This window comes from Loxodonta africana, chromosome 1 (genome assembly GCF_030014295.1).
Source record: "Loxodonta africana isolate mLoxAfr1 chromosome 1, mLoxAfr1.hap2, whole genome shotgun sequence".
NCBI lineage: Eukaryota > Metazoa > Chordata > Mammalia > Proboscidea > Elephantidae > Loxodonta > Loxodonta africana.
The window spans coordinates 161786293-161930471 of NC_087342.1; the positions used below are offsets into that span (position 1 = coordinate 161786293).

At 38.4% G+C, this 144179-nt stretch overlaps 1 protein-coding gene across 3 annotated transcripts; it reads right to left on the reverse strand.

Annotated features, from left to right (window-relative positions):
• Window positions 1-14116: 14116 nt before the first annotated feature.
• Window positions 14117-117719, reverse strand: FBXL4 (F-box and leucine rich repeat protein 4). Of its 3 annotated transcripts, none has more exons than XM_010602494.3 (9): window positions 117597-117719; window positions 99800-99917; window positions 98579-99162; window positions 87715-88060; window positions 81115-81359; window positions 73246-73408; window positions 45101-45172; window positions 38063-38375; window positions 14117-29814 (listed from the first exon to the last, which is right to left on the reverse strand). In XM_010602494.3, exons 3-9 carry the CDS (start codon window positions 99088-99090, stop codon window positions 29651-29653), a joined length of 1815 nt encoding a protein of 604 aa, XP_010600796.2. In that variant the 5' UTR covers window positions 99091-99162; window positions 99800-99917; window positions 117597-117719; the 3' UTR covers window positions 14117-29650. The 3 variants fall into 3 exon arrangements, with proteins under 3 accessions (XP_010600796.2, XP_003404378.2, XP_023399409.2); XM_003404330.4 differs by having other exon boundaries at window positions 14118-29814; window positions 73246-73459; window positions 117597-117718; XM_023543641.2 differs by lacking the exon at window positions 117597-117719 and adding an exon at window positions 117434-117523 and having other exon boundaries at window positions 14118-29814; window positions 73246-73459.
• Window positions 117720-144179: the final 26460 nt, after the last annotated feature.

Sequence of the window (144179 nt, forward strand, 5' to 3'; positions counted from 1 at the left end):
GGCTCCTCCAAGGGAGAGTCAATCGTGGGAGACTTTGCCCCAAGAGAAGAGTGTAGATAAGGCAATTGCAGGCAAACTGGGGAGGCAAAGGGAACTGTAGCCTGTGAAATGCGGTGATTTGGGATTTTTCCTGTTTTTTTTTTTTTTTTTTTTGGCGGGAGGGGGCGAGGGAGGAGTGGAGAGCTGAAAGCTAGCAAGTGAAGTTCTGAAGCTTGGCCCTTCAGCTCCCACTCAAACTTCTGGCTGTTATAAGCTCAACTTCCTGCCTCCAGCAGAGAGGAGCACACATTCCAGGCGCTGGAATGCACGGAAAGACGAACCTCTAACTGCCCCCCCCCCCCCCCGCAAAAGGACCACTCCCTGCAGGGCCTAACTCGCTCTTAAGTCTACATGGAGAAAAGTCAGTTCCTCCGCGGAAGGAACCTGGGAGTCCCCTTGGGCACCCGATCACCCCAACCCAGAGCTGAGGGCGGCGAGCAAGAAGGGACCGCGCCCGAGGACAGGACGCCTGGTGTCCTCCTCTGCCGGCTGGGCAGCCACAGGACCGGCGGCGGACGCGTCCCTTAACCCTCTGAGGCTCCTGGGAGGAGTCGCCTAGTGGGAGGAAATCACACAGCACTTAAAACCCTCGCATATGGGTGCTGGGAGTCCAATGGCGGCCTTTTGCCTCCCAGAGGAGCCCAAGCCGGGAGGGGGGGCGCATAGGGAAGGTTCGGCGCCTGGGGTGTAAGGTCAGGCAGCGGAGGCGGGAAGCTGGCGGAGGGAGGGGCGGGGAAGCGGTCAGGGGCGGAAGCAGGGGCTCCTGCAGGGCGCAGCTCTGTGCTGGCGCGGGGTCAACTGTCCGCCGGGTGCGCCCTGGCCGCACTCTCGCTTGCGCCTCGCCCGCTTGCGGCCACTCACCGGGCCAGGTGGCCAGCTGGGGCTGGGACGCACGCAAACAAGGATGCTTCTATTTACTCGCTTCTGTCTGTGGATTTCTAAGACATTCAGCAGGCACAATCATTAAACTAATTTGTATTTGATTGTTTGGGCGGACGGAGGGTAGTTTTATTGCGCTAAGCATTCAAGCAGGCACGCATCGCTGATTACCAGTATACATTAAATAAAGTTGTTTGTACACATTGTCTTACCACATATAGGCAGAGGCTTATTATTCTAATTACTCTAATTAGTGCATTGAAATGTTTTCTACTTGATTTGAGGAGACAGTGATTAGTTCTATTACTTCTTTTAACTCGTATTTTATGGAAAACTGTTGGTGCATGTTCAAATTACTTTATTTGCCCCTGTAATATAATGCTGACCCAAACGCAGTGAACTGCACGGCCCTTGTGGGGCCCCAACTTTGATGCTGGCCTCTGCTTGGAAGAGGCGTCTGTTATTTATTATTTCCCTCCCGCCCGCGGGGCCGCATCTCCTAGCTCCCGGCGCCCCCGCCCCATCCTGCGCCCCAGATGCGCGCCCCGCTCTGGCCAAGTCCGAGCAGACGCGAATCCAACACCTGCTCCGAGGAGGCATCGCTAGCCTGCTGCCCCGCTAGGTCCCCGGGTGCGAATACTTTTAAAAGACGCCCTTAAGCATATTTTCCCTGAATCTGTTTCTCGAGCTTTAATGTTACTATTAATTGATAAGATCAGCTCATCAAACATACTATTTCGATAGGGAATTGTAATTAAAACCTTAATCCTGTTTGAGACTTTTTTCCCTTTAAATTCCTTTTTCTTATGGAAGGGGTGCAAAGTTCACTATAAAAAGTATTATAACAGGGAGATTAATTCGTTATCTAAATAACAATCTTTGCTATTGATCCAAAGTACCTTCCGCTACCTTTTGTGTTGGTCCGGGAGGCCCTTAAAAAGGAAAATATGACACAACAGACGATTGGGACCAAGCCCTGCAGACGCCTACAGACTTGGAAAAGACAGGGGGTCCGCGCACGTCCCTCCCCCCGACCCGCAGCACAATCTGGGGAAACTAGAGGTGGGTCCTGGCGGTCGCCGGCAACGCCACTGGGAAGTGCAGCGCCGGAACCGTACATAGGCCCGGGAGCTGGACCTCCTCTGCGCTCCTCTGCCCTCGCAAAGGGAAATCTGTTCAGTCGCTAGGTAAATATTCGACTGGTTCTGCTTTTACTTTTAATATTTAAACTCGGATTATCCGGTCTCTAAATGCGCGTTCCTAACCTTTGCCAGTGGCTGGGATGTAATAAACCCTGGCGGGGCTGGGGCGCTCAGCCTTCGCTCTGTGCGGCCGCTGCCTCCGGCCCCCGCCCCGCCCCGCCCCGCCTCGCCCCGCCGGGCCCCCGCCCCTTGCCGCCCGCTGCGAAAGCCGCGCCAGAATGAAATCCGCGCCTCCTGGCAGCTGATGGTTGAGCATCCAGGGCGCTCCCAGACTGAAGGAGGCCGCCCTTTATCCGGGCTTAGTCCTTGGGGCATGCAGATGGAGTTGGGCAACCCAGCGGCGTCCTGGAGGAGAAAGAGCCTGGCTTCCCGGAGGCAGAGGCCTCAGGCATGGGGGTGGGGAGGTTGGACTGGGGTAGCTGGTGGTGGGGGCGGCGGACCCTGATCAAATCTATCTCCTATCCTCGCACGCCTCTTTTAAGAGGTTGTGGCCCGGTTTGAGAAGAAGCCCAAGAATTTCTGAAGCAAAGAGGAGCATCCGTGCTCCCGGGTCAGCTCAGTAGTCGGAGATTTTCTTCTTTTCTAAGAGCTTCCCCTCACCAGCACTCTCCTTTCACTCCAACAAAGTCTTCTTTCCCCCTTGTACAGACTTGTTATGTAACAAAGTCTCCCAAGCGAATTTAACTGGAGAAAAAGGACACCCCAGCCCCACCCCTCCTTTCCTTTCCCTTTCTTCCTGCAGTGCATCTGTTCCCCAGGACTTCTGTCCTCGCACCCAAGACGGCCTCAGGCTTTAGCCGAATAGAACTTTGGCGCCCCACAGTGGCATCGACTTGGAACTACGCTTTGATTTTACGAAGCCCTGGTGGCGCAGTGGTTAAGAGCGACAGTGAGCTCCGGCTGCTAACCAAAGGTCGGCCAGCCGCTACTTGGAAACTCTATGGGGTAGTTCTACTTTGTCCTATAGCGTTGCTATGAGTTGGAATCTACTGGAGGGCAATGGGTTTTTTTTTTTCCCTACTCAAATGTTTTGTTTCAGATCCAGTTCTTACCCCACCCCCTCCTCTCCTTCCTTGCTCTATATTCTTTCCCTCAAACTCTCCCAGTAAAACATTTATGAATGTGACTCTGCGTATGTGACTTATACAAAGTTTTCTAAACATACACCCCTAGGTAGTTCTTGAGTAAACCAAACCAAGCCAAACCCACTGCCATCCAGTCGATTCCCATAGCGACCCTGTAGGACAGAGCAGAACTGCCCCATAAGGTTTCCAAGGCTGTTAATCTTTAGGGAAGCAGACTACCACATCTTTCTCCCTCGAAGGGCTGGTGGGTTCAAATCACTCACCTTTCGGTTAGCAGCCAAATGCTGTAACCACTGCGCAACCAGGGCTCCTTAGTTTCGGAGTACCTGTTGCCCTTGAGTTGATTCTGACTCACAGCGACCCTATAGGACAGAGCGGAACTGCCCCATACGGTTTCCAAGTAGCAGCTGGTGGATTCGACTGACCTTTTGGTTAGCAGCTAAGCTCTTAACCGCTGTGCCAGTTCCTGAGTAGGGATTTAAAAAGCTTCTCCTGAGAAGACCATACATTTACAAGAGAAAAGTTTCCAAAGGTAGGAAGAAATGCTCCTCCAGCCCTTAGTCCTTATATGTTGAGATTGTAGCAGACAAGTCTCCAGGCTTCAGAGAAATCCTGACTTCTATGAGGCAGCCAAGACCTGAACACCAGGTTAGAAGCAATTGTAAATAAAAGGTGGAATGCTTCAGTTAGGAAAAAGGGAGCCTAGCAAATGCTATTTTAACCCAGGCCAGATGTCACCTGTGACTTCTTCCTATAAAATAGGTTTGTTTAGTTTTGGAGCTCAAAAGTGAGTTTTTACTGTCACTTGAATAGAGAGAGACCCTCCCAGAATAATTTTCTAGAATAGAGGAAACATTCCCCCCAGAAACTCCTACCAAAAGTACTAATTCAGTGTGTGGAGATGAACTTTGCTTTCTTCAGAGCCCTGTGAATTAGTCCTTTTCCCACACTCTGGACCATTTTCACTAAAAATGATGATTTCTGCCTCTGCCTTAATCCTACTAATAATTTAAGTAGTGGGAGGAGAGGGAACAAGGACCCCAGGCAGCAGCCAGCAGTGATAATTGGAACCAGTAACGAGCTTGCAGTCAGAACACCTGGGTTTGTGTAACAACTCTGCATTTACTAGCAAGCAACCTGAGGCAAATTACTTGACATCAGTCAAATGAAATGATGCACATGAAAGCACTATATAAAGTTCAAGTCCAATGTGAAGTGCTGTTGTTGCCACCTCCAGTGGAGGTCTCTGCTGTGACTGTCCAGTAAGAAATGGTTGTTTTTGTTTTTAAAAGATGCAGTTGTCTATCAGTGTAGGGAAAGAGAAGTGCAGGGACAGCCATCTCAATTGCATTATACAGGTAAGGCACCACGGATTATGATTATCTTTAAATCATGGCTGCCACTGCACTGGATTTCTGTGTTTAGAATGTCCAGGCACTGGCTTATAGCTAAAACAATCACTAGGGACACCAAGGTCACATACCAGTAGTAGCAACGATTGCAGCTCTGTTAAGATGTGAGGGCTAGCCCTATACTCCTTCAAAGCACTCCATTTCTTTAACATCTTAAAACCTCTTGACATTTATAGTGTCCTTCTCTGGATGTCGTTTATAGCAGCTGCATTCCTCAAGAATACTGGGACCATACACTTAAAACCAACCACAGGCACATAAAGCTCTAGCAACAACAACGACCACCACCACCAGCAGCTTATCGTGCATCTATATGGGCCTCCCACCTGTGGAGCGCTCAGGACGTTGAGTGCTGCATCCAGTCGCTGGACTTGGAAATACGAATGTCTGGATCCACCAGACGCTCCACGACATCCGGGATCGCCGGGAGGGGCGCCGTGGCGGAAGCCGCTTCCTGCTCTGAGGTCCCTCCGCCACTCTGGGTGCCATGCCACCCAGGGGGTCCTTCCACCACCCAGAGGGCTCTTCCTCCACCGGGGTGGGGCGGGGTCCGGGTCAGCCCCTCCTTTTGCCCACGGAGGGAAGTCCCCTTGGGGTGCCCAGCTATGCATGGAAGGGAGGCTCTCGGAGTCTCTCTGCGGGCACCGGAGCTGAGAGCCTCCTGGGGAGTGTGGTGGGCAGCCCGGCTCGCTGCCCCAGCTGGGGCCGGTAGCCGGCGGCGACCCGAAGCGCAGACCTCTTCTCCCAGTCCGCAACTCCGCTGGGCAGGCACTGTGCTGGGGCCGAGATTTACGAACACTTTGTCTCCTCAGGCACTTAATCGGGAGGGGACGGGCGGTCGGGGGCCGGAGCCGCCACACCGGGCCCTAGGGCCTGGGGAAGGCGATGAGGCGACCCAGGCGGAAAGTGACCTGCGGCCTTCAATCCCGTTCCCGGGTAGCCCCAGTTCGCGCTCCGATGGCTCTATGCCTAAAAAGGTTCCTTCGGAACTCCTGGAGGTCCCCGAGTCCTCCCCTGTCCCGCCTCCCGGGGTGGGAGAAGAGGAGCCAAGACTGCTGAAGGCCCCTGTGCGCTGGGGGCCGGCAAGGGAAGTCAAGGCACCAAGAAGTACTGGGAGCATGCAAGTCCAGACGGAGCCAAGAAGGGCTTCGCACGAGGTGCACCTTCATCCGGTTGTGGGAAAGGCCAAGCCACTAGCCCTAAGGGCAGCAGGAATTACTGCCAACCGCGTGGGGTCCCTGAGCCAGGATGTCTGGCATTGATAATATAGGCACATGAGCACACACACGTTTCCAAACGGACGAGCCTAAGTTCAATCTATTGGGATCCCCAGGAGTAATCAAAGCTAGGAGGAAAAGGTCACCTAACAATCTTTTAAAAAGGGGTGAGGGAATAGAGTGCTTTGGGCAGAAAGAAATGGCTGGGGCTCTGTAAGGGGGAAGCCACTGGCTCATTGGGAGGCAAAAAAAAGGAAGCAGAAAAAGGAGGGTGAGCAGGTTTGATCCACCGGAGGGTGAAAGGAGCCGGCGTCCAGCGCAAGAAGGCTTCTAAGGGTGCCTGCTTTCGTATGGAGTTAATTGGTACAGGATCTTAAAGAAGTTTTAATTAGATTCAAAAAGGCAACTAAGAGCCATTGTAGAGGAGAAACTAGATCAAAATACTGCTTCAGGAAGGGAGTTAGCCCAGTGTATCTGGCAGGCTGGAGAGGGGCAAGGATAAAGGCAGGGAAGTTAGCTAGGTGGCTGCTGGAGTAGTGCTGACTTTCTTACCTAACATAAGTGGTCAAGGAAGTCTGAAAAAGATAGGCAGATGATAGACATGGCAATGGCAGCTGAGAAGGAGAGATAAAGAATGGCAAAACTATGATTACATTCTTGGGGAACCAGGTGCACAAGGATAGAAAGAAAGGAACAATGAAAATTGTGGGAAAATGTGTTCAGTTTTAGATGTATTAGTTTCACACACACACACACAGTATTAGGAAGCCATCAGGATAGCAGGATATGTCTAAGACTGACCCTAGTAAAACCAATTTAACTTCAATTCAGATAGTTTTTATTAAGTACCTACCATACCCTGTTCTGTGGAGCCCTGGTGGTGTAGTGGCTAAGAGCTATGGCGGGCTACGTCAGTTCAAATCCACCACCCGCTCCTTGGAAACCCTATGGGGCAGTTCTGTGTCCTACAGGGTTGCTGTGAATTGGAATCTACTCCATGGCAACAGGTTTGGTTTTTTGGTTTATACCCTGTTCTATACCATCTCTGTAACCCAGGCTGGAAAGAATATAAAACAAGAGAAAATGAACATAAATCAGAGGTTGCACATTTTTTTTTATATGTAGTAGGCCCCATCCATAGTGTTCAGAAACCTTTAAAGAAGGGCCACAGCCAGGCTTCTAGTAACTTTCCAGAAGGAGGCTTGCTTGCACCTTGTGGCTTCTTTTTCAGTGGATCTTCTGCCAAATATTTTAATCCAAATCTTTGTTTCCAAGGGGTTAAGGAAAAGAGTCTGTTTTAAAGAAAATTTTGACATACATTAAACTTTTCTTATTTATTCTATCAAGTCAACTGAAACTACAAGGGGTTAGATTTGGGGAGAATACATTTGTTCATACCTAATATTACTCCCCACTTTTTATAGCACAAAACACTTCAAGATTTCCTAGACCTCAAAAGATAGGAACGGTGTACTGGATTACTTTGAGTTAGGAGTAGAGGAAGGCAATTTGAATAGAACCAGCAAAAAAATCAAACCCGTTGCCTTGGAGTGGATTGTGACCCTATAGGACAGAGTAGAGCTTCCAAGGGTTTCCAAGATGTGCCTGGTGGATTCAAACCACCAATCTTTTGGTTAGCAGTCAAACTCTTAACCAGTATGCCACCAGGGTTTCCAATTTGACTGGACACCTGTGGAATACAAATATGTCAATATTTTCTTGAATATAGTATGAAGTGACTGAGATTGTCTAGTTTTCAAGACAGAGCACGAACTGACTTCCATGTAATTCCTCTTCCTCTCCTGTATGCCACACATCCAAAAATCCATTGCCAAGTTCATTCCGACTCAAAGCGACCTAATAGAACAGAGGAGCGCCTGGTGAATTCAAACTACGTACCTTTCGGTTAGCAGCCATAGCTCTTAACCAGTACTCCACCCACACATAGTTGTCCTAAATCTGTTCTATTTTCCATTTCCTTTTTAAAGTCAAGATAATCAGAGGACCTTGAATTTTTTTTTCTTGGAAGTTCCCTTACTATTTTGGGGGGGGGGACCTTTTCACCTGAAAATGTTAGAAATAAGTATTTTGAGAATACTGGGGAGAACTAAGGCGCCCTGGTAGGGCAGTGGTTACATAAGCCTTGGGCTGCTAACTGGAACCAGCTGCTCCGCAGAGAAAGATGTAGCAGTCTACTTCCCTAAAGATTTACAGCCTTGGAAACTCAAAGGAGTATTTCTCCTCTGTCACATGGGGTCCCTAAGAGTCAGAATCCATGCTATGGCAACGGGTTTGTGGAAAAACTAAGGAACGATTTTCTGTAATATTTGTGAGAACAAGATTTAGCGCTAATTTGTTAAGGGAACTAAATTTTTCTGAAGTGATTTTGCAAGGATTTTTTTTTCAGATGTAGACATACTATTCTCACATCCCCACCCCCACCGCCATCCCCGCCATAGTTTACAAACTGTACCATTTAAAACTCATCTCAGCTGCAACTAAGTGGACTGGAGAGGCTACTGGCTCAGAGGTAGGAAACGTATGTGTGCAGTGGAGGAGCTGCCGTCTGTCACCTGCCTCTCTACTTGTTTATTATCACAATCTGTTAATATTGAAGGAAGTGGAAAAGGTATTATGAAATGGTACTGTATGGGGGCTGAGTTATCAGAATTATCTCTATAATGAGGCAGCATTTTAGAAACAATTAAAAAATATTTCTCAAAGAGTTTTAGGTAGCATAGATTCTAATGATAAATATGATCAAATGATAAAATATGAAGTTCTCTTTATAATTTTGTAAGTATTTTATGTAGAAAGATATAAAGAAAAATGAAACAACTATCTGAATACTGCCACACAATTTAAGAAATAAAGCAATTACCAACATGTTGTTCTTCCTTTAGTTAGGGCTTCTTGATCACTTTCTCCGGTCTTCCTCACAAGAGGTAACCACCATCCTGAATTTGGTATTTACTATTTCCATGAACTTCTTTATATTTTTACACCCATATTTTAATGTTTTAAAACTTTATATAAATGATAGAAAACTTTTAAGTAAAAACAACACTTTTTGTTGTTTTTGTACGAAGATTGGCATCTTTGATGCACTGTTACACCCTTCACACTTACATAATGCAATATTTTGGTTCAAGGCCTGTATAGTTCACCCAAACTGTGTTTCCAAAAATGGAAACTCTACAGGTTATACTAAAAGGCAGAATGGATAGTAATTATGATATTTGTCTTGTCTTTTTCAAGAAGAGCAAAAACCTATATATTTTACAAATTATCAGCTTAGTTGTATATATAAGCCAAAGAAAGTAGACTATCATGTGTGCGTACCTATAAATAACTGAATATCCTAACAGTTGCCACTTGAGAAATATTTACTTCCCAATGAAAAGCATTATTTGTCATTTTGATCCAAATGGTACAGGAAGAATTCTACTGTATGCGCCAAGAGAATTTGGAAATAAAAGTGGTGTTAGTTTCTTTCTTCAATTATAAATAAAAACAACAGTATGGTACATTGTTTCCAAAGATGGTCACGACAGTAGTCCCCATCTTGCACGCTGTGTACAATGAGAGTTTGCCCCTTTTCTCATCAAGTAGGGGAGTTACCCTCTACCTGCCTCCACACACACCAGCCCTGCTGAATCTGGGCTGGTCCTGTGACTTGCTTTGACCAAGAGAATGCAGCCTTAGAAATGACTCTCTGTGGCTCGCCAAGCTAAGCTTTCAGAGACCTTGTAACTTGTATTTTCACACTCTTGGGACCACTGAGGGGAGAGGAGAAGTGAAGTGTCCTAGTCAACAACCCAGCTGACCCTACCCCAGCCAACCAGCTGGCGGAATGCAGCTACCGGTGACTTCAGGTAAGAAAAACAGAATTGCCCAAATAATCCACAGGACTGCAAGCAGTAATCATTATTGTTTTAAGCCATAAGTTTTGCTGTGGTTTACAATGCAGTAATAAATAACTGAAAGAAAGAGTAATTGGAGAATGTGTTTGTGCTATCATCCTGGCATATTTGCACTGTAAGGTGAAATCTTAGAAAAGTTTCAAAAAAGGGAATCTTACCAGTTCTGTATCATAGTGAAACTCAAGACTGAAAAGTTTTCAAAGATTCTCCTGCCCAACTCACAGTCCTCCAGGGTGTGTCCAGTGTGAGTAAAGGACTTTATGCTCCATGAGTTTTCTCTTCTTTATAGGAAAAGCCAAACACCCAGTCCTAATGACAACCGTATTTACTGCCAAGCACGGGGGGGACCCTGAACCACTCTGATGTCATTATTAATAGTAATTGCCACGAAGAGCTTCTAATCCAAGCACACAAGTAGATGCCAGTTTCCAGAGGAACAGAAGCGATGAATGCTATGTGTAAGCTGACTCAATTAGAATTCTTAGCTGGAGGAGAATTCAAAGCTAGGACAAGTAACACAGGAAAATTATTTAGCAAGGGTAAAAAAAAAAAAAAAAAAAGATGGTATGATCTTCCAGGAAGAAGCAGAATGGCACTTTACTTAGGGAGCAACTGGAAAAGACAAAGGGAACTTGCCCTTTATAGGAAGTGGGTAAAGAGATACACGAACAATTATACAAACAATATCTTCAAAATGTTTATGACTATTAGGACTCTTTCATTTTTAAGTAACTGAAACCAAATCAAACAGACTTAACACACAAACAAAAAACAAATAAGGTGGGAGGGGACTTATAAGATCATGCAACATAAAACTTCTGAAATGGCTGGATGCAGGAGGGCACACTGGGGTCTTCAGGACTGAGATGGCCTCTCTTCATGTCCTGGCAGGTAAAACCATTCTTGTGACAGGAAGACTACTGGCTTGATGATACTAAGTTAGGCTTATGTTCTGCTCTATCAGGTGCCCCAGCCTGAAGAGTTTCACCAGAGATCCAGAGTTAAGTCTTATTGCACATCTTTTTAAAGAATCACTGTGTGTATGTGTGTGTAAAATGCTCTGACTGGCCAGTCCTGAGTTACATGCCAACCTCTAAAACCAAGGAGTCAGCCCCACCCAAATCACACCCAGTCCTGAGAGTCTAGAATTGTTTTCCCAAAGAAAATCAAGGCGGTAGTTCAAGAAGGTTTAAAACGTGACTGGGTAGGGAAAGAAAGAAAGAGAGGGCTGGTGAGAGAAAGAGAGAGGAAGGGAGGGAGAGAGGAAGATGGGGGAGAAGAGAGAAAAAGTGCCCATTATAATTAATATACTTTTAATATAGTAATGTTTATAGTTTAATTATCTCTAGGCTAAGACTTGGAGAGCTCTTGTCTCCACCTTCCCCTATGACCATTTAGCAACTTAAATAGGTTGCAGCAATATTTAAGTGAATTCCAAAATAAAGATTATTATTCCCTTCACCTATTTCCCTATTTCTTACTGTAGAGGTAATAGACCTTTCTAGGAAACTACTTTTAGAAGATTAAAAGATTTCATCTAAAAACTGTACTTATTTGAAATCCCACAACATTCCTAATGAAAAAATATTATCTGCATAATTACATTAAATGGCTTCTGGAATACATTACCACTAATGATGCTAATACAGTTAGTCCAGATGCAAACTATAAAAACACCCATTATCTTTTCTCCTTGAAGGAACTTCAGAAATTGCTTTTTTTTTCTTGTAGGAAGCCTACTAATGCTATACTCTAATTTCTTGTATTCTGTTTTGTAAACTGTTCTACAGAGCCTCGATATCTCACAAAAGTTTCTGAAATGATTATGGAAAGATGTCTTATCTATGTCTCATAATTTTGTACTTTTTTGTGTGGCCCAATTTTGTATGTAATTGATTTAATGAATGTAGTAGTCAAGATGTTTAAATATGATATTTCATTTTCTTCCTAGCTTGCATTCAGCCTACTGATATTAGGTAACGTTAAAATCAGCACTGCACCATATGTAACAAAAATATTTTTATATTAATTTATTGAAAAATTAAGTTACAGTTATTAGAAATATATATTGGAAATAGATAGACATTGGAAATAGATCTAGTTGTGCATCAGTGTTAAGTTAGATTACAGAATTAAAAAAATTACTGCAGTGTAAAATTATTTAACTGAAATGCTCTGGATCTCAAGTACAGAAAAATGCAAAAGTCCTATAAAATCATGTATGTTAAGAAATAAAGTAGATGTTTATAAGGTAGGAAAGACCATGGTGATAGAAACATCTATATATTTAAAGCCCATTGACTGACTAGATTTCTCAGATGAGGTATATTTTAAGTTGGGGAAAAAGTTGAACTTTTATATAATGCAAACTTCTGCTCACTAGCTTTGAGTGGTTGTATGTCGTAAGTACATGCTGAATGTCTTGAATCCAGTTAATACAAATATATTTTTCTTGTATATAATTGGTGGGTCACAAGATTTTACAGCCTTGTTGGTAAACAACTAATAATGTGGTTACTTAAAAGCTGGGAACTTATATAATAACTTATGTCTAGTGGCAATAAAACAGTATATAAAAACTCATTGCTGTCGAAGTCAATTCTGACTCATAGCAACCCTATAGGACAGAGTAGAACTGCCCCATAGAGTTTTCAAGGAGTGTCTGGTGGATTCGAACTGCCGACCTTTTGGTTAGCAGCCATAGCCTTAACCACTATGCCACCAGGGTTTCCAAAATAGTGTATATAAAGAACTAGAATTTGGGGAAATCAACTTTTCTATGTGCTAAACACAGCAGATTTCATAGCCTGGCATCATTTGACTCTGAGTTGGGGAAACTCCTGGGCCCACTACTGAACTTCAGCACTTGGTATTGAGCTTATATTCTCTGAACAGCGTTACCCCAGTCAGATCTGCAGGTCTTCCAACAGTGTACTGGCACATAAGGCATTTTCAGGCACTAGGCGGGGTGGTGTCATGGATTGAATTATGTTCCCCCAAAAATGTGTGTATTTAACTTGGTTGGCCATGATTCCCAATATTGTATGGTTATCCTCTATTTTGTGATTGTAATTTTATGTTAAGAGGATTAGGGTGGGGTTGTAATACCACCCTGACTGAGGTCACCTCCCTGAGCCAGTGTAAAGGGAGTTTCCCTGGGGTGTGGCCTGCATCTCCTTTTATCTCTTAAGAGATAAAAAGAAAGAGAAGCCAGCAGATAGTTGGGGACCTCGTACCACCAAGAAAGCAGTGCCAGAAGCAGAGAGTGTCCTTCGGACCTGGGGTCCCTGCTCAGAGAAGCTCCTAGTGTGGGGAAAGGTTGATGAGAAGGCTGACAGAGAGAGAAAGTCTTCCCCTGGAGCTGACACCCTGAATTTGGACTTTTAGCTTACTTTGTTGTGAGAAAATAAACTTCTCTTTGTTAAAGCCATCCACTTGTGGTATTTCTGTTACAGCAGAACAAGCCGGATGTCTAGACCAGGGAGGGGAAAATGCCCAAAGAATCGGAATGTTCTAATGTAGCTCAATCTTATTTACTAAAAATGTGTTAAACATTTCAACAGTACTGTTCCCTAAGTGGCACACACAGTTAATGTGCTTGACCGCTAACTGAAGGGTTGGTGGTTCTAGTCCACTCAGAGGCACCTGGAAAAAAAGGCTTGGCGATCTACTTCCAAATAATCAGCCACTGAAAACCCTATAGAGCACAGTTCTACTCTGACACATGTGGGGTTATCATGAGTCAGGGTCCACTTGATGGTCACTGTTTTGTTTTCGTTTTTAGTCTTCCCATCAGTTTTCAAAGTTCTTTGGGCCTATTTTCTAAATAACTCAGTTATATTTTTATGGCATAAATCTTACTCCCAGTAATATATGTGTTTTAGAGGGTAAGTATCAGAAATACAAAGGAACAAATTATCCCTTTAGTTAGTTTTCACTCAAGGAGATTTCTAGTTTTCAGAGGAAATCCTGAATGCTAAACCCACAATGTCCATGGAAGCATCAGTCAAGAAATCAAACAATGTGTTGCATTGGACAAATCTGCTGCACAAGAGCTCTTTAAAGTATTAAAAAGCAATCATGTCACTTGAGGACTAAAGTGTGCCTGACCCAAGCCATGGTGTTTTCAATTGCTTAATATGCATGTGAAAGCTGGACGATAAATAGGGAAGACTGAAGAAGATTTGATGCTTTGAATTATGATGTTGGTGAAGTGTATATACCATGGACTGCCAAAAGAACCAACAAATCTGTCTTGGAAGAAGTACTGCCAGAATGCTCCTTAGAAGCGAGGATGATGAGACTTCATATCACGTACTTTGGACATGTTATCAGGAAGGATTAGTCCTTGGAGAAGGACATCATGCTTGGTAGAGCGTCAGCGAAAAAGAGGAAGACCCTTGACAAGATGGACTGAAAGAGTGGCTGCAGCAATGAGCTCAAGCATTGCAGCGATTGTGAAGATGGTGCAGGACAGGGCGGTGTTTCATTCTGTTGTGCACAGGCTCACTATGAGTTGGAACGGACTTGACGGCACCTACCAGCAATGACAACAACATTACCCATACATATACCTCTCCTATAAATGCATCCAATGAAAGTAAGTGCTCAGTTTTATGGGAATGTAAGTCTGGTGCCTTTCACCAACATTGAATTTATAGTTGGAGTTTCATATTTCAATTAAGTAATTAAAACTTTTTGAAAGGAAATATCAACTTTAAGTTGCTGTAATTCAAAATAAAGTATCATACATAATTGGAAAATAGACTAGAAAAGGATGGAAAGGATCAAGTTTGCAAAAGGAGTGATAAATCTGAAAGTAGTAAATTAAAGTGGCTTTCCAAATAGATGAGAAATTAAGAGAAAATAAAATTGGCTTTAAAAATATTGCCTACTTTATGAAACTTGGATTCTTAATCATCTTGCCTGGAGACAGGCTGACCTGTAGATAATCACCAAAATTCATTCAACAAATACTTAATGAGTACCTACTGTGTACCAGACAGCAGTGAACAAAATAAAATCTCTGTGCTTATAGAGCTTAAAATTACAGAGGGGTGGATACAAATGAATATAATGTATGTCAAACAGTCATAAATATTATAAATAAAATCATAGCAGGGTACAAGAGCTAGTGATTAATGGGTGGAAGGGAATATGATTTTATATTTTGAACAATCAATAAACACCTCTCTGCATAGGCAGTATTTAAGAGATGGAGTTGTGAGGACATATGGGGAAGAGCATTCTAAGCAGAGCTCTTCAGCAAGGACGGTGATGCAATGAGGTAGGGGGAGCATGGGAGACATAAGATTCTATAGGTAGCCAGGTTAAAGCATTTAGTTTTTATTCTAGAGGGTTTTAACAATGACAACAACAAAAAACACACGGTCTGACTATGTTTTAAAAGGAGTACCATAGCAGTGGGGAGTCCCTGGGTGCTGCAAATGGTTAACATGCTCAGCTGCTGAGAGGTTGGAAGTTCAAGTCCACCCAGGGGTGCCTTGAAAGAAAGACCCGGCCATCTACTTTAGAAGAATCAGCTATTGAAAACCCCGTAGTGCACAGTTCTAGTCTGAAACACTCAGGTCACCATGAGACAGAGTTGACTGGAGAGCAACTGGTTTATGGTGGTGGAATTTAGAGTGTAAGGAGACAAAGGAAGAAGCATAATCCAACAGTAGTTCTAATTTTGGAGTATTTCCAACATAATCCAACCGTGCTTGTTAAGATTGTGTCAGTTTGCCTGGGCCATGATTTATATGTGATCACCTTCATGATGGTATCTGCTGTGAGCAGCCAATCAGTTGAAAGGGAGTTTCCTTGGGCGTGTGGCTAGAATCCGAATATAAGCAGACATTCTCACTTTTGCCTGCTCTGGATCCTGCAGCTGGCTCCTGTTCATCTGATCTCTGGTTCCTGGGACTTGAACTAGCAGCTCATCTGTAGACCTTGGGATTTGTCAATTTTCACAGCCTGTGAGCAAGAGCCCTGCTCTCTGACCTGCCGATCTTGGGTTCACCAGCCCCTGTGGCTACGTGAATCAGGAGAAGCCTCTATCTTGATCCATGGACTTGGGATGTTCCAGCCTCTACAATAGCATGAGCCGTTTCCTCGATATAAATCTCTCTCTCTCTATATATACACTTTACTGGTTTTGCTTCTCTAGAGAACCCAGCCTAAGACACCAACTGTTACCATGATCCAATAGTAGTTCTAATTTTGGAGTATTTCATTCTGAGATTGATCTACATGTATGCATTTGGAGAGTGCTAAGGGGACTTCCACATAAAAAAAAATTACTATTTTGGTTTCCAAATTTCTAAAGTTTATATATAACTATAATTCCATCATTCACAGAGATCCAGTATACTAAATGTGGTGACAAAAAAATTAAATCCATGAAGACAAAATACAAACACCAAATAACGTATAATTGAGAAGTATGGCATTAATGACTAATTTTAAATGATTATACTAAGTATGTACTATTCCAGAGTATGTGTCTGTTTTCATTATTACCAAAATAACTCACAGCATTTGTACTGCTTAGACGAGGTTGGACACCTGGGGTACTTGTTAAAAATGCAGTTCTCTGGGCTCTATCTAGTATCAGAATCTATGGAGGGTTTGGGAGTAGGAATTTACATTTTAAACAAGCTCCCAGGTGATTATTATATATAACGATGTTCAAACCAGCAAATCTCAGAGTAACTGAACAGCATTTTAGTGGCCTGGGTGTTTTAAAGCCTGGTAACTTTGAATATTAACATTAAAAACAAGGTGGATTGTATTCTGTTTATCTGAAATCCATTTTTGAATAAGGTGGGATATGAATAAAAGAAAATTAAAATTCCACTGCTCTGCCATAATTCCAAGAAAAACAATGAGTTAAACTGTAATAAAAACTGCAGGAGGATATGCTTTGTTAATTAGATGACAATAAAAAAGGCATTAGAATGAAAGCTTTAGAGTAAAAATAACCTTAAAAAGCTTGTGGAACAACTTTCTTATTTTACAGATAAGGAAGTTGAGACTCAAAAAAGTTAAATAACAGCCCAAAGTAGCAAAGTCCAGTTTGCAAGTCAGCTCTGACTGTTGATCCCCCCTTACTACTTCCATTAGTGCACCATCAATGATCTAGACCCATTTCTATTAGCTTATTATATTTTTTATTTCCTACAGAATTTTTTTTTTTTCAGCATTAGGTGATAGTGACATTTGGAAAAGTCTTTTTATCTTCCAAAAAATAAAATACACACAAATCTTGAAAGATCGTTCTAAAAATTTAAAACCGAAACCAATATAATTAACAATACCATTTTTTAAATGAAATTTCTTTCTTCCATATAATTTTGACTACTTATAGTGGCAGATAATATTATTGTTTTGAATTATTTGTTCTTTCAACCTTTAGGTGTGACTCCATGTGGCAACAGTCTTATTGTCTAGTGACTGGGCTTGGGCACATGACCTGTTTTGACCAATAGAATGTGAGCAGACTCGATGTGCATTGTACCCACGTAGATCGAGTCGCTATGAGTCGGAATGACTCAACGGCACTGGGTTTGGTTTTTTTGAGATGCTTTTAGAGGCACTTCCTGTGTCTGCCAGCTCTCATTTCAGGGCCCTCTACTACGAGAAAGGGGCATTTCAGGGACCTGCACTTTCAGGCTAGGTGGAGGAGAACTGAACCTGTACCATATCCTGGAGCACAGGTGTGGCAACAAACCCCCAGTCACCAACATGCTGCACAATTGAGAAATACATGCTGTTGAAAGCCACTGAAATTTCTGAGGTTGTTAATCATTATAGCCTAATAAGAGCTAATGCATAAATGCTCCCAAATCTAGATAAAAAATCTGGTACCTGAAACAGAAAGATCTCAAAAGTAAAAATCCTAAGGTTCCTAAACCAAGAATCTTTGTTGTAAAAATATTTAAATATCAATGTGCTTGCATATACAGTAGTGATAGAGTGCTTTTATGCAGCTCAGCGCTTGGCATATGATAGGTATGTATTTGAATTATGGTCATTTGTGTTTGGAAAATAGGTGTAATGAATCTACATGACAATTTCATAATGTAAAATTGTACCAGCATGCAGAAAGTAAATGTCACAATTTATCTGGGGATATAATTTCCAAGTTCCAAGGAAATACAGGGAATGTTTTTTGAAATTATAACCCCACAAACACACTATGCTGTCTCAATTTACATGATTGATGTCAGATTTACATCAGCAAAAATAATTTGCTTCTCATAATTTTTTTCAAAGTTTTTCTTATTAATGTTCTTAATTCTCATACTAATGATTATCGGACATTAGCAAAATTTCCTTTAGTCTTGCAATGTATTCAATGGCAAGGAGGAATTTTACAGATTTTGAAGGACCACTTGACTACAGATAATACCACCCCTGTGGGAAAGCTAGCTATAGCTTATTAGGTCTATTTTTCAAAAATTAGATCAATGCTTAATAACCTCATTTGGCAGCGTGAGCTACAGCCAGCTTGCACAAATTCAAAACAGTAAATTGTGTGCATCTCTTCCGAACTCAGTTTTGAGTGATTTCACATCGATAGCTTGAAATCAGCCATGGTGGGAGTATTTACACCAGAGGAATTGGAAAACACCACCAATCAGGGATTCCCTCCTGACCCCCTTCGCTCCATCAAGAGTTGGTAAACATTTATCAGTGTGCCACTAGCTTTAAGAAATTCACCTCCTTTAACATTTGGTATTTTAATGTTTAGAACTTTAAGAAACTGATGGCCCAATTTGATCTATGAGGGAAGACTTTAGGTTAGAGTTAAAACTGAAACTAGTGGCTTTTTATAGAGATTTAGAAGGACTGAAGGTATTGAGGAATGAGGACTGATGACGCTCTGGGAATACTGCTCTACTTACACTCTAACCCATTGCTGTCAAGTCGATTCCAACTCATAGCGACCCTATAGTATAAAGTAGAACTGCCCCATTGGATTTCCAAGGAGCAGCTAGTGGATTCGAACTGCAGACCTTCTGGTTAACAGCCAATCTCTTAACTATTGTGCCACCAGGGCTCCACTCCAGGCCCTGGTAAAGCTGATGCACCTAGGGTAGGAAACGCGACTCTTCATTTTGGCAAGGAGTGTATATAGAAGGAAAATCTGAAGATATTTTGAAAGACAGGCAGAACAGAGCTCTGAAAGTCTAACCAGTGTTTCTCTTTACATAGAGGCACACAGTCAGGCACATACTGCTGACAACCAACCACGGTAACGTATGCTAGATATACACATCTTAAGGTCTTTCAAATTTACAAATATTTCTGATTATAAATAATTATTAGAACCATTTATTTTATGTTTTATTGGGGAGAATTATTTTTAGGACTTTTAAACAAAGTTAACAAGAAGTTCAACAGTATTTCTTTGGGGTATCTGTCAGCAAAAACATCTCAAATAAGAACAATTGGTGTGCCAGAATTTGTTAGTATTAACAATTCTATGGTTTTTATTGTTGTAATCCTAGCAGCTATCTATAAATATTCCATGGAAAGCTCTGTAGAAATACATCTTCTCACTAAAAAAATTTTAGGAGCATAAATTAAACACATATTTGAGAGACTGAAATAAGTATATGTGTATATATATGTGACTACACATACAATAGGGTTCACATACAAGTACCTATTTGAGAAGATATTATTCTTGTAATAAATTATCCTTTTCAATTTCAGACCTCAGCAAAACAAATGATTGTACTGAACTGCTGTTACTATACATTAAAAAATCATTACATATTAAACACTTGTTAAATAGTCACTGATCAGAAGCTTATCTAAAATGTCTACCTTTTTCTATTAATACACAATTGATGTGTATGGACTAGCACAACATACAAAAATTAAAGCAACATAAGACTGGAAAACACTGCATTCCTTAACTCACCCACCTTGTCTGAGGATTCAATTGGCCTATTAAAGACTGACCTGAAGTCCAGCAGTAAAGAAACCTGCCTAACTTTAACCCTCTACATTCCATGCTTATTTCACTACAGGGTTTTTTTCTTGCCATATAAAAGTTTTTTCTTAAATTGTTCTGTGGTTATTCATATGCATTCTGTATGCCCCACCCCAATCTGTGCCTAGCACACAGCTGTTAGTATGTATTTGTTGAAGAAATAGATGGATAAATGTATCTTACCTCGCGCTATTCATTCCATTCCAGCAAAGCAGTTTGGGTGTGACTAAGAATTCTGGAACAATTTAAAAGCTAATTACTAATAAAGGGACTGGCTTCCACACGAATACCACAATACACTGTATCAAACTTTGGTGGATGTTTAAGTAAATATATCTTAATTTGGGGGAATTACTGAGAAGGCAGAAAGAAGTAAATAACAATGTGAACTCAGTTTACAGTTTATTTAATTGCAGGCTCATGTAAAGTTTAAAATGCAGCCAAGCTGGTGTCATCTCACAGCATGAGGATTATTTGTTAGTGTTCAGTACAAAAATAATGGTTCATCTTCCAGGCTTATTCTCATCTAGTTTCATAAGGGCTATGACACAAACCTATTTACCCAAACATGTTCAGCAATGTCCTGAAATGATCAGTTTGAAAAGTGAGCTAATACGATACTCAACCTTACCTTATTATTCTAAAAAAAAAAAAAATTTTTTTTTTCTAAAGTACAGAATAAAACAAACAATAGACATCATTAGACACTGAGTGGCAATTTTATACAAATAAAATTTAAAACATTCACAGTCAGTTGTCTGTATAGATTCTCACTTGTAACAGAGTTGTTTTACCTTTGTTGTATCCTACTCAAATGCATCTGATCATTTAATTGGTTTACTTTTAAATTTTTCTTTAAAAATTTTCTAACTGTAAGAAAACTTCACTAATTTATATTACTTTACCACATATATTGATAAAAATATTCCATCCTCTGAAAATGTCAGTTTTGACATAATCTTTTTCCTTTAAAATATAGTCAAAGCCATTTGTAGTATTCATATCCTTAAAAATTAAAGTCAAAAGTTCAAATTTATAGGCAAAAATATCATGTACATGTTGTATCAAAGGAAAAACCTTAGTCTCTGTATTTATAAAAAACATGTAATAAACTGTGATCTCTAATTAATTTACCTTTTCCACTTGACCTGCAGCTATTCCTTCCAATCGCCATCTCGTTTCTTAGGGACATTAATATACTGCTATAGAACTGCAAGTACAAAAAGGTAGCTGCTAGAATAGTTTTTTGGCAATAGCTAACATTCTTTTTTTTTTTTAACATTCTTTTAGGGGTCATTGACAAGATTTTCAGGGTGGTTAAATAAAAAGTTCTTCTGAAGTATCAATATCAAAGGTGCTAAAAGGGAGAAAAACTAGATGTGACACTGATAAATGTTTGATACGTGGCTTTGAAGATGAAAATTACTGTCAGTATTAAGCGCTCTTTTTAATACCTTACAAACTAAAAATCCAAACATTCATTATTAACATACGTGGTCAAAAACCCAGCGCTGATAAGTTGATTCCAACTGTCAAAGGACAGAGTAACTGCCCCATAGGTTTTCCAAGGCTGTAAATCTTTACAGAAGCAGGCTGCCACATTTTTCTCCCACAACATGCATGGTAACCAAATGTAATTTTTACCGACTCTTCCCTGGTTAGTATTACCACACTTGCAGATATGTTTTCCAGTCTTAATTCCTGGGAAACACCTAAAATAAAAACACTTCTACAAAGAACTCAGTTTTCCTTTGTGACATACAGGCTCACAATTAATCACTCCACAGGAAAGGAAGAATATTAACTGTCTAAATGTTTTGTTACACTTGTATGTTTCTAGGATCTTATTTCGGAGCAGTTTAAATTGAGAGGGTCCTCTATGCTCTCAACAAGGGTCAGAGACATATATTTATCTATTACTAGTCACTGGGAAAATAATTTACCTTAGCAAAATGCTCATTATATAAAAATTTAAGTAAGTTGGCCATGCTAATAACAATGGGTCATTTGGCTTCAAATTTTAATGAACAGATACAGTCTACATAAATTCTCTCTTATGGAAAACACTTTGGTTTTCTCTAAGTCAATAAAACACTGTTCTTTATTTTAAAATCCAAAGAGTAAAATGAGCAAGACAAAGGCTGAGAGAGGTTTCAGTGTGGTTTACAGAATTAGGAATGGGCAAACCTGGGTTTACTGTCTGATCTGAGAATTCCCTAGAACAGGTAGGTGTCCACAAGTCAAATCTACCCCGCTCCTTATTTTTGTACAGCCTGTGAGCTAAGAATGGTTTTTATAGTTTTTTAATGTTCGATAAAACATTAAATCAAAAGAAGAAAGATATTTTGTGACGTGAAAATTATGTTAAATTCAACTTTCAGTATCCATAAATAAAATTTTTTTGGCACATAGCCATCCTCATCCATTCACCTATTGTCTATGGTTGCTTTCACACTACAATGGCAGAGTGGAGGAGTTGCAACAGAGACCTTTGTGGTGCTTTCACCATTTTGCACTGCTGCGTGGCACACTATGAATTACATGGATATAGTTACAACTCAACAACACCACAATATTTTATATTTTTATCACCAGTGCATACCTATAATGTCAAAACAAGTAGAAAAAAAAAGTGGACTTCAAATGTTATGCTTTTAAGTAACAATGGAGTATGGGTTTTGTTACTGAATCAAATGACAAAGCATTGTGTTTAACATGCAATGACACTATGTTGTTGTTAGTTTTCCTCAAGAGTTGATTCTGACTCATGGAAACCCTGTAGCTGTTCTAAAAGAATATACCATGTTTTTACGCAAATAAGGTGTGTCTGCTATGTTTGTTTGCTTGCCAACCGTGCCCTCCCCCAGAGAGGTATTTACATAAGTGCCGCTATGCCAATTTTTCACATGTTGCTGTAAAAAAGTTAGCATAGCACACTTATGAAAATATTGTACGAGGAGGGTGCAGTTGGCAAACAAATGTAGAAGGCTTGTGTTATTTGTGTAAAAATATGGTATTTACCAAAATTACCAGACTAAGCACTCATCACAATATTCTCAATTCACAGGAATGCAGTGGCCAGAAAAACTAGAAAATTTAAGCCAATATATCTCATCACAGCAGAATTTCTTTACAAAAATGAAAATGAAGCTGAGGCCAAAGTGAGTTTCCAAATGACTCATTTGTTAGCCAAGCAAGAAAAAGCCTTTTACCAATGATGAGTCAATTAAATTGTGTTTGATTGCAGCAGCTGAAAAAAATGCATCCAGAGTAAACAAACTTGTTTAAGACTATTAGCCTTTTGGCAAGAATAGTTGCTTGAAGAATTGAGAACAACATCAATATTCAATAAAAAATAAGGCAAACGATTTTGAGTGGTTTTCCTTGGCTCTTTGTGAGTCAACAGATGTTACTGATACTGCTCAGTAGTTGTTTATTTGATGAGTCAGTGCCAGATGTGAAGTGACTGCAAAGTCAGCCTCTATGAGTAGTCTGTGTGAACAAGTGCAGGTGAGACTAATTTCTAAGAAGTAGAGAAAACATGATGCTAGTACAACCTGAAGTAGAATCTGCTAAGATGTGTTACAACTGATGGTGGCAAAAATACATGGAGAACAACAACAACAAAAGTTTTAGTTGGTCAAATTCACAAAGCTTGTAAAAATGTAAGGTATTTAAGCCTATGGTTATTTACTGTATTATTCATCAGCAGGTACTTTGCAGAACATATCTGACTCAGTCTTGTGTTACTGAACCAGTAATGCCAACAGATAACTTCATTTGCTATCAATTCCATTATCTTTTGTCAGATACAGAAGATGAATGTCCTGATTGCCCTACCAGAGAGAGGTTTCTTGGTCAAGCGGTGGTAGTTTTATTGTGATTTTTTGAGTTCAAGGCCAATATTCAAAATTTTCTGCATAAGAAGAAGTGCTCTGAATCACTACTACCGAACACTGAATAACTTTAGAAATTAACTTTTGCTACAGACTTTATAATGTTTTGTAGTGAATCCAACCAAAAATTACAAGGTAAAACAGCGTTTACATGTGAAACTCAATTTGAATCACAAGTAATGTCAGGTTGCTTTACACAGGTCCTATGCTCTCAAAATGTGAAACAAGATTTCCATTCCCACATAAACCTGCAGCAGATGTATTTTCTGAGCTGAAACTACAGTTCCAGCAGCATTTTTTAAAACCTTGAGGCAAGTGCAAAGGAAATTTCCATTTTTCAAAACCCACTTAACTGTGCAATTGAGGAGCTTCCACCTAACCTTCAATTGAAAGTGATATCTGCAATGTAATAACATGCTAAAAAAGGGAAATATCAAGAGAAGAAAGCATCTTATAAAATTCTATCAATGCCTTCCAAGTGATGAACATGCTCAATGAAAATCATATTCTTGTGGATTAACATACACATTTGGCAATACCTATAGTGGTTAAGAGTCTGGCTGATAAACAAACGGTTGGCAGTTTGAATCCACCAGCCACTCCTTGGAAACCCTATGGGGCAGTTCCGCTCTGTGCTATAGGGACACTATAAGTTGAAACTGACTTGATGGCAATGGGCTTATCAGTAAGAAAGTATGTTTTAAAAGATGAAATATGTAAAATCTTATTACAGATCGGCATTAACATATGAATACTTATAATCAATGTTGATGATAGGGAACACTAACTTTGAACCTTAATTAAGTGAAATATTATCTCCCCCAGAGAATTCCATTTTTTTCATTATTAGATGAGTAAAAGTTGTTCTCAATCATTATTATTATATTTTGGATTTTGTCACTAAAAATTTGTGGAGATTTGTTTTCTTTCTAGTTATACAACTATATGTTGTTGTTCTTAAGTGCCGTCGAGTCTGTCCCGACCCATAGCGACCTTACCCACAACAGAACGAAACACTGCCGAATCCTGTACCATCCTTACAATTGTTAAGCTTGAGCCCATTGTTGTAGCCACTGTATCAATCCATCCTGTTGAGGGTCTTCCTCTTTTCTGCTGACCCTGTACTTTACCAAGCATGATGTCCTTCTCCAGGGACTGATCCCTCCTGACAACATCTCCAAAGTATGTAAGACGCAGTCTTGCCATCCTTGCTTCTAAGGAGCATTCTGGTTGTACTTCTTCTAAGACAAATTTGTTCATTCTTTTGGCAGTCCATGGTATATTCAATATTTTTCACCAACACCACAATTCAAAGGCATCAATTCTTCTTCAGTCTTCCTTATTCATTGTCCAGCTTTCACATGCATAGGAGGCGATTGAAAATACCATGGCTTGGGTCAGGTGCACCTTAGCCTTCAAGGTGACATCTTTGCTTTTCCACACTTTAAAGAGGTCCTTTGCAGCAGATTTGCCCAATGCAATGCGTCTTTTGATTTCTGCTTTTGACTGCTGCTTCCATGGCTATTGATTGTGGATCCAAATAAAATGAAATCCTTGAGAACTTCAATCTTTTCTCTGTTTATCATGATGCTGCTTACTGGTCCAGTTGTGAGGATTTTTGTTTTCTTTATATTGAAGTGTAATCCATACTGAAGGCTGTGGGCTTTGATCTTCATTAGTAAGTGCTTCAACTCCTCTTCACTTACAGCAAAGTTGTGTCATCTGCATAGTCTTTTTCCAATCCTGATGCCCCGTTCTTCTTCATATAGTCCAGCTTCTCAGATTATTTGCTCAGCATACAGACTGAATAGGTATGGTGAAAGAACACAACCCTGACGCACACCTTTCCTGACTTTAAACCAATCAGTATCCCCTTGTTCTGTCCGAACAACTGCCTCTTGATCTACATACAGGTTCCTCATGAGCACAATTAAGTGTTCTGGAATTCCCATTCTTTGTAATGTTATCCATAATTTGTTACAATCCACATAGTCAAGTGCCTTTGCATAGTCAATAAAACACAGGTAAGCATCCTTCTGGTATTCTCTGCTTTCAGCCAGGATCCATATGACATCAGCAATGATATCCCTGGTTCTAGCCCTCTTCTGAATTTGGCCTGAATTTCTGGCAGTTCCCTGCCGATACACAGCTGCAGCCACTTTTGAATGATCTTCAGCAAAATTTTGCTTGCGTGTGATATTAATAATATTGTTTGATAATGTCCACATTTGGTTGGATCACCTTTCTTGGTTATTGGCACAAATATGGATCTCTTCCAGTCGGTTAGCTAGGAAGCTGTCTTCCATATTTCTTGGCATAGACAAGTGAGCACCTTCAGCGCTGTACCCATTTGTTGAAACATCTCAATTGACATTCCATCAATTCTTGGAGTCTTGTTTTTTGCCAATGCCTTCAGCGCATCTTGGACTTCTTCCTTCGGTACCATCAGTTTCTGATCATATGCTACCTCTTGAAATGGTTGAACATCAACTAATATTTTTTGGTATAATCACTCTGTGTATTTCTTCCATCTTCTTTTGATACTTTCTGCGTCGTTTAATATTTTCCCCATAGAATCCTTCACTATTGCGACTTGAGGCTGAACTTTTCTTCAGTTCTTTCAGCTTGAGAAACGCTGAGCGTGTTCTTCCCTTTTGCTTTTCTATCTCCAGCTCTTTGCACATGTCATAATACTTAATGTTGTCTTCTTGAGCCATTCTTTGAAATCTTCTGTTCAGTTCTTTTACTTCATCATTTCTTCCTTTTGCTTTAACTGCTCGACATTTAAGAGGAAGTTTCAGAGTCTCCTCTGACATCCATCTTGGTCTTTTCTTTCTTTCCTGTCTTTTCAATGACCTCTTGCTTTCTTCATGTATGATGTTCTTGATGTTATTCCACAACTCCTCTGGTCTTTGGTCATTAGTGTTCAACGAGTCAAATCTATTCTTGAGATGGTCTCTAAATTCAGGTGGGATATACTCAAGGTTGTATTTTGGTTCTCGTGGACCTGCTCTGATTTTCCTCAGTTTCAGCTTGAACGTGCATATAAGCAATTGATGGTCTGTTCCACAGTCGACCCCTGGCCTTGTTCTGACTGATGATATTGAGCTTTTCCATCACCTCTTTCCACAGATGTAGTCGATTTGATTCCTGTGTGTTCCATCTGGCGAGGTCCATGTGTATCGTCACTGGTGGCAGAGCTTCCAGCATCACAGCTATATGCAAGCCCGCACGGTACAACAAACTGACAGACACGTGGGGGATACAACTATATAATATCCTAAATATTCTGGCTGTCAGCCTGCACAGACTGAAATATTTACTACCTGGTCCTTTAGAGAAAAAGTTGACTGACCTCTGCTCTAGAACCAAAGCCACCCTGGATACTTAAAACATAGATTGGATGCACTGCTTCTAAAGCCAGATGGCCTCAGTTTGTATGCTGGTTCTGCCACTAGCAGCTATGTGACCATGAGTACATTCCTTAAGCTTACTTTGCCTCAGTTTTCTCATCTGTAAATGCAGGTAGGAACGGAGTCCCTGAGTCGTGGAAATTGTTTAATGCTGGACTACTAACCAAAAGGGTGGCAGTTCAAACCCATCCAGAGACACCTCAAAAGACAGGCCTGTCCATCCGCTTCCGAACGGTCACAGCCTTAGAAACCTTATGGAACAGTTCTACTCTGCACGCATGGGGTGGCCATGAGTCAGAATCGACTCTATAGCAACTAACAACACCAACGGTAGTAAAAGCACCTAGAGCAGTGCCTAGCACAGAGTAAGAATTTACTCAGTGTTAGCTGCTATTTTACGGTAAAAGTACTCCTTCACGTAGTTGGTAGTCAACTTATGCATCTCATCCTCCTAAAAGGTCCACTGAATACAACAATATTTAAAATGTTTACATACATTTGTGGATGAAAAGAATATCCAACTGCATAAAGATGACAATGAAGGACACCCAAGCCCTCGGTCAACTACCACTTGCTTCTTCCATCAAAGAGATGACAGGGCGGGGAATACTAGGGGTATCATCAGGACAGCAATTCTTATAAGGATGGTTTCCTACGTGGAGTAAAGATTGTGTTACTCTTTAATATTTTAAGTATCACAACATTACATTCTTTATATTAAACACTAGTTCTTCCCTTTTGCTTTTCTGTCTTCCCTTTTGCTTTTCTATCTCCAGCTCTTTGCACGTGTCATAATACTTAATGTTGTCTTTTAACTACTAGTAATAATTTATAATATTTACATTTTAAAAATTTGAAATATTTATAGCTTAACTCAATGATATATTGTAGTCATTCAGTAAATATTTACTGAGTGCCTAGTATTTGCCATATGGATAAAATCATTAGCTTAAAAACTTTGGCGGGGGGAAGATTTCATATATATGTTGTTGAGAGTACCCTCAAAAACTGCCTACATATTTTAACTGTGTTAATTTTTAGATTAAATGTGTTTTCTTAAAAAAACAAACACACACACAAAACAAAAAACTCTGGAGTACTGCTATCCAATAGAACCTTCTGTGATAACCTTCTGTGCTGTCTGGTATGATAACCACTAACCTCATGGGACTACAGAACACCTGAAAAGTGGCTAGTGCAACTGAGGAACTGAAGTTTTAATTAAATTTCAGTTAATTAAAATAAAACAGCTACACATGGCTAGTAGTTACTGTATTGGGCAGCACAGTTCTACAGGATCACTCTAGGGCACTTAGCTGTTGGACTGTAACATCTTGCCCAAGTGGCAAAATGAATTTTGCAAAATAAATTTTGTTACACTACAAACTTAATACAAGTTTGCTATTCAAAATAGTCCTGCCTTTTCATGCCAGAAAATATTTTCTGCCTGCTTTCTTAGCAGTAGAGCTAAATCAATTCACTACTTAATGAAACAATTTCTTTTTTTCCTACTGTAGCTGATTTTTAATTATTTAAGGTGCCAGGGGACAGAAGAAAATATATATAAATAAAATTCCCATAGAATTTAGAAGCCTTAAATCTTTCCCTCTAACAAATTTTTAAGGCATCTGTTTAACAGTTGGAAAACTCCTTCATTTAGTAGTTTACCTTTTGTTCTTGGTTATGCCCATATTTTTATATTGGTATTACCCAGTAGTGAAATAGATAAATCTATAGAGGAAAAGTGAAAAAATAAAACATTTTCAAGTTGCACAGTTATTGTAAATTAATTCATGATTGGGTGTATTCTACCCAAAAAAAAGTTTTACTGTTTATACTAGTTAAGTAACCAGTTTTTTCTGTTTTTTTTTTTTTTTTTTGGTGGGTTTTAGATGATAAGCAGACAGAGCACAGTTCAACATAAACCAGTGCACTAAGAAGCAGCCTGCTTTGGGTTTCCTTTTCTTCTTTGTTTCTGCCACAAATTCACTTAGAGTTCCTCTATGCACCTTTTGTATCATTAAAGATGACAGCCCCCTACTTAAAAAAAGGGAGAGAAATAACATACCTTGCAACAAATGCATCAGTTTAAAAAATAAGTCTCTTGCTCCAACTAGTTCTGATAACTTTGTCCGTATCAAACAAAACTCTGGCCAGGTGATAAGGATAAATAAAAGATCCAATATTCTTTACATGGAGGTGTGAAAATTCATTTTATTTTTGCATAAATATCATGATACTTTGTTGCTCAAAGTGCTCCTTTAAAAATAAGTTACAATGTTTCCATATTACTTTTATTAAACATGTAATTATTGGCTAAAGCATACTATCACTGATTAATATACAAAAACATCATCAGCCACTTACATATTCTTGAAGGAAAGTGCTTGCCGTATTTTGTGAAAACATTTGTTTACTCTTTCACTTGATTTAATGGACAATTTGATATTTTTCTTTAAAACCTTCAAATGTCTTGATTCCTACCACTATAAATACTAACAAAAGCAAAATAACAAAACCAATCACCAAATAAAACCCTACAAAAGCATATAAATTTTATTACAGAACATATATTAAGTCACTGAGTAAAGCTCTTTTTTATGAACACCTTTGGAAAGCTAGCATTCAGTTCTAGCACAGCTCTGTTATCAATCTGTGAACAGAAGGACACATCAAGTAAGGAAAGATCTTTACAAGATTCCAGGAGTTTTCTTAAAGATGCCGGACTTACCATTCTTGTTCCTGTTTAAAAAAAAAACAAAACACCTTAAGTACAACATTCATATAAATATCCTAATAATGAGTCCCTCTATTATTTACTGGAGCCCTGGTGGCACAGTGGTTAAGTGTTTGGCTGCTAATCAAAAGGTTGGCAGTTCAAATCCACCAGCCACTCCTTGGAAACCCTATGGGGCAGTTCTACTCTGTCCTATGGGATTGCTATGAGTCGAAACTGAGCAGATGGCAACAGGTTTGTATTTTGTTTTTTTATTTGAAATACACTTAAAATAAATTACCTTTTGAAAATTAAAAAAACATTTTTAAAATAAAAGACTTTATATTGAAATGGTTTTGTAAACAAACAAACCAAAAAAACACCTAACTTTTCCCAGCCAGGTTGGTATCTAGGACCTGAATCCTGTCAATACCTTACCCACCCACTATCTTCATTCTTATATCTTCTCCCTTCAAATCAGCTTCTTCAGACTTTCCTATTTCTGTTAACCCATTCAAACTGTTTTCACATCTCATTTTCCTTAATCCATGGGTCAAATCAGACAGCAATATTTACAATGATTTAACCTCTAATTCCATGTAATGCAACTACTGAGCAACTGCCTTGTAGAAGCTTCTGTTTTAGGCACTGTAGATGCAAAGATGAGTAAGACAGGTGTCTCCTTTAAGGAACTCATTGACCAGAGTTGAAAGTAAATAACAATATAATTTGATGAGTTTTACAGTAGCGGTGAGCATAAAATGACACTACTGCAAGACAGATGATGGATGACGAGTTCTACTTAAACCAAAACCCATTACCGTTGAGTCAATTCCAATTCATAGCTACCCTATAGGACAGAGTAGAACTGACCCATAGAGTTTCCAAGGCTGTAATCTTTTTTGAAAAAATTAAAAATTTTTTGTTGTTATTGTTGAGAATATACACAGCAAAACATATACCAATTCAATAGTTTCTACATGTACCATTCAGTGACACTGATTACATTCTTTGAGTTGTGCAACCATTCTCACCCTCTTTTTCTGAGTTGCTCCTCCCCTAGGAACATAAATTCACTGCCCCCTAAAGTTCCTATCTAATCTTCCGAGTTGCTATTGTCAAGTTGATTCTAAATAGACAGTTCTTAAAAGAAAGGCTGTAATCTTTACAGAAGGAGACTGCCAAACCTTCCTCTTGTGGAGTGGCTAGTGGGTTCGAACCACCAACCTTTTGGCCAGCAGACTACTCCTTAACCACTGTGTCACCAGGGCTCCTTGAGTTCTATTCAAACCATGTTAAATTTAAAGTGATCATGGAATATGCAGTTGGAAACCAAATTATATAAATATGTAAAGCACCTAATACATGGCAGGCACTCAATAAATACCAAATATTACTTGATTCTCAAGTGTCAGCTGTTGTAAAACATACCTTGCTTTAACCACAATCGTATTACATATACATATCAACTGGCAGGGACAGTAAAAGTTCTGAAATGTTAATCTATGTCTTTCCCCCTGAGAATTCCTTTCTACTCCCTTTCAACCAAGGGCTCCAGAAGCTATATCTGTACTGCTATCCTGGCTGTGACTGGACATCAGACAAACCAATCCACACTCTCTTCGGAATTTAAGACCAGGATTCAGTGAAGCCTTCAGCATCCACAGATCCCTTGAATTAAAGAAGTATAAGGCTGGGATGCAGCTGTTATATTTGGCCACATATACCCAGAAAAGCAGTAGTGGCCAGAATGAGAAGAAAAGCAGACATAAATGTCTTTGTGAGTGTACAGCAGCAGAGGGTGGGGTGCTTGAATATGTAGAAGAAAAAAAAAGAAAGCTTCCTTGCCTTTTGATGGTTTTCCAATCTCTCCTGAGGTCTGACCACAGCTCTTATTCATGGGATCTGAGAGATACACCTGCATCTTCATTTTTTATACACATACACACACATGATGTATGTATGTATGTTTTTTTTAAACCAACGTTATCTCAAGGGGGCTTCGGTTTTGGAAGATCAGAGAGCCTCAACTAAAAAACTAGGTGTTTTTCATCTAGGGTTGTGATCATGTTTTCTGTTTGGCAGTCTTGCTCGTTAGATTTTGAGTTTCCTGATAAATCAGGAGATCCCCAAAACTTAAGAGAATGCTAAAGAAGGAATTCAGGAGATTTAAAGTTAACTAGGCCAGGGTTCCCTGTCCTATGCTTCTAGAGCACTGTGTGTTTTTGTTTTGTTATCCACTTATCACATAGCTACGTTTTCAGAGTCTGCATGCTCCTTCAGGGCAGGGGCCATATGTGTCCTGTTCACTATTATATCTCTAGTGCTTAAAACAATCCTTGACACACTATATGCTCAATAAATGTGTAATGAATGAAAGAATGAAGAAGTGGATGGTTATTTTCCAATACTATCATCCTGATTTACACCCTTATTACATGATTATTGCAGCTAATCTCTCTGATTTTGATCTCCTCCTTCTCCAATTCACCTGTTACTTTTTTCCAGATTAATATTCCTGGAACATGACTCTGAATATATAACTCATTTTCCTAATTAAAATCCTATAATAGATCTTCCTTATTTAATTTTGTACAGATTCCTCACTCTGGTGTTCAAAACGCTCCATGAAAGCCTCTATTATACTGCCTTTCTAAGTCAAATTAAATTGCCTATTCTCCAAAGATATTCTGTATTTTCAACCTCTACGCTTTTGTTTCATGCTATTCCTTTTGCATAGCAAAAGGCTTTTTGGCTTTTCCTATTTACTTTTCAAGGATCTCTTTCAAGTATTTGTTAACCCTTTAAATAAAGCTTTTCCTTATTTCTCTAATCATATAGGTTCTCCGTTTTCTTTGAGTCCCATCAAAATGGACTTGCCTCTGGCTTGCATTACAGCTATCTATATATTTGTTTTACTCCTTCTTGCCATATTATAAACTCTGAAGGTAGAGACTGTCTCTTACTTAGCTTTGTACTGAGGATCAATAAGTATTTTCAGTATGAAAAAGGTATGCCACTCATCACTCATATGTTCTAATCACAAAACGACAAATAAAATAATGACTATCATCTTGGCTTAAAAAGGATCCTTAAAAAGGGGAGGGGGAAGGAGAAGGATTCTAACACTTATGGATGAAAGGAAACCAAAACTCAACAGTGAAAATATTAAAGAAAGAAATATAGCATAGCAGTTACAAGCATAAACTGGTTCAAATCTAGATTCCACCATTATTAGCTCTGAGAACCTGAACAAGTCTCTTGACCTGTTTGAGCCTCCGTTTCCTTATCTGTGGCTAAAATGGAAACTACCTTGTAAAGTTGTTGTGAGACTTAAATCAGTTAATATATGCTGAGAATAGTACATAACACAGTAAATTTGCTGTTATTATTATTTATTAATAATTACTGATTACTATTGATATTATTTACTGTGTTCTTTATAGTTGAAATGTGAGGTTTCAATATATTTGCATAATTGTCTTCCATTTATACATAGTTATGGTGTAGTAGATAATGACACTGCCTTCTTCTTAGGCTCATAAAAGTTACAAATATTTTTTAAAAAGTCGTTATCAAGACAAGGACGTCCACTTTCACCACTTCTATCCAATATTGTATTAGAAGTCCTGGCCAGAGCAATAAGACAGGAAAAAGAAATAAAAGGTATCCAGATTGGAAAAGAGATTAAAATTACCTCTGTCTGCAGATGACATGATCCTATACACAGAAAATCGCAAAGAGTCTGCAAGAAAACTTCTAGAGCTAATAGAGGAATTTAGCAAAGTCAAAGGGTACAAGGTCAACAAACAAAAATCAGTTGGGTTTCTATATACCAGCAGTGAGAAATCTGAAAGGGAAGTTAGGGAAATGATTCCATTTACAATAGCATCTAAGAGAATAAAATACCGAGGAATAAATCTAACCAGGGATGTGAAAGACTTATACAAAGAAAATTATAAAACACTGTTATTAAGAGATTAAAAAAGACTTAAATAAATGGAAAGATGTTCCACATTCATGGATAACAAGACTTAATATTGTTAAGATGTCAACACTTCCAAAAGCCATCTATAGATTCAACGCAACCCCAAATAAAACTAAAATAGCCTTCTCTACAGAAATGGAAAAACCAATCCTCAACTTTAAATGGAATGGCAAGAGGTCCCAAATAGCTAAAGCAATGTTGAAAGAGAAGAACACAGTAAGAGGACTCATACTTCCTTATTTTAAAACATATTATATAGCTATAGTTATCAAAACAGCCTCGTGCTGGTGTAACAATAAACACACAGACCAATGGAATAGAATTGAGAGTACAGAAATAAACCCACACATGCATGGTCAACTGATTTTTGATAAGAGTGCCAAGGGCTTCTTCAATAAATGGTGCTCGGAAGACTGAATTTCTACATGCAGGAAAATGAAACAGGATCCATACCTCATAACCATACACAAAAACAAATTCAAAATGGACTAAGGACTTAAATGTGAAAACTAAACCCATAAAATTCTTAGAAGTAAATGCAGGGGCAATGCTATCAGGCCTAGCTTTTAACAATGGATTATCTAATACAGTAACTAGAGCACAAACAGCAAAAGACAAAATAGATAAATGGTACCTCATAAAAATTAAAAAGTTTGTTCATCAAAAGACTTTACAAAAAAAAGTGAAAAGACAAGTTACAGACTTGGAAAATATCTTTGGAAACCTTATATCCAATAAGAATCTAACAACCAAAATTTACGTAAAACTTTGACAACTTAACAACAAAAAGAAAATTAACCCAATCATAAAATGGGCAAAGGACTTGAATAGACATTTCACTAAAGAAGATATTCAAATGGCCACCAAACACATGAAAAGATGCTCAATGTCACTAGCCATCAAAGAGATGCAAATCAAAACCATAACGAGATACCATTTCACTCCCACTAGGATGGCTAAGTTAAAAAAAAAAAAAAAAAGTTGGCAAGGATGTGGGGAAATTGTAACCCTTATCCATTGCTGGTAGAAATACAAAATGGTATAGATCTTGTGGAAAACAGTGTGGTGGTTCATCAAAAAACTAAAAATAGAACTATCATATGACCCAGCAATTCCACTCCTAGATATATACCCAAAAGACTTCGAAGTAGAGACTCAAACAGATACTTGTACACCAATCTTCACTGTAGCACTATTCACAACAGCCAAAAGGTGGAAACAACCTAAATGTCCATCAACAGATGAATGGATAAACAAAATGTGGTACATACACATAATAGACTACTACTTAGCCAGTAAGAGAAATGAAGTCTTGATACATGCTATAGTAAGGATGGAGCTTGAAAACATTATGCTGAGTGAAATAGGCCAATCACACAAGGACAAATGTTGTATAATCTCACTTACATCAAAAGACAAGTACAGGCAAATATATAGAGACCAAAGTTTATTACTGGTTACTAGGGGTGGAAGGGAGGAGGGAAGGGGGAATTACTGCTTATGGAATACTGAGTTTTGGTTTACAGTGGTGGAAAAATTGCACTGACTAAGGGTAAGCTTGCACAGCCAGTTCATGTAATTGCTGTCAATAAGTTGTACACCCATAAGAAAGTTGTGTGATAAATATATTTACAACAATGACAAAAAAAAAAAAAAAAAGAGTAGCTGCCTCAGCTGCTTATGTACAACCAAACACTTCATGGATTTAAAGGTTTAGGGTCACAGTTTCATGGGACATCTCAGTTAACCGGCCTAATAAGGTGCTTAATGCTCTGTTCCACCTCCTAGTTTGGTACGTAGTGCCTGGGGTCTTAAAAGTTTGCAAGTGGCCATCCAAGCCACAATAATTGGTCTATATTCACCTGGAGCAACAGAGGAAGAAGAAGAGTTAGGAACAGGAGAAGAAAATGGAATGTGTGACCAATAGCCTCCATGAACAACTGCCTCCTTTGCCATGAGACAAGAAAAACTGGATGGTGCCCGGTGACCATTACTGACTATTTTATCAAAGATTCTACAGATGCATCCTGAAAGCGGGAATTCAGATTTTCTGGAACCATGGAGGCTGGCTGAATCCCTGAAACTACAGCCCTAAGACAATTTTTAATCCTTAAACCATAAATATCCCCTGAAGTATTCTTAAAACCAAACAATAGTTAACTAGTAAAAAATGTCTGCCTTGAATCAGACATGAAAGGGACTGGACAGTGGGTAGGAGAGAGATGCTGATGAAAAGTGAGCTATTTGTATCAGGTGGACACTTGAGACTGTGTTGGCATCTCCTGTCTGGAGGTGGGATGGGAGGATAGAGAGAGTTGGAAGCTGGCAAAATTGTCATGAGAGACTGAAAGGGCTGACTCATTAGGGGGAGAGCAAGTGGGAGTACGGAGTAAGGTGTATATAAACATATGTGACAGTTTGACTTGATCTGTAAACGTTCTCTTGAAGCTCAATAAAAGTTAATAAAAAAAAAAAGTCTGCCTTGAGCATTATCTCTTTTAAGATCTATTTGACAACAACTTGAAAGATTAGATAGGGGCAGTGAGTTTATGTTAATGGGGAAGAAACACTCAGAAAAGGAGAGTGAGAATGGTTGCACAACTTGAAGAATGTAATAAATGTCACTGAATTGTACATGTAGAAACTTGAATTGGTGCATGCTTTGGTTGTATACATTCTCAACAATAAAATTATTATTTTTTTTTAAAAAGGAGTCATTATACTTCTTACCTATTTTTCTTTCATGCCTCTGTAAAGTAATTCATACATTTACTAGTTCAAAGTTAGGCCACTTGACAACTGAACCCATTGTTCATTGCAAATGTGCACTTGTTTTAGGATCAGTGTTACTGACTTCTTTATGGTGCTAAAGAATCTCTTTCAGACACCGGCTATTCTTCAAAACTAGTGTAACCAAGTGTATGATGCCTTTTTTTCCTTTTTGGAGGGCGTAGCTGTAAAATAGATTTTAACCAACTTTAGCACCATCCTTTTAAGTGAAGCCTGTTGCTATTAGCGATCTATTTGAAGAGGCCCTTTCCTCATTCACCCTGAACTTTTCAATATTTATCTTATAAAAGATCTAGGCTAATTCAAGGAGGAAGCATGGGTAGGAAGGAAAATAAGCAAGGTAAGTGGGTGTGGTGTATCAAAAAAAAAAAAAAAGAACTGACCATGCAGCAAAAAAACTTGGGAACTAACCCTTGCTCTATCTACCATTTATTAACTCCTGGGACTCCAACGTATTTCTGAATCTCAGTGCCCTCATCTATGGAAGGACAATAATACCCAACTCCCTGAGCTGTGAAGGTTAAATTATAACACAGAATAGTATCTAGCCCAAAGTGTGCATATAACGGCTATGCAAGAATTTCTGCCTAAAAGTAGATTGAACAGCTATATACAAACAGCATCCACAAATATGTCATAAACCTGGACTGTGCAGAGATTTTAACTGAAACCACAAAGGTGTTAAAAGTCTTCAGGTTTTCTTTTTACTGAATGTTTAAAATCAGGAGAGAATATAGAAGCACTTTATGGACTAATTATTCCACTTCACGGTAGTACTGACAGATTCTCAAGGACACAGAGCAAGTGCTCTGCGGGGTGACAGAGTACCAATGGTGTGGGCAAAGGCACTGGTGGTGCTGTGAGCTTGGCTAACATAAAAGGTCACAGCATCTCACAGGCTTCCTCGCTGACGAATGCAGTAAGGACACGGAACTGAAATCTCAGAACTGGAAAAAGATGTTCAATAGACCTGCCTTGGGGTAGAACTAGTCCTAAAAACAAGGATTATTGGCAAGGAAATTTCACATTACTTAATCAAGAATTTAATATCAAGAAGCTTTTATCTAACTTGTATTCAAACAGATTAATTTCATCTTTTCTGTCCTTCATAAAAATGGAGAACGCAGCTCATGTGAACTCTCACTCTTCTCACTAGACCAAAAAGTAGTTATTTAGAGCTTTCTGATAGGTTCAACTATAAAATTTTGTTATTGCCCTCAAGGCTGTGAACAAGGTCAGGCATTTTCAATTGACTAATATTGCATTCAGCACTGAAAACTGATGCTGGCAGTGTTTCAAGTCCTATTTTACTTAAGTACATATGTAATCACTATCAATTGCTCTATCTTGCATTTCCTACTGAACCAAGCAGTCTTACAAAGACATTTTTATTGTATCCAAGAAGCTTTTTTTTTTCTTTTCTTGCAAAAAGTCTTAAATTACGTTTTGTATCAAAGAAACAGGATTTAAACCTAATTTATATACCGTATCCTTACCTAGTATGTCCAGTTGCTGTAATCTGGTACAATTACCTGCCAGTTCTTCAATGTCTGTGTCACACACAGACCTGTTAGCTGTAAGAAAGAGTTTCTGCAAGTTTGGAAGCTGGCGTGCAAGTCTGGCGAAGCACCCGGTGCTGCTCTGCAGAGTGGGGCACCAGCCGAGGTCTAGCTCCTCCAGAAGCTGACACCCAGAAGCCAGTTCTGCTATCCCGTTCTCAGTAATATTCTTACATCGCCAGAGATCCAGGGTCTGGAGTTTTTTACACTTGGCTCCTATCATGCTAGCTATCACATCATAGTCTTCAATCTGGAAATTAAACAATTGCAATCGCTTATATTTTATGCTCAGAAAGGCAAACTGTTTATGCCAAGTTAGAACATTCTTAATCATCTCCTATTGTTTGCTTCCATGTAAACATACCCACATTCTCGTTAATACAGATCGGCCCACACATGCTCGCAGATCTGCCACTGTTTCATAAAACAGCAAGAGTAATCACTTACTTAAAAATCCATTTAACAGAACTCCAGACAGAGGACATTAATGAATTAAATCCCAAAGCAGTCTGAAACCCTCAGTCTCTCATGAAGAATTTGAGGATTATGCATTGCTCTTTTATGCCTATCACTTTGACCTTGCTGCTGCTCATTGACGGGGCCCAGTTTCTTCTACTTTATACGTGATTAATAAGCTTTGGTAGGTACACAAAATCTCCCCGACAAAGATGTGCATTTTGTTAGGCTCTCAAACACTATGTGGGAATGCTGGTAGTGTTAATAAGGATACCAGTTTTAGGTTAAACGAGGCATTTGCAGACTAAATATACAATAATTAAACATTTAGATTACAATATATTAATCATTGCCAGTTATTAGTGGGGCTCAATAATTTATTTCATGCTCATTGAATAAAGGTCTAATAATCAAGGATTAAACATTTCAGTCCTTGGGCTTTACATGTTTTAATACTGTTTCTTTAAACAGGTTACTTCTAAGAAGTTCATTTGATCTTGTTATAAGCAGGTACCAAAATTATTATCTGAAGTCAAGGGAAAAGAAAACAGCAAACCTTTCCATTGATTATCTCCTTTCTCTTCTTCATTTGTTAATTCATTTGTTCAACAAATATTTATTTATGCACCTACTATGTGCTATACCTGCCCAGATGCTGGGAAAAGCAATGAACCAAAAAAAAAAAAAAAAAAAACAAAGACAACCTCATTCACATATTCTGGGGAAAGACATGTAAACAACTAAATAAGCAAAATTAGTCCAGAGAGTGTTAAGTGGTGAGAAAACAATAAAACAGAGTGGGGTGAGAGCAAATAGTTTCAGGAGTTGTGGTGGTGGTTGTTAGATCTCCAGAGAAGGCTTCCCTAAAGAGATAACCTTTAACCTAAAAGCTGAATGAAAAGACAGAGCCAGCCATGAGAAGACCTGGAGGCAGAAGAGCAAGTGCAAAGGCAAGACTGAGCTTTGCGCATTCAAGGAAAAGAAAAAAGATCGGTATGACCCAAAGGCAGTGAAGGAGTAAAACAGGTTACGAGGCGGGCATAGTTATGCAGGGGCCAGGGCATTTATGCCATGGAAGGAGTTTGGATTTTTATTTTTAAGTACCACAGGAAGTCAGTGGAGGGTTTTAAGCAGATGAGTGACATAATATGATTTACGTTAAAATAAAAACCCCTCTGGTCGCTGTCTGAAGAGTGGACTATGGTGGCTAAGAATGGAGGAAGAAGCCCAGGTCTGCAATAGTTGAAAGGAGAAGTGATGAGGGCTTAGATATAGACAGATTTGGGGATATAAATTGGTGTCAGAAGCAAAGATGGAAAGAGTGGAATCAACATTTTCTAAGTTTTTGGTCTTCAGCAACTGTGTGTATGTATGGTGATATCATAGAGAAGAGTAGGAGAAACAGGCTTGGGATATAACTGTCTCCTTAAGTGAGTACACCCAAACAACATAAAACTGTAGCTTTGATAGCTAGTTTGGACAATTAGCTTCTTTAGAAAGAAGCAATTAAAAAACTTTCTGTAACCCATGATTCTGATTGTGTTGAATTTCTATCAGGGAAATCTCAGGGGCATAGGGACTAATTCTCTGTCAGGATAATATTCAGTGAGAAATTCCTTCAAGAGTTTTTGCTGTGAAATGTTCACAGCATTATTAAACACACCAGGCACAAAGAAATTCAGGACTGGGTAAATAAGAATCAAACCAAATAGTTTTTACTGGATTGAAGGCAACACATTCCCCCTCCCCTTACTAATTAAAATCCCCTTCTGAATTACACAGAGTAATTACACAGAACTCTTCTTTCCCTCAGAGATTAGATACTTTTCACATTTATTTTCTCATTCATTATCACTAATTACAAAAAAACATGACATATGTCACAGAGGAACTGTCGCCAAGAAATTGGGTGACTTGACCAGGATCACACAATTAGTAGGAAATCTAAGAAGATGTAAGCTAGGTTTTACAGTTCTGTAATTTAGCCAACTTTAAATTACTTTGAGGAGCAGTATCCAACAGAAATGCAAATTACGTATGTAATTTAAAATTTTCTGTCATATTAAAAAGTAAAAAGATATAGATAAAATTAAGTTTAATAATATATTTTATTTAATCCAACACACCTATAACCATCATTTCAAACATAATTAATATTAAAATATTGACACATTTTACATTTTTTGGTACTAAGCCTTCAATACCTGGTGTATATTTTACACTTACCTCATATTTCAATTTGGACTAGCCACGTTTCAAGTGCTCAACAGCCACATGTGGCCTAGCAGTAGGTATCATACTGGGCAGCACAGACTTACGGGCTGATTACTAAGTTAGGATATTGTGCATGTTCGTTATTTCTCTTTCTCTTAGCCTACCAACAGGCTACTTCATTGCTTTTCCTCTCTTCCTGGGACTACTTAGGCAGAAAAGAAATACAAAGCTCAATTTATTAACGTGACTTAAGGGTGGCGCAACGGTTAAGCGCTCAGCTACTAACCACTAACCCAAAGGCTGGTGTTTGAACCCCCCCAGCAGCTCTGCAGGAGAAAGGCCGGGTGATCTGCTACCATAAAGATTAGTCTAGAAAATCCTATGGGGCAGTTCTGCTCCATCACATGGGGTTACTATGAGTCGAAAATTGACTAGACAGCACCTAACAACAACTTTTATTCTGGTTTTTACATAAGCACATAGTGGCTACCCAGGATAAAAACTGTATTTCCTAGCTTTCCTTGCTACAAACTATGTCATACGACTACGTTCTGGATGACAGGATGTAAGCTTCAAAAGATATGCAACTTCTAGAAAATGTCCCTAAGTGTCCTTTCCTTATACTCCACTGCTCGCTTTGCTGGAGCTCTATTTTGAGCCATTAGGTCATATTGTGATCTTAGGGATGGTGGTAAGAGTCCCTGGGTGCTGTAAACAGTTAAGCACTCAACTACTAGCCAAAAGTTTAGCTGTTTGAACCCATCCAGAGATGCCTCAGAAGACAGGCCTGGAGATCTGCTTCTGAAATGTCTTGAAAATCCTAAGGAGCAGTTTTACTCTGCACACATAGGGCCACCACAAGTGAGAATAAACTTAACAACAATAACAATGATTGTGGAACAAGCTAGAAATCTGAGTCTCTGAAGAGTCTCAGGAGTAGATCCACCTTTTCAACTTGAATCACTCACCTTCAATGCTTCATTTATATGAAAGATAAATAAACTTCCTAGTCATGTGGGGTTTTTTGATCAATGGCAGTTGAACCTAATTCTAGCCAATATACTTGCTGGTGAATTTGCTAAAAGATTTGGTGGATGAGAAGGCTGGAATGAATGGTTAAAGCAAGATTCTACTTACTTTGGGATTTTATTATCTATTTTTTCACTACTTTCTATTACTGTGGATACTAAAACTTGAAACCAAAGAGATGATCAACTACTCAAAAAAGAAATTTTTTAAAAATTCTCTTTCCAATCTAAGAAAAAATGGAAGTTTCCAAAGAGTCATAGCAAAAATCTTTATGGCTCTGACTAGAATACCTAGCTTTGTTACTGATGGGATAGTTGTCTTCAGAAGTTCTTGTCACTGCAAATCTGTCAAACTGGCACTCGTGGCACAGAGATTAGTTTCAGAAAAAAAAGTGGCACAACTAATTCAGTATCAACATTGCATTCAATACTGAAAAAATATGCCATTTAGAGAATGATGATAGAGAAGACATGTGATAGGTCATAATCATTGTGCATAAACACAGCACTCTATGCAGACAAGTTTCATAAAAATCACAAATCTGAAAATTGTTATTATTTTGATTCAAAAATAAAATATCAAGTGAGTCATCTGCCTTTTACTCAATTAACAGAAAAGAAGCTGAGAGGTAAACGTGGTATTAAACTATCAACCAAGAGCTGTCTCACTGTCCTGGTGAACACTGGACCTACTGTGACCAGTATTTCTATGACAAGTACACAGTGCTGTCCCGATCATGACTTCAGTAATGGTAACAGCAATGTTAGCAGTAGTTTTGAACTTCATTGTTCATTCCTTAAAACTTCATTTCTTGGGAAATAAATATCAGTAGTAACAATCTTACGAGTAACTAAAAAAAAAAAAAAAAGAGTAACTACATACTTCAATTTAAAAATAGCAAATTTATCTAAAGCGGCACTTAATAGATGCGCTATGGAAAAATGGGCTCAGTAGTCAGGGAAGGCTGAAAAACACTAGTTGAAGCAAAGGTAAACAATTTTCTTTGTTGTAGGACATACCATTCTGAAACTCCAAGAGTAGGATATAGTAGCATCATTTTCTAATTTTGATTAGGAATCTCCCCCACTCACCCCTACCCTTCCACATAAGCATCTTTTAAAAATGGAATATCCCAAAGGTCTAATATTCCATGAGTCAGCTTTGGAAAATACAGATGTAAAGTTAAAATACATAGGCTTCCACCTATAAAAATACATACAATTCCAACTATAAAGTTTCCATGGTCAGAGGTCTGCTTTTCTAGGGAATGTTGCTCCAGATTTAAGAGAGGTAAATAACGGACGGATTAAGGTACCACTAGCCCAAGTCTGGAAACCCTGGTGGCGTAGTGGTTAAGAGCTATGGCTGCCAACCAAAAGGTCAGCAGTTCAAATCTGTCAGGCACTCCTTGGAAACTGGATAGGGCAGCTATACCTTGTCCTATAGGATCGCTATGAGTTGGAATCGACTCGATGGCAATGGGCTTAGTTTATACCAAGTCTGAACAGAGCCCTTACCATCTAAAGTGGGCAGACTAGCAATAAGCAAAGATCCAAGTGACAGTAAAGTGGTTGGTTTATTGTCACAAAATCTGCAATCAACACACAATAGAATCTACACAGAAAAACCACCAAAGGGACCCACATAAACCTGTAAAATGGTTTACCAAGGTAAGAATTTGACCAGTAGTAAGGAGACCTAGGAGCCCTGGTGGCCTAGCTGTTAAGAGCTTGGCTGGAACCAAAAGGTCTGCAGTTCAAATCCACCAGCTGCTCCTTGGAAACCATATGGGGCAGTTCTACTGTCCTATAGGGCTGCTATGAGTCAGAATCTCCCTTCATGGCAACGGGTTTGGGGTTTTTTGGTTTATGCTGAGTCGGAAACCCTGGTGGCGTAGTGGTTAAGTGCTATGGCTGCAAACCAAAGGGCTGGCAGTTCGAATCCGTCAGGCGCTCCTTGGAAACTCTATGGGGCAGTTCTACTCTGTCCTGTAGGGTCGCTATGAGTCGGAATCGACTTGACGGCACTGGGTTTGGTTTGGTTTTGGAATGCTGAGTCAGTGGCTCCCAAGATTGTTTCCAGAGTCCAGGACGGGCCTGAGCCCATACTTGGGGTTTAAGCAGGCCCAACCATCGGAATTAAAGACCACGGGGACATGCAGACAAATATACCATTATACTCTTATACTGGCAAATCATGGGGCAGCTCTGAACCCACTGGTGAGCCCCAAAAGATGTTCAAATGCAATCTGTTCTAGGTCAGGGACCCTGCCTGTTGATTTCAAGCTTAGGACACCAGGAGAATTGCTCTGGAATCTTGCAAACATCCTGCTTATTTAGGTCCTCTATGTGGCTGTAAATGTGGAATGGTCTGAAGATTTCCTGAGTCTGCTTTTGGTGGTAGGGAAGTAAAGAGGAATGGATTTCCAGTCAGTTATACAGGTTATTTTTATTTTTTTTTTACTATGTGGCTGTAAATGTGGAATGGTCTGAAGATTTCCTGAGTCTGCTTTTGGTGGTAGGGAAGTAAAGAGGAATGGATTTCCAGTCAGTTATACAGGCAGATACACTTCTGGTGAGTGCATGCAATACCCAAACACTCCAAGAATTCTATTGGCCCTTGAAGTATCCGTTTAAAAGTCATGTAATTTAGATGAAAAAATTTAAGTCTTCTCATTAACTCAGAGGCACATAAAATTATAATTTTAAATCTAGAAGGGACTTTAAGAGATCATCTAGTCTAACAGTCCCTCAGCATTTAGGTTTCACAGACAACTAAAATTAAAAAAGAAAAAAAAAAAAAATTTAGTTCCAACATAGAGTGGTCATCTTTCTATTTTTCCCAGTAAGGTTAATAAAGCAACCACAAAAACAAATTACTATCAGCAACATTTCCAGGGAAAAAAATTTCAGAAATTTAAAAACTAAATTTAGCTTTATGAAAAACTTACTAAACTACTAGCATCTGTGTGCGTGACTGGTATCTTATTTCGTAAAGAAATCAAGAGAGGTAAGTCGTTTGTATGAGGTAACATCTGGCTTGAGGCAAAATGCAACTCCTGTCGACCACGCTATACTTTCCCTGTTCTCAGAGATAATATCAAAGACATACTCTCTAATGTACAAAAAATGTCTGAAAGTGGAGTACAAAGTAGTTAACTTTAAATCTGAAAAATTGCAAGATAGGCTGGGGTAGAATAGGGCAGGCCAGCGAAGGGAACATAAAATTTACACAGGTGAACAAGAGAAAGAGTACAGAGAATTTTTAAATACTTACCATTACACAACTACCCAAACTGAGGTGCTGAAGCTCTGAACAGAAGTTCAAAATGCTGAGCAGTGCTGTTTGCTGCCATCAGGGACCACATCAGAGTCAAATACAGAAAGGGAAAGAAAGTGAGACAAAGAGAAGAGGTCAATTAGACTTTAAAGGCTGTCACTGCTTTTCTTGAAAAAAAGCTCAAAACCGAGGTTACAGATACCACAAATGCCATTTAATGAGTCCCTAGGTGCTCTAACCATTGATTGGCTTGGAGTCAAGGTAATCATTACTAGTCTTCACTTAAGTCATCATTTTGTATATGGTTTTGCATGGCCTAAAGAGAGCTTATATTCCGTATGAACTCCTGGTTCAGTTCCCAAAGGTAAGCAATTTGAAAGTATGGTTAAGACTGAACAAAAAGCTAGGGTAAACCAGTTCTCCACCCTACCCCACCAAAAAAAAAAAAAAAAACAACCACAGAGGAGGGCTGGTGACACTCTTGAAGAACAGAGGCAGCTCTGACATTCACTGTTCAGCTGCACCCCGATGGAACTGCCAATACAGTCACCCCAAATCAGGATTGAGCTGGTGACTTTAATGTCAAATGATTCTCTGCTGACAAGGATACCAATGACCATTGAGCACCTGTCACTAGCAACATGCTGACTTAAACATATATAACATGTACTTTCTAGTCATGTTCCTGCCATTTAAGCCCATCTATCCTATGCAATGAAAACGGTCTCACCACTAAAGAAACCCAGAGATATGCTGGATGGCTACATAATCATGACTCCTAAAATATCTTTAAGTGGTCAAAGTTTCATTTGATGATATGCCTGCTATGAAAAGCTGTAAAAACAAAACAATGCAGAACACTAGTTTTCTTTTATAAACTAAAACTTATGGGCCAAAGTTTTGGTCTAAACATCTGAACTACATCACACCTAGCAAAGTTAATATTATACAACTCTATTTAACCTGTTCTAAGGGTTCAGAAACTAAGACATATCATTTGGAGGGGAGGTTAAGAATCTGCCAATTACAACATTTGGTCAGGCCCCAGATAAGATTCTCACTGAGAAAATTAAGCAATAAAGTATTTCAGGTATAATAAGCTTACTTAAAGGAAAAAATAACAACAGCTATAATATGTCCTAGGGGGATACTAGACTTAAGTCTATTTTATTTTTTCACCGTTAAAAAAAACTGTATACCGATTTTAGGCTTAAGTTTCAACAGAACATAACATTTATGAGACAATCCTATTTAGTTCTCAGAATGTTAACAACAGAAGGGGTATATGAAAATAAGTTAACTTAGTAGTATGTGGGTAAATGACATTAGGTTGGTTTTTATTAAAATACCAATAAGGTTGTTTTGTAAGATTTTCCCATGAGCAAGATTCAGAGTACATCAGAGAGGATTTTTAGAGCAGATCCCACATATTCTTATGGGAAGGAAACTTTAATAAAAACACACATACATATATACATACACATATGTATGTGTAACTGTCATGACATTTGTTTGACAATTTATTTTTAAATTATTTACTAGGAAGCTTATCAAATATACAGACAAGCGTTGGAGCCCTGGTGGTGCTGTGGTTAAGAACCCGGCTGTTAACCAAAAGGTTGGCAGTTTGAATCCATCAGCTGCTCCTTGGAAACCCTCTGGGGCAGTTCTACTCTGTCCTACAGCTATGAGTTGAAATCGACTTGACAATGGATTTGGTTTGGTTTTATGCAGTCCAAAAAATGAATACCCATTTACTCACCACTCAGCTTTATCAAATCCTAACATTTTGCCTTCTTTGCTTATCCCTCTCTATTTGATCCCTCCATCCATTTATATACTTCCTCAAAAGTAACCATCATCACTACTTGGTGTTTAAAAACACACTTGAAAATAATGTAAGTTCACTACACACTGTGCATCCATCAATAATATAAAATACTGTTTTGCATGGTCTTTGCATTAATGGCACTATAGTGTACATTTACTTCTGTATCTCCCTCAACACTGTTTGTCAGGGATTTACCCATGTTGATACACATAGCTCTAGTTCATTGATTTTAACTGTTGCATAAAATTCCATCCCCCATACGTCTGTCAGTTTGTCATACTGTGGGGGCTTGTGTGTTGCTGTGACGCTGGAAGCTATGCCACCGATATTCAGATTCAAGCAGGGTCACCCATGAAGGACAGGTTTCAGCTGAGCTTCCAGACTAAGACAGACTAGGAAGAAGGACCCTGCAGTCTACTTCTGAAAAGCATTAGCCAGTGAAAACTTTATGAATAGCAGCAGAACATTGTCTCATATAGTGCTGGAAGATGAGCCCTCCAGGTTGGAAGGCACTCAGAAGATGACTGGGGAAGAGCTGCCTCCTCAAAGTAGAGTCGACCTTAATGACGTGGATGGAGTAAAGCTTCCGGGACCTTCATTTGCTGATGTGGTACGACTCAAAATAAGAAGAAAGAGCTGCAAACATCCATTAATAATCAGAACCTGTAACGTACAAAGTATGAGTCTGGGAAAATTGGCAATCATCAAAAATGAAATGGAACACATAAACATTGATACCCTAGGCATTAGTGAGCTGAAATGGACTGGTATTGGCCATTTTGAATTGGACAATCATATAGTCTACTATGCTGGGAACGACAACTCGAAGAGGAATGGTGTTGCATTCATCGTCAAAAAGAACGTTTCAAAATCTATCCTGAAGTACAACGCTGTCGGTGATATGATAATATCCATATGCCTACAAGGAAGACCAGTTAATATGACTATTATTCAAATTTACCCACCAACCACTGGGCCCATAGATAAAGAAATAGAAGATTTTAATCAGCTGCTACAGTCTGAAATTGATCGAACATGCAATCAAGATGCATTGATAATTACTGGTGATTGGAACGCAAAAGTTGGAGACAAAGAAGAAGGATCAGTAGTTGGAAAATATGGCCTTGGAGATAGAAACAATGCCGGAGATCGAATGATAGAATTTTGCAAGACCAACGACTTCTTCATTGCAAATACCTTCTTTCACCAACATAAACGGCAACTATACACGTGGACCTCGCCAGATGGAACACACAGAAATCAAACTGACTACATCTGTGGGAAGAAACAATGGAAAAGCTCAATATCATCAGTCAGAACAAGGCCAGGGGCCGACTGTGGAACAGATCATCAATTGTTCACATGCAAGTTCAAGCTGAAACTGAAGAAAATCAGAGCAAGTCCACAAGAGCCAAAATATGAACTTGAGTATATCCCACCTGAATTTAGAGACTATCTGAAGAATAGATTTGACGCATTGAACACTAGTGACCGCAGACCAGACGAGTTGTGGAATGACATCAAGGACATCATCCATGAAGAAAGCAAGAGGTCACTGAAAAGACAGGAAAGAAAGAAAAGACCAAGATGGATGTCAGAGGAGACTCTGAAACCTGCTCTCAAACGTGAAACAGCTAAAGCAAAAGGATGAATTGATGAAGTAAAAGAACTGAACAGAAGATTTCAAAGGCCGTCTCGAGAAGACAAAGTAAAGTATTATAATGACATGTGCATAGAGCTGGAGATGGAAAACCAAAAGGGAACAACACGCTCGGCATTTCTCAAGCTGAAAGAACTGAAGAAAAAATTCAAGCCTCGAGTTGCAATAGTGAAGGATTCCATGGGGAAAATATTAGACGATGCAGGAAGCATCAAAAGAAGATGGAGATCAGTGGGATGCAGACCCCAAATTCTCATAAAAAGACCATACTTAATGGGCTGACTGTGAATAGAGGAATCCCGGCGGGCACGGTCTCCAAACCTTCTGTTGGCACAGGACAGGAACCATCCCCGAAGACAACTCATCAGACATGAAAGGGACTGGACAGTGGATAAGAGAGAGATGCTGAAGAAGAGTGAGCTAATTATAGCAGGTGGGCACTTGAGACTGTGTTGGCATCTCCTGTCTGGAGGGGGGATGGGAGGATAGAGAGAGTTGGAAGCTGGCAAAATTGTCACGAAAGGAGATACTGGAAGGGCTGACTCATTAGGGGGAGAGCAAGTGGGAGTAAGGAGTAAGATGTATATAAACTTATATGTGACAGACTGACTTGATTTGTAAACGTTCACTTGAAGCTCAATAAAAGTTAATAATAAAAAAAAAAGAAGATGGAAGGAATACACAGAGTCATTATACCAAAAAGAATTAGTCGATATTCAACCATTTCAAGAGGTGGCATATGATCAGGAACCGATGGTACTGAAGAAGTCCAAGCTGCTATGAAGGCATTGGTGAAAAACGAGGCTCCGGGAATTGATGGAATATCAGTTGAGATCTTTCAATAAACAGATGCAGCGCTGGAGGTGCTCACTCGTCTATGCCAAGAAATATGGAAGACGGCTTCCTGGCCAACTGACTGGAAGAGATCCATATTTATGCCTATTCCCAAGAACGGTGATCCAACCAAATGTGGAAATTATAGAACAATATCATTAATATCACATGCAAGCAAAATTTTGCTGAAGATCATTCAAAAATGGCTGCAGCAGTATATCGACAGGGAGCTGCCAGAAATTCAGGCTGGTTTCAGAAGAAGACGTGGAACCAGGGATATCATTGCTGATGTCAGATGGATCCTGGCTGAAAGCAGAGAATACCAGAAGGATGTTTACCTGTGTTTATTGACTATGCAAAGACATTTGACTGTGTGGTTCCTAAAAACTATGGATAACACTGAGAAGAATGGGAATTCCAGAACACTTAATTGTGCTCATGAGGAACCTGTATGTAGATGAAGAGGCAGTTGTTTGGACAGAACAAGGGGATACTGATTGGTTTAAAGTCGGAAAAGGTGTGCGTCAGGGTTGTATTCTTCTACCATACCTATTTAATCTGTATGCTGAACAAATAATCTGAGAAGCTGGACCATATGAAGAAGAACGGGGCATCAGGATTGACGGAAGACTCTTTAAAACCTGTGTTATGCAGATGACACAACCTTGCTTGCTGAAAGTGAAGATGAATTGAAGCACTTATTAATGAAGATCAACGACCACAGCCTTCAGTACGGATTACACCTCAACGTAAACAAAAATCCTCACAACTGGACCAGTGAGCAACATCACGATGAACGGAGAAAAGATTGAAGTTGTCAAGGATTTCATTTTATTTGGATCCACAATCAACAGCCATGGAAGCAGCAGTCAAGAAATCAAAAGACGCATTACATTGGGCAAATGTGCTGCAAAGGACCTCTTCAAAGTGCCGAAGAGCAAAGATGTCACCCGGAAGACTAAGGAGCGCCTGACCCAAGCTATGGTATTTTCAATCGCATCATATGCATGTGAAAGCTGGACAATGAATAAGGAAGACCAAAGAAGAGTTGACACCTTTGAATTGTGGTGTTGGCAAAGAATATTGAATACACCCCAGACTGCCAAAAGAATGAACAAATTTGTCTTGGAAGAAGTGCAGCCAGAACGCTCCTTAGAAGCAAGGATGGAGAGACTGCGTCTTACCTACTTTGGACATGTTGCCAGGAGGGATCAGTCCCTGGAGAAGGACATCGTGCTTGGCAGAGTACAGGGTCAGTGGAAAAGAGGAAGACCCTCAACTGGGTGGATTGACACAGTGGCTGCTACAATGAGCTCAAGCATAAGAACGACTGTAAGGATGGCGCAGGACCGGGCAATGTTTCGTTCTGTTGTGCATAGGGTCACTATGAGTCAGAACTGACTTGATGTCACCTAACAACAACAACAGTAACATAATATTCCATTGAATAAACATACTACAATGAAGGTTCTCATTTGATGGATATTTGGGTTGTTCACAATTTTCATCATTACCAACGGTACTGGAATAAACATTCTTACGCACGTGTCCCTATGCATTTATAGAAGTATTCCCCTAGTACACATACCAGAGGAAGCATTTCCAGGTGTTTGTATACACCCATCTTCAACTTTATTAGATTTGTACGACAGCTCTCCTGAGTGGTGCTATCAATTTATTCTCCCATCAGCAGTATAAGAGTGTTTGCATCCCCACATCTTTGCTGAGGTATAGTCTATTGAGCCTTTTTAACATCCGCCTACCTGACGGATATGGAATGGTACAATTTGCATTAGTCTGATTACTAGTAAGATTAAAGATTTCTTCATATGTTGATTGGCCAATCATATTTCCTGCTTTGTGAATTGCTTGATCATATCCTTTGCTGATTTTTTCATTGGGTTATTTGTGTCTTCTTTCTTGATTTATAGAAATTCTTTACGCTGGACATTAATTTTTTTCAGTTATACCTATTACAAATATCTTCTTTCGATTTGAGACTTGTCTTTTCACTTTGTTTACAGGATCTTCCAGGATGCCTTTAAATTTTAATATAGTCACATTGTTCATTTTTCCTTCATGTTTGTACACTGTTACCTTTTCTTAAAAGTCCTTCCTTACCCAAGTAATAGTATTCTAATTTTTTTTTTTAATGACATTTAAAAGTTTTTCTTTTCGCACTTAGGTTTTTAACCCAACTAGAATAGATTTATCACGTGGTAGGGTATAAAATTTGATTTTTCCCATAGGGATAACAACCTGTCCAGTTCAGCTAACTGAAGATACCCCTTATTCACTGACCTGTGATGCATTCTGCCATTTATTAAACTTCCATATATGTTTGAGTATATTTTTGGATCTTTTTTTCACTGGTCTATTTGCCATTTCCTGCACCAATACTTTGGTCTTGATTACAACAGTTTGCAGTAAGTCTTCATATCTGGTAAGGCAAATACCTCTTTTTTTTTTTTCTTCAAAATTATCTTCGTGTTCTTGGTCATCTGTGCTTTCATATAAACTTTAGGATCATCATAAAAATTTTAGTTTTACCTTTTTAAAAAAATACAAAGCGATTAGTTTGCCTTCCTTTTTTTCCCATGATTGTTAGTTACTTTACTGGCATTTTATCAAATTCTATGTCTGTTTCTTAGATCTGACACCTTACTGAAATTTTCTTCTCATTGAAAAATATTCTTTAATAGTTTAGTGCATGTCTCTGGGTGGTAAAATTTTAACAACAAGCATCTAGTACTCAATATGTCAGCACTTTTGTAAGTTCTTTTTATATTAACTTGTTTAATCTTCACAACAACTTATTCACTCATTTATTCATTCAGTGAATATTTATTGAATTCCTACTATGTGTCAGGTATTAGTCTAGATAATTTGGATGTATCTGTGAACAGAAGAGATAATCTATAAGGTAAATGTCATGGATTGAATTGTGTCCCCCCAAAATACGTGTCCACTTGGATAGGCCATCATTCCCAGTGTTCTGTGGTTGTCCTCCATTTTGTGATTGTAATTTTACATTAAAGAGGATTAGGGTGGGATTATAACACCACTTTTACCCAGGTCACATCCCTCATCCAATGTAAAGGGAGTTTCCCTGGGGTGTGGCCTGCACCACCTTTTATCTCTCAAGAGATAAAAAGGAAAGGGAAGCATACAGAGAGGGGGACCTCATACCACCAAGAAAGCAGTGCCAGGAGCAGAGTGAGTCCTTTGGGCCTGAGGTTCTTGTGCTCAGATGTTCCTAGACCAAGAGAAGATGGATGACAAGGACCTTCCTCCAGAGTTGATAGAGAGAGAAAGCATTCTTCTGGAGCTGATGCCCTGAATTTGGACTTGTAACCTACTAGACTGTGAGAGAATAAATTTCTCTTTGTTACAGCCATTCACTTGTGGCATTTCTGTTATAGCAGCACTAGATAACTAAGACAATAAATATCACTATTTTCATTTATAGCTAAGGAAACTGAGTTAAAGAAAGTTAAATAGCTTATTTAGTCCCTATATTTACCCAAAATCTTGAATGAAAGCTTTGCCAGGCACAAAATTTTTGAATGACAGTTTTTGCTTTTAACACTTTGAAGTTACTACTCTACTGCCTACTAGCTTCTATTGTTTACATAAGAAGTCTACTAATTGTCTTCTTCTGTAATGTCTTTTCTATGTTATCTTATGGCTCTTTACCTTTGATGTTCTACAATTTAATCACTCTGTCTCTAGACGAAGATTTATTTTCTATTTATTCTGCCTGATATCCTAAGTGTGCATTTGATTTGAAGACTCATGTCTTTCTTCAATTCTGGAAAATTCTTAATAATTATCTCTTTATATATTGCTTCTCTATCATTCCTTTTATTATTTATTTTTTTGGAACTCCCATTAAATGCATGTTGGAGCCGCCCAAGGGCCAATGCTGGAGCACCACATTTCCTGTGGGGGTTTAAAAAACATGTACAGAAATTCTCTTATACTCCTTCATTCCAGAGGTGTATTTAACTCCCTTTCCCAGGAGTATGGGCTAGAGTTAGCAACTTGCTTCTAACCAATAGAAATTATAGTATGTCACTTCTGATAAACCAAAAAAAACCACTGCCATCGAGTCGATTCTGACTTATAGTGACCCCATAGGACAGAGTAGAACTGCACCATAGAGTTTCCTAGGAGCACCTGGCAGATTTGAACTGCCAACCTCTTCGTTAGCAGCCGTAGCACTTAACCACTATGCCTCCAGGGTTTCCGTCACTTCTGATATTAGGTTATAAAAAGACTATGGCTTCTCCAACTCTTCAGACATGGATTGGACTGGACAATGGGTTGGAGAGGAATGCTGGTGAGGAGTGAGCTTCTTGGATCAGGTGGACACTTGAGACTATGTTAGCATCTCCTGCCTGGAGGGGAGATGAGAGGGTGGGGGGTTAGAAGCTGGCGAAATGGACACGAAAAGAGAGAGTGGAGGGAGAGAGCAGGCTGTCTCACTAGGGGGAGAGTAATTGGGAGTGTGTAGCAAGGTGTATATGGGTTTTAGTGTGATAGACTGACTCAATTTGTAAACTTTCACTTAGAGCACAATAAAAATTATATTAAAAAAAAAAGACTATGGCTTCTTTCTTCGGTGCTGTCTCTCTCTTGGATCACTCACTCAAGGGAAGACAGCTGTCATGTCATGCAGATACTGAGGTAACAAATGGAAAGGCCCATGTGGCAAGAAATAGAGGCTCTAGCCAAAAGCTATAGAGAAACTCTGCCAAAAGCCATATGAGTGAGTTTGGAAGCAGATCCTCCAGTTGCAATCAAGTCTTGAGATGACTGCACCATCAGCTGAAAAATCACTGAATCTTATGAGAAACTCTAGGCCAAAACCACCCAACTAAGCCACTCCTGGATTCCTGATCCACAGAAACTACGTTAGATATTAAATGTTGGTTGTTTTAAGACACTTAGTTTTGAGGGAATTATTATGCAGCAATAGATAAATAAGACAGTGCCAGATAATAATTGACACTCAATACATATTTATTAAATGAATGAATAGAGTTGTGAGGATTAAATGAGTTAATAAATATTACATATGTATTACATATTATATAAAGAACTTACAATAGTACCTGATATTTGCAGCTTTTATAAATTTGAGTAAATTTTTTAGAACTATCTTCCAATTTACCAATTCTCTCTTTGACTGTGTCTAATTTAATCCTATCTACTGAATGTTTTAAAATTTCAATGACTATAATTTATTTCCTGGACTTCTAATTTGCTTCTTATCACAATTATTTGCTCTTGTTTTATTTTAGCCTATTTATGCTTCATAATTTCTTGTTCTTTTTTAAAAGATGCCTTCACTCCTTTGAATGTTCCACTCTCTCACCTCCACCCTTTTAAATCTTCCCTACCTAATGGTCTTATAGATTGTCTCCAATTTGGAATCACAATTGCTATTGAAGGTGTGGAATTTCTGCTCTGTAGTGACACTGGCCTACTGCAGAATGATTAGACGCTTGGCTCAATACTGGCTATAGGCTGGGTCAATGACACCTCTTACAGACTCAGGCTTTGTAAATTCCATGGCCCCAGTTGGAAGTGTGACATGGTCTGTCCCTAGCCTCATTTCAAGCAGTGAGTCCTACTCTGATCTCCTGCCTTGACTGGGGTGCTTTTACATAGTAAGTGGCTGAACTCCAAACTCAAGTAAGTCCAACTCTAAAGGCTCTCTTCATTGAACTGCCTCTTTATCTATATCTTTTCTTAATCACTATTACTCCTTGGAGTGTCACTACATATTTATCAGTATATCTGTCAAGGCCAAAATGCCTCCTTTCTCTAAGATTTTCATCCTTCCAGCTGGCGTAGATTGGGTAGCCATGTAACACTATCACCTAGCTCTAACTGAGTACACCCATGCTGGGGCAATTTCTCTGTAGTGTGAAATTAATTCCCTGTTGAATCAGTTCTTCTAATTAAAAATAAGAATTTAAAACAAACAAAAAATACTTGACAAGAACACCATATTAACCTGTCTGCAATGTTTCTAGAGGAGAGTTATCTATTGCTTATTGTCTATCTTAAAGATTGTAAATTAATTAAGATTTTAATCATATGTATCTAGAAATATCTTGTGGAATGGTAGATGCATTTTTTTCTCTGCAGGAATTTCAAGTCTTAGAAGGAGAATTCATGGCAAACTGTAGCTATTCAGACAAATATTTTAGAATTGCTTAAACCATCTGTACATTAAATTGGGAATGAAAACATTCACTTAATATTTAAAAGAACTGTCACTTTTATCCTCACCTTAAAAAGGAACTAACACAGGACAAAAGAGATTCATGGCAAATGATATCCCTCATGTTTCCTAAATAAGAGGAGATCAAATGCCAGGACGATGATATGAGGTGATGGAGTTGATGGTTAAAGGAAAAAACAAGGATGACTTTGGATGAGGTGCTGTGAGGAATGCGACAAGGAGTCAAACAAATAAAAAAGAATTGCCAAGTGGCACTAAAGTGAGCAATCATGAATTAACAGTATCATGACTTTCTCTAGTCTCATCAGGGATAAGCCAGAGAATGTGGAAATGCCCAGGTTTGAAAAACACATCTATGCAGTCAGTTTTCAACCTCTATAAATCCGATTAACCCATTTCCTCCTACAATATCTTTGCTGTGTTGTTGTTGTCAGCTGCCGTCGAGTCGGTTCTGACTCATAGCGACCCTATGCACAGCAGAACGAAAAACTGCCCAGTCCTGTGCCATTCTTACAATCGTTCTTATGCTTAAGCTCATTGTTGCAGCCACTGTGTCAATCCACCTTGTTGAGGGTCTTCCTCTTTTCCACTGGCCCTGTACTCTGCCAAGCATGATGTCCTTCTCCAGGGACTCATTCTTCCTGACAACATGTCCAAAGTAGGTGAGACACAGTCTCGCCATCCTTGACTCTAAGGAGCATTCTGGCCTCACTTCTTCCAAAATAGATTTGTTCATTCTTTTGGGAGTCCATGGTATATTCAGTATTCTTCACCAACACAACTCAAAGGCGTCAACTCTTCTTTGGTCTTCCTTATTCATTGTCCAGCTTTCACATGCATAGGATGCAATTGAAAATACCATGGCTTGGAGCAGGCACTCCTTAGTCTTCAGGGTGATATCTTTGCTCTTCAACACTTTGAAGAGGTCCTTTGCAGCAGATTTGCCCAATGCAATGCGTCTTTGATTTCTTGACTGCTGCTTCCATGGCTGTTGATTGTGGATCCAAGTAAAATGAAATCTTTGACAACTTCAATCTTTTCTCCGTTTATCATGATGTTGCTCACTGGTCCAGTTGTGAGGATTTTTGTTTTCTTTACGTTGAGGTGTAAACCATACTGAAGGCTGTGGTCGTTGATCTTCATTAATAAGTGCTTCAATTCATCTTCACTTTCAGCAAGCAAGGTTGTGTCATCTGCATAACGCAGGCTGTTAATGAGTCTTCCTCCAATCCTGATGCCCCGTTCTTCTTCATATGGCCCAGCTTCTCGGATTATTTGTTCAGCATACAGATTAAATAGGTATGGTGAAAGAATACAACCCTGATGCACACCTTTCCGGACTGTAAACCAATCAGTATCCCCTTGTTCTGTCCAAACAACTGCCTCTTCATCTACATACAGGTTCCTCATGAGCACAATTAAGTGTTCTGGAATCCCCATTCTTCTCAGTGTTATCCATAGTTTTTAGGAACCACACAGTCAAATGTCTTTGCATAGTCAATAAACACAGGTAAACATCCTTCTGGTATTCTCTGCTTTCAGCCAGGATCCATCTGACATCAGCAATGATATCCCTGGTTCCATGTTCTCTTCTGAAACCAGCCTGAATTTTTGGCAGTTCCCTGTTGATATACTGCTGCAGCCATTTTTGAATGATCTTCAGCAAAATTTTGCTTGCATGTGATATTAATGATATTGTTCTATAATTTCCACATTTGGTTGGATCACCGTTCTTGGGAATAGGCATAAATATGGATCTCTTCCAGTCAGTTGGCCAGGAAGCCGTCTTCCATATTTCTTGGCATAGATGAGTGTGCACCTCCAGCGCTGCATCTGTTTGTTGAAACATCTCAATTGATATTCCATCAGTTCCCGGAGCCTTGTTTTCCACCAATGCCTTCAGAGCAGCTTGGACTTCTTCTTTCAGTACCATCGGTTCCTGATCATATGCCACCTCTTGAAATGGTTGAATATCGACTAATTCTTTTTGGTATAATGACTCTGTGTATTCCTTCCATCTTCTTTTGATGCTTCCTGCGTCATTTAATATTTTCCCCATGGAATCCTTCACTATTGCAACTCAAGGCTTGAGTTTTTTCTTCAGTTCTTTCAGCTTGAGAAATGCCAAGCGTGTTCTTCCCTTTTGGTTTTCCATCTCCAGCTCTATGCACATGTCATTATAATACTTTACCTTGTCTTCTCGAGAGCTCCTTTGAAATCTTCTGTTCGGTTCTTTTACTTCATCAATTCGTCCTTTTGCTTTAGCTGTTCGACATTTGAGAGCAGGTTTCAGAGTCTCCTCTGACATCCATCTTGGTCTTTTCTTTCTTTCCTGTCTTTTCAGTGACCTCTTGCTTTCTTCACGGATGATGTCCTTGATGTCATTCCACAACTCTGGTCTGCAGTCACTAGTGTTCAATGTGTCAAATCTATTCTTCAGATGGCCTCTAAATTCAGGTGGGATATACTCAAGTTCATATTTTGGCTCTCATGGACTTGTTCTGATTTTCTTCAGTTTCAGCTTGAACTTGCATATGAGCAATTGATGGTCTGTTCCACAGTCGGCCCCTGGCCTTGTTCTGACTGATGATATTGAGCTTTTCCACTGTCTCTTCCCACAGATGTAGTCAATTTGATTTCTGTGTGTTCCATCTGGCGAGGTCCATGTGTATAGTTGCCGTTTATGTTGGTGAAAGAAGGTATTTGCAATGAAGAAGTCGTTGGTCTTGCAAAATTCTATCATTCGATCTCCGGCATTGTTTCTATCTCCAAGGCCATATTTTCCAACTACTGATCCTTCTTCTTTGTCTCCAACTTTTGCATTCCAATCGCCAGTAATTATCAATGCATCTTGATTGCATGTTCGATCAATTTCAGACTGTAGCAGCTGATTAAAATCTATTTCTTCATCTTTGGCCCTAGTGCTTGGTGCGTCAATTTGAATAGTGGTCGTGTTAACTGGTCTTCCTTGTAGGCATATGGATATTATCCTATCACCGACAGCGTTGTCCTTCAGGATAGATTTTGAAACGTTCCTTTTGACGATGAATGCAACACCATTCCTCTTCGAGTTGTCGTTCCCAGCATAGTAGACTATATGATTGTCCAATTCAAAATGGCCAATACCAGTCCATTTCAGCTCACTAATGCCTAGGATATTGACGTTTATGCATTCCATTTCATTTTTAATGATTTCCAATTTTCCTAGATTCATACTTCCTACATTCCAGGTTCTGATTATTAATGGATGCTTGCAGCTCTTTCTTCTCATTTTGAGTAGTGCCACATCAGCAAATGAAGGTCCCGGAAGCTTTACTCCATCCACGTCATTAAGGTCGACTCTACTTTGAGGAGGCAGCTCTTCCCCAGTCATCTTTTGAGTGCCTTCCAACCTGGGGGGTTCATCTTCCAGCACTATATCAGACAATGTTCTGCTGCTATTCATAAGGTTTTCACTGGCTAATGCTTGTTAGAAGTAGACTGCCAGGTCCTTCTTTCTAGTCTGTCTTAGTCTGGAAGCTCAGCTGAAACCTGTCCTTCATGGGTGACCCTGCTGGTATCTGAATATCAGTGGCATAGCTTCCAGCATGACAGCAACACACAAGCCCCCACAGTATGACAAACTGAGAGACACATGGGGGGTTGTTGTTGTGAGGTGCCATCAAGTCAGTTCCGACTCATAATGACTGTATAGGACAGAGTAGAACTGCCCCATAGGGTTTCCAAAGAGTGGCTGGTGGATTTGAACTGCTGACCTTTTGGTTAATGGCTGAGCTCTTAACTCTTAACCACTACAGCACCAGAACTCCATAATATCTCTAGGATACTGTTTTTCTACACTGTCAGTAATCAGAATTAAAATATTGCTCTCAACTTTCACTTAAAGCTCAATAAAAAAAAAAAAAGGGAAAAAATACTATTATTGCCAAATGACGCTGCAATGAATACTTCAAAAAAATGATTTCAACTTCAAAAACAGTTTTAGTCAGTGAAATGATGGAAAATAGATGTGAAAGTTTGGTGTAAACAGACATGAAGTGCCATGCAGTTATAATGAATTATTATTTATGTCTCTACTTGTTAAATGAAATTTATTAAGAGGTAACAGAAGGCAGGAATTCAAATTTTTAGTAACAGCTTTTAAAAGATGCTAGCCATAAACTTCATAGTCTCCCATCTTCTAGACTTCTAAAGTGGTAAACAAAATACTTAATAAAGATGACAACTGATGTTTATTATACAAGCAGTCCCTGGTAACAAATGTCTGACTTATGTTCAGCCCACAGTTATGAACCAATCTTTGTAAAGCCTATTATGTAAAAAATTTAAGATACATACAATGGTTTGTAATAACAAATGGATGCCACTTTGTGATGCGCATCATACATTATTAGTATTATTACTGTATTATTATGTCAAAAATATTTTAGTGTATCTGGAAGTGTTTAATGTTTTTTATGCATAGAAATGTACACTATATACTGTACACTAAAACAAACATTTGACTAATCTATGTTAGATACAAGCCATAGCTAACTGTTTCCACTTACAAATTCAACATAAAGACAGACTCAGGAATGGAACTTATTCATAATCTGAGGACTACCTGTACTCATATATAACTTTTATACAGTTCATATTTATGGCTTAGTAGAGCTGTACTGAGTCGACGGCACTGGGTTATGTACATTTGATAATTTATTAAGACTGTATAATAATGTATGCAGTGCTTATCTTCACTATTTTAGATTAATACAGGCTTATAGTGATTATAATTTATAAATTTTATTGGTTTGTGTTAAAAATTAACTGCTGTTTATCTTTAATAAGGAATGCAATCTCTAATTATAACACTCTCTTACAGGGAGACAGGACCCCTTTTAGTATCCTGTACTCTAAAACATGGTTCCTAGAAAGCAAACTGATAAAGGAACATGCAACAAGTTTACATATTAGAGATACAGACAACCACAATTAACATATAGATAACAGTGACATCATCTGATCAAAAAAAAAAAGTCTTTTCACTAATCATGATGCATTGCAAACACATCATAGCAATCTACAAGTAGTGGGATGGGATCTTATAAAAGTATATTCATTAAATGAAAATTCAAAAATTTGCAAAACAAATACCAACAAATAAATCCTAAGAACACAATCATTTAAAACACATACATATTTGTGATTATCTTTCTGTAATTAATTTTTTTTTTTTGCCTGTGTTCCAATCTCAATAAATTTGGGGAAAGGCAGTATGAAATAAAATTTGAAGTATTCTGAGAGCTACTCAAATTACTTGAAACTAACTATATATAGAAATTAAACAATCATCATTCAGGAATAGTTATACTCAACTACTTTAATGAGATCTGCTATGGGCCATCTATCTCAAAATTGTTTTCTTTCATTCAGTTTAAATATAAAATATTGTATAGGTTATGTACCGATACATAATCGTAAGTTGGCAATAAGGTTGTCTTTTAAAAGTTAAACTTTAAGATCAACATTGTAGTGGAAAAGTCAGAATTCAGACTGATCTTTAAAAAGATTAAAGGTCCCAAAAGACAAACTAATAAAGTTACGACTAATTAATAAAGTTCCTTACACATGCTTTTGAGAAAGAAAATCTGTCTAAATCTCACTGTAGATCTTTTATAGCTATCCCAGACCACACACTCAGAATTTCAGCTTTTATAGTTCAAGTTTCAGTATGCTGCTCAAATAATTTGTTAAATCCTAATAATATATAATATATGTCATGTAGGATGGCAAAAAATCTAAGGCTAAATATTCACATTTGCTTTATAGTCTCATTTCAGAACTTACTCTGTTCTTACCACTGTAGTGGACCTTTTGATAACACAGTTAAATACACTTCTGCTCACAGATGACTAAACTGACCATTGTCCATAACAAACCATAATGGATGATAGCAGAGATTTGTAGTCAAAAAGACATGTCAATTTACACACTAGCTGAACCTGACAGTAACCTCATTGAATATTTAAAGAAAATGTTTCAATCAGAAAGGGGCAAGTACGGATTGGACTGGCAGGGAAGCATGTAAGAGGAGTATGAGGTATATGTTGGTTGACACTGTTCATCTAAATGATATCCAGCTAAGAGAATGCTATGGCCCTAGGACTTTATCTACTTGTTCCAGAAGCACATCTCCCTTCCTGTGAAGATGAAGGTGTGAACCTGCTCTGTGTTGATACCTTTAAGCATTTAAATTACAAAACTAATCCTCAGTGTTCTCATTCTAAAATCACCAAACAACCCTTATAATTATAATTTGGCTTCCCTTATGACATGCCTATAGTGAAACCAAAAAAAAAAAAACCAAACCCGTTGCCCTCGAGCCAATTCTGACTCACAGCGACCCTACAGGACAGACTAGAACTGCCCCACAGAGTTTACAAGGAGTGCCCTACAGTGAGAGAATGTGCTAATCAGTCGTTTCTAATAGCTTCCGGGTATATTTCTTGTTCCCGCTTTACTGGTCACTTGTCATGTATGTGGCTGACATGAGTCTATCCTGCAAGAGATGGACTATCCCTTCCCCCGCTGCATGACAAGTCAGACTTCTTAAATATGACTGAACCACAACCCAATCTGCTCAAATCACATATACCCTCCCCCAACAAAAGTCTCACATTGCCATTGGGACTTCTGCAAAGTGAATCAGGATAAAGGAATATGATACAGTCTTGCCTGGAGACATACATCAAGGACTTTATTAAAGTATGTTAGTTTCGTTATATGACATGACTAAAATGTTTAACATCTCTGGATTCTATTTAAAAACAAAAGCAATTACTAATATCCTTCTGTTTTATATTTTATCTAAATTACTCTATTTGAAATAGACTGCATTTTAGATGACAATTAGTTAATGACAGTCTGCATTAGTCACATTAGATAATTGTTATGGATTGAATTGTGTCCCCCCCAAAATACGTGTCAACTTGGCTAGGCCATGATTCCAAGCAGTGTATGACTGTCCTCCATTTTTTGTGATCTGACGTAATTATCTTTCATTTTGTGGTGTGTTCTAAATCCTAGCCTCTATGCCTATAGTTATGGTCCCATTTGGGAGTGAGTTGTCCATTATGTTAATGAGGTAGGACTAGGGTGAGAGGTATCTTGATTCATCGCCTTACTAGAGAGAACAGGATGTGGCTGAAGTCACCACCTTTACCCCAGTCATGACCCTTACCACCCCTATAGAAGTCATGCCCTTACTTTAGTTTTATGCTGTAAGAGATAAAAAGAGAGAGAAGCAAGCAGATATGGACCTCAGTACCACAAAGAAGAGCTGGGAGCATAGTGCATCCTTTGGACCCATAGTCCTTGTGCTGAGAACCTCCTAGACCCAGGAGAAGACTGATGCCAAGACACATGGAGATCCCCAAGGGACACACGGCCCACAGACACTGAAAGGAGACAAGGACCTTCCCCCAGAGCCAACAGAGAGATAGCCTTCCCCTAGAGCTGGTGCCCTAAATTCAGACTTTCAGGTTCCTAAACTATGAGAGAATAAATTTGTTTGCTAAAGCCATGCACTTGAGGTATTTCTGTTACAGCAGCACTAGATAACTAAGACAGTAACCAGAGTAGGTTCTTTCTATTTCAATTTCTCCTCTTGGTCTTAGTTTATCATCTCTGACTCTATTAAGGGAGAGGTCATCTCTTCCATTTGCCATACATTTTGGCCTCACAGCCTGAATATGTTATCTGCACTATCTCTATTAAAAGAATGGTTACCCCTACTCCTTAAATTAAATAAGAATGCAGTAAGGAGACCACCAAAATCTCTGTGTCAGAAATAAAATTCATGGCACTAAATCAAATCATGCTCTCTTCAAAAGACAGTTTATAAAATCTTTGTGGGAAAGCCAGGCATTCTCATCAATAGACAGAGTAGTATGCATTTTTACTTATATATTCACTCTGCTGAATAAAGAGGCATGGGAAAAAACAAAAGGGAGAAAAGTGTTGATATTGAAACAGAAGTAAAGATCAACTACTTTGTTGTCTTCTAGTTCATGAAGATGAAGGCAATGGGTTATTTGAAACTGCCAACATAGCCTAGTAGGCGAAGTAAACAGTTATGGAATGAAACTTATAGATTACTGTCATATACTAGTCCCCCACAATACCTATAATCAGTTTTTTCACTTCTTCAGATTCTTTCAATTTATGCTCTATCATTCTTGAAGTGGGGCAATCAAAACTGGATGCAGGTGTTCCATTTATAACTCTAACTTTTAAAAAACACTCCTGGTTTTCTTGCCTGCTGCTAAGCAACAGAATGACATTCTTACTGAGCTACCTATCATGCTTAACTCCCACCCCCCATCCCCAGACATTTTTTCCAAACAAAATAAAAGTAAACAAAATCAAACTTCCAACAGTAATCCAGACTGTTTTAGTAAATGCACAGGACTGATTTTGAAAACTTTAAGTTAAAAAGACACATAATATGTTAAAAAGTTATTTTTAGGCCATTCTTTACAAGTATTTAAGAGTAATTTGCAGATATGTCCCTTAAGGGGTAAAGGAGAATTATCTCTTCTATTTATAACGCCCCCCCCCTTTTTTTTTAGGAATAATAGGGCATTATGCTCTGAACTCATTTTCGAATGGTTCAGGAAAAAATAAGTATGCATATAGTAGGGAAATCTGGGTGAAAGTAAAAATGGGAACTGTTTTTGTTTTTTTTTCTGTAAGTCTGAAATTATTTCAAAGTTTTTTTTAAGTATTTAAAAGTCTATTCAATGAGTTAAATTCTCACCTCTCTACCTTCATGTAAAAATCAATCATCATATATGGCTAAAGAAGTACTTGCTATCAATGTTTATCACACATAAGAACCTTGTGAAAAGAGAAAAAAAGCATGCATCTGAAGCAACTGAAAATACCACGGCTTGGATCAGGCACACCTTAGCCTTCAAGGTGACATCCTTTTTTCTTCTTTTTAAAAAACTTAAAGGAGGTCTTTTGCAGCAGATTTGCCCAGTGCAATACATCATTTGATTTCTTGACTGCTGCTTTCATGGACGTTGATTGTGGATCCAACTAAAATGAAATCCTTAACTTCAATCTTATCTCTGTTTATCATGATGCTGCTTATTGGTGCAGTTGTGAGGGTTTTTGTTTTATGTTGAGGTGCAATCCATACTGAAGGCTGTACTCTTTGACTTCCATCAGAAAGTGCTTCAAGTCCCCTTCACTTTCAGCAAGCAAAGTTGTGTCATCTGCATAACGCAGGTTGTTAGCAAGTCTTCCTCCAATCCTGATGCTGCATTCATGTCTAGCTTCTCAGATTTGCTCAGCATGCAGGTTGAATAAGAATGGTGAAAAGATACAACCCTGAGGCACACCCTTCCTGATTTTAAACTATGCAGTATCCCCTTGTTCTGTTTGAGTGACTGCCTCTTTGTCTATGTACAGGTTCCACATGAGCACAGTTAAGTGAACGCTGACCACTTCTTCTTGGTACAGTGACCATGTATTCTTTCCATCTTCTTTTGATGCTTCCTACGTTGTTTAATTTTTTGCCCAAAGAATCCTTCAAAATTGCAACTTGGGGCATAAATATTTTTCTCCAGTTCTTTCAGCTTGAGAAATGCTGAGCGTGTTCTTCCCTTTTGGTTTTCTAACTCCAGGTCTTTGCACATTTCACTGTAATATTTTGTCTTCTCGAGTTTCCCTTCGAAACCTTCTGTTCAGTGCATTCACTTCATCATTTCTTCCATCTGCTTTAGCTACTTTACCTTTGAGAGCAAGTTTCAGAGTCTCTTCTGCCATCCATTTTGATCTTTTCTGTCTTTTTAATGATCTTTTGCATTCTTCACATATGATGTCTTTGACGTCATCTCAAAGTCTGTCTTGTCTTTGGCCATAGTGTTCAATGAATCAAATCTATTCTTGAGATGGTGTCTAAGTACAGGTGAGATATACTCAATTTCATATTTTGGTTCTCGTGGATTTGTTTTAATTTTCTTCAGCTTCAACTTGAACTTTCATGAGAGCAACTGATGGTCTGTACCACAGTCAGTCCCTGGCCTTGTTCTGCTGATGATATTGAGCTCTTCCCCATCATCTCTTTTCATAGATGTATCCAATTTGATTCCTGCATATTCCATCTAGTGAGGTCCACGTGTATAGTCACTGTTTGTTAGTGAAAAAAGGTATTTCCAATGATTAAGTTGTTGATCTTGCAAAATTCTATCATGTGATCTTCTTCGTTGTTTCTATCACCGAGGCCATATTTTCCAACTACTGATCCTTCTTCGTTTCTGACTTTCACGTTCCAGTCACCAGTAATTATCAATGCATCTTGACTGCATGTTTGATCAACTTCAGGACGCAGAAGTTGGTAAAAATCTTCAATTTCTTCATCTTTGGAATTAGAGGTTGGTGCATAAATTTGAATCATCATCATCATATTAACTGGTCTTTCTTGTAGGTGTATGAATATTATCCTATCACTGACAGCGTTGTACTTCAGGATAGATCTTGAAAAGTTCTTTTGGACAACGAATGTAACACTGTTCCTCTTCAACGTGTCATTCCCAGCATAGGAGACCATACGATTGTCCAATTCAAAATGGCCCATATCAGACAATTTCAGCTCACTAATGCCTAGGATACTGAACTTCAAGCACTCCCTTTCAGTTTTGACATCTTTCAGTTTTCCTTGATTCATACTTTGTACATTCCATGTTCTGATTATTAATGGGTGTCTGAAGCTATAGGGTCGCTATGAGTTGGAATTGACTCGATGGCACGGGCTTTGGTTTGGGTTTTGGCAGCTGTTTCTTCTCTTTTTGAGTCATGCCTCATCAGTAAATGAAGGTCCCAAAAGCTGTACTCCATTCACATCATTAAAGTTGACTCTACTTTGAGGAGGCATTTCTTCCCCAGTCATATTTTGAGATTCTTCCAACCCTACCGACTCATCTTCTGGCAATACATCAATGTTCCGCTGCTATCCCCAAGGTTTTCACTAGCCAATTTTTTCAGAAGTAGATCACCAGGTCCTTCTTCCCAGTCTGTCTTAGTTTGGAAGTTCTGCTGAAATCTGTCCACCTTGAGTTTCTCTGCTGGAATGTGAAATACCAGCGGCATTGCTTCCAGCATCACCACACCACACAAGCTACCACACTATGACAAACTGACAGACAAGTGGTGCCCATGGATGGTAGGCTACACTAAAGTTTTCCTGCCTTTTTGTTCTAAGCTTCCATCTTACGCCTAATTCTACGCAACCTTGAAGATCCACCAGTTAAAAAAAAAAAAAGGCCCATTTATCAACCTATTTCTAGAATCATGCAGTAAACAGGGCCTCAATCTCAGTTCCAGGGTCATTTCTTCTAAAGTTTTCCCAACACAGACCATCCTCCAACGAAGCATAAACCTGTGACATTGCTAGCATACATATATGGTCATATATATAGCAGTCCAGTTTCTCTTTAGTCATAGTATCCTTTTTTTACTATGCATGTATTTAGTGCTCTCCACTCTACTGAAATTCAACTAATACAGGCCTCAGGCTCTGCAAACAGAAATTGGCTTATTCATTGATTTATTTACTTTTGGGCTGATGCAGTAAGAAGACATTTATTACTTCTCTGATGGCAGGATTTTTCATTATAATCCTAAACCCAGCTACAGAAAGAAAAAGACCTTGTGAAATAAATAAAAACAAACAAAAAAACTGAATTCAACTACAGTTTATTTCACTATCTTTTGGGCTAAAAATCCTGAACAAATACAATTCAAATATTTTATTCCAAATGGCAGATAGATCCATCCATCCACCTGATTACTAAATGCGGTTATTTTATAGATAGACAAATTTATCTTAGGCTTACTAATTTATCTAATAATGAGAAACTGAACTGAGAAGAGATAACCTTCATTTATTTACTCAACATGAAATTTACTAAACACCTACTATGTACCATATACTGTTCTCTACTAGCCATAAAGAAGTTAGCAGGCAAATATGATCCCTGCCATTATGAAGCTTAACATTTAGGAATGATCATTCCTTTTACCAGAAACAAATCATAGGGTCAAAGAGATAATTCAGCTTAAATCTAAAATCAACACATGACAGGAATGATCCTCTTATTTAGGAAGATATTTTATGAAAGCAGGGGCAATTATGTAGGACTGCAGTGAGTAAATCTACACTATCACTTTCACATTTACATAAATGCATCTAATTTATGTGGCAGTCTGCTTCCGTAGAGATTACAGCTCTGGAAACCCTATGGGGTTGCTATAATTCAGAGTCGACTCGATAGCAGTGGAAAGGAGACCTAATTTACATTTTTTTTTTACACATATGGCCTAATTTGATCCTCTAAATAACCTGTGTGATATGGTGCAATTTCTTTCATAGATAAACTTTCAACTTAGCCTAAGTGACTTACCCAAGCACATAAGGCATTTAAGTGAGAAGGCCAAGGTAAGGATTGGGCTTTTGTAACTTGGGTATATGACACAGATTAATTAGATAATACCTAGTTATCTTCCCAGTTTCAAAATTACCAAATAGTGTGTGAAACAGTCTCCCTAACCTCACTGCTAAGCAGCGTTAATCATAGCTAAAGTCTACCTGTCACTTCAGCAAGATCCTATTGCTGCTTTCTCTCACTGTGGGGTGCTAACTATCATATTAGCCAAAGCAGTGGAACTGGGGAGAAAAACCTTATTGAGCTAGGCCAGATCACAAAACATTGGGCTCAAAAAGTGGTGATAATGACACCTGGGGCTTGGTTTAAGGTTGCTTTCACTCCGTTTACTACCAAAGCAGCAATCAAACAGTAGAAAGGATGCGTACTAGCATGCTGCCCTAGTTCCTGACTGGGGTGCCTATGAGGCTGGGTGATCAGCGCAGCACCCCTGTTGGTAAAAACTGTCAGAGGGCACTGGGCCCACTGCCCGTTTTACCATGGGCTTAGGGCAAAGCCACATCAGCATCCCAGAATCTACGTACTACCATATACTACAATTCTGCTCCTGCCAGTTCCATTCTCCAGGGTTCTTTCTTCATGAGTAATTAGGCCTGCAACAGGCCTGGCTATTGCCAACCATACATAAGAACACATGTCAAAATTATTTTGGGAATTATCTGTCCCAATGCTCCTCTCCATTATAGTATAATTACAGTATAAAATTGAAAGTTGGCCTATATTAATCATACCCTTGAAGCAGCTTTTACTTAAATGTTTCTAAATGCAATCTGAATAACTAATTGTGATTTATAAATTCAGAATTAAGACTTCAAAGTTTGTTCAAAAAAAATAAGACAAAAATTCCAATACCTTGCAGAATAAGATATCTGATACTAGAAAATACTTATGAGACGTAATTTAGTATACTAGAATAGTTTGCATTTTACACTTGATCACAGTGTTGTACATGTTGTAACATAATATTTCCTTATCAATTCAGAATTAGAAAAGGAGTGATAAGAAAAATTCGTTTTAGAGAGAGGCAGCCAAACTATTGCAATAACTACTATTCTATGCCCTTATATATCTTATGATTTTAACTGTAACACTGACGCCCCCAGACTTGGATTCAAATTCTGATTCTGTAACGCACCTCTCTGCACCACTGGGCAACTTATTCATCTTTTGGGATCTTAATTTCATCATCTATAAGATGAGAATGCCACCTACCACCATTGGATTGGTGTAAGAATTAAATAACACGCAAAATGTCAAGGACAGCAAACACAGAATAGACTCAGTAAATTTTCCTAAATTTTGGCTCAACAGGTTTCTGGTATTCCTAATGCTTTATTCACTATGCACACAGACTTAACCCCTACAAAGTGGCAAAAATGTACTGTGTCTATAAATGTAAACTATATAGAGATGCATAAATATAACTCTGCTACATTATACATCTACCTATCTGAAGTCAGTATGTGATAACATAGTCCGATTTTGTAATACCAATTTTTTGCTTGTGCTAGAATTCTGCAAGGTTTAGATAAACAAGACAAAAGTAGTGCTGGATAACCTGTATTCCTTTAAAAAAAAAAAACCTCTCCCAAGAAGTTCATATCAGTATTTTTTCTTTTTCTTCTCATATTTCCTTAGAACAAGCAAGCAGAGGCAGCTGAAACAAATTGCTGCTCATTCTTTTCAAAACAGGCAGAGTGTATAATATCTGTTTAGCTGGAAGACTCAGAGGTAGGCCAGTCTCCTAAGTCTTGCCTTCTCAGTCTTTTTCTGTTTTGCTCTCATCCACTAACATCAGTAAGTACAGGGCTGAAAGCGTGTGTGTATGGAAGAGAGAAGAAGGGGGTGTCATTATGCTGCGCTCAAGTGACAAGAGAGGTGTTTACAGACTGATACGAATACCAGTGCTGTGGCTTCTGCTTGTTTAAAAAGAAACAAAAACACCCGCTGACTGTGCTGCCTCCTCATCTTTTCTCTGAGTTACTACGGAAGTGGAGGTCTAATGTAGATCCCACAGATAAGAAGTAATAGAAGTGAGTAGAGCATAGGTGGAAACCCTGGTGGTGTAGTGGTTAAGTGCTACGGCTTCTAACCAGAGGGTCACCAGTTCGAATCCGCCAGGCACTCCTTGGAAATTCTGTGGGGCAGTTCTACTCTGTCCTGTAGGGTTGCTATGAGTCAGAATCAACTCGATGGCACTGGGTTTGGTTTTTTGGTTGGTTTAGAGCTTAGGTAGAAAGCACTGAAGGAATATCAGTTTCATAAAATTTTTCTACATATTCAATGTCAGAAAAACTATATAGTATAAATTTATAAGTGATATTTATGGTATTTTAACAGATGGACTAATAAAAACAAATTTTAATATGAAATAACAAAGGACACAACCTAAATTTTACTTAATGTATTCCTACAATCATTTTACATCTATATTTAAATAACTGCGGGAAGGAGAGCTGATGGTATCTAGACTTAGATACATATGTATATATCTCCACTCTTGAGGTACAAAATCTTCCCAATACTCATAAATCACACTTTTTTCCTGATAAATTTATAGAGAATATAGTCACATTCTACCAGTCTCTTGAGGTAAACTGAAGAAAACTGTAGCCTACTTAATGACTCCCTGCCACTGAGATCATATTAATATATAACACTTAAAAGCTTACCAAGGGACATATCTTCACAAATCATCACAGAGCTAACATGCCTAGCAAGGTAACATAATTTCTTGGGTTTTATCCTGTTTTTCCTTCCCAAATCTCATTTAATAATTAAGTATGCAATATTTCTTCTTAAAGTTAAAGTTAACCAGAAACATTTGAAGTGAGGCATTATACTGCTCAGCAGTTCATCAGATTTTATGGTACACAGGCCAATAAAACAGTAAGCGTACTAGTAAAGAGGCAGCTGACAATCTTACACCCACCTCAAATGGTGGGTCATTTCACCATAGGCTAATATCATTTTTAAATCAGCATTCAGGGATAGTCCTCTCATTTTACATACAAAGAACCTTAATTAAATAACCATGATAAAGACTACCAGAAAGCAACAATAAACATCATATAAATACAGAAGCTCCATGAGTAGCTGTCTGTTTAGTCCATTACTGAAGTCTCTGTACCTAGATCAGTGCCTGGCATATAATAAACAATCAAACCCATTGCTGTTGCTGTCGATTCCAACTCATAGTGACTCTACAGGACAGAGCAGAACTGCCCCATTGGGTTTCCAAGGAGCGGCTGGTAGATTCGAACTGCTGACCTTTTGGTTAGCAGCTGAGCTCTTAACCACTGTACCACCAGGGCACATAATACATACTCAAGTACTTGCTGTATGAATATAAAAAACTAAAACATTAAAGTCATTCTCACTATATTAGTCTGGTATGTCTGCTATGACTGTATTCCCACATTATTTATGAAGTTCTACCTAGTGCAGTAACACTATAAATACTGGAAAAGAAAGAAAAAGTAATTAAATTCCAGATTATGTGATTGTATGATTAGAAAATCCACTAGGCCTAAGTAAAAACTGTTAGTATAAATATAAGAATTTAATAAGGTGAGTAGATACAAGATAAATATACAAAAAAAAAAATCACATTTTTCTTTAAAGTAAGAATAACCAGTTAAAATTTAATGGAAAAGAAAATAGTGACTGTAAAACAAAAGAAATAAATTTAACCAGAAAGACATAAGACCTCTATGAAGAAAACTATCACATTTTCTTGTAAGTAAAATAAGACTTATGTGAACTTATTATTAAGATTTATTAGAAAGAAAAATGAATTACAATGAATGTAATGGCATATTTTTGAGAAACTGGACAAATTGTTAAAAGATATATTTTGAAGAATAAATATGCAAGGATTTACAAGAATATGTCTAAAAAGGATAAATAGTGAGGGGGGACTTTCCCTAGAAGATAGTAAAACATGCTACAAAATTGCCATGATGATGATGATAATGATGATACTACTATTACTACTATTGGCTGCTAACATTTATTGAGTTTCTACGTTCCAGCTATCATCTGAGCATTTTATACATAATTTAATTCTCACAATGACTCTGAGACTTTTGTTTTTATTATCCCTATTTTAGATATGAAGAAACTGAGATACTGAATGGTTAGGTACCTTGACCAAGGTAACAGTCAAGACTGGCAAGGGTCCAGTATAATGGGAAAGTAATTGATATTTCATTTCAGAGAAGTAATTTGGTCATCTTTACTCATTCATTTAACACATATTTATTGAACGGCTAACCTTCAACAAATGGGCATACCCTTCAGCCCAGCAATACCACCTCTGGGACTAGCATGCATATATAAAGTGATAAGCAAAAGAATGTTATTGTTAGGTAATCTGTAAAAGGAAAACTACTGGAAAAACCTAAATGTTGATCATTTGAGCAATGGTCGAACACATTACGGTATAACATATAAAGGCACACTACATAGCCACTGAAGAGTCAGGTACTATATGTACTGATTTGGAAAGACGTCCTACAGATATTATGTGAAAAAAAGCTGGTAGACATACATAGCTATACAAAAATAACATGAGTATATTTTTCTATAAAGAGATTCCCTGCACTATGATATCAGGAATTTTAACCCCTAAATCTGATCCTGAATAAATTCCACCTTGCTTCGTCCCCCTCCATGCAAATGTCCTCTTGCATACTATCCTCCTATCTTTTTCTCTAATTCAGTCCCTGCCAGCATTTCAGTTCACAGCCCATTGCTTGTTTCTTTACTCAAGAACATGAACAGCACTGCAAAATTTTAAGAGGGTTCAGAAGGTGAAACCTTATAATTTCAAAAGATAAACATAATAGACTCTTAATTAACTTGGAAATGACTGAATCAGCTCTAATAATTTTAGAGTATCCATATAGCATCAGAAACTTAAATCTATTTCAAAATTAGAAATCACATTACAATGAGCAAGGCAGCTTAATTTTCAGTGAAAGTAGCAAAGATATAAATGATGAGTTACATATGGGGTTGCCATGAGTCAGAATGGACTCCAAGGCAACTAACAGCAATTCTTACCTCTACTTTTGTGCGATAGAGAACAAGTCGTTTAAGGCTGCATAATTTGGCAACGTGGTTGAAAGCGTGAGGTGGCAGTTTATCACAGGATGAGAGATTTAAGTCCTGCAGATTTGGACACATCTCAGAAATAACCTCCAAGCAAGTTTCATTAAGGAAGTGGCTGCAAGATAATTCAAGGCGTACTAATTCAGATCCACAAACCCTCAAGAACCTGTAAAAACAATGTTCTGTGTGAATTTTATAAAATTAAAAGATATTTTTTCAGGACTTTGGAATAATATCAATTTTAAGAAGACACTCTTAGAAAAATGGATTTCAATTAGGGAATATGTAAAACTTGCTTTGCCTAAATTCTCATTCATTACATACTGAAATATACATGGTTAAGCCAAAATAAATCAACCTGAGAAGATAAATTAACCAGAGTAACATCACTTAAAAAGTCAGCTAATGCTAAATGGAAAATTCAGCAGAGGGTGTATTTCTCCTACTTACCTATAACTCATATCTGAGTTGGTAAAGCCACAAACAAAACATAACAAAAATCTGTAAGCTCTTGGAAGATATTTCCCCCCCCCTTAGCAATACCCATTCAATACTGGATAATATATTTTGAACACTACACATAAAGTGACTGCTTTAAATGACCCCAAACAAATCAGACCAGACTTTTCTAACTCAGAAAATTCTTGGGTCGGTTTAACTGTACTGTTATGGTATGTTCCCCGTGTTACTATTTAGCAGTTAGATAGCTTGATTTTGAAATTATTATGAGATGTTCAACTGCAGCTTCACATATAATCCAAAGTGTAGGACACAAAATTCCTTATCAGAGTAGAAGTCACAGTTATTTATTTTAGTTATATTATCGGTTGGGGTGGAAGGATATACCTGTCCATAATCATCACCTGAAAACAATCTAAAAGTAAATATGATTCTAACAATAGTATAAGGAGCCCTGGTGGTGTGGTGATTAAGCACTTGGCTACTAACCAAAAGGTTGGTGGTTTGAACTCACCAGCCACTCTGTGGGAGAAAATACCCGGCAATCTGCTCCCGTAAAGATTACAGACAAGGAAACCCTATGGGGCAGTTCTACTTTATCATACGGGGTCGCTATGAGTTGGAATCGACTTGATGGCATACAATAATAATAACAGTATTTGAGTCCATGAAACTTCATTAACTGAACAACCTGAACGCTTAAACAATGCACCAGTTATTTCTCTCCAGTTCTCTTGACATTTTCTTGCCTATCAGTATCACATCAGTAATAACACTTCACACTGCTACATCTTTTTCCTAAATGATTTAATGAGGTTACAAATACACAATAAAATTGACTAATCAGAGCACTTTTATTTCAATAAAGTAACACTGAACTGTAAGCCAAAGACGTATTTTTTGCTCTATTCCACTACTTCTTTGCATGTGACCTTAGGAAAGGCATTTACCCAAGTCTCAGCATTTCCTCAGCTGTGAAAGGCAAACTTGAAGGATATAACACCACTCACCATACCACCTCGTGGTTTTAAACATCAAATAAGACGTGAAAGCAGCTTGTAAAGGTTACAGCATTCCACAAACATTAAAAGTTACATCTTGGCCATCTCATATTCATACAAGAAAAATATTCAGTTGCTACATATTGTATTTTAAATACTGTCAATAACCTAGTAGCCACAACAACTTATGTACACTGAATATCCCTTCATCTTTAACCAACTGCAATCTGTGTTCTGCTCTCTGTAAATTCACTGTTTGCTTTTAAATGTCAAACTCAATGGACTCTCTTTTTAGTCCTTGTATTACTTGGCTTAATCTTAGTCTGGAAGCTCCACTAAAACCTGTTCAGCATCCTAGCAACACACAAGACTCCAATGACAGATGAGCAGTGGCTGCACTTCAGGTGCACTGGCTGGGAATCAAGCCCAGGTCTCCCCATGGAAGGTGAGAATTCCACCAATGAACCACCCTAAACCCAAAAAAACCCATTGCCTTGAGTCGATTCCGACTCATGGCGACCCTATAGGTCAGAGTAGAACTGCCCCACAGTTTCCAAGGAGCACCTGGTGGATTCGAACTGCCAACATTTTGGTTAGCAGTGGTAGCACTTAATCACTATGCCACCAGGGTTTCTACTGAACCACCACTTCCCCCTAAATAGAATGTTAGAAAGTGAAAAGTACCAAGGAGGGGACCAAAAAAAAGAAAAAAGCAGGGAAGAATAGGAAGTGTCAAGCGTATACAGGGTGGTCAGAGAAGCCTCACTAAGGTGAACAAAAACTTAAAGGAAGGAAGTGAGGGAGTGAGTTAGGGAGATAGCTAGAGGAAGTGCATTCCAGAAGGGCAAGCAAATTGTCTCTGGGGCTGGATAACACATAGAGTGAGGAACAGTAAGGAGGAGGCATGCAGTGAGGGGGAGATGAGGAGTAGGTGGGGGCGGGGGGTACAGCTCATATAGTGTGTATCACTATAAAGACTTTGGCTTTTATTTTGAGGGAGATAGGATTCCCAATAACCACAAGGTTTTGAGCAGAAGCGTGACCTGACATCCTTTGAGTTTTAATAGGATTACTCCGGCTCCTGTTTGAAAAACAGACTGAAGGGGGAACAGAGACAACAACAGGGGACCATTAGGGCATCACTCCAATAATCAGGGAAGAGAGGATGGAACACAGTGTCCAGGTGATAGCAGTAGATGTGGTCGTATGTACTCAGATTCTGGATCTATTTCAGAGGTTGTTTTTGTTGCCATCGCATTGATTCTAACTCATGGCAATCCCATGTGTTATAGAGTAGACCTGCTTCCTAGGGGTTTCTTGGTTGTAATCATGGAAGCGATTGCTGGGACTTTTCTTCCATGGTGCCACTGGGTGGGTTCAAATGGCCAACCTTTAGGTTAGCAGTCAAGTACAAACTGTTTGTGCCATGTAGGTAGCCAAGTATATAATAAATTATGACATGCCTGGATCTGACAACTCTATATGCTAAATTGTACTGTAGCATCACTTATTTTCCAATCATTATTTCCTTTTAATCTCAATATTCTTATTAATTTTCTTATATTGGGTTTTATAAGCTGCCTCAAATCCTTTGGTGTTTTAAATAGATTATTAGTATACCCAGTATTTATCACAATGTCAGGCACATAACAAACATGTGATGAGCTTTCGTTGAATGAATCTTACAATTATGAAAATTCACCTAGTGGATTTAATTTTCCTCTATTATTGAAACTACTAAGTTCTAGTGACTTGGGGGTTTTTCACCTGGACCCTGTGCTCCATTCTCTCGTCCCTGATTATTGCAGTGATGCCCTAATGGTCCCCTATTGCTGTCTCTGTTCCTCCTTCAGTCTATTTTTCAAACAGGAGCCAGAGTAATCCTATTAAAATTCAAAGGATGTCAGGTCGCTCTTCTGCTCAAAATCCTGTGGTTATTGGGAATCCTATCTCCCTCAAAATAAGATGAAATTCCTATTTTTACCTAACTTTGAGAATATATAGCAATTGTAGGGATTCTTCATTACTCGTAAGATAGCAATCCAGAAATGGACGTAGGGTTTCACAGTATTAAAGGCTATCCTATTTTTGTTTGACACATCTAAAATCATTTGCAGATTATAAAAGTTAAATGAATATATTAACGCTCTTATTATTAAAATCTGTAGGCACCTTACCGTTTTAAGGTCTTCCTTATGTGGCAAAGCACTTTGTTTTACTTTTTTAAGATATTTGAATTTAGAATGCCTTGATATCTCTTTTCTCTCATCAGTGAACTTTTCACCTCCAAAGAATTATAGAGTGATATCAAAATAATCACCAGAAAGCCAACTATTACCAAGGCAGTGAAAAATTTGCCAGGTTGATTTAACCAATGGTAGAATCTGAAAGCACAATAAACACAATGATCATGCCTATACTACCTTTCTGACTCTGTCTCTCAAAGATTCCTATAGTGCATATTTCTACTCTGAACAGATCATTTGTTCAATATCCCTATACTCTCTTCCTAAACATCTCCATCCCATGGAGGCTGAAGTAGCAACAAACTCTATTAGCTGGACTCAACCCTTGTTTCTTTTTTTAAATTCTCTTCATGTAAGTTTTTTTTTTTAATGCATAATTACATATATGTTTTTGTCTTTATCATCTTTTTATTCATCTCAACTGTGATATCTGTCACTTAAAAGGAGAATGACAGCTTCTTCATTTCCTTCAGCCTATTCATTCCATGTGAATTCTCATAAAGTATTTCTTGATATTGATGGTATTATGAGAAGACCAAAGTTCACATAAACAATCCCAAACTAGGTCTCCTGCTATGAAAAAAGGGAGTCTCTGGAGAGAGAAATAAACTGCTTATTCTTATGAGGTGAATTAATTTGTCCACAGTAATACAAGTACATAAGAAGTAATTTACAAAATGGTAACTTGTATCCTAAAATAATTAACATCACATGAATGAACGATTTAATCTGAGTTTACTCATCACAAAATAAAAGGCACTAATCCTCACAACAGGCCTGAAGTATAAAGGTAAGGAGAAAATTAAGTATAAAGATCCATCTTTCTGATTTCTAATCTTATGTTGTGTTAGCTGACCCTCAATGAGTTTTATAAAAAGTGTATTTCAGATAATTTTAATCTCAAATAATTTAGAACATTATTTAATATATCTGATACAAAATAAAGCCATTAAAAACAAAACTTCCTGCTTAGCTGTGTATGGTACTATCTAGCAATGGTAGAAGGAAGGGGAAAGAAAGTCTTAAAATTATCTCTACTCTCTAGAAGTTGGCAGGCCAAAAAAGACAACTGTAAAAAACAAAGGCAGACAACCGAAAATACAAATCTATGAATGGGCAATAAGCTTTTTGGACCATAAAACGGAAGCTCTGCGTCAAAACATCTATTAAACTTCTTGCATTTAAAATCCCCAAGAATGTCTTCTGAAGGAATGAATATATGCTACTTACAACAAGAAGAGAGGTTAGAGGTGAAAACCCATGTATAACTGAGGTGGAGATCAAGATGATTAGTTTGGGTAACTGAAAAAAAAAATGGTAGCAGGAAAATGAACCCAAGGCTTTTTGAACATCTGAATGATGTCATTAGCCCCAAAGCACAAATAGGCAGGGAGGCAAAGAGATATCCAAGACTTTAGGGAGCCATATTAGAAAAGGAAAGTAGTTATATTAGATGTGATTTTAATGAGTAATGATATGCGTGAGCAGTACTCGAAGTTGCAAATCACAAATCTGTAGATAGGATTTTAATAACTGATTAAAAGTGTTAAGTTCTCATTATTCCAATTTAACTGATTTCCCTACTATCCTGAATACTACAAATTCCTAAAAAAAAAAAACTTTAAAATCCAGTTAAACAGTTTTAACATGTGGGAATAAAGTTTTTAGGCAATAAAAATAAATTATATCAAACTTTTTCCCAGAGACTTGCTAAAAAAGCAGCTCATTGTCATTGGTCTCTAGTTTAAAAATACACTTTTCTTCTTTAAAGTATAAATAAGTCTTCTTCACAGTAATGAGCATAAATAGACCATACTTATTCATAGATTATTCATTAATAATCAAGTTATGAATATTTATTGTTTATTCTGGGAATGCTGCCTACAAGCCATAATGACTATCAATTCAGCAGTCAAGTCAAGGGGGCCAACAGCAATCAGTCGGCAAAACTTCAATACTCCCCTTCCCCCAAAAGAATCTCTTCCCGTTATTTAAAATTTTTTTCTTAATGGGAACAGTGACTATGCTTAAAGGAACGCTATCAAGATTTGTGGCTTTATTGGCTGAAATACTACAGTAAAACATGAAGAACTTAATGTATGCACTTTTGTGGTTATTCAAACAGCCCCACAGCAACTACCCTGGGTGAATTGATAATGGAAGAGAAATTGCTGGTAAGGAAGGAGACTGAATCTCTAACCTTGTAAAGGATCTTATCCATTATCAGTCTAAAATTTAAAACACAGCATTGCTAAGTTTTCTTCTGCAAACGGATGCTGCTTCTCATACACCAGAACGGGCTACACAGAATTTTAAAAAATTGAGTTAATATTGCATTTACATTTGACTCATTATATCATAGTCATATGCAGTACTTGATCAATGAAGCTGGACTTCGGCCATTCACTCCCTATGTTTTCTTTAATGTCTATACTCGTTAGTTGCTATCCTGTTATTTACATATATATAAAGGATATGTTTATGTATTTATCTTTATATTCTCTGTAGCCTGGAGGCAGGAACTATGTACCACATATACCTCTTTACATGGTCGACAATACCTTGCACACAAAGGGTGAAAACAAACACTTTATAAATTCCTAATAGTGAAAAACATTGTCTGAAGAGCTATGAGGATAACTAAAATACCCTAAAGGTCCTCATAATGTAAAATAATGTATACTGACACCAGTTGTTCTATCTGTTCTTGTATTCAGTTAGCCTTGGTTTATGACTGATGCTATATGCACTAAATACCCACAATGATCATTAGCTTCAGTTCTTCCTGGTCCTATTAGCAGAGGAAACGTGCAGATGAAGTATGTGAGCTGTGGCAGGAGGAAGTAGGAAGGACTATGTAAGCTGTATTTTTTTCTCCAGATATCCCCTGTTAAGCAAATTTACATAACCAAAAACAATTTTGTACATATAACATTTTATAAAATCGTTTGACTTTCTGACCCACAATACCATAATGTTTTATCTAAGAACCCTTTCCCCTAACCTCTATCCGGTAGAAGAAAATCCAGTGCATTCATGGTTTCACTATGTACTGCCAACCGTTACTGCATGTGTTTATGTTTTACTTTGATGCATAAACAATCACTGTTAGCATTTTGAACACACTGTTACTATTTTAAACATTATTACTTCATCCGAATCTAGTGGAATCAGATATTTATTTCTGGAACCACATCTTTATTTTTGAAATCTGAGTGAAGGGGAAGCAAGGCCCAATATACAAATTTCTAATTTATAAACCACTGTCCAAGAATGTAGTCAACTGGGGATGTGTACAGGGATATTTGTAGTTCAGTTTTAGATTTTAGAAACAGGGTAAAAGATTACTTACTAATCAAAAATAACAGGTAATTTTCCCCAAAGTTTCTACTCTTTCATTACTTAACTGAATGAAAATGATGGGACTATACTGTAACCTACAATGAGAACAACCATCATGAAGAGAAAAACGCCTGTTTGTACATAAGAAAAATTATTATGGCATTACTAAATGAGTATGCACTTGTGCAAGCTTTCAAATGTTTAACAGGTGACATTTAATAGTAAGGAAACGAAATGCTTAAATAGAAAGGAGCAAAAACACCTGGGCAGGTCTGCAAGTGTGGTCCCCTGTTTAGCATGCAATTGCATTTTCAACATAATTAGTTTAAATGAGCTTCTAAATTTGGGTGATGTATTGCACACGTAATTAAGATTTAATTAAAAATGTTCTATAATAAATTGTTTTCCATTTCTGACAAATCACATTAGAGAGGTAGATTTTGATTTGGAAATACTTTTTAAGATGTGTTAATCATCTGTGCTGAAAATACCAGAAAGGAAAAAAAAAAATTCTGTTGAAAGTTACATAAGATTTGAAAAATTTGAGGTAAAGCACATAGTTTCCCTTCATATTATTATGAAGTTTGGCTAAAGGGGATGGTAAAGCTCATTCATTTTTATGAGCACCAGTATTCAGAACAGAATAATACACAAAATGTATTTCTTCTTTATTTTATATCTTTGAAGTATATGGCATATAATTTCAAACTTCTGTGAAAACACAGGAAATATAGCCTGACGGTGAAACAATCTCATCAAGGCTTTGCACTAACCTGCTAAATCCTGAAACAGAGATGAAGCCCCTGTTGCCCGTCCAAGATAAATTAAGCCACTGGACAAGAGTGCAGCGAGCCTGTAGAAATTCCAAAGACGTGTCATTTAGTTTTGCCCAGTACGGCTGCAAATTGAGGTGGATGTATTGTAGAGGATCACAGCAATGCTGGTTCAGTAGCTTGCAAGTCTGGGCTAATCTGCACAGGTCTGGTAGTGTAAGATGATTCAGAATCAGTTGAATGAGCTATATAAAACAGAGAAACCAATATTATCAAGACTGAAAAACAACAAGTATCATTTTACTAAGCATATAAAAATAATAAAGAACACTATTATATATTTTATAAAAATATTTTCACATAGAAAATAAATCAACATTCAACATAATTATCCAAATGCAAAGAAATCATACATGTATAAGACTATATTACATTTCAAATTGTTTGAAGTATACTCAGCTTGTGTTGACTACCCATTTTCTTAGGGTACAAACATGTATCTTGGAAGATAATCTGTTGAATAATACAATATTTTATAGACTCTGTATTTAGTGAACGTTTTTTTTTTACTATGCCAGATACTGGTGAGAAAGGAATCCCTACTCTCACTGCTTAGAGCACAGCGGGGCTGGTTATTACAATGATTTGCTGTAACAGTTTTGATGGAGAGAAACACAGAATGCTACTGGAGCCCACACAAAACACAGATCAGACCCCAAAGTGAAAGTGCACTTGTGCCAGGAAGGCTCACTTTTAAAAGGTGGAGGGGTATCCAGATGAAAGGCAGGACTAATGGCAAGGGACTGGGTTACAAAGGGCAATGAGGAGCCTTGAAGGGATTCACGCTGCAGACTGATAAGGTCAGATTTGTGTTTTAGAAAAATTACTGCAGGGGCACTACTGGAGGTACGAAAGCAGGATGAAAAGCCAGCCAGGGGATGATTGCAAAATTCCAAGAAAGAGAAAATGCAGTTGGCAGTGACGGTGGAGTAGCAAACAGGTACAAAGAGCATTAAGGAGGTGTAATTAGAACGATTTTTACCTCTAATTAAAATTGCCTCCTTGAACTAGTCCAAGATGTTTTTCTTAATGGGTAAGAAGTTAAAAGCTTCTAGTTTTCAAAGAACTATTGCTAAATATATTATTCTGAACCAAAAATAAAACACAAAGGAAAAAAGAGATCAAATATTTGTTAAGTGGCAAAAAAAAGAGAGGCAGTTGAGTTTTTTACTTACTGCTGTATCTTTAATCTGGAAACCCTGGTGGCGTAGTGGTTAAGTGCTACAGCTGCTAACCAAAAGGTCAGCAGTTCAAATCTGCCAGGCGCTCCTTGGAAACCCTGTGGGGCAGTTCTACTCTGTCCTGTAGGGCCACTATGAGTCAGAATTGACTCGATGGCAGTGGGTATATTTAATCTAGCTATAATTTCTGTTTTATAAATATGTCCTTTAACCTAAAGATTTTTCTTCAAACTATTTCACCATCTAGGCTCAGTGTTAATTTCTGGTCAGAATTTCACTGTTGTAGGCCAAAATTTTACGGAATAAAGGATGACCACAAAATGTTCTTTAAAATATGTTTAAACAACGTTTCTAATAGACTGACTAACATAAATCTTGAATATATAACGTTTGGGCTACTTTTGCTATTAACATTTGAACTAGGCTTTTAACAAATAACATTAAGGTGTGTGTGTGTGTGTTGGTGTATGCTTTAAAACAGGGAAATACAAGAAATTAAATTAAAAATTATCCCATAATCTCATTATTCAGATAACCCTACTGACCTATAAAATACTGTACAAACAAAAAAAATACAGGTAAAAAATTAAAAACCCAAACATTTAAGAAAGGTATAAAATGAGAAGTTTCTCCTTTTCTACTCTCCGTCTACCAGCCTCTCTCCCCAGAGATAACCACTGTCGACAGTTTTTACTCTCCCTTACAAATGTGTAAGAAATTCTACTCTTGGATCTGCACTAAAAGTTAATGATACCATATACGCTGTTCTGTACCTTGCTTTTCTCATTTAACGATGTATCTTGTAAATCATCCTGTATCTGCACAGATTCACCCTTTCTATTTTATAACATTGTCTGTTCTTTTTCCTGTTGCAAATAATGTTGCAATATCATTGTATTATGTATGTATGTATATATGCACACCTTCAAAACCTTCTCCAATATATTCTTGGTATAAATGCCATGCATTTAAAAGATTTAATATACATGCAAAACTGCCATTCAGAATGTTTTTTCACCCAATTTATGTACCCATGAGTAATGTATAAAAGTATCCATCCACCTATATCCTAGGCACCACTGATATCAAGCCTTTAAATTTTGCCATTCTGAAAGGCAAAACAAAAACAAAAAAACCCAAAACAACCCCAGCATGACACAGTTGTTTTTATTTGCTTTTTTTTTTTTTTTAATTATAGAAATTATCTTTTTGCCAAGTAAGCTGCAAATGTTCCCTTTTTTCTTGTTGATCTGTTTCTGGATTCTCTGTTTATTTCTCCATGATTTCTTCCCTATCAATAGCTTTCTAAGTCAAATAAATATGCACTGTGTTCAACTTTTAAAAGTTTAGGTGTTGGAATGCATTGAATTGTTTGGTTGCAAATTAGAATCTATCTTCACTGTCAACTCACAAATATCAATACTGGAGCTTCATAATATCTGACAGGGGCTAGTGCCCTTTCTATTGCTCTCCTTTTCCAGAATTTTCCTGGGTGGTAAACAACTAATAGATACGCTCATAAAGCATTTTTTTTAAATCATAAATGGATAAAAATCTGGATATCTATCTAGTTGTTATTTGTCAAGCAATTTTATACATCTACTGAGATGGCTGTAGGATTTCTTCCTTTGACTTAGCACTATAGTATTATTATATAAATAGATTCCCTAACATGAAAACAACATCAATTCCAGGTATAAATTCTGGATTATTTCATCTTATTATTCTTTTAAAACAATTTTATTTGCTGTTATTTTATTTAAGATGTTCGTATTAATATTCATAAGTAAAACTGGTCTGTAATTTTCTTTTTTGTGTGCTATCTTAATTAGTGTTTACACTGGCTTCATAAAAAGGTTGACAACTTCCCTTTTTCTTTATGCTATGAAAGAGTTTAAATAATATAGGAATTATACATTCCTTAAATGTTTGAAAGAACCTATGAACCACCTGAGCTTGGCAACCGTAAATTTTTGTAGAATGAATTAAAATTTTATTGTTTTAACTACAATACTATAAGTTATTTCCGCAGAATTTTTAAGCAATCAATGCGAAGAGGCACTAAAATTAGATATATCCCTGCACCAGAGGATAAACTATTTACTCTTTCCAGATGATCTGTAATTTAAACAATCCCTAGCAACTTCTGGCATGGTTCCAAAAAGTTACTATATTAAAAGATGTATACTGTGTGAAAACATTCTATGATACTTAATATTACATGTTAGGCAAATACCAAAATAGAAAAAGTAATGAAAAATCACTGAGAGGACGATTAAATAAAAGGTAACAGGTTTCATACCTACATTAAAAAAAAAAATTAATACCCATTAATTATTACTCATCTAGAATCTACCATCTGTCAAAATGTGTTTTTATATGGGCGTATCCTAGCATAAAGTACCATTTGATACCATAATGAATACAGGATGTGATGTGTTGGGAAGGACTACCAAAACTCTACTCACACAATTATTTTCAACTGTGGAAAAATTATATCATTTGACATATTTTTTTTTTTATTTAAATAATTTGGGTTACCTTCAAATTGCCTTTTTTTATAAGAGTTTCTCTTTTTATTCACTGTGATCATTCATTCAGTGTTTTGCAGCATTAACTCTTTACATGGTATTCTTTACACCTTCTTCTGTAACTACTGATTCTGTCTCCTGGTTTCTTATACAGTACTTGTATAAATTAAATCCCTCACATGTATTTCAAGCTTTCTCTCCCTACTGGGTCCTTTTCTTCAACATATAAACATGCTGAAATCTCTCCTAGCCTGCATCCAAACATAAACCTTTCCCCCTGCACACCCTCCTTCACTCACCCCTATCTCTTTCTCTTCATAAAGTAAATTAGGGTAGATCCTACCTATACTAATTTCCTACTCTCCCTTATTTTGATATGCTCTTTTTTGAGTGTGGCACAAAGTGACAGATTATTAGCCAGGATGCCATGAATTATTCATTATTGGTGGAGAGCCTTATCCATGTTTCAGCCCATAATTGTAGTATGTTACCAGAAGTATTTTTTCTGCTCATACGCAGAATGTAAACACTTCTTGGCTCTGCTTCCTCCCCTCTTAATGTTTTAACCAAGTATGGTCAGGTTGTCTCATCCTTTACCATATGGTTAGCCTCCATTGAACTGATCATGGTAAAGGGCCATCAGTGATCTCCAAATGTGGGCACTTCTAACCAGGGTTTTGGACCAGTTTGTTCCAGTTTGAATCCCTGCTAAGAATTTGCATTTCCACCCAAGATATACTGAATCAGAATCTATACTTTAACAAGATCTCCAGGTGATTCTCATGTATAACTTCCTAGGAACCAAAACAAATTCGAAGCCCTGCTTCTTAGTTCTCTGAAGCAGTCAATATCCTTTTTATGTTTTATGTACTTTCTTAGCTTCACAACACTTTGCTCTTAAGACTCTCCAATCTTCTTCTGTGTGACCCTCAGAAGTCAGAATTCCATTCTTAACCCTTTAGTTTCACTCTAGAGTTTTACTGATAAATTTCACCTACCCTGGTTCCCTTTCCCTCTTTTGAGTAGATTCACTCAGATCTAAATTAGAACATCTTCCTGAGTTTCAAACTCAAATGGCAACTATCTACTGTCCTCAACAGCAAGTCTGCTTTGATAAATCACAGGGACCTCAAAGTCAATGTGTCTTTTCCACACTCACACACTAATGCCAGTTTTATGATTAATGGCACATTTATCCACTGAGTCATTCCAACTGGAAACCTAAAAGTCCCTCTCATTTCCTGCTTCATCCCCACATTCGGTAGTTTGTTTTGATGTGTACCTTCTGAGACTCTGGATGTTCCTCTCACCTCATCTCCTCCCCAAACCTTCCTATTTCCCAGGCTTCATCAATTCCTGCCTGAATTATTGTACTAGCTTTCTAACATGTTCCTGCCTCTCACCCTGACCTCCTGCTGGTCTATTCTCCATTTACCAACAATACTGTCAATACCCCATGGTCTTCTCTCTCCCCAACTCAACTCTTCCTTCATCTTTCCTCCATCTTCACCATTAAAGGCCAGAAGGCTCTTACCCAATCTGTGAAGCTTCCTTTCCATAACACAAGACATGAAATAGAAGTCCTGGCTTGGATCTTACTTCCAAGGCTGACTGACTGAATTACCTTGGGCTCTTAAATTCATCTTTATGTGGCAACTTTAGCTACTTCACAGGATGTAAACTGTAAAATGTTGTACAGACATTATAGTTATTAATACTGTTTGGCATTCAAAGGTGTCTTATTGTCCCATGAAAGTTAAGCTACTTATGTTATTACAATGAAACCTGAAATACCCACCAATTTGGAAGGGGGATAGTCTGAACTGGTTAAAATCTAAGAGTAAATTTTTCTTAAAAAGAAATTTGATTATTTGTAACCACATACAGCAGTCCTCAGCAAGGGACAGCCCTGCCCCAATTCCATGCGGTATTTGGAAACATGTGGGGAGAGGTTTTGGTTGTCACATGACTGATATGCTACTGGTATTTAATGCATGGGAGCCAGGGATGAGAAATATATTGCAGAGTGTCCTTGTAGAGACATACTGAAAACAGAGCTTCAAATTAGACACAAAAAAATATTTCTAAGTAAAGTGACTCTGTCTGCCGAGACCAAAAAGTATAGTTAGTGATAAGAATATAGAACAGAGTCAGTATAGAAGAATAAACGAAGCTTGAAGAAACCGTGGACTACTAAGTGGAATAAGCATTCTTCTCACAATGTCATTAATTCTCTTAATTTTAACAGCAAATCATCTGTAACATAAATGTACTCAGTTGAGCACATATTGTCTACATTTATATAATTATGAATGAGTATAATTTACTACTGGTTTACTTGTATTGATTATTGTTAATTGCTGTTGTTAGTTCCTGTCCAGTCGATTCCACAAGTTATAGTGACCCCATGTGTGCTGAGTAGAGCTGCTTCATCGGGTTTTCAAGGCCGTAACCTTTCAAAAGCAGATCTCCAGGCCTGTCATTCAAGGTCCCTCTGGGTGGGGTTTGAATCACCAACCTTTTGGCTAGTAGTCAAGCCCTTACTTGTTTGCACCACCCAGGGACTCCTTATTGTTAGTGATACAATAACATATATTTAGTAGTACATCCAGAATTATTAAAGTCAATCTAAAACAAAAGAGGTGAAATTACTTAACATAATTTTGTCTTGTTTTTCAAAAATCAAAATATAGTAGTGTATATCAGGTTATGTGTACCATATCAATGCTTCTACTCCTTTAATATCTAGCAAAATGACCATGAATATCTAAACAGTTAAAAACCTATACTGTTATGTCCAATATTGCTACTAAATATTTTTTGCTTACCTCATAAGGTAGTTTATCAAAATATCCATTATTTGGCCCTTCCCTGAGGGTAGCACTGCTAAACTTTTTGTTAAGACTGTCCATTCCACAATCATCCTTTTCTTCATAATCATCATCTTCTAGATCATTCATGTCAATAAGTAAAGTCTTGAGAGAAAGCACTGGTTTGTCCTTCATACCATGTAGCACAACCGCATCTAATTCAGTGTAATAATCCAGAAGAGAGCTATTTACTTCCAGCCGTATGAGATTTGTGGGAAAATTTATCTGTTTAATACAAGGTTTAAACTGGCGAGCCTGGGAAGCATTCACCTTCGTAGGTCTCTCTGACCAAAGAATCTCCCATCTGCCAAAGAAAAAAACTTCCCTATAATACAGTTTAGGATGAGATCTACCGTTACCGTAAAGTTATGACCCCATACTAAGAAAGTACAATGTGAAGAAAAGGCATTAAGTAGTTGGAATCAAAACACAAGTATTATTTCCAAGATATGAAAGATTTAAAAACTAAATGCCATAGACCTTGTTACTTGAATTATTTTTACAACTCTCTAGAAAGTTCTTTTTTGCAGATTTCATAAGTCAGCTTTAACTCTGTGACTGGTAGTTAGAGGTACCTGAAGAACAACATTCAGCTTTAGCGTAAGAATAAAGCACAAAGGATAAAGGTCTCCCATTGTGGAAATTAAGCTGACCATCTTGCCTCACAAAGGTTCCCCTTTCCAGCTTTCCTGTTTCTGCTACTGGCCTCGTACTCAACATTGTCATGTTATCTTTGATTTTCTCTTTCTTTTTATTATCAAGTTTTGTGAATTTTTTTAAATCATATTGTCTCTTGTTTACATGCTTTTGAATTTCACCTTTTGTATCTTATGTTTTAGTCATCCTTGTATCTCTAGTACCTAGCAAGCATCTAACATATATTATGTGAATTATATTTTCTACTACTCTCCAAATGAACTAATCTCCACTTTCTAACCAGACTAATCATTACTTTTCAAACAATAAATAAATTCAAACTTTGTTTTTACTTATTCTTGTGTTGCTACTGCAAAGTGACGTCAGATGATGTTAGAGGAATGTCTCATGTCCAGGAAACAAGGTCCACTCAGGACTCTGTGAACTGACTGCCTATATCAGTTACAATACATGCAGACTCAACCAGTCTATTTTATTGTTTAGCTTCAATGAGGAGTTTTTATAAGGCCTAACAGAAAACATAAAATGTAATATGGAAATCACCTCCACCAAGTACTTCGCAATAAATAAACATGCACACGACACATGTGCTTCATGTATAGCTTGAACCACATCATAATGTAAATTAAGTTATAAATTACAAATATTAACCTAAAGAAAGACGGATTAAAGCAAAAATACTATATTTTAATGATGTGTTAATCTACTAAAGACCTCTATTTCTACTTGCAGAACAGAAGGTCAAAATGACTACCTTAACATTTGTAGTATGCTTGAATACATCAGGATTAATGCTATTTTAGCATAATTTCTCTTCTGCTTCTGTATAGAATGGAAATTATATATTTAGTTATACATACATACATCATAAGTTGTAAATATGATAGCATAGTTAAAGCAGAAGAATACAAGGATCTTATCAGTTTTTAGAAAGATTTTGAAGTATGTCTAAATCATTAGTTTATTTATATTTTACTTTGATTTTTCTCAGTGACCTAAAAAGTAACAAAGAAAAATAATTAAAAAAGAGAAAAAATGATTTTATAGGCAGGCCTGTGGCCATTTGAATAAAATTAACATTAACTCTGAGACCAATACAAACTGAGTCTGTGGTGTATGTGCTCAAGTGAATTTTTGTTTAAGACGCCCTAATGGAACTAGAATGCATCACTGCAAAGCTAGAAAGAGAAAGGTGTCTATTACACTCAAGAGGGAATATGCCAATTTCTTTTATTCTATAAATATAAAGCCAGAATTTTAAAAACCAGTCTTGTTCAAGCAAACACAAGCGTACAGACATGCATGTGTATGTGTACATACACACACACATACATACATGCACACGCGCGCACACACACACACACATCCTTTTCTGGGAGATACCCCCAACTCTTTTTAACTCTCTAGACCTAGAGCAGTGTTGATGTGACTTAACTCCTTTAATCAGTATTGTCTGTACATTTATGTTTCCTACTTATTCTCACACACTGTATTTATCTACTGGACAAATGCGGAAAAACTTTGATGCCCTAAGTATTTCAAAGATAGAGGATAACCTGTGGGAAATTCATCTTGGAATCCCTCTCAGGCTGCGCTTCAGTCCACAGTTTCAGCACTCAGTTCTCCAGTGGTAACCGATAGCATTCTCTTCACATACCACTCATTTCTCTTTCTGTTGGTCTACCTCCTCCAGTGCTTTGACTGCACTGAATGCCTACTATGTGTCCAGAACTGGAGAACAAATCATTAAACCACTTTCTTCTCTGCAACTGCTGAAGTGCTGTTACAGCTGGGGAATTCCAGGCTCCCAGAAGTAGCAAGGACACAAGAAAGAAAGAGAGATGTTTCACTAATGGAAAACAGAGACAGCAAGTTTTCTGGCTTGTATTCAGGTTTGAAGTCAGGCACATGGGGTGCACAAAGCTTCCTCATAAACAAAATTTTCCCTGGTTATTAAGCATATCGAGTGCCGTAGTCCACAGAAAGAAAGTTCTTTTGCCAGCCCTGTTCCATTTCAGCAGCTCAAAGTGAGAGTACAGAACAGGAAAACAGAAGGAATAAAAGAAACAAATATTCTGAAAGGTGAATCTTCTTGTTGCCCACCTCCTAACCCATCTCTAATCGGAAATTAACAAACTGACATTCCGATTCAAAAAAAAAAAAAAAATCAACCTCTTCTACTTCACTCACTGAATAATGAAATGTAGGTTCATGAAATGGGAAAGGATTGCTTTTAAATTTTGAATGGTCTGGAGCTATATGTCCATTTTCTGCAAAGTCCTGAACTACTCCAATGTACTGTTTTTAAATAATATTTTATTGTGTTTTAAAGTTTACACAGCAAATTAAGTTCCTGTTTAACAATTTTTATACAAATTGTTTATGACATTGGTTACATTTTTCACAATGTGTCAGCATTCTCATCATTTCCATTCTGTTTGTTCTGTTTCCATTAATCTAGCTTCCTGCCCCTCTTTACCATCTCATCTTTGCTGTAGGGTAAATGTTGGCCGTTCGGTCTCATACAGTTGATTATTTATGCGAGCACAGTACTCACGGGTGATATTATTAATTTTATACGCAAATCTATTATTTAGGTAAAGGGCGACCTCCGAGAGCAGCTTTAGTTCTAAGTTAAAAGGGTATCTTAGAGCCACAGTCCCAGGGGTTCCTCTAGTCTCTACTGGTCCAGTAAGGCTGGCCTTTTTTAGGAATTTGAGTTTTGTTCTACATCTTTCTTCCATTCTATCTGGGACCTTCTATTGTGTCCCTGGTCAGAACAGTCGGTAGTGGTGGCCAGGCACCATCTAGTTCTTCTGGTCTCAGGCTAAACGAGGCTGTGGTTTGTGCGGGCTATCTGATGTACTCTCTTGTTGGCTAACTTCTAAGGTGGGCAAAAAACTATGTATTCAACTAAAGTAATAGGCAATATAATCCAGTGGTTCCCAAACAATAGTACCAGATGGAGTTTTCCATGACTAAATTGTGAAAAGTAAGAGAATGTATACTGGTGTATACAAAAAAACGCACATACATATAAAAAATATAAGTCGCTGTAAAATTGCCAAAAGTTCATTATTCTCAGATTCTGATTGCTATAATTTCTTGGTATAAATTGAGGTTTCCTTTATGAAAATGATAGTGATGGTAAGTGATGCCGTTATTTCATCTGTTGTTTTATTTTATTTTTGTTGCTGAGAATATACACAGCAGAACATACACCAAGTCAACAATTTCTACATGTACAATTCAGTGGCACTGATTACATTCTTCAAGCTGTGCAGCCATTTTCATCCTCCTTTTCTGAAGTCCTCCTCCCCCATTAACGTAAACTCAATGCCCCTAAGTTCTCCATCTAATCTTTGGAGTTGTTTTGTCAAATTCGATCCCGTATGGATAAATCTTAAAGAGGCACAATGCAGACATCCTTTACGAGTTAAGCTAAACTACTGTTTGGTTTTAAGAAGACTTCAGGGGACATTTTTTGTTTAATGTTTAAAGATTATCTCAGGGCAATAATTTCAGGGGCTCATTCAGCCTCCACGGCTCCAAAAAATCTGAACTCTACTGAATTCCATTAGAATTTGAAACTCTATTCTGCATTTTTCCTCTTTTGATCATGATTCTTCTGCACAATCTTTGATCAAATGTTCACTAATGGTAGGCAGACATCATCCAGTTCTTCTGGTCTCATGGCAAAGGGGGCAGTTATATACGGAGGGAATTAGCCATACATTCCATTTCCTCCTATGCCTATGTAGAAAAGTCAATACTTACAACTGTCTATCAGTTCCCCAATTTTTATTGTTATTATAGCTATTTATTGTCAAAAAGAACATTTCAAAATTTATCCTGAAGTACAACACTGTCAGTGACAGGATAATACCCATACACCTACAAGGAAGACTGGTTACTACGACTATTATTCAAATTTATGCACGAACTACTAATGCCAAAGATGAAGAAATTGAAGATTTTTACCAATTTCTGCAGTCTTGAAATTGGTCAAAAATGCAAGCAAGATGCAATGATTAATTATTAGCATTGGAATGCAAAATTTGAAAACAAAGAAGAAGGACCAGTCGTCGGAAAATAAGGTATTGGTAAGAGAAACAATGCCGGAGATCACATGATAGAATTTTGCAAGACTGATGGCTTGTTCACTGCAAATACTTTTTTTCAACCACATAAATGGCAGCTATACACATGGATTTCACCAGATGAAATACACAGGAATCAAACTGACTACATCTGTGGAACAAGACTGTGGAGAAGCTCAATATCATCAGTCAGAACAAGGCCAGGGGCGGAATAGACCATCAATTGCTCATATGCAAGTTCAAGCTGAAGCTGAGGAAAATTCAAACAAGTCCACAAGAATCAAAGTACAACCTTGAGTATATCCTGCCTGAATTTCGAGACCATCTCAAGAACAGATCTGACGCACTGAACGATAATGACTGAAAATCAGACGAGTTGTGGGATGACAACAAGGTCAACAGATATGAAGAAATCAAAAGGTCACTAAAGGGACAGGAAAGAAAGAAAAGACCAAAACAGATGTCAAAAGAAGCTCTGAAGCTTGCTCTTGAACATAGAGTAGCTAACAAAACTGAGCCAAACAATGCTGTCAAGTCAAATCCAACTCATAGCCACTCTATAGGACAGGGGAGAACTGCACCATAGTGTTTCCAAGGAGCCGCTGGTAGACTTAAACCGCCAACCTTTTGCTTCACAGCCAAGCTCTTAACCACTGCACCACCAGGGCTCCAGAGTAGCTAAAGCAAAAGGAAAAAATGATAAAGTAAAAGAGCTGAACAGAAGATTTCAAAGGGCATCGAAAAGACAAAGTATTATAATGAAATGTGCAAACATCTGGAGTCAGAAAACCAAAAGGGGAGAACATGCTTGGCATTACTCAAGGTGAAACAAATGAAGGAAAAAAAAAAGTCTCAAGTTGCAATATTGTAGGATACTATAGGCAAAATGTAGAACAATGCAGCAAGCATCAAAAGATGGAAAGAATGCACAGAGTCACGGTGCCAAAAAGAACTGGCTGATATTCAACCATTTCAGGAGGTAGCATATGATCGAGAACTGATGGTACTGAAGGAAGAAGTACAAGCTGCACTGAATGCATTGGTGAAATACAAGATCTCCAGGAACTGACAGAATACCAACTGAGATGTTTCAACAAACAGATGCAATGCAGGAAGCACTCATACTCTATGCCAAGAAATTTGGAAGATAGCTACCTGCCCAACTGACTAAAAGAGATCCATATATGTACCCATTCTAAAGAAAGGTGAACCAAAGGAATGTGGAAATTATCAAACAATATCATTGGAAACCGTGGTGGCATAGTGGTTAAGTGCTATAGCTGCCAACCAAAGGGTCAGCAGTTTGAATCCGCCAGGTGCTCCTTGTCCTATAGGGTTGCTGAGTCAGAATCGACTCGACAGCACTGGGTTTGGTTCAGTTTGGTTTGGTTTATCATTAACATCACATGCAAGTAAAAGATGGTTTCAGCAGTACATCCACAGGAAACTGCCAGAAAATCAAGCTGGATTCAGAAGAGCATGTAGAACAAGGATTATCTTTGCTGATGTCAGATGGATTTTGGCTGAAAGCAGAGAATGCCAGAAAGATGTTTACCCATGTGTAATTCACTATCCAAAGGCATTCGACTGCGCGGATCATAATAAATTATGGGTACCATCGCAAAGAACAGGAATTCCAGAACACTTAATTGTGTTCACGAGGAACCTGTACATAGCTCAAGAGGCAGCTGTTCCAACAGAACATGGGAATACTGCATGGTATAAAATCAGGAAAAGTGTGTGTAAGGGTTGAATCTTTTCACCATTCTTATTCAATCTCTATGCTAAGCATATAATCCAAGAAGCTGGATATATCCATGAAGGAGAAAGAGGCATCAGGATTGGAGGAAGACTCATTAACAACCTGTGATATGCAGATGACACAACCTTGCTTGAAGCACTTCCTGTTGAAGATCAAGGACTACAGCCTTCAGTATGGATGCACCTCAACATAAAGAAAGCAAAAATCCTCACAACTCGACCAATGAGCACCATCATGATAAATGCAGAAAATACTGAAGTTGTCAAGGATTACATTTTACTTGGATTCATAATCAATGCCCATGGATGCAGCAGTCAAGAAATCAAACGACATTTTGCGTTGGGCAAGTGTGCTGCAAAAAACCTCTTCAAAGTGTTCAAAAGCAAAGGTGTCACTCTGAGGACTATGTGGTATTTTCAATTGCCTCACATGCATGCGAAAGATGGACAATGAATAAGGGAGACCAAAGAACTGACGCTTTTGAATTATGGTGTTGGTGAAGGATACTGAATATACCACGGACTGTCAAAAGAACAAACAAATCTGTCTTTGAAAAAATACAGCCAGAATGTTTCTTAGAAGAGAAATGGTGAGACTTCCTCTTATGTACTTTGGACATGTTATTAGGAGGGACCAATCCTTGGAGGACATCATGCTTCGTGAAGTAGAGGGTCAGCAAAAAGGGGAAGACAGACTGACACAGTGGCTGCAACAATGGGCTCAAACACAGCAAGGATCATGAGGATGGCGCAAGACCTGGCAGTGTTTTCCTTCTGTTGTACACAGGGTTGCTATGACTTGGAACCAACTTGATAGTACCCAACAACAACAACATATCATAGTCAAAGGATTAATTTCCGTATTTTATAAAGTTAATTAACTTTAAGTTGGTCATAATATTTCCTGGCAATTACACATCATTTCCCTAATCCTCTCATTCTCTGAAATGATTATTCCATACCTTTACCTTTCTAGTCACACTTGCAACGTTTCCTTGCCCACCCTCACTCAAAGTTAATGAGCCTGGCCTCACTGAGAAAACAGAAGCAATCAGAAGAGAATTTCCACATGTTTTCTTCATGTCTACCCAACTACCAGCTTCTGAACCTTTCTTTTACTTTCTGTGAATGAAACAAATGCCCACGCTCCTGGTTACAGTCATCTCCTCCACCAGCGCATGAGAATCCATCTTCTTTAGCTACTCAATAGCATTACTCCAGCACTTTCCCCATCTCTCTCATATCACCAATTTCTCTCACTATATTATTCCTATATGAGACATACACACTATACTCTGTCCAATCTTAACAAAACCCTCTCCTGGCACCTCTGTCCAGATAGGTTCCCATTTTTCTCATCTCTTTTATATCAAAATTCCTAAAAAATAGCCAATTCTTGCATTTCTAAGTCCTCTCCTCCCATTCTCTCTTAAACCCATTCCATTCAGGAATGTTTCCCTACCACTACTCCAAAACTACTGTGATCAATGTCACCATGACCTCCACATAGCTAAAATCAATGATCAATTCTGAGTTCTTATCTTACTACACCTCTCAGCAACATTACCATGGTTGACTACTCCTGCCTCCTGGAAACACTGGCTTCACTTGGCTTCTAGAATACCACACTCTCTTGGTTCTCCTCCTACCTCACTGGCCTCTCCTGTACTTTGCTTGCTTCTCGTCTGCTGTTTCATCTTCATCTTCTCAAGCTCTATAACTTGTAGTACTCCAGGGTTCTGTTCTTGATTCTTACTCTTCTCATTTGGTACTCTCAACTTTAAACACCTTCTCTATGCTGAAGACTCTTAAATTTATCATCACCAGCCCATACCTCCCTTTGAACTTCAAACTAGTGTATCGAACTGTCTCTTGGATATCTCCAAGAATATTGTCCAACAGGAATCTCAAACTTAACACTGCTCCTCCCCTACCTACCAGAAATAAACTTATTTTCCCATAATCTTTCACCTCAGTTACTTATAACTCAATCCTTCCAGTTACTCTGGTCCAAAGCCTTGGAGTTATATGTGAATCTTCTCTCCTTTGTTCTCTTTCTCTCTCTCACCACATATTCGATCTGTCTGTATTAAAATACATACATAATTTAACCACTTGTCACCATTTCTGCTACTACTATAACCCTAGTTCAAAGCACTACCCCTCTCACCTTGATTATTATAATACCCTGTCTCCCCTCTTATCCCCCTTTAGTCTAGTCTCAACACAAAAGGCAGACTGGTCCTATTAGAATATAAGTCTGATGAAGTCTGCTCAAAATTCTCCAATGGCTTGCCACTTTCATTCAGCGTAAAAGTGCTTACAAAGATCAACCAAGCCCTAATCCACTTGCCTCTCCACTATCATCGCTCTGCTCTTATTTCCTGCCGCAACTCTCCTTCACTGGACTCCAGCCACACTGGCCTTCTTATTACTCCTTGACATACAAGGTATACTTCCACCCCAGGCCCTTATCTTTGCTTTTCCTTTCTGCCTACAGTGCCTTTCCTCTAGATAACTTTCATGGCTTGCTCCCTTCACCTTCATGTTTTGCTCAAGTATTACTTTCTCAATGAGTCCTTCCCCGACCACCCAGTTAAACTGTACCTCTCCTTCCATACTTTGTTTTTCAGTGCAGTACTTATCACTTACTAATTTACCATGTAATTTGCGTACTTAATTTATGTCTCTCTTTCTTCACAATAGAATAAGCTCATAAGGGCAGAGATTTTTGTCCATTTTGTTCATTGTTCACTGATATATCTCCAATACCTAGAATAGTTACCAGCACATGGTAGTCATGCAAATATTTAATAAATGAGTAAATTAATAAAGTGATATAAAAAGCATCAAAACCCGGTAAGAACTGAACACATAATAGAAAAATGGGCAAATAATATGATCAGATAGTTCAAGGAAAATGAAACATAAATGGCTCTTAAACACATGAAAAGATGTTCAATCTCACAGATAATAAAAAAATTAAAATTAGGTATCATTTTTTTCACCTATTAAATTGGCAAATATATTAAAATTTATTAACAAGTTCTGTGGATGAGGCTTTGGCAAAACAGGCATACACATACATTGTTGGTGGGACTATAAACTGGCACAGCCTCTTTGGAGGGCAGTTGGCTCTACACATCAAAACTACAAATGCATACATCCTTAACCCAGGAATCCTTCTCAGAATTTATCCCACAGATACACTTGCACACATGCGAAATGACTTATGACAATGTTATTTACTGTCAAATGTTTGCAACAGTAAAGACTGGAAACATCTAAGTGCCTATCAACAGGGGACTGGTTAAAAAATTGGGGTACATATACAGTGTGCATTACTTGCAACTACAAAAAAGATAATGAGGAAGCTCTCTTTGTATTTATATTGGAAGCATCCAATATATACCAACCCCACTAACCCACTGTTGTCGAGTCGATTCCGACTCATAGATACTACTAAGTGAAATATGCCAAGTATGGAACAATGTGAATAGTATGCTTAGTTTTGTATATAAAGGAAGTAAACGTATATTAGTATTTTCTTGTATCAGCATAGAGAGACTCTGGAAAAACACAACACAAATGAAACCGACAATGCAGTTTCTCTGGAAGACAGATGGATCCTAGGTACACAGGGAACAGGGTGTATGTGAGACTGCATTACACATACTTTTTAGATTTTTGAACAATGTAGATTTATGACCTAGTCAAATAATTATATTAAAAAATCAGATTGAACTACAAAAAGAGAGAAAGAAAGAGAAGGGAGCTGCTATGCAAATTAATGATGCAAATAGACTTTTAGGAGGAATGCATAAATTACTTGAGGCAACATTTTTAAATGAACATGCTGTAACAAAAACATCCACCAAATAGTAAAGCTAATCCCCTAAGAACCTCCTGCAGATATTATTCTATAGGCCTGTTGTGAGTTACTCAAAGTATTTAAAAGTAGTAACATGATGCCTGTTTGAAAATATTTTAGAAGTCATATTTCCTACCGGCTTCTCAAATTGGCCCATATCCCAATTAGTTCAAACGGTGCTTTTCATGTGTGGTAAGTTCTATGACAAATCTCACAGTCTATTAATATTACTGTGTAGGGTGTTAACAGGTATGAAGAATGCATAGTGTGGTTTTTTCCTCCCCTACAACATATTAAAGGAAATTTCAAAAATCAAATTTCTTTAAATTACTTAAACAAATGTTTCCAATAAGGGGGCGAAAAAGACCATCAAATATTACAGCAATCAAGGCTTTTCAGCCATATAAGTTAGGTCATTAAAAACAAGTCTTACCGTACTTCAGCTGGTGTACTTGCAGAATAGGGATTTGCAGAACAAGCCAGAATTCTAATGACTGCTCCAGGATGATAGGTCTCCAGAACATGTACAGCTGTAGGATACACCTGTTGTTCAAAAGCAAGTTCCACATAGTCCTGGCTCTGAAAATTAGGTGGCGTCCTCTTGAATGGCAAGGAAGCACTAGGACACTGATCCCACCATGTTCCGTAAGTTCGAAACACAGCTGTCTGAGTGAAGTCACCAGAACTTGGGAATACATTTGGTACACCTGCCAGATTCCACATGGTATAGGACATACTATTCTCACTTCCATAATGGGAACTGAAATCCACTACTTCTTTGGCATACTGGACCACCTCTGCATTGAGAGGGGAAGTCCGGCTGTTTGATTCTATAGTCCTATGGCTGTTCATCATTTCTCCTCTTGTAGCTGTCCTGGCTCGGCGCCGAAGGCATATATAATAAAACATAGTCAGAACTGTTAACATGGGAAAGACTGGTGACATCTAGACGTGAATTATGAAGCTTCGAAAGGTCAGGTGTCCTCAGTACGATGCATGAGCTCTTTGAAGGATGTTCTAAAAAATGAATGGCTTGGTGAAGTAAAATAAATAAGCAGAAAAATGCATGGAAAAGGTAACTAACAGGCTTTTCCCCCAGTGTAATTTCCCAGGACAAAACTCCAAAAAAAACAAGTTTTAAACTGAAAATGTGAATCTCTGGAATAAAGAATTCATCTAATATATTTCTAAGAAAACTAAATATTATAAATGTATACAATTTTATGCCATATGAGAAACAAAACTGGTATTTAAGGCAATGGAAGATGTATGATCCAAAAAGATCTATTTCATACAAAATTGTACCCATCATTCAACAACCTAAATCCTTGAACTTTTAAAATTAAAATTTAGAACACATGGTGAACCACTAAAATGCTGCCGTAAATTCAGAAGAATTGCTGTAATTTCACATTTTAACAAATGATTTTCTATTAATTATTACTTTCTTCCAAACATGCTAAGTACAGATTTCATAATATGGGAATGTAGCTTTCTGGAGTTGACAGTTAATCCAGACTAACTAAATTAACTGCCTTACACATCACAGATCACCCGACAGTGTTTAATTTATAACTCTTAGCATTATTTGTTGGGGTAGTCCACTGCTGGCTGGCATCTGGTCTGTTGCCAGCTATACTTAGAAATCACTCACCCCAGATTGAATGGTCACAGGATACACAGAGGAAATGCAAAAGTTGGCACTCATCCATGTGGACTGAAATTTGCATTCTGACTTCAGGTACAAAGGCTGAAATATGACATTTTCTTACCTGTAAGACAAAAGTTTCAGAATATATTTTTATTTCCAACTTAAGAAGTCAAATACACCAAAAGATTATTATTATACATAGCCATTTATTAGACATAGTATTCAAATTGTAGCAGGTCACATTTTTCTGAACCTTGTAGACAATTTTGGGTAATTAATATTTTTAAATTTAGGACAAAATATAACAAAAATATAATAATGAATCCTTTCTATATAAAGGTCACAAACCCATAGCTTATGCATCAAACTATGTCTGTAGACACATTTTATTGGCATCAAACAGCTCTGTAAAATTTGAATTAGTTTGCAGCCTTTAACAATCAAGAGGAATCCATGAGAAGAGTCTTGCCTGAGCTCTCCCAGCAGCTGCCATTGTTCCCAGCCAACTCTACTAGCTTATAATCAGGCTTGGCTGCTGTCCACATTGAATAGGTGACTACTTGTCTATATAAATAAGAAATCAAACATACTTATTTTTGTACCTGTAAAGTCTTGAATTTAACTTCTCCTCCGTAAAAGAAGGAAAATGTATTAACTTTTATTTAATAGAGAAATATGTGAGCCTTCCAAAACTTTAGAATTAAGATTGCAAAATATGACTTGCATTAAAGGTCTTTCCCATTCAAATATCTCCAATGGCTTTCTCTAACCTACAAAATATAATCTAAATTCCTTGGCTTGGCATTTCAAGGCTCTATTCAAACTGGATCCATCTCTTCTTGTCTAACAATCAACCCAGTCAAGTTCTAATCGCCCTTCATATTTTAAGTCTCATTTCCTCTATCATTCCTTTTCCAACTACTTTATTCCACATAAGTACACTTTTTATGACTAATAAGGCTTACTCTCTGGAACCTACTGGTTTCCAGTTGTATCAGATCTATGTCCTAGCTCCACAAGAGTCGAGATTAGGAGTGCGTTTCTTAAAGGCGGGAATCTAGGCAAACATCTTTATTTTTCACAGTGCTAAGTGTATGTGTAGTAGGCATAAAATGTTTGGTATGTTGCTAGAATGGAGATAAGCAACCAAAAAAAAATTTTTTTATAAAAGTCTGGAAACATTTAAAATTATGTAACAACATCCCTCCACCTCTCAACCCCAGCCAAATTCAAACACAATGAAATGCTTAATAAAATGTAAATAAAGAGCTGAGCTTGAAACACACAAGGAAAACCCACAGCTGTGAGAAGCAGAGAAGAAACTCAAACAGAAACTAACTTGACTCATGGAACCAGTTATGGGCCTTAATGGTTAGAAGGGGGCTTTCTGCCACCCAAGCAGAGATTATTCCAAGTCATGGGTCACATTTGGAAGAACCTTCACAAAACCAAGTCTCAGGAAGCCTATCTAGGAAATCAGGAACTATGAAAACTGAACTTACTGGCCGGGAAGCTTGAGGAGGCATGACATCAACTGAGGCAATGGAGGGAGTCACTAGAGGGAAATTAGAACCCTATTAGGCATTGCCTTAGTTACCAGGTGCTGCTAAAACAGGAATACTTCAAGCGGGTGGCTTTAACAAACAAAAATGTATTTTCTCATAGTTTAGGAGGCTAGAAGTCCGCATTCAGGGCACCAGCTCTAAGAGAAGCCTTTCTCTGTCGGCTCTGGGGGAAGGTCCATGTCATCAATCTTCCCCTAGTCTAGGAGCTTCTCAGAGCTGGGACCCTGGGTTCAAAGAACATACGCTGCTCCAGGCTCTCCTTGCTTGGTGGTAATGAGGTCCTTCTCCTCTCTTCTTGCTTCTCTCTTTTATATCTCAAAAGAGATTGACTCAAGATACAACCTAATCCTGTAGATTGCAACCCTTCTCACAGGATAAATACATCAGATCACAAAATGGAGAACCACCACACAACACCAGGAATCATGGCCTAGCCAAGTTGACAAACATTTTTGAGGGACATAATTCAATCTGTAACAGGCATGTACCATGCATACAGTATGGACCTAAATTCACATTTCCTTCATGACTTAGGATCACTTCCCCCACCACAAGCAAGCCAAAAAAATATATAGTTTTAAGTAATTCCAAACACTTTAAACTTTAAGGTGTGGTAGGGACAAATGTAGAACCTCTTTGCAAGGATGCTTCCACAACCCAGAGCAGACTAAGCCCTCATAGAAGATGCATCACAGTTAAAAAAAAGAAAAAAAAATCACAGGACACAGGAGAAAATGAACCAAATGGAGGCAGTCAGTAAAGTCAGCAGATGCAGGAAATCTGTAACCCAAGAACAAGAAATAATAGAACAATCTGAATAAGACTTTGTCTGGAGAAGGGTAACAAAGCACCTATTAAAGTAAATAAGATCTTTCTGCAGCACATACTCCTAATGCTGATAAATCATGAGTCAATGAACCAGACTCCCCTCAGGACATGTAACACCGAGTGCTGAAGCACAGGTCATGTTACGGATGTGGGGAAAAACAATTATCTAGTTATATCACTTCTTTATTCAAACTGTTCACCTACCACGAGTACAAACCTGTCAAAATTTTTTTTACAACTACAAAAATCTCTAATCCTTAGCACCAAAATTTGAGATACAGCTTTTTCTCTTAAAATACATACTTTATTTCAAAATAGGCCTCCAGGTAAATTTAAATGGGTCATTTTCCAAAAATAAGTTACTTGGTCCTTTTCTTTCTTAAAAGAAAAAGAACCAGTGACATACAGTAGCCCCCCCTTATCTGTGGTTTCATTACCCGTGGTCAGCCCCAGTTCTAAAGTGTTAAACGAGTAGCATAATAAAATCTCGAACCCGGAGACCACATTCACATAACTTTTATTACAGCATGTTGTTATAATTGTTCTATCTTATTAATACTGTTGTCAATCTCTTACTGTACCTAATTTATAAATTAAACTTTATCATCGGTATGGATGCACAGGACAATAGGGTTCAGTATTATCCGCGGTTGCAGGCATCCACAGGAGTCTTAGAATGAATCCCCTGCAAATAAAGGGGGACTGCTGTAGAGCTAAACTGTAAAAATAAATCTAGGAAATAAAGAACAACTAAATAACAAGCACCTGACTTAATGGACAGATCAGCTAAATTGGAAGACTGGATGTTGTATTCCTGGGGATCACCATGGGAAGGACAGAAAACTGTTTGCCAAGATGGATGGATAAGTTTCACTGTATAATCTTTGTACATCATTTCTTACTCTATAATCTATGAACTGCTTCAACTAAGCTCCTTCCACTTTCTTTCTAAAACCGTATTAATCATAAGAGTAAAGCAGTTTTATAAAACCAAGGAAACATCTACAAAATATTATTCATGTGAGCTTTTCTAATCATTTTTGGCAAAATGAAGATTAAGACAAATTGTGAAAATCAAATTCTGTTTGACATACCAAGCCACAAGATTTATAACTATTTACCAGGTGGCTTTTACTATTGTGGGTTAGCAGGTAATATTAAATACATTAAGACTGTCATATGGGTTATACAATTTTTAAGTTGTTTTAAAGTTAAATAAAAACTTTTGAAGTAAAATTTTACATTGTGGCAACATACGTGAGTTATAAATTATAAAGAAATGTACATATGTGTTCTACGTTCATAGTTTAGTACAGAAGAGAAACGCAAAATGGATGCTTCGTTTTTTCTAACTATGGATAAGTGTAATTTTGAGAGTTAATTTTCTGTGAGATAAAGCTAAAAATGATAAAAGAAATTTTTTTTTGAAAGAAGAGCAGTGTAAGAATCAATATATTTATTCTTTTCCCTACAGTCTTATTCAATATAACAGAATCTAAAACCTGTTTTTGAAAGTAAATAAGGCATAGAAATAAAAAAGCGAAATGTGTAAACCTATTGTTAACACCCTTCATTGATTCTAAACTCCTTCACAATCTACTAAGATGATACACAGAAGCGTTTTGGGGGTGGGGAAGAGCATATGGAGAAGAAAGGATAGCTCCCTCTACTTTTCCCTGGGAAGTGAAGCTGAAAGGGGGAGCAGTGCCATTGTCTCAGGACTCATATGGGCAACAACAACCAATGCAGAAAGTCCAAATTGTCCATGTATGTACTGTCTGGACTTTTGCAAAAGTGTGGAGGTGATTTGGGATAACCAATGAACATCCCAATGGGCAATAAACAAAACGTAAAAGATACAATAACTCTATTTTATGAGGAGAATGGGAATCAAAGACAAAAAGATTTTGGTCCCACTTGACACAATAAATATCAAATTTGTCCAAGAGGATGATTATAAAATAAACCTTTCAAGAGGTACTTTCTCTTCCAGTTTATTCAAAAAGCTACTTTATAGACTCTCACAACATTTTTAAAAAAAACAAAAAACATTATTTCCTATCTAACAAAAAGTCAAAATTAGAAATAGGGTGGTCTTTATTAGCTGCTTAATCCAATCAGTAATCAACAATGATTATGGGTTGGGAAAGTCTCCACAACACACTGATCTTTTATACTAGCATAATCTAGGAATATGAAACAACCCTTTTTATTTGTATCATGAGACTTTCATACTCCTTGGGAAACAACTTGCTTTATACATGATTTTATTATAATACAACTTTATTTTCAACCACATCTTTCATATTATAAAATGCTTAACAAAGTTAAATAATACAATTACAAGGAAAGCTGTAACAGTGGAAAAGAGAAATTAAGAGGTATAGACAAGGGAGAACATATGTTTACCACTGAGATTTGAAGTGAGATGGGGAGTCGATGAGGCGGAGAGAAGCAGGATGGCAGGAACTGCAGAGAAGATGGTTTGTGCTTCTGCAGAGGTAAGGGGAGGAAGGAAAAGGGCTCTTTGTGAAATAAACAAAGGGAGGCAATGAGAATGAATCAGAGCCAGGACAAGGAAAAGGCTAGGTTGTGGATTGTGATTTTCATGCAACCTGGATGATAATTTTCTTTCAAATCTGGATAACAATTTTAAAACTCAAAAGAGGATTCTCAACTTATATTAAAGTAAAAAGACATGGAAAAAAGATATGACAGACAATAAAGAAGCACAGTCATATTTTGAAAGAAAGTAGTAACACAATTCTCACTTGCAAAATAGTCTACAAAGACATGCTAATAAGTGATAGAGAAAGTAAGGGTTGAGATAGCTTTGCAGGATAGCACCAATATGCAACAGAGTGCATAAGATTGTGGCAAATCAAGAAAAAAAGGCCAAACCTTAAATGTTATAATTCATGAATCCTGCTGAAACTGATCAAAAGACACTATTTTGAGAAAAGGGCTTTTTGGGTAGAATCTAAAAATGAAGATATGGGGGAATGGAGGAAAATATCAATGAAGAGTGGAACTGTACCTTAATTTGGTGCAGCATCTGACATAGTCAGCCCCTCTCCTAGTCTTTCCCCTCCAGGCTTCTATACCACCACATGCTCTTAGATCTCCTCCTTCTTCTCAACCTCCTTCCTGGGTCATCTTCCTCCTCATGTCTTTTAAATATATAAGGGTACCATTACAGGAAGGCCTTTTTGATGACATGATATATGAGGACGTTCCCCCTACCTTTGCACTGGTCTATCTCCCTCTCCCTTGCACTGCCACACCCGAACCCTTGCTGTAGACCCACCAGAATATCTGTGCCCTCAACAGTACTTATGCTTTCACACATCAACATCTTCAAGTCGTCAGTTGAGGCTGGGTGGCTCTGGAATGGCCTCTCTTTCTCTGCTCACTGCTTGGCATACTCTCATTCATCCTTCAATGTCAGGTTCATACCTTAATTCACACCATATTCACTACCCACTTTTCCTTTGCTCTTACATTTTGTGTGCCATTTCAGTTATCTGCTGTCTTAGGCTGGGTTCTCCAGAGAAACAAAATCAGTGAAGTGTGTGTGTGTGTGTATGTAAAAATGTATACATATACATATATAAAGAGAGAGAGATTTATCTTAAGAAAATGGCTCATGCAGTTGTAGAGGCTGACAAGTCCCAAGTCCGTGGGTCAGACATCAGGCAGGATGCTTCTCCTGACTCACGTAGCTGCAGGGGCTGACAGACTCAAAATCGGCAGGTCAGATGGCAGGCTGCTGGCTCACAGGCTGTAGAGGCTAATGAATCCAAGATTAGTGGGTAAGACAGGCAAGAATGCCAAGAACTGGAGGTCAGATGATGACGAGCCAGATGCAGGGTGCCAAGCAAGAGGAAGCTTTGTCCCCGCGTCTGTATATATACTGGATGCAGGCCACATCCCCAAAGAAACTTCCCTTACAACTGATTTGCAGATCACATCTTGGAGTATTTCCACATCATTACATAACTGTCAAACCACTGAGAATCACAGTGCAGACAATATATTTCTCTACCCCAATACACTATGAATTCCTCAAGTTCAGAGAATGTGCCTTCATTATAACCATACGCTTGGGGCCTAACACATCATATACGCTCAATAAACATTTGTTCTATTTTTGGGATCAAGCCTGGCAGAGTAGATGGCATGAAGAGAATTAAAATAAATGAGCTTAAAATCAGCACCAGAAACTAAATCTATGACTCTTCAAGGTAAAGCACATGTAGACCAAAAAATGAAGCAAAAAAGTTTCATATCTTGATATAGAGAAAAAGAAGGAAAAAAAATGGATAATAAAAACTGAAACACAGTAGGTAAGAATCAAATGTAAGAACTTCTCTGAAGCCATCCAGGAAGGAATAGTATACATATTGAAATCTGACTGTTCAAAGAGAATATAAAAAAGTGGTAACTTTTATTAGTACAAAAGAAGTCACTGAATACATAAGAGAGACTTGACTCTGGCCACAAAGACACTCTGATTGAAATTAAAGATTGATTCATGAGAAAGATGATTGGAGAGGTAAAAGAAAACTATTTCTTCAAATACAATGATTTTTTAACACTCCAAATCTATATTAAGACCATAGGTTGATTATGGAGAACTGGAAAAGGTATGGGAGAAAAAGAAGTTCCTTAAGAAAAAGGGGAGGTGGGAGAGATAACCTAAGAGCAAGAAGAGACAGGCCAAGAGAGGTGATAATATAAGAGCAAGGACAAAAAAAGACAGGCTAATATCATTCTGGTGTTAGATACATTGGTGAAGAGCAAAGGCTGAGTGTTAGCAAAAGCATTTTTTTTTCTTCATCATAACTATTTACCTTCCCATTGTACTATACGCTTAAAACTAATACATTATAAAAATGTAAGTGTCAGTCAGGAAACTACTGGGGCTGGTATCTTATCACTTTATGTGTGCCCTCTTCCTCTAAGTAAATTCTCCTCCAGTTAAAACATGTCTATTATATTTTTTAATTAATAAGGATCTGATGCAAAATAAATGGGTGGAATTCTTCACTGAACCAAGTGAATCAACAGGAATAAAACAGCCTCCTGTCTGGTCTCAAAGGTTCTTGAAAATCTAGGCAAATGAATCAGAAGGGAGATAGCAGGAGATCCAGCCAGGAAGAGGCCCCAACGCTCTAGATGCAGATAACCAAGATGTAAGTACAAGAAGTTAAGGATAGTCTATAACGCAGTTACCACATGAGCAGCAAAGATGCTCAGGCCTGGATGCTGAAAGGGTGTAATGTGTCTGGAAGCCTGAACTTATCCAAAAAACAAAAACTGCCCTAAAGAAATTAGCAAGAGAACAAGTAATGAAAATGCACAGGGGAAAAGCGAAGTAAAAGGGGATGGGTGATGAAGAAAGAAGTAAAGCCCAAAAGGACTAAAGGCAGAGGGATAATCTTGAAAACCAGAGATGTAAACATCATCCTTCCCTCTTCCAAGAATCCTGGTAGAGCTCGAAAATGCAAAGTTGTGACAGAAAAAGTCTGGAACACAGCAGGCTCTTCAAAAACTTCTGCTAAGTTGGTGAACAAACGGCAGTGACTAAGCCAAAGAATTCAGGCTAGGAATAAACTTGTCGGAAAAAGAGATAAGATTTAGAATCAATTTAACCTAGAAATTGATAACAGGTCATTCTACAGATCTTAGAAGAAATACAACCAGAAAGTTTCTTAGAGTGAGGATGGCAAGGCTGTGATTCGCTTACTTTGCCAACGCCATCAGGAAAAAAACCAATCACCAGAAAAGGACATCATGTTTGCTAAAGTAGAAGGCCAATGAAAAGGAGGAAAACCTTCAATGAGAGGAGCCTTGGTAGTGCAGTAGTTAAGAGGTATGGCTGCTAACCAAAAGGTCAGCAGTTCAAATCCACCGGCCACTCCTTGGAAACCCTATGGGGCAGTTCTACTCTGTCCTATAGGATCACTATGAGTCAGAATCAACTCGAAGGCAACAGGTTTTTTTCCTTAATGAGATGGATTGACACAATAGCTGCAATAATGGACTCAAACAATCATGAGGATGGCATTCTGTTACGCATAAGGTCACCATGAGTCAGAGCTGACTGGATGGCAACTAACAAAAATTCGACAGAATGACTTCTCTTTTCTTTTTCTGTCCTAGACTGTCTAAAAAGCATATCTAAATTTCTGAAATATGTCCAATACAATTATTAGTAGCAAAAAAGCAAGAAAAGGAATTACAGGAGTCAGTGCTTTAAAAAAGAACTGGCTTTAAAAAACAAAAGAGCAGTGCTGTAGGATGAATGAATGATGATTTTCTGACACAAACCAAAAAAACCAAACCTGTTGCCATCAAATTGGTTCCAACTCACAGCAACCCTACAGGACAGAGAACTGCCCCATAGGGTTTCCAAGGAGTGGCTGGTGGATTTGAACTGCAATCTTTTGGTTAGCAGCTTACCACTTAACCACTGCGCCACCAGGACTCCTTTCTGACACAATGAAGATGGAAATCCTCTTCTTGTCCTAGGTACTATCTCACAAATTGACAAGGAAGGGCATGTTTCAAATTACACAAGGTATAATATAAGGCACCACAGATACAGATGTCACAGGCTACTACGACATCTATATTTTCCCTTTTCTCTTCATCATTTAATGATGGGTAATAAACCATCTAAATGGAAGAACTGTGAATTTAGAAAAACCTTAAGCCTTTAGCAGATACATAAGGTGTATTTAACTAAAAGTTGAAATATTAAAAACTAAGGATATATGGTTGAGGGTAATTTTTACGGACCTAATGAAGACAGAAAAAAAGTTACCTCCATCTAGCTATTAAGATCATACTAATCATGTGAATTTATATTAGCCAAATACTGGCTATACATCTTTGTATGTTGAAACAAAGAACAGTTCACCTAATAAAAATACACTGAATTCACAGTTAGCCTTCCTAACAAAAACTCAAGTACAATATCACAGGGATGTCATTACTAGCCATTTAGGCTAAAAGGGCAAATTACAAAAAATGGTGTACTATTAACTTCGGTTATAATTTACATTCCAAAAATGTATCCCATTTTAAGCATAGAGTTCAATGACCCATATAGCCATCACCAAAATCAAAATATAGAACATTTCCATCAGTCCAAAGGGTTCCCTGGTGCCCTGGTTATCCCTTCTCAATGAATTCACTCCCTCATCCATTCCCTGCACCAGGCAAACACTGATCTTTTTGTCACTACGTATCAGACTGTCATTTATTCTAGAGTTTCATATAAATGGAACAACTCTTTTGTGGCTAATTTTTCTTAGCATATCTTTGAGACATACATACATCAGTAGTTTGCTCCTATTACTGAATTATGGATATATCTATTCGTTTGTAGATGGACATTCAGGTTGTTACTAGTTTTTGCCCATTGTGAATAAAGCTGAATGGATGTATGGATGTATCTATTCATTTGTTGATGGACATTCAGGTTGTTACTAGTTTTTGTCCGTTGTGAATAAAGCTGAATGAATATTAACGTACAAGTAATTTCATTCGGGTGAATACCAGGTTGTGGGATTGCTGGGTCTTGTGTAAATGTACGTCTAACTTTAAAAGAAACTACCAAATCCTTTGAGAATGGCTGTACCATTTCACACTTCCACCAGCAATGTATGAGGGTTCAGTTGCTCCACATCTTCACCTATCAGTTGGTATTTTCAGTCTTTAGCCATTCTAGTAGGTGGGTGGAGCCCTGGTGGTGCCGTGCTTAAGAGCTCGGCTGCAGACCAAAAGGTCGGCAGTTAGAATTCACCAGTCTCTCCTTGGAAACTCTATGGGGAAGCTCTACTCTGTCCTATAGATCCAGTATGAACCGGAATCAATTCGGTAGCACCAGGTTTGGTTTGCTTTAGTAGGTGGGTGGTGGCACCTCATGGTTTTAAATTGTATTTTTCAATTGGCAAATGAACGTAGCACCTTTTTACATGCTTGTCATTTGTATTTTCTTTAGTTAAATGTCTATTTTGCCCATATTTTGTATCAGACTTTGTTTCCTTATTATTTGAGTTCATGTTTTTGTTTTTGTCATATTTTCTAGATATAAGCTCTTCATCACATATACGTTCTACATTTTCTCCCAAACAGTGCTTGCTTTTTCATTTTCATGATATTATCTTTTAAAGAGGAAAAGTTTCTGACTTTTATTAAGCACAATTTATCATGTTTTTTCTTGTATGGTATATTTTTATGTGTCCAATCTAAGAACTCTTGGCCTAGCCCAAGGTCACAAAGATTTTCTATTTTTTTCCTACAAATTTTATAGTTTTAGTTCTTACATTAAATCTATAACCTACCTCAATTTTGTGTATGGTATGAAGTTTTTTTTTTTTTTGCATATACTTTTTTATTTTCCTATCTCTTCTTTTAGATTGACTTAATTTTTATTGTTCTATTTTTATCTCCACTATTGGTCTTGTTTAATTTCTTCTCTCAGCAATGTTTTGTATTTTCAATGTACAAGTCTTACAAATATTTTGTTACATTTATGCCTAATTATTTCATGTTTTTAATGCTACTGTAACCTTTTTTAAGTTTTAGTTGTTCACTACTAGTATACAGAAATATAGTTGGTTTTTGTACACAGTCACGTGTCACTTAATGTTCGTGATACATCCCGTGAAAAAGGACATCTTGGATTTTGTGTGAACACCATACTATACACAGACAGTCCCCAGATTACAAAGGAGTTCCAATCCTACGTCTGTATTTAAGTTGAATTTGTACATAGGTTGGAACAGTTAGGTATAGTTCGTATCTAACATCAGTCAAAGGTTTGTCTTCGTATATACTATATAGTGTACCTTTCTATGCATAAAAAAATTAAAGAAACACTTCCAAATACACTAAAACATCTTTAAAATACTATGGTAACAGTAATAATAATGTTTTGATGCACACTGCAAAGTGGTGCCCATTTGTTATTATGAACCATTGTATGTATCTCAAATTTTTAATACAATAGGCTTTAAGGGGGTTGGTTTGTAACTATGGGTTGTACTTAAATAGGACATTTGTAACCTGGGGACCAAGGACGTAAATGTGGTCAGATATCGCCTGAACGGATGTTATGTAGCATGACTGTAATGATTTTGTATTCTGCGTAGATAAAAACAGTCTTAGATACACAAGCACATGAAGTGCAGTCTCAGTCACACAAAATGCTTCGTGTCAAATAAGTCACACACAACATGCTGAGAAACTCCACAAATTCGCTATTTCGTGAAATGTCATTTTTGTTCTGAATCTCTACCTAGGAGCAATAAAATGCTCTAATAATCATAGAGATTCTTTTATTCACTCATGCAAGTTCTGATGGCGTATTAAAAGTACAGAGTGCTCAGTGTGCAGAGTAGGGAAAAGGAAACGTCTCACTCACACATACATTTTTAAAATGTACCAACAAAAGTCATTATCTATATACACGCAAGAAAATAGAAAAAAATAGAATACGTGTTGGTCATTACTTGTAAATTAAATTATCTTACACTTGTTTATTAAATAATGCAAGCAAAAATCTATGAGTAAGAATTTGACAGCATGAAACATACAAATATCAGACAAATCTGACAGTGTCTTTGGTAACAGTTTTAGATACTTCAGACCAGTGGAAAGAATGTATATAGTAGACTTAGAATTATCAATTTCTAAAATGGAACTGAGTAATAAGCTATCATTAAAAACATGAAAATATAGTTGCAGATACACCAAGCTGGCCATCAGCTGAATATATTTTTAAAACCTGAAACATTTTACTCAAGAGTGGTATTAAACTTAGTTTCACAAGGGTCAATCCTGGGACAGATAGAATTTATTATCTTAAACCTGGGAACAGGTAATCACAGAGTAATCACATTTTAAGATGATACCACATCAGATGCTGCAAACACTGCCAGGGAGAATGCAAACTGGTATAACCACTTTGAAAACAGTTTGGTAGTTTACTATAAAATTCAAAAGATCTTTACCAAATGATCCAAGAATCCCACTCCTAGGTATTTAGCTGAACGTACTGAAAATCTGCATTCAAATAAAAGCTTATATACAAATGTGTACAGCAGCTTTATGCATAATCACCCCAAACTGGAAACATCCAAGATGTCCTTCAATACATGAATGCATAAATAATGGTGTATCTGTACAACGAAGTAATACTCAGTAATAAATAGAAACGAACTACTGATTCAGGAAATAGCACAGACGAATCTTGAATGCATTTTGCTAAGTGAAAGAAGCCAGATCCCAAAGCTTCCGTATTATGATTTCATTTATATGATACTTCTCAAAAGGCCAAACTATAGGGAAGGGAAACAAATTAGTGGTTGCCACGGGGTAGAGGAGGAGAGAGGAGTTAACTGCACTAACTACAAAGGGGCTGCACAAAGGAATTTTTTGGGTGAGGGAACTGTTCTGTATACTTTATCTTTAGTCTTCATTTGTTTTGGACCAAATGATGAGTCAAGTTAGAGATATAATGCCCTTGTTTATGGGTATCCTTGTTTATTTGTTTTCAACCAGCATACTCTAAAGGACATCTACCAGTTGGCATGTCCTAATATTTGGAAAATCAAGTCCCACTTCTCTATAGCACCAAACTATAAGGATCAATCCAAACTGAGTTATTATCAGATCTGTTCCTCTCTGTTCCACTTCTGTTCTGACACCAGATACACATGCAACATTTCTTCCTCTGACTCTAACCACCCGGAATTAGGTCAGACCTCACAAGTTAAAGGGCACAGTCCTCTAGACTACCAAGTCTGCCCAAGACCTCAGATGCCAGCTGCAAGCTTGGGTATACCCACAACACCCTCACTTTTGACCTGCTGGCTACAAATTTGGGGTTTTCTCAATACCCTTTCAGGATGCCACCATAAATTCAGGGGTCCCCAGCCTTCTCTCTTCTGACCTATTGGTTCTCACTACTTCCTTGGGCTTGATAATTCACTAGAAGGACTCATAGAACTCAGGAAAGCACTATACTTACAATTACAGTTTTACTAAAGCAAAAAGGATACAAATGAAGATGCATTGGCAAGGTCTGGAAGGGTACCCTACAAACTCATTCCCCTCCCACATGCACCAACGTCTATTACCAAGCCCTCAAAACTTCTATGTCCAGAGCCTTTGCTTGTTGTTGTTAGCTGCCATCGAGTTGATTCTGACTCACAGTGACCCCATATATAGAGAGTAGAACTGCTCCATAGGGTTTTCAAGGCTGTGAACTCTTGGAAGCAGACTGCCAGGCCTATCTCTGAGTGGCTCTGGACTGCCAATCTTTTGGCTAGTAGTCGAGCACTTAGCCATCTATGCCACCCAGACACTCCCTACAGCCTTTATTGGGGCCTCATCATGTATGTTTGATATATTGAATAATGTCCTCTTCTCAGATCAGCTGATATCAGCTGTGGGTCTTCCTGCCCTGGCCAGCCCCCACCTGAATCACCTTGTATTAGCTTAAATCCTCAGGTATGGCCTGGAGGCCTCATGAAAGATACCTCAGTCACTGAGGAAATTCCAACATTTTATAGGTTCTCTCTCAGGAATTAAGGAAAAGACAAAATCCTTTGGGTAGAGTTAAATTCTTTACTCCACACCTACCCACTCATCATGCCCAAGGCAAAGCCTGTTCAAGAACCCCAATCACTCACCTGACACTGACCCTCATGATTTCAGAAGGATTCCAGACCAGAAACAAATTAGTCAAGATGGATCTGCATGTTATACATGAGTGAAGTTAGCCATCTTACAGACAACTGAAACGTTTCAACAAACAGATGCAGCGCTGGAAGTATTCATTCGTCTATGCCGAGAAATCTGGAAGACAGCTACCTTGCCAACCAACTGGAAAATATCCATACTTCTGCCCATCCCAAAGAAAGGTAATCCAACAGAATGAGGAAATTATTGAACAATATCATTAATAGCACACACAAGTAAAACTCTGCTGAAGATCATTCAAAAGCAGTTGCAGCAGTACATCAACAGGGAACTGACAAAAATTCAAGTCGGATTCAGAAGAGGACATGGAACAAGGGATATCATTGCTGATGTCAGATGAATCTTGGCTGAAAGCAGAGAACACCTGAAAGATGTTTACCTGTGTTTTATTGACTATGCAAAGGCATTTCACTGTGTGGATCATGACAAATTATGGATAACATTGCAAAGAATGAGAATTCCAGAACACTTAATTGTGCTCATGCAGAAGCTGTACATTGACCAAGAGGCAGTTGTTTGGACAGAACGAGGGGATACTGAGTGGTTTAAAGTCAGGGAAGGTGTGCGTCAGGATTGTATCCTTTCACCATACTTATTCAATCTGTATGCCAAGCAAATAATCCGAGAAGCCGGACTATTTGAAGAACGCGTCATCAGGATCAGGTGAGGACTCGTGACACAACCTTGTTTGCTAAAAGTGAAAAGGACTTGAAGCAAGATCAAAGACCACAGCCTTCAGTATGGATTATACTTCAACATGAAGAAAATAAAAATCCTCACAACTGGATCAATAAGCAACTTCAGGATAAATGGAAAAAACACTGAAGTCATCAAGGATTTCATTTAAAGTGGATCCACAATCAATGCCCAGGGAAGCAGTAGTCAAGAAATCAAAAGATGCATTGCACTGGGCAAATCTACTGCAAAAGACCTCTTTATTCATTCAAAAGCAAAGATATCACTTTAAGGGCTAAGGTGTGCCTGAACCAAGCCGTTGTGTTGTCAATCGCCTTGTATGCATGCAAGAGCTGGACAGTGAATAAGGAAGACCTAAGAAGAACTGAATATACCGTGGACTGCCAGAAGAAAGAACAAATCTGTCCTGGAAGAGGTACGGCCAGAATGCTCCCTAGAAGCAAGGATGGTGAGACTTTGTCTCCCATATCTTGGACATGTTATCAGGAGAGACCAGTTCCTGGAGAAGGACATCATGCTTAGTAGAGGGTCAGCAAAAAAGAGGAAGACCCTCAACAAGATGGACTGACACAGTGGCTGCAACAAGGGGCTCCAGGAGAACAACAACTGCAAGGATAAGGCAGGACAGGGCAGTGTTTCATTCTGCTGTACTCCGGGTTGCTATGAGTTGGAACCAACTGGACAGCACCTAACAACAACAAACAATTAAAGGAAATGGTCTTCAATAAAAGTGAATGCAAACATTAGTTGAAAAATAATTATTATCCTTAGTGTGCTGACACGGTGTGTTGTTATCAGCTGCTGTGGAGTCCGCCCAGACTCATGGCGACCCCACTGTCTCAGTTATCTAGTGGCACTAAAACAGAAATACCACAAGTGGATGGCTTTAGCAAACAGAAATTTTATTCTCTTGCAGTCTAGGAGTCTAGAAGTCCAAATTCAGGGTGCCAGCTCCAGGGAAAGGCTTTCTCTCTCTGTCAGCTCTGGGGGAAGGTCCTTGTCATCAACCTTCCTTTGGGTCTAGGAGTTTCTCAGTGCAGGGACCCCGGGGTCCAAAGGATGCGCTCTTCTCCTGGCCCTTCTTTCTTGGTGGTATGAGGTCCCTCTCTTCTCTGCTCACTTCTTTTGTATCTCAAGAGCTTGACTCAAGACACAACCTAATCCTGTAAACTGCATCCCTCCTCATTAACATTATATAGGTTAGGATTTATAATACACAGGAAAACTGTATCAGGTCACAAAATGGGGGAGAGCCACACAATACTGGAAATCATGGCCTAGCCAAGCTGACACATTTTGGAGGGACACGATTGAATCCAATAACACCCAGGAACAATGGGATCGGACTGTTGTGACTCACGTGGTTTTCGTGAGTTGATTTTTTAGAAGTAGATTGCCAGACCTTTCTTCCTAGTCTCAGTCTGGAGGCTCCTGTTCAGCATCACAGCAACACACAAACCTCCACTGACAGACAGGTGGTGGCGCATTTGAGGTACACTGGCCAGGAATCTATCCCAGGTCCCCGTACGGGAGATAAGAATTCTACTACTGAACCACTACTGCCCTCACGAATCCCCCCAAAATAGAGATCAGTACTCAAAAAAGAAATGTGAAAAGAAGAATCCAATTTAATAAACAATTAAAATGACTACTATGAGGTACCATCATCCACCTGTCAGTTTATCATACATGGTGGCTTGGTGCTACCATTCCAAATACCAGCAGGGTCACCATGGTGGAGAGGTTTCTGCAGAACATCCAGTCTAAGACATACTAGGAAAGAAAGGCTAGCGATCTACTTCACAAAGTCAGCCAATGAAAACCCTACTGATCACGACAAATTATTATGCTGGAAGATGAGCCCCCTAGGTTGCAAGGCACTCAAAATACAGTGTCTGCAAAATAGCCTTGTGCACACCAGTCAGCCTGAAGACGCCACAGAATCTGACAACGTTTTGTTCTGATGTACATCAGTGGGACCCCACGCCACGTAACAAGCCACAACTATGGGGTAATTCATATTGTGACTAGAAAGACAAGTACACTGCACCTTTCCCCCAAAAACTTAATAAAGGACTAGGTGAGCGTTGACGTGTCTGGATAATCTCCCTCTACTCATCCAATGGATACAATATATAGTATAGAAGGAGAGAAGATGAAGTGAGCTTGAAGGAAAAAATGAGTTTAGGAAATTGCACAGTGCAAGGAGGAATCAGTAAGACAAGCTGTGTTCTTCACCTGAACAGAGATGCCAGCAACTGGTGTTAATGAGTCCTCCAGGGCATAAAGCCAGACAGAGACACAACTACCTGACCACAGGTTTATGCATATTTTTCTAATTATTTGTATTAATTCGATAAGCGAATGCATCCCAAGGCTTTGTGGCAATAAGCATTTGGGAAACCATTAATGAAATCCAAAACCACCGGCCCTGCAAACATCCTGACAAGCAGATCAAGTGGGTGGTCATCATCATCTAACACACCCCTAAACATAGAAACAAGCTTGCAGCCAGGAACTGTGTGGCAACTCTGAGGAAACAACACACGGGCCAGGTTAGAAAAAACCATACTGTGTTAACAGGAAGTCAACAGGCACATGAGCAACAAGTATACAGACGACAGGCAGGTGGCCGACTGCACCGCGGGCGGGTCTGGGCTAACTGCAGAGTTCGCGCTGGAAACAACCCTGCGCCACGCGCGGACGCCGGGGCCGGGCCTCGCGCCCTGCAGGCGGACTAGTGCAGAGAAGCAAAGCCCAAGACACGTACGCTGTTTTCCGGGTCTCGGGCAAGCGCGGCCGGGCGGCACGGAGAGGCAGCCGGCGGAGGCCTGGGCCCGGCGCCCAGGCTCCCGGAGCGCGCCGCCCCGCCCCCAGCACCGAAGGAAGAAGACGGAGACACGCAGAAGGGAGAAGTCAAGTCAGGACCGTACCCTGCAGGGTCCGGGGAAGGCGCGCGCCGCGGGCTTCACCAGCGACCTGACGGCACCGGGAGGCCCGGGCGCGGGGGGCGGCTCCCAGACTCCCGCGCTTCGGCGCGGGCGCTTGCGAGCAAGCCCAGCGCCACCCGGAAGGAAGAGGCAGAGGCCCGAGGAGGGGCGGGGCCGGGAAGGAGGTCGGGCTCCGCTGGGCCGACGGTGCTTCGGCTCTGGCCCGCCCGCTCCAAGGCCGAGGGCGGAGCTTCTTTCTGGCCTCCGTTGCCCTACAAATTGCACAGTTACTCCACCGCGGGCAGTGGTTGCAGATCCTTGGCGAAATAATTTCTCCCTAGTTTAGCGCCAGCCCATTTGTGGGCTGTTAGCGTTTCTTCATTCCAGAGTTGGTGGATCAGGTGACTGATAGGGATTATGGATGGATCCTCAGAGGAAAAGTGGAATACTTGTTGTAGGCGCTCTGCATGCTTCTCCCAAGTTTGCAAACTCTATCCTGCCCCAGATATAAATCCTTCCTGCAAGTTCATTCCCTTCCCAATATTCAGAACGCCGTGACTATTACCTCTGATGAAGAAAACGCCCACAGGATCACTTACTCAGGCATTTTTAGTTACTTTAAGTAAATAAGTATCCTTCCTTTAGCTTGAGCCGTATTCATCCGATTACCAGTTTCCATTAAGACGGGAAAACATTTAATAAAGAGAGATTAAGCGACAAACTACTTGCCATCTAACTTCTCCTAAAAAGCAAAATAGTAAGGACTTATTTGTATATTTACTTATAAACTATATACAGGAACTGAGCTAGTAAATGATGTGTACTATGAATTAAAAAAAATGGGAATTTAAAAATGGAATTAAAGCTTAATCCCTACTTGCCCCACCCTGCTTGAGTGTGGGCAGCGCATTAATGACTTACTTCCAAAGAAAAGAGTATGTGGGGGAGGAAAAGAGGGTAAGTAACTCTACTGTGGAGAAACCCAGTAAATACTACCTTGGCCAGGTGAAGGTTAAAAAGTGATAAATTGATAGCATATATCCTGATATGGTGGATGAGAAGGGCACTTCATCTCTGTGGTATTCTTTACCAAAACCCATAACCCCACTCTAATTCTGAGAAAACATCAGGCAAACTCAGATACTCTACAAAATACCTGACCAGTTCCCCTCAAAACTGTTAAACAAACTAGTAGCCGGTCAAGTCGATTCCAACTCATGGCAGCCCCATGTGTGTCGGAGTAGAACTATACTCCACAGGGATTTCAGTGGTTGATTTTCTAGGAGGTGACCAGAACTTCCTTCTGAAGTGCCTCTGGGTGGGTAGCAAGTGTTTAACCATTTGCGACAGCCGAAGACTCCCTCAAAACTGTTAAGGCAATGAAAAATAAGAAAAAACAGATTGTCACAGACCAGAGAGGATTTAGGACGCAAGATGACTAAATGCAGTATGGTCTTCAATAGGACCCTGGAACACAAAAAGGACATTAGTGGAAAAACTAGTGAAATTGGGATAAAGTGTAGAATTTACTCAGTAGTAATTTAACCAACATTGGTTTCTTAGTTGTAATGAATATACCATTGCAATGTAAAATGTTAATAATCGAGGAAACTGAGTGAGTGATAGTCTCTGTACTATCTTTGCAACTTCTCAGTAAATCCAAATCTATTCTAAAATGAAAAGTGGATTAAAAATAATACACTAATTTATTAGTAATTACAACACAATTTTTAAACTTTTCATTGAAGTATAATAAAAATTTATTTAGAACAGAACATAAAATATGAGTTCACAGTTTGATGAAAAGTGAACATACCCATGTAATTACCATCCAGATTAAAAAAAATAGATCATTACTAGCCCCCAGTAGACCCCCTCATAATTACCTCTTTCTCTACCCCCATTTCTCCTCAAAGGCAAGGGGAGAGACTTCTAATACCATAGATTAATTTTGCGAAATTTTGAACCTTACGCAGATGGAATCATGCATTATGCATTCCTTTGAGTCTGGCTTCTTTTTCTCAACATTAGTTCTGTGAGAGTCATTCACAATGTTGAGTGGAATGGTACTTTCTTGAGTTTTTACTATATGAATATACCATAATTTATTTTTCTATTCTAGTGATCGAAGACCAGACGAGTTGTGGAATGACATCAAGGATACCATACATGAAGAAAGCAAGAGGTCATTGAAAAAAAACTAAAAAGTAGTTCATTGACAGACAGGAAAGAAAGAAAAGAGCAAGATGGATATCAGGGGAGACTCTGAAACTTGCTCTTGAACGTCGATCAGCTAAAGCAAAAGGAAGAATTAATGAAGTAAAAGCACTGAACAGAAAATTTCAAAGGTTGGCTCGAGAAGACAAAGTAAGGTATCATAATGACATGTGCAAAGAGCTGGAGATGGAAAACCAAAAGGGAATAACATGCTCGGTGTTTCTCAAGCTGAAAGAACTGAAGAAAAAATTTGAGCCTCAAGTTGCAATAGTGAAGGATTCTATGGGGAAAATATTAAATGACGCAGGAAGCATCAAAAGAAGATGGAAGGAATACACAAAGTCATTTTACCAAAAAGAATTAGTCAATGTTCAACCATTTCAAGAGGTAGCATATGATCAGGAACTGATGGTACTGAAGGAAGAAGTCCAAGCTGCACTGAAGGCATTGGTGAAAAACAAGGCTCTAGGAATTGATGGAATATCAATTGAGATGTTTCAACAAACAGATGCAGCACTGAAGGTGCTCACTCATTTGTGCCAAGAAATATGGAAGACAGCTTCCTGGCCAACTGACTGGAAAAGATCCATATTTATGCCTATTCCCAAGAAAGGTGATCCAACCGAATGTGGAAATTATAGAACAATATCATTAATATCACGCATATGAAAAAATTTGAAGATCATTCAAAAATGGCTGCAGCAGTACATTGATAGGGAACTGCCAGAAATTTAGGCTGGTTTCAGAAGAGGACGTGGAACCAGGGATATTATTGCTGATGTCAGATGGATCCTGGCTGAAAGCAGAGAATACCAGAAGGATGTTTACCTGTGTTTTATTGACTAGGCAAACGCATTTGACTGTGTGCATCATAACAAATTACGGATAACATTGGGAAGAATGGGAATTCCAGAACACTTCATTGTGCTCATGAGGAACCCTTTACATAGATCAAGAGGCAGTTGTTCGGACAGAACAAGGGGATACTGATTGTTTAAAGTCAGGAAAGGTGTGCATCAGGGTTGTATTCTTTCACCATACCTATTCAATCCGTATGCTGAGCAAATAATCCGAGAAGCTGGACCATATGAAGAAGAACGGGGCATCAGGATTGGAGGAAGACTCATTAACAACCCACGTTATGCAGATGAACAACCCTGCTTGCTGAAAGTGAAAAGGGCTTGAAGCCCTTACTAATGAAGATCAAAGACCACAGCCTTCAGTATAGATTGCACCTCAACATAAAGAAAACAAAAATCCTCACAACTGGACCAGTGAGCAACATCATGATAAACGGAGAAAAGATTGAAGTTGTCAAGGATTTCATTTTACTTGGATCCACAATGAATAGCCATGGAAGCAGCAGTCAAGAAATCAAAAGATGCATTGCATTGGGCAAATCTGCTGCAAAGGACCTCTTTAAAGTGTTGAAAAGCAAAGATGTCACCTTGAAGACTAAGGTGCATCTGACCCAAGCCATGGTATTTTCAATCACATCATATGCATGTGAAAGCTGGACAATGAATAAGAAAAACCAAAGAAAAATTGAGGCCTTTGAATTGTGGTCTTGGCAAAGAAATATACCACGGACTGCCAAAAGGACAAATAAATCTGTCTTAGAAGAAGTACAACCAGATTGCTCCTTAGAAGCAAGGATGGCGAGACTGTGTCTTACATACTTTGGGCATGTTGTCAGGAGGGATCAGTCCCTGGAGAAGGACATCATGCTTGGCAGAGTACAGGGTCAGTGAAAAAGAGGAAGGCCCTCCACGAGGTGGATTGACACAGTGGCTGCAACAATGAGCTCAAGCATAACAACGATTGTGAGGATGGCGCGGGACCAGGCAGTGTTTCGTTCTGTTGTGCATAAGGTCGCTATGAGTCGGAACCGACTCGACGGCACCCAACAACAACAACTCTTGATGGACATTTGAGTCGTTTTTAGTTTTGATTATTACGAATAATGCTTCTATGAACATTCTTGTTTATATTTTTTGCTGCATACCTTTTCCATGCCACTCCATACATTTTCATCACTTTTCGTATCTCAGAGATGCAGTTGTCAGTGCTGTTATTTGTTTTGCTTGGGTTTTTGTTTCACTTTCTATTTAATGGCACTTAAGGTGCTGCTTGGAAAGGGCGTAAGTTTATATTTACGCAAGGAAAAGATGAGGAGAAAGTACGTTCTCTGACTAGACGGAATTTTGGTCATCGTTGCTCAGTCTACCCTCCCTCCAACCTGCTTGTCTCAGGGTCACGCTGTTGCTATGCTTTGTTTTAAGGGCAAGAGAGCCAAGTGAGGCAAAGGAAAGCAGTGATGCTTATCAGTTAGTGACAGCCCTGATTTAGTCGGTGAACTAATGCCTAGTTATTAAATGGAATGTTGTTTGGAACTGAATAGCATCCCACGCTCTAACAGCACTATTACAAATAAAGTCCCAACAAGGCTTAATTGTGCATAAAGTCACCAACTCAGCAAGCTGGTTATGATCCATTCTATGTTAGCTTCAAAAGTTACAATGTTCTCCTCAAAGGGAGAGACAGGCAAAGAAGTAGCAGGTTCAAATACTCTTCTTTGTCGATAACTCTTGAAAAAAATTTTACCATCATACCCTTCAATATTTCAAGTGATTTTTTAAATCTTAAAACTAAATGTTTACCAATTATAAAATTTCAGAACTATGAGTACACATGACAATAAGATGCCATATCAGAGAGGTAGAGATATCATTCAGGACACAACAGAGAGGCCAAAAATGTTGCCTTCACAATGAACTCCTTGTGAATTTGGTTTTCTATCATTGATGCCCAAGTAAGGTCTTATCTCAAGACCTCTCAGAAAATGCCTCTCCATTCATTTACTACATAACTCTGTCAAAATAATTTTCTCCTCTGTGAAATCGCAAGTTAATTAAAAACCAGTTGCTGGCAAGTCAATTCCAATGCATGGTGACCTCACTTGTCCACCATTGGGTTTTTGGAAGTAGATCGCCAGGCCTTTCTTCTGAGGGCACTCTGGGTAGACTCAAACCTCAGCCGAGCATGTTAATGGTTTGCACCACTCCAGGCCTCCTAAGTTAGTCTGCTGAGAAGTTGGTCTGTATTTCAGTCCCTTATATTAGTCCAAGGTTTTTAATATACCAATGTCCAAAGAGCATGAATAACCAGTAACAGTTCTCTTTTTGTCTTCCTTTTTTAAAACCTCTTACAGCTCTTAAAAGGCATTTATTTCAACATTTGTCACAATATTCATCTAGAAATAGTCACAGCCATTAAAAAGAGAATCACATTTTTAAGCAAGGAGCCCCAAGCAAAACTCATGTAGTCCAAGCATCTGGTTTTACAGATGAAGAAACTGAGGCCCAAGAGAGATTGACTTCCTCAAATCAGTGTCAAAGCTTTCAATGAAACCTAGTTCTAGGACTTTAAAACCAGAGTTCTTTTCATGATACCTCATTACTTTGCAATTCTATAAAAATTTAACTAATCATATTCCCATATTACCATAAATCTTGAAGTAGCTGAATGTACTGTGATGGCTAATTTTATATATCTCCTTGGCTAGGCTATGGTGTCCAGTTGTTTGGTCAAACACTATTCTAGATACTGTTATAAAGTCATAAACCCAAGCCAAAATCAAGCTCATTGCTGTTTAAGTAGATTATGACTCTAGAGACCCCATAGGACTGAGCAGAATTGCCCCATAGGGTTTTCCAAGGCTGTAACCTTTACAGGAGTAGACTGCCACATTTTTCTCCCACAGAGCGGCTGGTGGGTACAAGATGTTGAACTTTTGGTTAGCAGCTGAGAACATAAAATAATCACATGCGATTAAATCAGGAGGCATTAAGTAAACAGATTATCATCCATAATGTGGGTGCCCTTTGCCCAATCGGCTAAAGGCATTAAGAGCAAGAACAGAGTTTTCCCTAGAGTGTATTCTGCCTCCAGACTATAAATAGACATCTTGCTAGAACCCCTCCACTCTTCCTGTCACCTGACCAATGAGTTTTGGGGCACAAGACTGCAGGACTCTCCAGCCTATAGCCTGACCTACAGATTTTAGAATTGCAGCCTCCACTATCATATAAGCCAATTCCTTAATATCTATCTATCTATCTACCTACCTACCTACCTACCTATCTACCTATCTATCTATCTATCTATCTATCTATCTATCTATCTATCTATCTATCTATCTATCATCTATCTATCTATCATCTATCTATCTAATCTTACTGGTTCTGTTTCTCTAGAGAAGACTGTTGATGGTTGTGTTAGGTGCCACTGAGTCAGTTCTGACTCATAGCAAACCTACGTACAACAGAATGAAACACTACCTACACCATCCTCACAATCATCGCTATGTTTGGGCCTATTGTTGGCAGCCACTGTGTCAATCCATCTCAGTGAGGGTCTTCCTCTCTTTTGTTGACCCTCTACTTTACCAAGCATGACGTCCTTCTCCAGGGACTGGTCCCTCCTGATAACATGTCCAAAGGCAAAGTCTCACCATCCTTGCTTCTAAGGAGCATTCTGGCTGTACTTCTTCCAAGACAGACTTATTCATTCTTCTGGCAGTCCATGGTATACCCAATATCCTTCTCCAACACCATAATTCAAAGGGGTCAATTCTTCTTAGGTCTTCCTTGTTAATTGTCCAGCTTTTGCATGCATATGAGGCAACTGAAAACACCATGGCTTGGGTCAGGCACACTTTAGTCCTTAAAGGGATATTTTTTGCTTTTTAACACTTTAAAGAAGTCATTTGCAGCCGAGTTGCCCATTGTAATACGTCCTTTGATTTCTTGACTGTTACTTTCATGGGAGTTGATTGTGGATCCAAGTAAAATGAAATTCTTGACAACTTCAATCTTTTCTCTGTTTATCATGATGTCACTTATTGGTCCAGTTGTGAGGATTTTTGTTTTATGTTGAGGTGTAATCCATATTGAAAGCTATAGTCTTTGTTCTTCATCAGTAAGTGCTTCACGTCCTCTTCACTTTCAGCAAGCAAGGTTGTGTCATCTGCATAACACAGATTGTTAATGAGTCTTTCTCCAATCCTGATGCTACATTCTTCTTCATATGGTCCAGCTTCTCAGATTATTTGCTCAGCATACAGATTGAACAGGTATGGTAAAAGGATACAGCCCTGACGCATACCTTTTCCGACTTTAAACCATGCAGTATCCCCTCATTCTGTTCAAACGACAGTCTCTTGATCTGTGTACAAGTTCCTCATGAGCACAATTAAGTGTTCTGGAACTCTCATTCTTTGCAAGGTTATCCATAATTTGTTATGATCCACACAGTCAAATGCCTTTGCATAGTCAGCAAAACACAGGTAAACATCTTTCTCGTATTCTCTGCATTCAGCCAGGGTCCAACTGACATCAGCAATGATATCCCGCATGGGTCCACATCCTCTTATGAATCTGGTTTGAATTTCTGGCAGTTCCCTGTTGGTATACTGCTGAAGCCGCTTTTGAATGATCTTCAGCAAAATTTTACTTGCATGTGACATTAATGATTCTGTTCAATAACTTCCGAATTCTGTTGGATGACCTTTGTTGGAATAGACATAAATATGGGTCTCTTCCAGTCAGTTGGCCAGGTAGCTGTCTTCCAAATTTCTTGGCATAGATGAAGAAGCACTTCCAGGACTGCATCTGTTTGTTGAAACATCTCAATTGGTGTTCTGTCAACTCCTGGAGCCTTGTTTTTCACCAATGCCTTCAGTGCTGCTTGGACCTCTTCCTTCAGTACTATTGGTTTCTGATCATATGCTACCTCCTGAAATGGTTGGACATCGACAAATTCTTTCTGGTAAAGTGACTCTGTGTATCACATAAGCAAAGGAAAGTCCCAAAAGCTTGACTCCATCCACATCATTAAGGTAGACTCTAATTTGAGGAGGCAGCTCTTCCTCAGTCATATTTTCAGTTCCTCCCAACCTGAGGGGCTCATCCTCCGGCACTATATCAATGCTCCGCTGCTATTCATAAAGGTTTCACTGGCTAATTCTTTTCATAAATAGACTCCCAGGTCCTTCTTCCTAGTCTGTCTTAGTCTGGAAGCTCAGCTGAAACCTGTCCACCATGGGTGATCCTGCTGGTATCTGAATACCATACTGGTGGCATAGCTTCCACCATCATAGCAACAGGCAAGCCTCCACAGTATGACAAACTGACAGACTCGTGGGGGAAACTTGAACTTATATATGAGCAATTGATGATCTGTTCCAAAGTCAGCCCCTGGCCTTGCTCTGACTGATGATATTGAACTTTTCCATTGTCTTTTTCCACAGATGTTGTCGATTTGATTTGCGTATATTCCATCTGATGAATTTCACGTGTGAAGTCTCCATTTATGTTGGTGAAAAAGATATTTGCAAAATTCTATCATGGCAATCTCCAGCATCATTTCTATACCAAGGCCATATTTTTTCCAACTACCGATCCTTCTTCTTTGTTTCCATGTTTCACATTCCAATCACCAGTAATTATCAATGCATCTTGATTGCATGTTTGATCAATTTCAGACTGCAGAAGTTGGTAAAAATCTGCAATTTCTTCATCTTTGGCCTTAGTGATTGGTGTGTAAATTTGAATAATAGTCATATTAACTAATCTTAATTGTAGGCGTATGGATATTATCCTATCACTGACATGTATATAACTTGTATTGTTTGCTATGTTTTGACTTTCTGTAATGGGATCATTTACTTAAAACCTCAGAATTAATAAAAGATTGTCAGTGGTCAGGAAGAATTTAGGAGAAATACTACCTGAAGACAGAAGACAGAACAGATCTCTTCCAGATGTAACGTCCGACTGTTTCATGATGGATAGAGCACACAGCCATGAAAACGAAGCACTGGCCAGGCCTCAGGCAAGTAAGCCCCATTGAGGCTATAATCCTCCTCCTTTCTACTTTCTCCTTTTTTTAGTAGTGATGATTCTGAGATTTCCTGTGTATCTGCATTAGGCAGATCCCCAAGATCTATTCCCAGAGTGACATGGTAATCAATAGGAAAAAAACAAAAATTTTTTGTCCATACAAGTAAAGTGATAAGTGATTATAAAAGGGTTTCAATATTAATATTCTTTATAATTTAAGATCTTCAAGCCCCCCCCACCCCCGGCAATTATTTTGTCCTCAGTGGAAGATTTGAGGAGCCCGGATTAACTTAGTATTCACCCATTTCAACGCAACCTCTGTATTTAAAAACAAAAATTTTGTTCCTTCCCCACTTTAATGCAACTTCCTCTCTATTGAAAACAAAAATTTTGTTGTTTCTCCAACTAGAGATGGGAATCAAAACAAGCATACATGGAAAGCCCAACAAAAATTGAAAGGTTACCCTTTCAAAAGCCAGAAAAAATTCTGAGTTACCCATATCCTTGAAACATAAAGAAATATATCTTTCTTTGTTTTTGTTGTTATTGAGCCATAAATATCCTCACCATCTAGTTAATGCAAGTAATATAACTTTGGTAGATACAGATGTCTCAAAAATAATTTATTAAATGCAGTGTAAAGCTCTATCTTTACGATAATTGAGGAATCTTTATTACAAAGCTTCTCCCAAACCCAGACCCCTTGGACAATGCATCGCCTTCATCTGGCAGTCCTCTGTCTCTAGTGGATATTTGTGGTAGTACAAAGGTAATCTGGCAAGCTGCTCTCTAAAAGTGCATTTTTTAAAAATCACCCTTTATGATACTATAACTGTTTTGAGTTTCTTGATCAGATTCTTCAGTTTCCTGTTGGGAAACCTCTATTTTGAAGTCATTTAAAAAATTATAGAAAGCAATTTTTAAAACAGTCCTTTTTTTTCTGGTTATAAATTGGTAGCAGTTTTTCAGATTTTTGAGGAAAAATTGATTTTGCCTCTTTAGTGAACTTATCAAAATGTTACCAAGGATAAAACTCCTTATTATACACTATCTTCCTGTTTTTTGTTTGTTGATTTTTTATTGTCTTGGTTATAATTTTTTGTCTTTAAGGGTGAGAGATTTGATTGCCTTCAAGCAGGGGTCTTTTCCTCCTAACAAATGACTGACAAGTCAAGTCACTAAGAGAAGAGGACAGGCTGCTGGCAGCAGGCCCCTTTTCACCTACCTCCTGGTCCCCACCTCCTGAGTACTCCTGTGGCTGCCAGGGCAGCATAAACAACTTGGAGGTCAGCCAGACAAGATTTAACGATGGTCAGTTGCAATTGATCTGTTATGGAATTGGGCACTTTATTTACTATTTACTAAATAGACTGCTATTTACATAGTGTTGGATTATTTTATAGGATGAGAGGTTTTAAGCTAATTTCATATTTGTATGTCCTTCTTCCCTAATAATGAATATCTTTCATAGTCTTTACAGCAGATAGAAGGCAACCTTAATGCAATCACTTCAAAGTTCCTCCTTAGGGAACCAATACAAGTATTTGAAATTCAAAAGAGTAGGGTTTTCGGTTACTTTCTTTGAAGGTCATATTTTTATGATAGGAGGCACCATCTTTTTTAAGTACAATGTCTGAATTTTATTCTTCCTCTAATAAGAATTGATATTCATTTAGATTGAGGACTGGGTGTTAGATACAAATTGTGTTTGATATCCTTCATCCAAATTTTGTCTGAGCCTCTACCTATGAATAGGAATCTAAGCAAGCATTCTTTTACATAGGATGCTGTCTAATGTTGCATAAGAGAAATACCACAAGTGGATGGCCTTAACAAAGAGAAATTTATGACACAGTTCAATCCAGAACAGATACCTAACAAATACTATTTGCAGGTGAACATAATAAAAGTCCTATGGTCCAAAACCTCTTAAATTTTAATGTGCACGTGAATCTCCTGGGGACACTGTTAAAATGCAGGTTCCAATTGTGTGGGTCTGGGGTGGGCCCTGAGATCTGCCTGTCTAGCAAGCCCCCACGTGATACGGATGCTGCGGAACTCTGGACTACACTTTGAGTAGAAAGCTTTAGGCTGTTCCACTTGCAAAATATTATACCTCAACTCTGAAGACTTACCATGAACAGGTACTAATATTACAAAGCGATACCAGACCTGAGCAAGGCAGATAAGTAGAATTTTTTTAAACATTTGTATTGATTCCTTTAAATAGTTTTAAATTTCCTGGGAAATGGGGAGAGGAAATCCACGTTCTCTTTTCATTTCAGTGAAAAGGCAGGTGCAAGATAAAAACCCAGTGGCTGATGGTACGAGTGAGCACCCTTTTAGTCTCAGAGACTATAGCTGGTCCATCTTGCAAGTAACTGAGGACCCCAGCAGACGATGTTAGAAAAACTGGAGGACAGAATTTTGGCATGTGCCAAGGATGCATGAGCTTGACCAGTTTAACTTCCTGCATGTCAGAACCCTAAACCAATATGCCATGTCTCCATTTGCAGATCTGCTCTGACCTGCCTTCGTTTTCTCCAAGTGCAAGTGCCACACAATGTTACAGAAATGAGGGCATAAGAAAAAACATCTGATTTGTTATTCACAGCAACAGCTCCAGGCCCAGACAGCTCCAAAGTAAATCTGAACAAGGACTTGCTGTGACTTTGTGACCAAAGACTGAATGCTCTCATGCCATTATGGGCTCTGGCACTTTATCAGACCTATGATATTGACTAACTACTAGTAATTGCTGATTTATGGGCAAAGTTTTCTCAGCCTTGTTTTCTTCAGGACTCTAATATACCTTCATCTTCTGGAAACGTGTTGAATCAGTCAGTTCACGTTCTCTGTGAGCTTTGCTGTTTACATATCTAAATAGAGGGCATCTTGCTCTTCTACCTGTTGCTGTCGAGATGACCTTGTAGTATTTTGCTTGCCTTGTGTTATCTGTTTTTAAAACCAACCACACTTATGTGCATTCAGGGAGGGCAGCTAGCCAGGGTATAGAGTTTGGGAAAGAAATTGTATCGTTCTGTAATTTCCAAAAGCTCCTTTATTTAAGTAGGATAAGATAATATTTAGAAGGATTTCTAAAGAGCATCTAGTCCCAAATGACAAATGAGTTCTTCTGGTGCCACAGGACAGAGGAATGAGAACAGATGTGCCCTGTATTTTCCAATCCAGAACTAGTACCAAGCTAACTTCTAGTCCACATTTTATTTTTCACTATCTAAAACTCTCTACCTAGATACCAGTACCAACCAGGCCCCAAAATTACCTCTGAGGGAGGCTTAGGGTCATACCAAAGGCTTAGGACAATTTTACTAATTTCACCTCACCTTCAGTCTTCCTCTCCAGTTCCAGCATGGTGCAAACAGTTAATGTACTCAGCTGTTAACTGGAAGGCTGGAGGTTCAAGCTTACCCTTTCTTCTTGGAAGAAAGGCCAGGTGATCTACTTCTGAAAACACAGCTATTGAAAACCCTATGGAGCACAGTTCTACTCTGACACACATAAGGTTACCATGAGTCATAATTGATTTAATGGCAACTGGTGTTTTTTTTCTTTTTTCTTTTTCTGTTTGGTTCAAACTTCCTCTATCCCTGGTTTAGTCACTGACATAAAAAAGAGAGAAGGTCCTTGAACCAGTACCTAGTGCTCTAAAGGGGGCCATATTACCACTGGGTGCTTTGTAACTGGTTCTATGGTGTGAATGATCATGTTATAACAACCCTTGAACCATACTTTAGAATGTTTATGACCAAGCCACAGATCATGACAATTAGACATACAGACGAGTCTCAGTTTTTAATCTATATCCTCTTACAGAGTCAAGGTCTCAAAATTCCTGCCAGGTGTCTGCTCTATCACTTTCCACCCTTCCTCATTTATTGCATATGGCATTGGGACAAAAGCAGAGGTTGTGATAGCACCATTTGAGACCTTGCAATAATTTGGAAGGTCCAAGTGCAGAAATATATTTTGTCCTGTGTATTTCTGGATTCAAGAGAGGTACTGATTGCAGCCAAGAAGTCTAGGGTTGATTTAGATGTCTCTCTGGGAATGTGACCTTGGTTGAGTTACTTCACCTTTTTGATATTTTGTTTCTGTCAAGTGGGGATAATGGCATCTGTTCTTAAATGTGGTTAATCAAAGAAGATATGCAAAAGAACTTTGCTCTCTCCACAGGAAAAGCTCTAGTCTCTATAAACACAAGGAATTATTAAGAGACTGATATTTTCAGGCTGAGTTAAGTATGATTGAATTTTGCACCATTAAATGTGCAGGTTCAGTGATTTCGTTATCGGTGGGCTGATTCCTGGTATGTTAATGAAGAACTATGTATAGTTTTCTTGATTAACTCATGGCTTAGGACTTGTTACTTCAAGCACCAAACAAGATTTAGTTTTTTGAGGTGTTACATCCAATATCTCAATTATTCGTCTTAGGAATTAATGTACAATTAGCACAGATACCTGTTCATATGGAAATAGATGGTTATGTTAATTGAAATGCTGTAGCTGGAAAAAATCTTGCATAATGAAAGGATTTATATTAATATCTTTGAATGGAAGATGTATATCATATTGTTAGTAAGGAATAATATATTCATGAGTGCTTGTGCTAAACAATTCTCTTATGTAGTTTATTTCACTTCCAAATAAAAGCCAGTGTGTGTATCCAGAAAATACTTTGAAATAGGAAACATGAGATACCAGTTTTCTAGTAGGTTTTGCTTTGTAGCAGGTAAGACCCATAGTTCAACAGCTGCCATGTCTCCATGAACTAATGTACAAGTCAAACATGTAATAAAAAAAATTTATCTGAACTTCCCACTACCTTTCTTATGACTTGATGAATACAAGATGCTAACACAGTTTTAAACTTATAGGGTATTTTAAAATATTAAGATTTCTTTCTTGCTTATCATATTTTATACTACTCTTTATGTTCTAACTTTCATATTCAGCCACTGTATGTTATAAATGCTTAATCATAACTGAACTAATAAATAGGGTAAAGGTCCATCAACCATCCCAATTAAACACTAGGTGTATGTGATAACTTACCATCACTAAAACTCCTTGCTTCTACCAGGAGCCCTGGTGGCTCACTGGTTAAGAGCTCAGGTTGCTAACCAAAAGGTTGGCAGTTTGAATCCACCAGCTGCTCTTGGAAACCCTATGGGGCAGTTCTACTCTGTCCTATAGGATCACTAAGTTGGAATTGACTTGATAGCAATGGGTTTGGTTTTTGGTTCTACCAGATAGCCCCTCAAAAACTTTGCTGAGTTTACGTACAAAGTTAAGCCCAAATAGTGGAAACAATAACTTACAGAAAGGCTGAAGGAAATGAGATACCAATTTATATCATATATATTTACATCATCACCATATGTATGTATATGTATGTATGTATACACAGTGATTAAGCATTTGGCTGGTAATCGAAAGGTTGGCAGTTCGAATCCACCAGCCACTCCTTGGAAATCCTATGGGGCAGTTCTGCTCTGTCCTATAGGGTCACTATGAGTCAGAATCAACTCGATGACAATGAGTTTTTTATACACGCACACATACATACAGCTGGGCTCAAGTCAAGGCCTTTAATCAGTTTAAAAATTCTAAAACTATAAACCTTACTATAATATTTCACCATTTCTTTTCATTTATATATTTAACTTAGAAATTTGATTCAGCTAACCTGTTGGAGTTAGAAAACCAAAAGGGAAGAACACGCTTGGCATTTCTCAAATTGAAAGAATTGAAAAAAATCTTCAAGCCTTGAGTTGCAATATTGAAGAATTCTATAGGCAAAATGTTGAATGAGGCAGGAAGCTTCAAAAGAAGATGAAAGTAATACACAGTCACTGAATCAAAAAGAATTGGTTTACATTCAACCATTTCAGGAGATAGCATATGATCAAGAACCAATGTTACTGAAGGAAAAAGTCCAAGCTGCACTGAAGACATTAACAAAAAACAAGGCTCCAGGAACTGATGGAATACCAACTGAGATGTTTCAACAAATGCATGCAACACTGGAAGCACTCTCTCATCTATGCCAAGAAATTTGGAAGACAGCTACCTGGCCAACTGACTGGAAGAGATCCATATTTGTACCCATTCCAAAGAAAGGTGAGCCAATGGAATGTGGAACTTATTGAACAATATCATTAATATTCCATTTCCAGCTCTTGGTTTTCCATTTCCAGCTCTTTGCACATGTCAAAGAGCTGGAAAGAGTTGGAAATGGAAAACCAAAAGGGAAGAACACACTCAGTGTTTCTCAAGCTGAAAGAACTGAAGAAAAAATTTGAGCCTCAAGTTGCATATACAGATATATTACATTATGGGGAAAAAATTGAAGTTGTCAAGTATTTCATTTTACTTGGATCCACAATCAACAGCCATGGAAGCAGCAGTCAAGAAATCAAAAGATGCATTGCATTGGGCAAATCTGCTACAAAGGACCTCTTTAAAGTGTTGAAGAGCAAAGATGTCACCTTGAAGACTAAGGTGCGCCTGAACCAAGCCATGGTATTTTCAATCACATCATATGCATGTGAAAGCTGGACAATGAATAAGGAAGACCGAAGAAGGGTTGACGCCTTCGAATTGTGGTGTTGGCGAAGAATATTGAATTGGACTGCCAGAAGAATGAATAAATCTGTATTGGAAGAAGTACAACCAGAATGCTCCTTAGAAGCAAGGATGGCGAGATTGCATCGTACATACTTTGGACATGTTGTCAAGAGGGATCAGTCCCTGGAGAAGGACATCATGCTTGGCAAAGTACAGGGTCAGTGGAAAAGAGGAAGATCCTCAACGAGTTGGATTGACACAGTGAATGCAACAATGGGCTCGAGCAGTACAATGATTGTAAGGGTGGCGCAGGACGGGGTAGTGTTTCATTCTGTTGTGGGTAGGGTCGCTATGAGTCAGAACCGACTCAATAGCACCTAACAACAACAACAATCATTAATATCACCCACAAGTAAAATTTTGCTGAACATAATTCAAAAATGGTTGCAGCAGTACATCCATAGGGAACTGCCAAAAATTCAAGCTGGACTCAGAAGAGGACGTGGGATGAGGGATATCATTGCTGATGTCAGATGGATCTTGGCTAAAAGCAAAGAATACCAGCAGGATGTTTACCTGTGTTTTACTGACTAAGCAAAGGCATTCAACTGTGTGGATCATAACACATTATGGATATAAATGTGAAGAATGAGAATTCCAGAATACTTAATTCTGATCGTGGAGAACTTGTACAAAGACCAAGAGGCAGTCGCTTAAGCAGAACAAGGGAATGCTGCGTGGTTTAAAATCAGGAAAGGCGTGTGTCAGGGTTGTATCCTTTCACCATACTTATTTAATCTGGATGCTGAGCAAATAATTTGAGAAGTCTGACTATACGAAGAAGAACGGGGCATCAGGATTGGCGGAAGACTAGTTAATAGCCTGCAGTATGCAGATGACACAACCTTGCTTGCTGAAAGTGAAGAAGACTTGAAGGACTTACTGATGAAGATCAAAGACCACAGCCTTCAGTACGGATCGCACCTCAACATTAAGAAAACAAAAATCCTCACAACTGGATCAATAAGCAGCATCATGATAAATGGAGAAAATACTGAATTTGTAAAGGATTTCATCTTACTTGGGTCTATAATCAACACCCACAGAAGCAGCAGTTTAGAAAGCATAGGACATATTTCACTGGGCAAATCTGTTGCAAAAGACCTCTCTAAAGTGTTCAAAAGCAAAGATATCACTTTGAGCATTAAAGTGTGCCTGACCCAAGTCGTGGCATTTTCAACCATCTCATATGCATGCAAAAGCTAGACGATGTATAATAAAGACCAAAGAAGAATTGATGTCTTTGAATTATGGTATTAGCAAAGAATATTGAATATACCATGGACTGCCAGAAGAACGGACAAATCTTAGAAGAGGTATACCCAGAATGCTCCTTAGAAGGGAGGATGGTGAGACTTCATCTTACCTACTTCAGATGTGTTATCAGGAGGGTCTAGTCATTGGAGAAGGACATCAGGGGTTCAGTGAAAAATAGGAAGACCCTCAATGAGATGAGTTGACACAGTGGCTGGAACAATGGGCTCAAACACAGCAATGATTGTGAGGATGGTGCAGTGCTCGGCAGGGTTTCGTTCTGTTTTACAAAGTGTTGGTATGAGTCCGAACCGACCTGACAGCACGCAACACCTTACAACAACCTGTTTTGAGGATCAGTTATGTGCAAGGCACTTTGCAAAATGTTCTTGGGAAGTAAAGACCAACAAGGACCTCACTATGTAGCCAAGGATATAATCTATGTACCCAAATAACTATATCACAATAATAAGAGGGTTTAAGTACAATATAAACAAAATTCTGTAGGAGTATAAAGCTGTACAAGATTGCTAGTAGGGATGGCTACTTAAAGGAGTTGGCATTTTGAGCTGGGCTAAAAAGATAGGTACAATTACAGGAATTTCCAGACAAAGGCAACAACGTGAACAAATCCTACAGTGAAAAAAAAAAAAAAAAGTAGTAAGTGTTCTGAGATGGGTGATGAGAAAGGAATTCAGCAGAAACAAGCAGTCTCCTACCACACTCCCCGTTTTCTACTCACCACACTTTGTGATAATTTAAGTTTCATCAATGCTGTGGAAACATTATTATTGAACACGGACTGATAGGTGAGGAAATTCTAAAGCCAAAAGTGATTTTTTTAAGGCACATGTATATTATAGTGCCACTTCTTAAAAAACTGCCCAAGACAACTGAAGATGCCATTAACTAACATTGTAAGCACACATTGGGAGGTCTAGGAGTGTTCCAAAGGAATTATCTGCTAATATGTTAGCAACCATCTGACAAGGTCGGGAGCCCACGGCACAGAGAAGGCTGGGGAGGCATCAAGGCCAGCCGGTAAGAGTCTGTCAGCTGGGACTGCAAGCTGAGGCACTAGATTTCACTTCATACTCCAGTTGAAGCACAATGGTGAGAGGGAGTGGGTGTCTGGGGTAAAAACTTTGAGCAGGTAACCACAAGATGGAGGGGCTTCACCAATCATTTCTAACTCAGAATTCTGAAAAGAGGACCTCTAAACATGGTATCTGCCTACTTATTTGCCTAGAGAGTCTGTTCCAGTTACTATGGCTGCAAAACAAATTATTTCAAAACTTAGTAAAGTAAAATAGCAATTTAGTATGTTCACAGATTATGGTTTTCAGAAATTTCGGACAGAGCATGGTGGGTTCAGCCTGCCTCTGCTTGTACTGTCTGGGGCCTTAGCTGGAAAGCTGAGGGCTGGAATCACCTAAAGGTGCATTCACTTATATATCTGGCCATTATCTTGGCCATCCTCTTCACTTGGGCTTCTCTATGTGGCCTTTTTGTAAAAAAGCTAACGTGGCCACATCACAATATGATATTACAGGATGTCCAAAGGTAAGCATCCTGAGGGAGAGATAGAGATGTCAGCTATATCCTTTCTATGACCTACCTACTCTTGGACGTCACATAGCAACATTTCACTTGTATTCTACTGGTGGTAGTGGCTACAAGCTCCTGCCCAGATTCAAGATCAGGTAATAGAGACCCCACTTCTTGGTAGGAGGAATGACTAGATGCTAAAGAGCATGTGGAACCAGAAATATTGCTATAGCCATTTTTGGAAAATACAATTTTCCACAAGTCTCTAGAGAGTCTATAGGACAAGTATCAGCAGGGCTGTTTCTGTCCCTTTCCTTCGCTCTTCATATTTTGGGGGTTTCTTGAACAAACAGAGGGAGACAGAGGACTAAACAGTAAGCCTGGTCTCTGTTTAGGTAAATTATTATTAAGATTAAGGTTAGTTATGGGTTTTCAAAATTGAAGCTCAATATAGATAAATATTCCTTGGGAATAGAAAGGATAAGTGAGAAACGTCTCTAGAGAGATAGTTTGGGATAAATCATCAAGGGCTTTAAATGCCATGCTGAGAATTTTGGTCTTTACACTGAACTCAGGACTTTGTTCTGTGGCAGTGGCAAAATTACTGCATGTTTTTGATCAGGAGGGTGGCATGATCATTTAGGAAAACAACTCACTCTAAAAGCCTGGGGTGGGATGGATCAGAGTGGCAAGAGGTTGGAAACTTAAAGGAACTATTGAATCTGTCTCAGTGGACCTTCTCTTAACTTAATTTCTCATTAGCCCCTGTTCTTGACATTGTCTCTAAAATACAGTGACTTGATGCTTAGGGCACTCTATGTGCTGTGACCAGGAAAACACACTCTAGCCTTCCCTTGCATTTCTGCTTCTACCAGAAATGCTGCTTACCTACCAAGAGTCAACATGTTCCCAAATTTTTGTTTGTCTGTTGAACTTTAGTTGTAATTACAAAATTTAATTAAATCTATTGAAACCAAAGGAATTATGAGTATAAAATGAAAGGACTGTTTTTTCAATGAAAAGCAAACTACCTTCCTCAGAAAGACTAGATAATTGCCGAAGGATTAGGCGTGGGTGAGACAATGGCAAAAGATTGGGGGGAAATGAAAATCTAGAAGGATTTTGTAGTCAGTTTTCTTTGTAAGAGTCTTATACTTTCAGAATAACGGATGCAGTATAGCACAGTGATTAAGAGCCTATAGAGCTAAACTTAAGGAATTCAATTTCAGCTCTACCACCTACCATCTATGTGGCCTTGAGTAATTTACTTAGACTTTCCGTGTCTCAGTTTCCTTATTTATAAAACAGAGTTTCTAATACTACCCACTTGATAGGGTTATAGTGAAGGTGAATAGTGATAATATTTTAAAATGCATAAAAGTGTATCTGTTACATAGAAGTGTTACATATGGGCTAGCTATTATTATTAATCACTATGGATATGACTTTTTAAAAAAATACAGTTCATAACTTCAATAAATGGAACTATACCCACTGTTGTCGAGTTAAATCCAACTCATAGCTACCCTATAGGACAGAGTAGAATAGCCCCATAGGGTTTCCAAGTAGCACCTGGTGGATTCAAACTGCTGACCTTTGGTTAGCAGCCACAGGTATTAACCACTATGCCACCAGGGTTTCCAACTGGATCTACAGTAAATTAAAAAAAAAAAAAAGGCTATATCAAAACATGAGTAAGTAAATGTACATTGATATATGTTCACAAGATATATGTGTATCATATGTTTTAGAATTATCTGTTTAAACAGATCTAATAACAAAATTGGCAAGTTATTGGTCCCAACAATCTCAGATAAGATTGTCTTCTGTGTCTAGATGCCTCCTGCTAGGTGGGTGGTATTGCAGATTTAAGACAGAGGCAGGGAGAATAGAGAAAAAGGGGCAGATATGAGAGATTTGATGAAAGGCAACTCAACAGTACTTGAAAGCCATTTGAGCACAAAAACAGAGTGAGGAGCTGATTATGACACTAATGTTTAAGCCTGAGTACTTGAAAAGATATTCATCAGAAGAGAGGATCTAGTTTGGGAAGGGAAAGGTGAAAACAGCTTTATTTAAAAAGAGTTGTTTTTAAACTTTGGTGTTTCTCAGATTTTGGTACTAGGCAGCCTTTGTTTCATATTCAAAACACTCCCTCTAGACAAACTTATCTCATGGCTCTATCATAAACTCTAATTATGAAAAAAGGCTTAAACTTCTCTGCTGAGCTTTAGATTAGTATATAAACAGCTCTTCTTGAATGTTCCATACCAAAAAAAAAAAAGCCCCAAACCCACTGCCATCAAGTCTATTCAGACTCATAGCAACCCCATAGGACAGAGTAGAACTGCCCCTATAGAGTTTCCAAAGGGTGCCTGGTGGATGTAAACTGCCAACCTTTTGGTTAGCAGCTGAGCACTTAACCACTGAGCCACCAGGACTCTGAATGTTCCATAAAAAAAAAATAGGTATCTAAAATTCAATATGTGCAAAGCTATATATCATCTTCCCGCTAACACCTGTTCCTTCTCCTAAACACTTTAACTAATGATACCACCATTTACCCAATCTCTCAGGCTCTGTAATCTGGAAACCAATCTAAATATCTCCCCTTCCCTTACCCCTCACACTCAATTGGTCTCTAAAACCTCCTGTTCCACCTTTTAAATATTGAGTCTGTCCTTCTGTCTTCTGACTCATTTCCCTGCATTTATAACTGGTATCCCTGCATCCATGCTTCCTTCCTTCAAACCCAAGCCTCACATTGCTGCCAGAGTTATATTTGCAGTATGAGCACACTACATCACTGACTAAAACTTTTCAGTTCCTCCCCACCATCTATAGGATCTGGTCTAGAGTTCTATAGATGGTACGAAACGTATATGACCCATCATGATATGCTCCCTGCCTCTCCAGATTCACCTCTACTCCTTGAACAATATGATTGTCATATAGAATTAGCAGAAAACAATTCCCCCTTCCAGAATTTACAATGGAAATTTTCAAGCCAGAAGGCCTTAATTGGATCAATGAAGAACATCTCTTTTTGCTTCGAGAAATCTTACAAACAACAGAAAAAAAAAAACAAACTCTATCTAAACATTCTGCACTCATTTTAAGAAAGCTTACCTAGTGCAATTCCACAGAGTAAAATCTTCCAGAAGGAATATTTGCAATCTGTATCTTATTATAAATATTTGCTTTATGCATTTATAAATATTTGTTTCTAGTTAAGAAGTATACTTTGTATTTTCCTTTCATTTACTTCTATTTGATTAATGTAGGAAATTTTTTTATAGTATCAATAGCAACAGAATTCTTTTGTAACACTGTATCTATAGGATAAAAAGAATTTGTGTAAGAATGACTTGACTCCTAACAAGTATACCAGCTGCTATCGAGTTAATTCCGACTCATAGTGACCCTATAGGACAAAGTAGAACTGCCCCTTAGGATGTAAATCTTTACAGAAGCAGATTACCACATCTTTCTCCCACGGAGTGGTTGGTGATTTCAGAAGCGCTGAGCTTCCAGTTAACAGCTGAGCACTTAACCACTGTGCCACCAGGGCTCCTTTCTAACAATTACACAATAACTAATTATGCTGTCAGAAGTGCCCTATAACAAAGTTAGAAATGAAAAAAGGAACAGAGAGGATATTAAAAGAATTTTAAGAGAATGTTTTACACAGCTTTATATTAATAAAATCTGAGAGAATGGCCAGTAGTCTAAGAAAATATAAACTACCAAAATTGGCCCATGAAGAGGTAGAAAACCTAAATATATCAATTTTCATGGAAAAAAATAAAGTTGTCACAGAACTACTCTCGAAAAATGTGCAGAACCCAGATGGTTTTACAGATGAACTCTCTCAAATGTTCCAGGAACAAACTGCTTCTATGCTATATAAACTGGTCCAGAGCATAGATAAAGAAACTATCTCTATTCTTTATGCGATGTTTGCACTACCTGACAAGGAGAACACAACTTCAGACCAATCTCCCTTAAAAGAACTGACAAAAACTCCTAAACAAAAGATAAGTTACTTTATGCTTTAAATAATTTTAAAATACTTTAATACTTTAAATAATTTAAAAATGTTAAAGAATGAGGTAGTAAAGTGAATTCCAGAAATGCAAGGATAGTTCAATAGTAGAAAATGTATTAATATATCAAAGGAGGAAAACCATATTATCCTCCTGTGTTTAAATAAAAAAAAAAAAAAAAGCTGTTTGTTTTGATAAACTTGCATGTTTGGCGTAGTTACCCCCTACTTCTAAATGGACATGAAATAGTTAAATAATAAAATACTGAGATGCCACAAGGTATCAACGTCTGTACATTCTGTACAGTGGAGCCTGCTTCAGTTCAATTCTATCCACTTCCTCCTCCTAGAAATTTAGAGTGGGATGCAAAGTGCTTCTCAGACCACTCCCCTGGAGAGGAGAGAGGCAAGGCAGGAAGCAGACAGCACAGCACAGGCAGGAAACCCCCACTCCTAGGAAAGCAGGCAGCCACAGCAGGCATTTTGCTGAGCACGTTGCCAGGGAGAAATACAACTGAGAAAGAAGCAAATGCTGATGGAAAGGCTGCTCAGGCTCTGGAATTGACATTAAAATCTCTGGTATGAAGGGTGATCATTTGACATAGATGACAGGGGACCTGAACATTGTGGGACACAGAAAAAAAGTACTGATTCAGGTCAACACAAGAAGAGCATCCAAACTGGAGCAGGACAGAAACCACTGGCTTAACCACACCTGGAAAGTTTTGGATCTTTATTTATAGTTAAGTTCATTGTACAACCATAGAGTAGAGAAAGAGGTGTGTACTAGCCATGTTACACAAGTCCATGAAGGCCTACGGATATGCAGGGTACACAGCCCCTTTCTAAGCAAGTTTCTTGAACTTTTCTTTCCCCTCCCTTGGAAAGCTAGGATGAGATGTGCCTCCAACTTCAAGTAAAAACAAGCTTCCACTTTAGTGACTACTGATTGGAGAAGAGACTGGTATATGAAGCAAAGGCAACTTTATAGCCAAATCAAACCCTGTTTAAATGGGGCATTCCTATGTGCTGGTGGCAGAACCACACAGTCATTCATGTCTTATGACAACAAAGGTTACTGTCCTGAGCAAGGGTGAGCTGTAGTTTTTTCCTGACAGAGCAATTCCAGATTTGAAATGTGAGCATATACTTTTGGGTATCTTTTCTGTATACCTCCACCAATGTGTGCCTTCCCTGATTCTCTCCGCCTAATTTCCCTGCCCCTATCTCTTGCTCTTTGCGGAGAAAAAAGGACAAATTCACATGGATGGATTATCTCAAGAAAGAGGTCAAGAAGAAAGAACGACAATCCCCAAATAGTTGTATATGGTGGGAGAATATGTGGTAAAAGTAGCATGAAATGAGCAGAGACACTGAGGGATTAAGCAATGGATTATGAAGCAACAGGATGCTGTCACTGAGAGAGAAAAAGAGCTCCCAGATAAGACAGCAAGAAGCTCGCAGGAATCTTAGGTTAAAGAACAGAAGAGAAGAGGAATTTAAAACAAATTGCTGTGTACTGTGTATCTGCTGTTGTTAGATGCTGTAAAGTCAGCTCTCGCTTGTGGTAGCCCCATATGAAACACTGCCTGGTCCTACACCATATTCATGATGGTTGCTATGCTCGAGGCCACTGTTGCCTTTCAACCTAGGGAGCTCATCTCTCCTAGCACTATACTGGACAATATTCTGTTGTGATCCATTCATCAGGGGCCTCTAGTATGGAATACAGAAGAAGGAGTAACACACAGGTCAGGTAGACTATACATCACCAAACCAAACCTGTTGCCATTGAGTCGATTCTGACTCATAGTGACTCTATAGGACAGAGTAGTACTGCCCCATAGGGTTTCCAAGGCTGAAATCTTTACGGAAGCAGACTATTACATCTTTCTCCCCCAGAGCAGCTGGTGGGTTTGAATCACCAACCTTTCAGTTAGCAGCTGAGAGCTTAACCACTGCGCCACCAGGGCTCCTTTGGACTACACATAAAAAAAAAATAGGAGGTGTTAATACATATTTATTAAGTTGAATGTTGAAGGAAGTATTTTAGACAGATTAATATAAGGAGGCAGTAAATTAAAGGCACTGGATGAGAGGGAAACAATGGCAGAGACCTACATTAGGGTGTGCCAATGAAAGCAGAAAAGATACAAGCACTACTGAATTTTTAAAAGAAAAATCCGTAAGCCCTGATGACTGATTAAGAGATTATAAAGTATGAAGGAGAAAAAAAAAGAAAGTTAAAGATAACACCTGTGTTCCAATTTTTAATGCCTGGCTAAAGTAGCAAATCCTATGACTATAGAGTACCGTGAATAAATAATATTATTCATTATAATTAAAAAAAAATCAACTTCAATTTGAATTTTTAGTGTATGGTTAAATTATTTTTTCTCTATTTGGCATGAAATTCTCATTATACTTAGAACCATTATCCTCACTGGGAAAGAAAATTTCTTGCCCAGAATTAAGCTGATTGCCAAATTACCATTTGTGCTGACGATGTTTATATGCCATAGCTTTTGTTTCTAAGTTACTCTTGCTCCCTGATGAATGGTGATTTAGTCTGTGTAACTGTTTGACGTACCAAGTTTTAAAGCCTTATTGTAACTTTTAGTTCAAGATGTTTGACCTTTTATCCACATTTAAATATCTGAAAAACATTTGGAACCCTTTGCTGGAAGATCAAACAAAATTCTGTCACCAAGGTTTCTGACCTTTCTACATTTTTAAGAAAAGGAATTAAGCCTTTAGGCTTTCTTAACACACATTTGAAACCAAGTTCATTGATTGAGGGCTTTCTGTTCTGCATTTATCTCCTTAGCTTCAGCTAACGTCAGTGTGAAAGCTGTAGGTCTCCATCCATTACTTTCTCTTTTTTCCTCTAACTTCCATAAAGTTCTAGTGACTTTCAGATGAGTAAATGCATGGAAAAATACAGGCTCAGATTCTGTTAAGGTTTGAGTTTTTGTATTACCAAAATGGTCAGTGTCCTAAACTTGGAAGCGAAAACACCAATAATTCTAACACTGGTTAGCAGAGAGATTGCTTAAATTTGGAAAGTCAGCCTTGTTTTCATTTTAGTAAAATTGAAATTTTGCTGCTTCTTCATTTGATATTTATTAAGGTCGGCTATGTGCCAGGTCAGGGGAGGGTGGTTCAGTGCCAGAATTCTCACCTTTCATGTTGGAGATGAGGTTCAATTCCTGGCCAATGCCATCTACTTCTGGGAATCAGCCAGTGAAAACCCTATGGATAACAACAGTCCAATCCCACTGTGTACGGGGTTGCCATGAGTTGTTGTCCTACTCAACAGCACAGCAGCTAACAAGAAGATGTGCCAGGTACTTGGGATACAACAGTGAACAAAATGAAGATCCTTGCACTCATGGAGCTGACATTCGAGTGGTGATATAAAGCAATAAGCATAATAAGGAGGTGCCTAGTGCTCTGAGGAAAAGAAAACATAGAGTAGGGTGGGGAGGAATCAGGAGAATGGGGGTGTGTTAGAAGCATTGCTATATTAAACATGGAGGATATGATGGACTTCACTGAGAAAGTGAGACAGAAGCATAAACCTGCAGTCTTTGTGAGCCATTGTAAGGGCTTTGGCTTTACTTGTTGGTTTGTGTTAATCACTTTTTTGTTTGTTTGTTTGTTTAGCAGAGGATGTAGGCTGTTGCAAGTATAAGCATTTACTCAGACATACAGGTTTCTTATAATTTGGCCATAACTACGCAATCTTTTTTTTTTCACTCCAAATGAATTTTATGCTGTACATAAGATTATATTTTTGCCATACCTCTAAGATATTTATGTCTATTTCTACCTCTCTGCCTTTGCTCATTCCTTTTTTACCACATTTTGTACCACCTGGTAGAAAAACGGAAACGCCGGTGGTGTAGTGGTTAAGTACTATGGCTGCTAACTAAAAGGTCAGCAGTTTGAATCCACCAGGCATTCT

Coding starts and splice junctions, on each gene's coding strand:
- FBXL4 (XM_003404330.4), bottom strand. CDS start 99,090: ATGTCACCAGTCTTTCCCATGTTAACAGTTCTGACTATGTTTTATTAT. Junction 88,061..98,578: donor AGTACACCAGCTGAAGTACG/GTAAGACTTGTT, acceptor TTTCTTTGGCAG/ATGGGAGATTCTTTGGTCAG. Junction 81,360..87,714: donor TTGATAAACTACCTTATGAG/GTAAGCAAAAAA, acceptor TGTTTTATATAG/CTCATTCAACTGATTCTGAA.